Source organism: Oncorhynchus tshawytscha, linkage group LG06, assembly GCF_018296145.1.
Source record: "Oncorhynchus tshawytscha isolate Ot180627B linkage group LG06, Otsh_v2.0, whole genome shotgun sequence".
In the NCBI taxonomy this organism is placed as follows: domain Eukaryota; kingdom Metazoa; phylum Chordata; class Actinopteri; order Salmoniformes; family Salmonidae; genus Oncorhynchus; species Oncorhynchus tshawytscha.
The window spans coordinates 24,151,200-24,291,564 of NC_056434.1; the positions used below are offsets into that span (position 1 = coordinate 24,151,200).

Below are 140,365 nucleotides of genomic sequence, written 5' to 3' on the forward strand. Positions count from 1 at the left end.
ATAAGCTGATAAGGAAGTGCATAGGAGATGTTTTACTCACTGTGACTATTAAAACCTACCCTAACTGGAAACCGTGGATAGATGGCAGCATTTGCGCAAAACTGAAAGCGGAAAACTCCGCATTTAACCTTGGAAAGAAGACCGGGATTATGGCTGAATACTAACAGTGTCGTTTTCCCTCCACAAGACAATCTAACAAGCGAAATGTCAGTATAGGGACAAAGTGGAGTCGCAATTCAATGGCTCAGACACGAGACATATGTGGCAGGGTCTACAGACAATCACGGACTACAAAAAGAAAATCAGCCACGTCACGGACACTGACGTCTTGCTTCCAGACAAACAAAATACCTTCTTCGCCCGCTTTGAGGATAACACAGTGCCCCGATGCGGCCCGCTCCCAAGGACTGTGTGCTCTCCTTCTCCGTGGCCAACGTGAGTAAGACATTTAAACGTGTTAACTCTCGCAAGGCTGCCAGCCCAGACGGCATCCCTAGCCGCGTCCTCAGAGCATGCGCAGATCAGCTGCCTGGTGTGTTTACAGACATATTCAATCTCTCCCTATCCTAGTCTGCTGTTCCCACATGCTTCAAGATGGCCACCATTGTTCCTGTACTCAAGAAGGCAAAGGTAACTGAAATGTATGACTAGCACTCACTTCAGTCATCATGAAGTGCTTTGAGAGACTAGTCAAGGATCATATCACCTCCACCTTACCTGACACCCTAGACCCACTGCAATTTGCATGCCGCCCCAATAGGTCCACAGATGATGCAATCGCCATCACACTGCACACACTGCACACAGCATTCTTACATAGGAATACTTATGTAAGAATGCTGATCATTGACTACAGCTCAGCATTTAACACCATAGTACCCTTCAAGCGCATCATTAAGCTTTAGGCCCTGGGTCTCAACCCTGCCCTGTGCAATTGGGTCCTGGACTTCCGGATGGGCCGCCCCCAGGTGGTGAAGGTAGGAAATAATGTCTCCACTTCGCTGATCCTCAACACTGGGGCCCCACAAGGGTCTGTGCTCAGCCCCCTCCTGTACAGCCTGTTTACCCATGACTGCATGGCCATGCATGCCTCCAACTTGATCATCAAGTTTGCAGACAACACAACAGTAGTAGGCTTGATCACCAACAACGACGAGACAGCCTACAGGGAGGAGGTGAGGGCACTCGGAGTGTGGTGTCAGGAAAACAACCTCTCACTCAACGTCAACAAAACAAAGGAGATGATCGTGGACTTCAGGAAAGGGACAGCAGTGGAGAAGGAGGAAAGTTTTAAGTTCCTCGGCGTACACATCACAGACAAACTGAAATGGTCCACTCACACAGACAGTGTGGTTCCTCGCCGTACACATCACGGACAAACTGAAATGGTCCACCCACACAGACAGTATGGTGAAGAAGGCGCAATGGCACCTCTTCAACCTCAGGAGGCTGAAGAAATTTGGCTTGTCACCTAAAACCCTCACAAACTTTTACAGATGCACAATTGAGAGCATCCACTGCCTGTATCACCGCCCGGTATGGCAACTGCACCGCCCACATCCGCAGAGCTCTCCAAAGGGTGGTGCTGTCTGCACAATGCATCACCAGGGGCAAACTACCTGCCCTCCAAGACACCTACAGCACCCGATGTCACAGAAAGGCTAAAAAGATCATCAAGGACAACAACCACCCGAGCCACTGCCTGTTCACCCCGCTACCATCCAGAAGGCGAGATCAGTGCAGGTGCATCAAAGCTGGGACCGAGACGCTGGAAAAAAGCTTCTATCTCAAGGCTATCAGACTGTTAAACAGCCACTAACACAGAGATGCTGCTGCCTTAGATACATACTTGAAATCATTGGCCACTCTAACAAACGGATCACTGGACACTTTATTAATGCCACTTTAATAATGATGTTTACATATATTGCATTACTCATCCCATATGTATATACTGTATTTTTTACCAGCTATTGCATCTTCCCTATGCCGTTTGGTCATTGCTCATCCATATATTTCTATGTACATATTCTTATTCCATCCCTTTACTTAGATGTGTGTGTGTTAGGTAGTTGTTGTGGAATTGTTAGATTACCTGTTAGATATTGCTGCACAGTCGGAACTTGAGGCACAAGTATTTCACTACACTCGCAATAACATCTGCTAACCATGTGTTTGTGACCAATAAAAATTTATTTTATTTGAGTAACCAAAAAAGTGTTAAACAAATCTAAATATATTTTATATTTGAGATTCTTCAAATAGCCACCCTTCGCCTTAATGACAGCTTTGCACACTCTTAGCATTCTCTCAACCAGCTTCACCTGGAATGCTTTTAAAACGGTCTTGAAGGAGTTCCCACATATGCTGAGCACTTGTTGGCTGCTTTTCCTTCACTCTGCGGTCCAACTCATCCCAAACCATCTCATTTGGGTTGAGGGTGATTGTGGAGGCCAGGTCATCTGATGCAGCACACCATCAGTCTCCTTGGTCAAAAGCCCATACACAGCCTGGAGGTGTGTTGGGTCATTGTCCAGTTGAAAAACAAATGATAGTCCCACTACACCCAAACCAGATGGGATGGCGCATCGCTGCAGAATGCTGTGGTAGCCATGCTGGTTAAGTGTGCCCTGAATTCTAAGTAAATCACAGACAGTGTCATCAGCAAAGCACCCCCACACCAACACCTCCTTCTCCATTCTTTATGGTGGGAAATACACACATGCAGAGATCATCCATTCACCCACACCGCATCTCACAAAGACACGGCGGTTGGAACTGAAAATCTCAAGTTTGTACTCATCAGACCAAAGGACAGATTTTCACCAGTCTAATGTCCATAGCTCGTGTTTCTTGGCCCAAGCAAGTCTCTTCTTAGTATTGGTGTCCTTTAGTAGTTGTTTCTTTGTAGCAGTTCGACCTGAATTGACTTGCCTAATTAAATATAGGTCAAACAAAAAATATTAAAAATTTAAAAATGAAGGCCGGATTCACACCGTCTCCTCTGAACAATTGATGTTGAGATGTGTCTGTTACTTCAACTCTGTTAAGCATTTATTTGGGCTGAAATTTATGAGGCTGGTACAGTAACTCTAATGAACAAATCCTCTGCAGCAGAGGAAACTCTGGGTCTTCCTTTCCTATGGCGGTCCTCATGAGAGCCAGTTTCATCATAGCGCGTCATGGTTTTTGCGACTACACTTGTGTGTTCCGTATTGACTGACCTTCATGTCTGTAATGTTGGACTGTAATTTCTCTTTGCTTATTTGAGCTGTTCTTGCCATAATATGGACTTTTACCAAATAGGGCTGTCTTCTGTATAACCTCTACCTTGTCACAACACAACTGATTGGCTCAAACGCATTAAGAAGGAAAGAAATTCCACAAATTCACTTTTAAGATTTCACACCTGTTAATTGAAATGCATTCCAGGTGACTACCTCATGAAGCTGGTTGAGAGAATGCCAAGATTGTGCAAATCTGTCATCAAGGCAAAGGGTGGCTATTTGAAGAATCTCAAATATAAAATATATTTTGATTTGTTTAACACTTTTTTGGTTACTGCAAGATTCCATATGTGTTATTTCATAGTTTTGATGTCTTCACTATTATTCTGCAATGTAGATGTTCTAAAACTTTTGACCGGTAGTGTACATCAAACACATGGTTTCCAGGTGTTTGATGCCATTCCATTTGCTCCGTTCCGGCCATTATTATGAGCCGTTCTCCCCTCAGTAGCCTCCACTGGTTTCAAGTGAGAATTAGGCAGGTGTGATCCTGAAAAAGAAAGGAAAGTATTACCTACTTCACCCAAGTATTCATTTTTAAAAAAAGTTTAGTTCCAGTAGTTAGCTACACTGCCAAATGGCAAAAAAGTAATCAACTACTGAAAGCACTACCAAGATTTGATTTTAGTTCAACTAGTACCAAGCTACTGCAAAATGTAGTTAAATTACTAGTTCAACTGATTGTAGTTCACATCTCCCCAACACTGATCTACACTGAGGCATGAATGTCAACTATCTCATGTTTCAGCTGTCAGCTGGTATACTGTGTCAGATCAGCCACTAGATGTCACTGCTTATGGCTACAAACATGGAGTGACCAAAAAAGCTCAGGACACATCAAAAGCATGTTAACAGAGGCAGGACTTAAAAAAATAGAAATATGCGTGTTGTTTAGGCACAAGTTAGAATAATTAAATCTGGCCAGTTCCTTTGTCATGTGAAAACCTGACAATATGCAAAACCTTCTGTGGCCGCTATGTCAATCCGGTGAGGCTGCAGATAGTCTGCCCCTCATCACATTGGTATATCTATTGTGTTAAATCCCCTGAACTTGAGATTGATGGATGAATATATCTTTTTAGGTCTTTTATTAAGGTAATTGTCTCCCTGATAGGGAAGAACAGACTGTCAGCATGATATTATAATTTCATAATATTCTGTTCTCGACCATTCATTCTGTTTGATTTGTAGATAGCGTGGTGTACATAGTCTGTGTAAAGTGTCAAACATATTCTATAAATACATTTAAGTGGGGTTTCAATTTCCTGCACATGATTTGATAACATACTGAACAAAAATATAAAGACAACATGCAATAATTGCAGCGATTTTACAGTTCATATATGGAAATCAGTGAATTTAAATAAATCAATTAGACCGTAATCTATGCACAGGGTAGGACAGCTCATAATAATGGCTGGAATGGAGTAAATGTAATGGTATCAGACACATGGAAACCATGTGTTTGATGAGTTCAATACCATTCCATTAATTCCATTACAGACATTACTATGAGCCTGTCCTACCCAATTAAGGTGCCACCAACCTCCTGTGAATCTATGGATTTCACAGGACTGGGCAGGGGCACAGCCATGTGTGGGCCTGGGAGGGCATAGGCCCACCCATTTGGGAGCCAGGCCCAGCCAATCATGATGAGTTTTTCCCCACAAAATGGCGTTATTACAGACAGAAATACTCCTCAGATTCATCAGCTGTCTGGGTGGCTGGTCTCAGACTATCCAACAGGTGAAGATGTTGGATGTGGAGGTTCTGGCTGGCGTGGTTACACATGGTCTGCGGTTGTGAGGTCGGTTGGACGTACTGCCAAATTCTCTAAAACGAGAATTGTCCACCAGAGCTGGAATGTCCACCAGAGCTGTTGCCAGAAAATTGAATGTTAATTTCTCTACCATAAGCCGCCTTCAATATCGGTTTAGAGGATTTGGCAGAACGTCCAACTTACCTCACAACCGCAGACCATGTGTAACCACGCCAGCCAGGACCTCCACATCCCTCAAAGCTTGAGACATCTGTGGCATTGTGTTGTGTGACAAACTGCACATTTTAGAGTAATTTAATTGTCCCCAGCACAAGGTGCACCTGTGTAATGATCATTCTGTTTAATCAGCTTCTTGATATGTCACACCTGTCAGGTGAATGGATTATCTTGGCAAAGGAGACATGCTCAATAATATGGATGTAAACAAATTTGTACACAAAATTTGAGAGAAATAAGCTTTTTGTGCATCTGGAAAATTTCTGGAATCTTTTATTTCAGCTCATGAAACCAACATTTTACATGTTGTATTTATATTTCTGTTCATTGTAGATTCACGGTGTGTGTGTGTGTGTGTGTGTGGCTGAGACTTCACTCCCAACGGAACAGGCACCCTCTGTTCTTCAGCTCTCCACCTGAACCTGAGCCTACCTCACCCCTCCCCCTTGGCAACCCCTCCTTTGCTTTTCAGCTTCTGTGCCCTCTGAAATAATGACAGGGATTATACAACAAGAAGGCCTGTTGGAAGAACACAACATTTATTATCAAATTTACAGGCAAATCATTACGGAATCCTAGTCTCCCAAACTATCTTTGGTGCTAACATTAGCAATGCTAACTAGCTACCCAGCTAACAACAAACATTCCCACAACTTGAGAGAACATTCCTTAAGAGTCTCATTTGGTCATTAACTAATGTTTTCATAGGAATGTTCCCGTTATGTGGAAGGAATGTTTCCAAGAGACCATTTCCTTAATGTCAAATTGAATTTACCAAGAACGTGGTTACCATGTTCTCATAACATAAAATGTTAATGTTCCAGGCAAGTTTCATGGGAACGTTCTGGGTGGGTCTAATCCTGAATGCTGATTCCAGCCGATGTCTATTCCACAAATTACCACTTGCTAAATCTATGAAGTTATAGAGTCTATTTACTCTGTTCCATCTGACTGCGCAATCCACTGTCTCATCAGCCCAGCCAGGTACTTTATAAACTTGATCTCCGCTATAAAAAGCATATAGACATTATCTCACGTTTCTTTGTGAGATTTGTAAAAACCTTGCTGTCTGTCTCTCCAACATTTGCAACATTGTTTCAATATTCAAATTCGATCTCCAGCTGTCCTATAGTAATGAATGTGTCAGGAGTCAGGAGGAGACAGACAGGCAGGCAGTCAGTGATTCTCAAACAGTCTAAATCATGAATCAGCTGGCATAATTTTAATGGATATATGCAAAAAAATTCAATTAAAAAAAAGGTAAACGTGCAGCTAGTTCGCTGTCTTTCCAGCTTCAGTTTGAAGTGATTGCGTTAGCTGTGTTGTTGGCTAGCTCCTCTGAACTAGCCAGAGAGAGTACATTTTCTATGCCAGGCAAAATCGTGCCTCATTGTTATGGATATATCCAAATAAATGTTTATAGAAAACAGCTTAAAAAATTGCAAATGCAGCTGTTATTCTGGCGTGCACTTTTTGACATGACTGTAAGTTAGCCATAGTTGGCTAGCTAGCAAGTAAGGGATAAGAACATTGCCAGCCAGTATTGCAATGGAACATTTAGAACGAACGACTGGCTCACGTCCATAGATACAGAACAAAAAGACTGAACGACTGGGTCGCGTCTCTGGCAACCGAACCGATAGAAGCAACCCTAGATTTGTTTTGGGACAATATCTTGTGTAAGGATGAAAGAGTGTGAATAAATTAATCAAAATAATGAAAATATGCCAATCATTATTTTAATATGTTTGGTAACCCGTTGTATAAAAGTAATAATGCCCTCAAAGCCAGTGTTTGGAAGATATATTGGCACGGTTTGCCAATGCCAAGACCCGTGCCAAAAATTCATCCAAACACCAGCTTCGAGGGCATTATCACTTAATTATACATTGAGTGGGTTTAATCCTGAATGCTGATTAGTTAAAACCGCATCCCATTATCTCACATTTCTTTTAGGCTAACATTTAGTTTTCAACAGCGGAGGTTTGTATAAACCTTGCTGTTTGTCTCCGACATTTGCAACATTGTTTCAATATTCAAATTCCATCTCCAGCTGTCCCATAGTAATGAACATTTCGGGATGCGGGACAAGACAGACAGGCAGGCAGCGTTTCTCAGCCAGACACAATCATCAATCTTACGTGTATATTTCAAAAATACAATAGAGTTCTTTTTTAGATGCTCAGCTATGTAGAAATGGGTCATTCTTGAGCTCGGGTAATATTTCAGTCCCTCTGACTTTTATATATTATATTATTGGGTCACCAAAATAAAATGTTAAAAGATTTTGTATATAAATATAAATTGTCCAGTATAATGAATTGAAATAAATATAGCATTAATTTAAACTTTATTATAAAAAAAAAAATCACACTAAGACTTGTGTCATGTCCCCCAGGCATTTCACTTAATTTTTACTTGGGAAATTAATATATTTAGCCATTAATGCAAAGATATGTGTTATTTTGCTGAGAAAGTATTTTTATCAAATAAAGGCATGTATCAGGAATCAAGGTAAGACCCAGATGCAGATGGGCGATACCTGGAGGAGGGTGGAGATAAGCACAAGGACAGGTGAAACAGATCAGGCCGTGACAGTATGATTATTAATTAAAATCACACAATTTAGCTCTGTCCCTCAGTCTACACTCAACCCCGTCACGCCAACCAAACTCCGCCAATAAAAATGGTCAGTCCACCCTTGTGCTATCATTAACAGGAAGTGACATCATTCAACAATTTTCAACTGCATGCTACAGAAACAGGCAATTAATCACATTATTTTATATCTGTATTTTTATGTATCTTTTAAGTCGGATGGGGATCGTCGGGCTGACCATCTCAACCCTGTTACATGAAATAAAGATGGAAAACTAGTACTCATCAAAATTATGCTTTAATCCATAAAAAAAACAATCTATTAATTTCATGCACACCATGTAGTCTCCTGTCCTTCACCACATGAGGAGCAGAGGCCATTTTGAGGCAAAAAACTTCATTGTAATGGGGTTGTAAACCTGTGACAGGGTTGAGTTATTTACTTAATTTATGAATATTTATTCTAAACAAATGAATTATTTAATATATTATACATTATATATCGTTTATATCCACTTAAGAAAAATGCTGTAATGTGTTCCATGTGAACAAAACATATACAGTGGGGCAAAAAAGTATTTAGTCAGCCACCAATTGTGCAAGTTCTCCCACTTAAAAAGATGAGAGGCCTGTAATTTTCATCATAGGTACAGGGTTCATAGGTACAGTTCAACTATGACAGACAAAATGAGAAAAGCACCATGAAGACCATGGACCATGGACCAAGGAAGTGGAAACACTTGTATGCCAAAATATTTATATAATAACCATAATATCGAAGTGACGCGATGGCATGTGTGGTCCTTCCACTGTGACTCGTGTCCGTGAAATCACGCAGTTTATTAGGCTACAGATGAAATAAATGATGATGAACTTCAAAGGATGGTGAAAGTGCAAGGTGATGATCTTGATGCTCCTTTCCAACAAATATTGAGGGTCATGATGATCAATAATTGGCTGTCATTTGACATACACAAATAATCTATCTCTTCTGTCCATAAAAATGTAATCATGTAGGCCAGCGGTTCCTACATTTTTTATAGTCCCGTATCCCTTCAAACATTCAACGTCCAGCTGCGTACTCCTTCTAGCACCAGGGTCAGCGCACTCTTAAATGTTATTTTTTTGCCATCGTTGTAAGCCTGCCACACACACACTATACGATACATTTATTAAACATAAGAATGAGTGAGTTTTTGTCACAACACGACAAATAATAATATAATAATCAATAATTTTGCTCTTTATTTAGCCATCTTACATATAAAACCTTATATGTTCATCACAAATTGTAAATAACTCACCACAGGTTAATGAGAAAGGTGTGCTTGAAAGGATGCACATAACTCTACAATGTTGGGTATTGGAGAGAGTGTCAGTCTTAAATCATTTTCCACACAAAGTCTGTGCCTGTATTTAGTTTTCATGCTAGTGAGGGCCGAGAATCCACTCTCACATAGATACATGGTTGCAAAGGGCATCAGTTTCTTAACAGCGTGATTTGCCAAGGCAGGATACTCTGAGCGCAACCCTATCCAGATATCTGGCAGTGGCTTCTGATTAAATTAAATTTTCACAGAACTGCTTATTGCAATTTCGATGAGGCTCTCTTGTTCAGATATTGGTAAGTGGACTGGAGGCAGGGCATGAAAGGGATAACGAATCCAGTTGTTTGTGTCATCCGTTTCGGGAAAGTACCTGCGTAATTGTGCATCCAGCTCACACAGGTTCTTTGCTATATCACATTTGACACTCTCTGTAAGCTTGAGTTCATTTGCTCACAATAAATCATACAATGATGGAAAGACCTGTGTGTTGTCCTTGTTAATGCAGACAGAGAAGAGCTCCAACTTCTTATCATAGCCTCCAATTTGTCCCACACATTGAATATAGTTGTGGAGAGTCTCTATAAACCTAGATTCAGATCATTCAAGCGAGAAAAAACATCACCCAGATAGGCCACTCGTGTGAGAAATTCGTCATCATGCAAGCAGTCAGACAAGTGAAATTATCAGTAAAGAAAACTTAAAGCTCTTCTCTCAATTCAAAAAAATGTGTCAATACTTTGCACCTTGATAACCAGCGTACTTCTGTATGTTGTAAAAGCGTTACATGGTCGCTGCCCATATCATTGCATAATGCAGAAAATACATGTGTCAAGGCACAAGGCGAGACCCAAATGCAGACACAGGAGGCAGATGGTTGGAGTCTTACAATGTTTATTCATCCAAGGTGGTAAGCAAGAGAATGGTCGTGGACAGGCAAAAAGGTCAAAACCAGATCAGAGTCCAGGAGGTACAGAGTCGCAGACAGGCTCGTGGTCAAGGCAAGCAGAAAGGTCAGGCAGGCAGGTACAAAGTCCAGAAACAGGCAACGGTCAAAACCGGGAGGACTAGAAAAAGGAGAATGCAAAAAGCAGGAGAACGAACTGGCACAGAGAGACAGGGAAACACAAGGATAAATACACTGGAAGAGCCTCTCAGTGGATGCTACAGTGTACAGTGTACTCAAGTGGCGTCGGAAGCAACTGCTTGCACATTTGTTACCACTCCACTATGTCTCCCTGTCATGGCTTTTGCGCCATCAGTACAGATACCAACACATCTTGACCACCAAATTCCATCTGATGTCACAAAGCTTTCCAATACTTTTAAAATATCCTCTCATGTTGTCAAGGTTTTCAGTGGTTACCAGAAGAGGATGTCTTCCTTAATTGACCCCCCATAAACTTAACGGACATATACCAGGAGCTGTGCCAGGCACGCCACGTCTGTTGACTCATCCAGCTGTACGCATATAATTCATTTCCTTTTATGCGAAACAGTGATTGTTTCAAAACATCTCCTGCCATGTTACTGATGCATCGTGAAACGGTGTTGTTTGACGAAGGCATTGTCTGTATAATTTTTTGGGCCTTTTCCCCCAGCATTGTCTCAGCCATATTCGCGGCAGGAGGAATAATTAAGTCCTCCACAATAGCATGGGGTTTGCCAGTCCTAGCCACTCGGTAGCTCACCATATAAGACGCTTCTAGCCCCTTCTTATTGATGGTATCTGTTGCTTTTATACATGTCTTTTTATACATGTCTCAAACTACTGTGACTTATTTTTCAAATTGTCATGTTTAGTTTCTAAATGTCTGCACAAGAGTGAAGGTTTCCCGTGAGAGAGTAACGGTTAATGTGATTGGATGTTATTTATTTGACTAGGCTACCTGTATTTGACATTGTTGTTATTTCGCTAAACAGTAGATGGTTTCATTTTATTTTTGGCAGTGAAACGAGGCTACTCAGGCAAGAAAAAAACCTCACCCAAATCTATGGAAAATATAAATAAAATGTAAATGTACTGTTTGAAAATGTGTTTGAAAATGTGTTTACTTTTATTTGATTTATTTATTTGGCGTACACCTGATGGCATTGCGCATACCCAGTTTGTGAATACCGGCACTCTATCTGTGACCAGTTGGCTGGAGCGCACTTGCCAATACCAGAGTGGGCAAATTCACTATACACCGCAACATTTTTTTGTGAGAAAACCATCAGTAGAGTTAAAAATGCCATGGAAAGCCATAACTTGTATTTTTTTATTGGATATATGAGAATTTTACCACAAGTTATTTTTATGTGCACTTATCATCACGCACAGCCTTTTACCCCCAACAAGTCAATTTGATGGAAATACCTATTTGTTGGGAAAATTGGCTCATTGTTTTTATGCAGATTTTAGAATATTCACATGAAAATCTGTTGGCAATTGGATGAAAACCTAGCTAATGAGAAATTAATTTTAAGTAGATCAGAAATGTGTGTTGTAAACGTTGCCAAATAATTACATTAACATATTTTGCTAAGAATCTCGAACCCATTCCACCAGCACCAACGATTGTCCCAATAAGGGATATCTCTAGGACATGTGCATATTGGGCAAGTACAGTTAGGCCCTGTCCTGTCCAGAAGAAACTCTACCCCCTCCTCCATAGGCACTTGTGAAGATCTGAAACAACTTTATAGGTGTAAGGCTGTAAGCAGTAGGGTGAATGCACTTTGAAGTAAATCTCAGCTCTGTTAAAAGTAGGCTACACTCAAGAAAAACTTTTATTGATCATAGTGATTCAGGAGTATCATTAAAACAGGGTTAACATGCCCCACCAACATTAGACAATTATACTGAAAGCCCTTAAATTGCTGAAATATGTAAATAAAATCAAAGATGAATAAAGTCAGAATGAGCAATTCATTAACCTGGACTCAGGGGTAGACGTAACATAGTGAACATAAATTCAGAACGCTCCAATTAGTATGATATGTTACTTATCATATGGTATGTATTAATTTGTGGATGTACATCATCCATTTCATATGATATGTTATGAATTTAAATTCGTACAATATGTTATGAATTTGGAAAACGTATCATATATTAACAATTCCAATTTGTTGTGTCTAACGTTAGCTAGGTGGCTAACGTCAATATTAACTAGGTGGCTAATTTAGCGAGGCTAGGGGTTAGGGTTAAGGTTAGGGTTAAGGTTAAGGTTCGTAGTTAGGTTAAAGGGTTAAGGTTAGGGTTAAGGTTAGCTAACATGTAAGTAGTTGCAAAGTAGCTAAAAAGTAGTAAGTAGTTGCAAAGTTGCTAATTAGCTAAAGTTGTCTGTGATGAGATTAGAACACACAACCTTTGGGTAGCTAGACGTTCCACGTTATACCTTTGGGTTGCTAGAGATTCGCGTTATACACTTACCCATCCACCCTGACCAACCACCATCTCAATTTTATGTCTTATCTAACCATACCAAATGTAACATACTGTATCACACTAATTTGAGTGTCCCGGATTTACTATGTCATGTCTAGTCTATGAGACCAGGCAGGAAACATGACACAGACATGGTGGCATACGACTAATAAAACATGAAACTGTGTATGTTTGGTGGGACATTGATAGAATATTCTCCTAACCCTCATAAAACTGGACACATGAATGTTCTTGCAACATTTCCATGAAACATATCTAGAACATTCATATATTGTGTTCTGAGAACATGGCAACTACGTTCTGGGTATGTTCTGTTTGACATTAACAGAATGTTCTCCTAACTCTAATGCCAAAACATGCTAAAAGGGTTCTCAGTTTGTTTTTGCCAACATAGATAGAATGTTCCTCAAACTAACAGAACACTTTAGGGGAACATTATGGGTATCATTACAAAAGTTCTCTCAATAGAATGTTTAGCTGAATAAGTAGCTAAACCTACTGCATCTGAAATAAAGTTCTCTCAACAATTACAGACAAATACAGTCTCAGCGACTGTCCAAGCAACCATCCAACAACCATGGAGGCCTATTGGAACGAATAAAAGTATGACGGTTACAAGAAATTCAGGATGAAAACATAGGCTATTTGGAAAGGGCACGAGTGCTGCCAGAGCTGCAACTTTGGTTGGTGATGGGGGGAATGGTTTTGCAGAATGGAATCATGGGAGTTTGAGCCTTGAACAAGATAAAAAATATTTGAGTAAGCTGACTATAAATATCATTCTGTAGGTTTTTGAGCATCTATTTAAAATATTTAGAGATGTTATTAGACAAAGACAACCACAACAACATATTGCAGGGATATGATATGATCAGAAATCTACAGACAGGTTATATAGATTGCTGAAAATGACTGTCCATAATTTATTGTGTTAGTCATCCTACTGGTCCTACTTGAAAACGTAACAGAAAACCTCCTGCACACTATCGCCATTTAGTTAGGTAATTTAGGAGTTAACCATTCTCTGTCCCATTTGAGTTCAGCTACATTTAATTGTTCATGGGAGCAGTATGCCCAATGAGTGCAATTGTGAAAGGATCAAGTCACCAGTTAATAAGATTGTGAAAGCTCGAAAACATACACCTGCACATGCACACATACACACACTCTGCTGATAATGTCAAAGCCTCTCCACTCGAACTCAGACACAGGAAATGAAGCGGTGTTGGCAGGGCATGGAGGAATGAGGTGGATGTGCAGGCTGATGAGATGCAGGGTCTGGGCCTCAGAGACCGAAACACAGAGGAATCCTTGGGATATGTTTCCACACCCTGGAAATAAATCCTTTATTTCCTCAGTGGTGTAAAAAGGGTTCATTCCATAGACATAAACTTCTGAATTCTTATTATATGTTTCATTCACCACGTCACCTCATGTCACCTCATGTCACCTCATGTCACCTCATGTCACCTCATGTCACCTCATGTCACCTCAGGTATTGTGATTTAGAAGTTAATGCGTCATGGTAACGGACACTGAGTTTCTGTATTTGTTTTTTCTGTTTTGTTTGTGTCTGTAGGGGAAAGGAGCTTTCCATCTAACAACAAACGTTCCCACAACTTTAGACAATGTTCCCTTAAGAGTCTCATTAGGTTTTTAACTAACAATTTCATAGGAATGTTCCCGTGATGTGCAAGGAATGTTTCCAAGAGACCATTCCCTTAATGTAAAATATAATAGAACTTACCCACAATGTGGTTACCATGTTCTAAGAATTTAAGATATGAATGTTCTAGACAGGTTTCATGGGTCCAATTTTATGAGGGTTAGGAGAATATTATATCATTGTCTCCCAAAACATACTGTACACTGAACATGATTGCCATGTTCTCAGAACATAATGAAAAAAATAATGTTTCTTGTTTCTGATACACAGAAATGTTCCTACAAGGTTCCCATGAAACGTGTTTAGAACGTTAATATCTTATATTACAGAGAACATGGCAATCATGTTCTTTGTATGTTTGGTGGGACATTGATGCAATATTCTCCTAACCCTCATAAAACTGGACAATGACTGTTCTTGTAATGTTCCCATGAAACCTGTCTTTAACATTAATATCTTAATTTCTGAGGACATGGTAACCACATTGTGGGTAAGTTCTATTTGACATTAAGGCAATGGTCTCTTGGAAATATTCCTTGCACATCACGGGAACATTGTTAAGAAAATGTTAGTTAATAACCTAATGAGACTCTTAAAGGAATATTCTCTAAAGTTATGGGAACATTTCTTGTTAGCTGGGGAGGTCCTTTCCCCTCCAGACACAAACAAACAGAAACAACAAATACAGAAACCCAGTCACCGTTACCATGACGTATTAACCTGAGGTGACAGGAGGTGAGGTGGTGAATGAACCATTGAATGAGAATGAATCATTCTACTTCTAAGGAATGAACCCTTTTTACACTACTGAGAAAACTAAGGATTTATTTCCAGGGTGTGGAAACATGTCCCAAGGATTCCTTTGTGTTTCTGTCTCTGAGGCCCAGACCCTGCATCTCATCAGCCTGCACATCCACCTCATTCCTCCATGCCCCGCCAACACCGCTTCATTTCCTGTGTCTGAGTTCGAGTGGAGAGGCTTTGACATTAGCAGCAGAGTGTGTGTATGTGTGCATGTGCAAGTGTATGTATTTGAGCTTTCACAATCTTATTAACTGGTAACATGATCCTTAAAAAAAAATAGAAAGCACTCATTGGGCATTGCTCCCCTGGACAATTAAATATAGCTGTACTCCAATGGGACAGAGAATGATTTACCCCTAAAGGATGTAAATAAATGGTGATAGTTTTGAGTCTTAAAGGACAACTCTGCATCTTTTAAGATATGGTTTGTTATTATGAAGTATTTAGTGAAGTCCTAAACAGTTTTAGTGTCATTTTATGATTTCATCTTTATTTACTGTATAGAGATGAGCAAAACTGGAAATTGTTTCTCTGTTATGTTTTCAAGTAGGATCCCTGAGATGACTAATACAAGGAAAAAAAGTTTACATGTCACACCTTGTTAGTCTTGTCGAACATGTATGTTAAAAGCTGTGTGAGTATCCCTGACCTTGCCAATAGACAAAGAGCTATGAATGGTTCAGTGGTTCACCAATCAGGGCCTGGATTGTGCTTTCAATTTACAAATGAACATGCATTTATAAATGAACATGCATAATGTAATCATGTATGTCAAAGTACATCAAATATGTACGTTGAAAACACTGTATGTTAAAAGCACTGTGTGTAAGTATCCCAAAAGACAAAGAGCTATGAATGGATCAGTGTTTCACCAATTAGGTGAACTGTTACAAGGCGTGATGTTTAATGATTATTATAAACATTTCTTTGGGACCCTCAGGCAGTGTCCTGACAACTGATACACAGAAATGTTCTTGCAACATGTCCATGAAATGTGTCTAGACCATTCATACCTTATGTTCTGAGAACATGGCAACCATGTTCTGTGTATGTTTGTTGGGACGTTGATAGAAGGAATATTCTCCTAACCCTCAGAAAACTGGACAGGAATGTTCTTGCAAGGTTCTAATGAAACGTGTCTAGAACATTAATATTTTATATTCCGAGGACATGTCAACCATGTTCTGTGATATTTGATGGGACATTGATGGAATATTACCCTAACGACAAAACATGCTAAAAAGGTTCTCAGAAGGTTTTTGCTAACATAAACCAGGTTATCATCCAACTTTTTTATGCGAGCAAAGTACATGTGGGATCAAGCAACAAACATTTAATGACAGGCCTGATGAAAACAGAACATTTCGGTAAACTTTCCAAATGTCGACAAAACAAAATACACTAGACAAGGTGAGATCTTTTGATGTCAGTGAAATTAATTATATGAGAAATGTCGGTTGAAATGCTTTTATGCGCAAATATTGATATAATAACCATCATATTGAAGTAAACTTGGAGTCGCACTCCACACGTTTGACTTTTTCTCCCCAATTCTGTGATATCCAATTGGTAGTTACAGTCTTGTCGTTCGCTGCAACTCTCGTACGGACTCAGAAGAGGAGGAGGTTGAGAACCATGTGTCCTCCGAAACACGACCCTGCCAAGCTGCACTGGGAAAGCATGCAGTTTATTAAGCTACAGATGAAATAAGTTGTGATGAACTTCACAGGGTGGTGAAAGTGCAAGGCGATGAGCTCGTTAAGAACGTTGGGCCAGTAACTGAAAGGTTGCTGGTTTGAATCCCCGAGCCGGCAAGGTGGAAAAATCTGCCGTTCTGCTGTTGGGATAAATGGCGTTGGGATAAATGCGGAAGACACATTTTGGTTTAATGCATTCAGTTCTGCAACAGACTAGGTATCTCCCTTTCCAATACATATTGAGTCTTATTCTGGTCATGGCATGATCATCGAGGCTTGGCCTGCCATTTGACAAATAACATTTTCTCATCATTAATAATCTCATCATGTAGGCTATACCCGCATTGTATCTGTGAGTGGTTGGCTAGAGCGCACGAGCCAATACCAGCAGGGGCACACTCACTATATAATGCAACATGTTTTGTGAGAAAACCATCAAAAGAGTTTAAAATGCGATGGAAACCCATTTAACTTGTATTTTTTATTCAGTAAATGGGAATTTAACCACGAAAGGTATTTTTATGTGCACTACATCATCACGCACAGCCCTTTATTCGCAACCAGTCAATTTGATGGAAACACATCTCTGGTGGGAAAATGTTTTTATGTGTATTTTAGAATATTTTCATGAAAATCTCTCGCCAACTGGATGGAAACCCAGCTATAGATAGAATGTCCCCCTAACTAACGGAAAACTGTAGACTCTAACATTAGGGGAATACTACGGGTAACATTACAAAAACGTTCTCCCTTCCTAGAATTGTTAGCTGGGTCCAGATGTACTGGGACTACTCGCAGGCGGCTCTGTCATACCAGCAGGCCTGGCTGCAGCTGCGCTCAGAGGCCTTCTCACTGTGGCTCCGCAGTGACCTAAACCTGCTGCTGTTTCACTTAAGCACAGCACGACTTTGTTGCTTACAGCAACAAGGGACTGAGAGACCGGTTTGTCCATAATGCTGTGTGATTTTAGAGGGACATTCAAACACAGGTGAAAGCACACAGCCATATACTGTCATGAAGCATTATTGTACTTGTAGATGAGCCAAGGAAGCGATGGCCAATTTTGCCAGGACATGCAAAGACCTGAGTTTAAAAAGAGTTTGGAGCTCACATGGTCAGTGTCCCCTCCTAGCCCTTTTGGTTGCTTTGTCTTAATTATTATTATTTCAATTCTAGTTTCATGTGTTTATGGAGAGCTTTGAGGAATGTGGTAAAGTGGAATGAGGAAAAGTGGTAGATATATTCATGAGATCTGAGTCAATATATACAGTATGTGTGACAGTCTTTGCTCCTGTATGTGTCCAGAATGATATATGCATCCGTGAATATTTTTCTGTTAAGAAAATTCAATTGTTGTTTTGAATGAGTACAGAGAATAAGAGCCATTTTATGTGTTTTTATTGGTCATCAAGCTACATTACCTTTCATATATTCAAATTATTGGTACAGTATATATCATCTTTAAAGATAATAAACAGATCAAACAACATTGATAAATTAAAACAAAACCATTATTACGGTATATCATAGCTGACATTAATATGTTAAACTGCTAATAATAATGCAACAACATTCTTTACCTAAAAGTAATATCAAATGTACAATTTATAGTTTCAATATAATATGGTATGAGTGATACTAGTAATACAAATGCATGATTAATGTTGAGGTTTCTAACACACTTCTTCCACACATCTTTCTTTATTATGATAGCGATACAATCAAGCTTGTCTGCAAGAAATAATGGGATGATTGGGTCAAGTAGGATGCAAGGGTTGTGTCAACTCAACTTTGTGTGAAGGCCTAGAAACCGAAAGTGTTTTCGCCACTGTACGCCATGTACAGAAAGCCATCCCCATCTCTCTCTTTCTCATATAGCTGTCCCATTGTCAGACTGCAGGATAGAGAAAGACATTGGTCACATTTTGAACATACATTTTCCAGAACACACAAAGATTTAAAACAGATACATCGTCCAACCAGACAAATTTCGAACTCAGAACACAAATGCATGAACATACTCCTCTATTAGTCTTGCGTTGCCATACTATAAGCTGAAAATCAAGGTTCCTCCAATACATACCCCACATACAATAAACATTCAGGAACTCATCTGATATCTGAGTCACCCGTGATCTGTTCAAAAATGTTATCTTACATCAGAATGGTATTGTCTAAAGATAAACAAGGAAGCTGAGTTTTTAAGAATCTCATTTCAAGGTTTAATCAGTCTAACCCCATAATCATGTGTACAGTCTACCCACATAATGCATTGGTAGGTATGTATTTTACAGGTTTTTGACAGATAGTACTCACAATCAGACCCAGCTAGAGAGAGTGTGATTGGGGTAGATTTGTAGGTGTGATTACGTGAAAGTAATTTCTTGTTGGCAGACTACGTAACATAATGTCTGATCAAATTAAGTGAGATTTTAGTTCTGTCTTAACCAAGATTAGGTGTAAGTGAAGTAGATGTGGCTATACTCTCTTTCACAGGGAGATTGATTTAACAGAGACTGAAACTGAAGGTTCATTGTCTTTAGTTACAGAGATGGACACAAACAAATGCACATAGCGACCACATGGGATGAAACCTAGGCTGGTCTAAGAATGCAACAGTTCTTGAAGACAAAAAGTAAAATGTGGATGGTTGTATAACACGGTAGAATCATTGGGACAGAGTGAAAAACAATGCACTCAGGACTCATCTAGTGTTTTGAGAAATACTACTCACAGCCCCCACCCCTTCCTCCAATTAAATCAATTTAATCTCACCTGGACTGGGGAACAGTTTTGTCAACAAAGAGAAAAATAGCTTTCTCTGAGGGCAGCTGGATGCGCTTCCTGATGATCCACATGAACTGGGCCACTGTGATGTCAGAAGGGACCAAGTATTTTCTCTTGTCGATGTCCACTATCTGTGAGCCAGACACTTTCTCCACTATCACCTGAGAAGCAGATTAATAACATATTTAAACACACACACACACACACACACACACACACACACACACAGGGATATGACGTATAACATCATTTTCTGTTATGATGTACGCACAGCCAAAAACAAACATTCCAGAGATTTTACACAATCCAGTGTGCTCAATATTTTATTTATTTAATATTTATTCAGCCAGGTACATCGTTCCAATAATGACCTTTTTGTACATTGACATATAACACATTAAAACAGGTGTAGAACAGGGTCTCTCTGGTCCTGGATCTTGGACCCGCTACACAACCAGGTCCAGGATTCGTTTCAGGCAGGGTTAGTTTGCATTTCATACATGCTTTATAGCGCGGATCAGGTTATAAAACGCTCCAGGATCTGGATCATAAAAGGGATATGTGAAACCGCCTATAGAAATCCTATTACATTACTAGAGGGGAGATGCCATCAATCCTAAAAGTTACAGAAGGGGGTGAAAATGGCAGGGAAAAATCCAGACCAGTCTACTTGGAATGAATGGCAGTAGATGCGTCAGTTATGCACTTCCTGATTTTACTTGTGCAGGAAAATAAAAGTAAGGCATGTAAAATAGAAGAAACTGTGTAAAATAATTATTGTTGACCTACAATATTGTCATATAATTATAAGTACAGTTTATATGGGTTTTATACACATTTTCTGTATAAACAGCCTCTAAAATATAAGTATGTGCTATTATATGATACAATATCAGTACTTCTTAAATGTACAACTTGTCTAAGTCCTATCGTCAACTGATTTCAGCCAGTGTATGACTATGGATTGACTGTATTGTTTGAACAGAATGTTGGCATATTGGCAGTTAATTACATTTTTGGTGGGTTCCTATAAAACTGTCTGGCTAGCTAGCCAACAAAACATACCATGCAGATAAATTCTTCAAATTAATTGTTGTGGGGCTTGTGAAGCAAAAGCCCCAGCATCAATCCTCGACAAACTTCCTTGCAAACAATTGCCATTTTGACCACTCCCCCAACAAGTCAGACAAAAGCATAGATGGTATGAAATCTTCCCCTACTTCCCCTAAATGGATTAGGAATAGCATCTACCAATCTGTAGATAAAGCTGTTTTTAGAAGCCATCAACTGATCTCTTTCTAGCTGCAGTAAATCAAGTCAGAAGTTAGAAGATTAATTACTTACCAACAAACAACAGCTACAATTTCCAATAAAACAACATCATGTTTTGAAGTTCACAATCCTTTGCTTCTTCTAACAACACTATCATGAATCTAGCAAATATGTTTTGCGGGACAGAGTGCAGTATTTATACTGAGCAAAAATATAAAACGCAACATGTAAAGTGTTGGTCCCATGTTTCGTGAGCTAAAATAAAATATCTCATACATTTTCCATATGCACAAAAATCTTATTTAGCTCAAATTTTGTGCACAAATTTGATTTACATCCCTGTTGGTAAGGATTTCTCCTTTGCCAAGATAATTCATCCACCTGACTGGTGTGGTATATCAAGAAGCTGATTAAACAACATGATCATTACACAGGTGCACCTTGTGCTGGGGACAATAAAAGGTACAGTTTTGTCACACAACACAATGCCACAGATGTTTTGACGGAGAGCGCAAATTGGAGTCCTTGTGGCGGGCCGGGCCGGGCCAGGCACTTGCAGGCTGACTTCGGTCGTCAGTTGAACAGTGTTTCCTCCAACACATCGGTGGAGCTGGCTTCCGGGTTAAGCGTGTGGGTGTTAAGAAGCACGGCTTGGCGGGTCATGTTTCAGAGGATAGATGACTCAACCTTCACCTCCCCCAAGCCAATTGGGGAGTTGCAGGGATGAGACAAGATTGTAATCATGAAAATGGGGAGAAAAGGGGGTAAAAATGACACAGCAATGAATAAATAATAATAATTTATGAACTATAACTATACTGAACATTAATATAAACGCAACATGTAACAATTTCAACGATTTTACTGAGTTACATCAAATTCTCTGGCAACATCTCTGGTGGACATTCCTGCAGTCAGAATTGCAATTGCACGCTCCTTCAAAATTTGAGACATCTGTGGCATTTTGTTGTGTGACAAAACTGCACATTTTAGAATGGCCTTTTTTTCTCCCCAGCACAAGGCGTAAAATAAATACAGCATTTCTTTCTTTCAGGTCTTGACGAGAAAACAAACGGTCTGATGTTCTCTTCTGTGCTGTTCAACCAATCCAGTATATGTGGATGAGGAGTTAAGATGGAATGTCACCTTGTTAAAGATATTCTCCAGAACTTTTGTATACTTTTTAGCCAGTAGTTTTGAAAGTAGCGCCCACGAGCCAAAAGTGGTCCCAAAAATTGCTACTACTTCACAAATGTGCAGATATGTGCACCACGTAATTGCTCTCTCTCTCTCTCTCTTGCTCTACTTCCTAGATGTCACTTAATTGGCGAGGGGCTGAACCTCCTTGGCTGAAACTCAAATTGCTAGGTGGCTGGCCTGTGGAGGTCAATGTAGGGTAATTGGCGATGCACAGCCTTCAAACTAGGTATTTCGTGTCTAATTGAGGTAAAACAGTAATTCTGCTTATAGATTATGCATGTATGAACTACACATTGACACATCCAGGCCAAAGCGGGAGTTTTTTTTTAAACGTACTAGTTGCCAAAGTACCGGCGCATGAAAAGCAGAAGTTGCGTCACAGACTAGCTTTAGCTTTCCATTTCTGCTGAAAACTGGATGCATCCGGTTGTTTCAGGCTGAGGGTGCATAGACACTAACACAGGAAAACACTCTAACCCCTAGGTCGATCCCTTTCACTCACTCACCGGTACCCTGTCAGGATATTTGTTGCGTATTTTGGCAGACTCCACACATCGGTGTTCTGAGAAAGAGAAGAAAAAAGTAGGATTAGATGCACAGGCATAATATAGCTACTTACATTAGATTAGATAGATTTATTGTCCTCCTAAAAGGAAATTCCTTTCCACAGCTCATACATTTACCTCCATTCACTTAAGACAGCAGATAAACAGAAGACTGAGACAGCACAGTAAACAGTAATAGTAGGTAGTAATAGAGTCATTTTGGAGATGTTCTACTGATGATGTGAGGGAACACACTTGTTTTAAGCATTCCATGTGGAAGCAATGTGCAATGACAATACAGTGCATTTGGAAAGTATTCAGATCCCTTAACGTTTTCCACATTTTGTTATGTTACAACCTTAATCTAAAATGTATTAAATTATTTTTTTCCCCTCATCATTCTACACACAATACCCCAAAATGACAAAGCAAAAACAGTTTTTTAGATATGTTTACAAATTTATAAAAAATGTCAAACTGAAATATCACATTTACATAAATATTCAGACCCTTTACTCAGTACTTTGTTGAAGCACCTTTGGCAGCGATTACAGCCTCACTTGTATTTGGGGAGTTTCTTATCTGCAGATCCTCTCAAGCTGTCAGGTTAGATGGGGAGCGTCGCTGAACAGTTATTTGTCCCGGAGCCACTCCTGTGTTGTCTTGTTTTCACCCCATTCTGAGGTCCTGAGGACTCTGGAGAAGGTCTTCATCAAGGATTTCTCTGTACTTTGCACCGTTCATCTTTCCATCAATCCTGACTAGTCTCCCAGTCCCTGCGGCTGAAAAAAATCCCCACAGCATGATGCTGCCACCACCATGCTTCACCGTGGGGATGGTGCCAGGTTTCCTCCAGATGTTATAGTTGGCAATCAGGTCAGAGTTCAATCTTGGTTTAATCAGACTAGAGAATCTTGTTTCTCGTGGTTTGAGAGTCCGTTGGGTGCCTTTTGGAAAACTTCAAGCGGGCTATCATGTGCCTTTTACTAAGGATTGGCTTCTGTCTGGCCACTCTACCATAAAGGCCTGATTGGTGGAGTGCTGCAGAGATGGTTGTCCTTTTGGAAGGTTCTCCCATCTCCACAGAGGATTTTGGAGCTCTGTCAGAGTGACCATCAGGTTCTTGGTCACCTCCCTGACCAAGGCCCTTCTCCCCCGATTGCTCAGTTTGGACGGGTGGCCAGCTCTAGGAAGAGTCTTGGTGGTTCCAAACTTCTTCCATTTTAGAATAATGGAGGCCACTGTGTTCTTGGGGACCTTCAACACTGCAGAAATAATTTGGTACCCTTCCCCACAATCCTGTCTCCGAGCTCTACGGACAATTCCTTTGACCTCATGGCTTGGTTTTTGCTCTGACATAAACTGTTAACTGTGGGACCTTTATATAGAAAGGTGTGTGCCTTCCGATCATGTCCAATCAATGTACCACAGGTGGATTCCAATGAAGTTGTGGAAACATCTCAAGGATGATGAATGGAAACAGGATGCATCTGAGCTCAATCTTGAGTCTCTTGGCAAAGGGTCTGAATACTTTTGTAAATAAAGTATTTCTGTTCTGCAAAAATGTCTAAAAACCTGTTTTTGCTTTGTCATTGTGAGGTATTGTGTGTAGATTGATGAGGATTTTTATTTATTTAATACATTTTAGAATAAGGCTGTAACATAACAAAATGTGGGAAAAGGGAAAGGGTCTAAACACTTTCCAAATGCACTATACATACATGTATCTCAACACATATGTCTGTCAACTTTCAACTAATGTTTCAGACATAGTCATGATCTAGATAGCTATATGAGTTCATGTTAGATTTACTAGACTAGAGCTCAACCTTTGCCATTATACAGCTGGTTTCTGGCAGCCATGCCATGTCATGCATGACACTAGAACCATTTTCAAACTACTGAGGTGAGCAAAGTACAGCCAAGCTGAGCAGTACTGAACTGTTTACACACCCACACAGATGCCAAGCTGAAAAGGACTATGTGAAAAGAAAATATCAAAGCCAGATCAGAACAGTTTAGACCGGATTAGACACAATAGTGTGAAAACAGTAAAAGTGTGAGGATTCCATTGAGGTTCAATGCTGTCAGTTTCATTAGCCTAGATATAAGCCCTATAATTAGACATAATTGAGTAGATCCTTTATCAAGTGATAAGATTAAAATAAGAAAATGGTGTAAAGTACATGAAAACACATTTAGAATGGGGACAAAATGTGTGTTTTCCGTCAGATAACTGGTAGTTTATAACTGCTTATATGTTGGGACAGTTCTCTCTCTCAATTTTGTCTCTTAAAAAAAAAAATTCTCAATGTAATAACCTGCATTAATAAATGCTGTTTATATATATATTTTTTAAATAGTGTGCTATTATGTTCCCTATTCTTAATTACCTTAATATGCATGCATAATATGCATTACTGAGGGAACAAGTAAGGTTCAGGGAGGGTAACGTTGGCCTACTTGTGATTCGAGTAAAAGTTATGATGGTGTTTACAAAATACATTATCTTACGAATAACCTGTAGGCCAGTACGTGAACACATGCACCATATTAACCTTTTGTTCAAGCTCCAAGCCTTATTTGTGTGTTTGTGGCCCAACGTACGGCACATGCAATCTATTCTGCTCATGCCATCATCGGTTTGGCACTTCAAAACCGATAACTAAATATGTACAGGAGATTACACAGGCAATTACATGTGACATAATTAAAATCCCTTTACCGAGGGAATGATCCTCTTTAAACATCCATTTCATTTTTGCAGAATCCTCGCGCTATGACGTGATGTTGAAATTCAAATCTGAACGTGTAAACAGGCAGGTTATTGTCGATTTTATGTAAAACAACTCAAATGTAAACAATGTAGCGAACGTTCGAACGCCTGTCTAGCCCAAGGAGATGGTGGTGATGTCACTGTCTGGTTGTACCATTTCTATTCTGTAAGGGGGCCGGGGAGGGGGATTGTCAACTGTAAAACTACAGGCAGAACAATGAGACAGATATTTCATCCGATGCATCCGTTTTGCGTTTCCACTCACTACCAAATATGGTAGTGGGAGAAAGCCCACTGGCCGTCGTTGGGCAAAGATGGAACTAGATGGATTTTGGACGTTATTCTGCACGTTTTCTCATCGATTAAATATTTGATTTCAATACAGTTTTATGTTCCCCAAACTAGAATGTGTCATGAATATAGTGGATTAAGTTTTGTGGAACCTTTGCAGACCCTTTGCAAAATAAAATAAAAATGCGTTGTTTAGGAGCGCAAAGGCGAATTGAGTTATTGCATACGCACACTTCTCAGAGTAGGCATTCCCTAACGGAATATGCAGACGTGCCTAGAAAGCGCCAATAGGATCTCGCTAGCTCATGCTTGGCTATGCCCACCTGGTGCCTTGCTTGGTCTGCCCACTATGACTCGCTCCAATGTGTTCACATTGGAAATGACAGCCCGTGGTCTATCTTGATTTAGTTGTAAAAAGTCTTTGGTACAACAAGGATTTGTTGCCAGGAAATCAGCCGCTGCAGCCATGGTAACCTCTGAACGCTAAACAACGGGAAGTAGTTTTAAGCTAGCAAGACAAAGTGGCGCGACTTTTTGGAGAATTCGATTCGAAGTCAATAACAATTTCCTGGAAGGACCTCCTAAACGTGATACTGCCAACTGTTTTTCTAGAGCTGACTTGTGCTTTTGGATTTAGCTACTAGCTGGTTACAAGCCCTATATTTCTGTTGGAACGCCACGACCTCTCTTGCAAAGTAACCACATTAGCCTTGTAGCTACTACTAACTCTAGCCAACACCCCTTGCTAAAACTATTCGTCATGGCTTTTTATGAAGTCTATTCTCACCCTGCTTCAATTAGATATAAAACAAGCGTTTGCACCAAAGCCACGTTGTTTCTTGGTATTGTCTTGTGTCTCACCTACATCCCACCCCTCCTGGTTGCTTACAGGAGCCAAGGTAACGTCAGTCAATTGCAAAATATTTTACTTAGGTAGCTAGCGCGAGTAGAACGCGATCTTTATATAGCTTGTTATGGAATTATTCAGTTTATGCTAGCACCTTTCTCAAGGTGATAGAACTCCAGCAAGATAACCTTTCGACACTATCATCGCTATCTAATTGAAGTCAATGTATGTTGCAAATCCTCTGTTGTTAACCTTAGCTACATGTTCTCGTTGTTGGTGACACTTTGATTTGATACAATATTCTGGTATTCCTTTTCTCTATTTAGGGTTCTGGGTAAAGAGGAGTACATATGAAGAGCAACCTGTTGTTCGGTTCCAGTACCAGGTTCTGATAATTGCAGCAACAAGCACTAGTGGTGACTATGTTGCGTGGAGCACCTTTCCCAATTTTAATAACATGCAAGGGACTAACCTCAGAATTCCTTCTATCTCGGTAAGTATGAATAGTACTATTAAGATGGTGCTTCTTAAGTGACACAAAGATCACTCACTGATCTCTGGGAATGTTGTGAATGCAGGTGCGAGAGGAAGACCAGAATCAGGATGGGAAGTTGGACCGTTTGAAATTCCGACTTGACCTTCCCCTTCGGTCTGATGAACAAGTGTACAGCATCCAGCTACTACTCACCTTCTCCTACCAGCTGTTTGTATGTCATCACCCCCCCTCTCATTCAGTCCGACACAATGTCCAATGCATTCACTACATCCATACAGTTCCTCTCACTACTACAGTCTCTTTTTGTATTTCACTTCCATCTGTCTCTCTTCCCTCTTTGCAGAGAATGTCCACTGTGGTGATGCAGACACTGGCCTTTGTGCAGCATTCCTCCTCAGTTCCTGGCTCTCAGCTCTTCATCAGTGGAGATCTGCGGCTCCAGCAGAGAACCCCACTTCCACACCGTGGTCTACACACTGTATACAATGTGAGGGCACATTCTCTCTCTGTATCTCTCTCAGACACACAACACATAAAGTATTGTTCATTGTAGACTTGGCCTTAACCACAGGTTTAGAATAAAATTACCCTCAATCTTTATATTAACCATTAGTTTACCTGACGCTGTATTAGTGGTAGGGGCAACTTTGACCTACTCCTGCTGGGACTCCAATGAGCACATGTAGCAGATGGGGATCTGTGAAGCTTAGTCTGCAGTCTGAAGTTTCTCCACTTGTGCTGCCAAATAGCTAGATTTATGATGGTGCGACTGGGAAAGACGTTTCAGGGTTCATCAGTATCAGCCGAATCAGGTGGAAGTGGCGTAACATCCTTTACACACATACACCCCAACAGTTTGTATAACAAAGTATACACTTAAACAAAGCTCCATCATTGTAATATTGACACTACAAGCATTTACTCCCAAAAGTCAAATATTGGTGTCATACTTCAGTGCACCTGAATATGTCCTGACCTTACGTCCAGGAATCTTAATCAAATCAAATTGTATTTGTCACATGCGCTGAATACAACAGTGTAACAATACACCTTACAGTGAAATGCTTACTTACAAGCTCTTAACCAACAATGCTTTAAGAAGTTTTAAGAAACATTAGTGTTAAGTAAAAAAGAGAAGTACATTTAAAAAAAAATAAAAGTAACAAATAATTAAATGGCAACAGTAAAATAACAATGTGGAGGCTATATACAGGGGGTACCGGTACAGAGTCAATGTGGAGGCTATATACAGGGGGTACCGGTACAGAGTCAATGTGGAAGCTATATACAGTGGGTACCGGTACAGAGTCAATGTGGAGGCTATATACAGGGGGTACCGGTACAGAGTCAATGTGGAGGCTATATACAGGGGGTACCGGTACAGAGTCAATGTGCGGGGGCACCGGTAAGTCGAGGAAATATGTACCTTTTTGGTCGAGTTAAAGTGACTATGCTTAGATAATAAATAGAGTAGCAGAAGCATAAAAAGGGGTCTGGGTAACACTTTGATTAGCTGTTCAGGAGTCCTATGGCTTGGGGATAGAAGCTGGTAAGAAGCCTTTTGGACCTAGACTTGGCGCTCCTCTACCACTTGCCGTGCGGTATTAGAGACAACAGTCTATGACTAGGGCCTTCCTCTGACACTGCCTGGTATAGAGGTCTTGGATGATAGGAAGCTTGGCCCCATTGATGTACTGGGCCACACGCACTACCCTCTGTAGTGCCTTGTAGTCGGAGGCCAAGCAGTTGACATACCAGGCAGTGATACAACCAGTAATCAATGTTTAAATACTGCTTTGTGTACTTAACTTATATTTGTGTGCTTCTTGACTTATATTGTCCTCTTTTATAATCTAGGTATCAGTAATTGATGGAGCAAGTCCGTTTGCAAGCGCATATGATCTTGCCAACGTCATTGGATCCTATCAGGATAGAAACTGTAAGTGGGAATTCTCACTTGCCATGTTTCTATAAGTTGATCACTGTTGAGTTGTATCTGATTACACGTAATTAGCACACTTATGTGTTTGCCTGCTGTTTCTCACTCTCACACTTCCCCTTCCTTACACAGTGACAACGTTTCTGTCCTGTCCAAGTCCAGTATGGACTGTGGGTCGAGCTGCTGGTACTCCCTTCCAGATAAATGCTGACGTCCGCTACCCAGTGGAGGTTGTCAGATATCCTTTATTGTGTGTCTGTGTGTGTGTATTGAAAAGACTTGTGAAAATATACCTTTCTCTCTGTTTGTGTTAGATGCAGCCTAACCAGTTTGACAATGCACATGCTTTGGCAAGTTCACAAAGGCCAGACATTCATGTTTACTTTCCTTATTGTCTCTTTGTCTATATGATTTCTTGCACTGGTATTAATGTTATATTGAATGTTTAGTTTGGCTAGGCCTACAAGTGCAGGGAAGACAAATATGATGATGATTTAGATTCATTATTGCCATTAATGGCAAGGCCACTGCTGCTAAAGAAACATGACAGACAATGATGGCAACAATAACAGTAATGATAATAATAGTTATAGTAATTAAAGAAAGGATATATATATATATATATATATATATATATATATATATATATATATATATATTAAATTGTCAGAATCAGCTTAACCTTTTACATATAGAAAGTAAGGGGAAGGGAGGCATGGCAAACACACACACAGTATTTCCTTGACTGAGCCTCCACCTATCGGCCTGGGTTCTGGGAGATGATCAAATTTGCCTGGATCCAGTATGTCAGTGTGTTGCTTATCTTCCTCTGGGTTTTCAACAGGATTCAGACCTTTGTTTTCCAGAATCAGGTGCTGCCGACTGTACCTATACCACTCTTGAAACAGCACCACTTTTGATTCAGTGAAACTGTTCACCTCCCATACTGAGGTACTGTGGAGGGAGGAGGCCACATCACCAAACAACTTACACTACAATGGCCAAATGTTCAGAAGATCAATACAAACACACACAGGATACAGTATTTTCCTTGCCTTTACATATACATTTACTTAAACATCACTAGTACACATCGCTACACACAAGGCATTCAAATATTTAGCTTCATCAGTCCGTGCTACTGAATGAACTGTTATGGAGTGATTGATTTTCAGTTAGCTATGTAGCGTTAGCTGGTGCTGTGTAAATGTTGAAAACAGATGTGATTATTTGTGAATGTGGAAAAGAAATGTCTAGTTTTTTTATGAATCAGTTTTTATTTTGTACATAGCTCTTGGCACTGTTAATAAAGCAGTGGTGGAAAAAGTACCTAATTGTCATACTTCAGTAAAAGTTAAGATACCATATAGAAAATGACTCCAGTGAAAGCCACCTAGTAAAATACTACTTGAGTAAAAGTCTAAAAGTATTTGGTTTTAAATATACTTAAGTATCAAAAGTAAAACAAAGTATAGATCATTTCAAATTTCTTATATTAAGCAAGCTAGACGACACAATGTTTTTTAATTTACAGATTACCAGGGGCACACTTGGACACTCAGACATAATTTACAAACAAAGCATTTGTGTTTAGTCAGTCCACCAGATCAGAGGCAGTAGAGATGACAACGGATGTTCTCTTGATAAGTGTGTGAATTCAACCATTTTCCTGTCCTGCTAAGCATTCAAAATGTAACGAGTACTTTGGCGTGTCATGGAAAATGTATGGAGTAAAAAGTACATTATTTTCTTTAGGAATGTAGTGAAGTAAAAGTTGTCCAAAATATAAATAGTAAAGTACAGATACCCCAAAACACTACTAAAGTGTACTTTAAAGTATTTAAAACTTTAAAGTACTTTACACCACTATAATGATACGTTTGTACTTTCTCATTTTCATTCACTGAGAAATCAGAACGTGGGTAGTCTATATAGTCAGAATAAATACACAGAAGGGTGGAACTGAAATGCATTGATTGACGGGGCTGTAGTGGAGCAGGCCGAGAGCTTCAAATTCCTTGGTGTCAACATCACTAAGGACCTATCATGTTCCAAACACACCAACACAGTCGTGAAGAGGGCACGACAACGCCTCTTCCCCCTCAGGAGCCTGAAAATATTTGGCATGGGCCCTCAGATCCTCAAAAAGTTCTACAGCTGCACCATTGTGAGCATCTTGATTTGCTGCATCACCACTTGGTATGGCAACTACTTAGCATCCGACTGCAAGGCGCTAAAGAGGGTAGTGCATACGGCACAGTATGCAGGGCCAGAGTGTCAGAGGAAGACCCTAAAAATGGTCAAATACTCCAGCCACCCAAGTTATAGACTGTTCTCTCTGCTACCACACGGCAAACGGTACCGAAGCGCCAAGTCTGGGACCAAAAGACCCCTGAACAGCTTCTACCCCCAAGCCAATCAAATGGCTACCCAGACTATTTGCATTGAGCTCTTTGCACACTCACTGGATTCTACCCACAGTCACACTACACTGACACTCCAACACACTACATACCCTCACACACACACATCCATATTAACGCCACACATAGACACACCTTCACCCCTCATATACGTTGCTGCTATTCAGTTTATTATCTATCCTGATTGCCCAGTCACTTTTACCCCAACCTACATATACAGTGGGGAGAACAAGTATTTGATACACTGCCAATTTTGCAGGTTTTCCTACTTACAAAGCATGTAGAGGTCTGTAATTTTATCATAGGTACACTTCAGCTGTGAGAGACAGAATCTAAAAAAAAAATCCAGAAAATCCCATTTGTATGATTTTTAAGTAATTAATTTGCATTTTATTGCATGAAATAAGTATTTGATCACCTACCAACCAGTAAGAATTCCGGCTCTCACAGACCTGTTAGTTTTTCTTTAAGAAGCCCTCCTGTTTTCCACTCATTACCTGTATTAACTGCACCTGTTTGAACTCGTTACCTGTATAAAAGACATCTGTCCACACACTCAATCAAACAGACTCCAACCTCTCCACAATGGCCAAGACCAGAGAGCTGTGTAAGGACATCAATTGTAGATCTGCACAAGGCTGGAATGGGCTACAGGACAATAGGCAATCAGCTTGGTGAGAAGGCAACAACTGTTGGCGCAATTATTAGAAAATGGAAGAAGTTCAAGATGACGGTCAATCACCCTCGGTCTGGGGCTCCATGCAAGATCTCACCTCGTGGGGCATCAATGATCATGAGGAAGGTGAGGGATCAGCCCAGAACTACACGGCAGGACCTGGTCAATGACCTGAAGAGAGCTGGGATCACAGTTTCAAAGTAAACCCATTAGTAAAACACTACGCAGTCATGGATTAAAATCCTGCAGCGCAAGCAAGGTCCCCCTGCTTAAGCCAGCGCATGTCCAGGCCCGTCTGAAGTTTGCCAATTACCATCTGGATGATCCAGAGGAGGAATGGGAGAAGGTCATGTGGTCTGATGAGACAAAAATAGAGCTTTTTGGTCTGAACTCCACTTGCTGTGTTTGGAGGAAGAAGGATGAGTACAACCCCAAGAACACCATTCCAACCGTGAAGCATGGAGGTGGAAACATCATTCTTTGAGGATGCTTTTCTGCAAAGGGGACAGGACGACTGCACCATATTGAGGGGAGGATGGATGGGGCCATGTATCGCGAGATCTTGGCCAACAACCTCCTTCCCTCAGTAAGAGCATTGAAAATGGGTCGTGGCTGGGTCTTCCAGCATGACAACGACCTGAAACACACAGCCAGGGCAACTAAGGAGTAGCTCCTTAAGAAGCATCTCAAGGTCCTGGAGTGGCCTAGCCAGTCTCCAGACCTGAACCCAATAGAAAATCTTTGGAGGGAGCTGAATGCCGTATTGCCCAGCGACAGCGATCTGGGGAAGGTCTATATGGAGGAGTGGGCCAAAATCCCTGCTGCAGTGTGTGCAAACCTGGTCAAGAACTACAGGAAACATGATCTCTGTAATTGCAAACAAAGGTTTATGTACCAAATATTAAGTTATGCTTTTCTGATGTATCAACTACTTTTGTCATGCAATAAAATGCAAATTAATTACTTAAAAATCATACAATGCGATTTTTCTGGATTTTTGTTTTAGATTCCGTCTCTTACAGTTGAAGTGTACATATGATAAAAATTACAGACCTCTACATGCTTTGTAAGTAGGAAAACCTGCAAAATCAGCAGTGTATCAAATACTTGTTCTCCCCACTGTACATATTGCCTCAACTACCTTGTACCCCTGCACATTGACTTGGTACCGGTGTTCCTTGTATATAGCCTCATTATTGTTATTTGATTGTGTTACTATTTCCTTTTTTTGTCTTTTTTGCTTTATTATTTTTACCTTTTAACTGCATTGTTGGGAAGGTGCTCGTAAGTAAGCATTAAACCTGTTCTATTCGGTGCATGTGACAAATTTGATTTGATGAAACGTTTTTGTCAATAGTATTAAGCCTTATCTGAGTCTAGATCACAGAGAAGATCTAACCAGTAACCTGTAGTGACATCAGACTGCATTTGTGTAAAGCCACTGTCTGCCACTTGTAGTAGTTGTTATTTGAATGTGTACATTGACAGCTAAAGCTGAAGTGTGTAGTATTCCTGTTTAATTCATAGCTCCACTTTCGTCCCTCTACAATATGCTTACATTTCAAGGTGTATTAACATACCTGTTACAGTGTCAGGCAGGGCTGAGGTATCTTTTAATGCCTTCTCAGTTGTGATATTTTCATCAATAGGTTTGGCTCTGCACACTGTCTGTGTGCTTGTGTGTGAGCTTAGTGATAGGTGTTTGGGTGTGTGTGTTTCTTGAAGGATAATTTAATTCAGTTGACTTGTTTTAGGTAAGTGTGTATTTATGTGTGAGCTACAGTTGAAGTCGGAGGTTTACATACAATTAGGTTGGAGTCATTAATACTCGTTTTTCAACCACTCCATACATTTCTTGTTAACAAACTATGGTTTTGGCAAGTCGATTAGGACATCTACTTTGTGAATGACACAAGTAATTATTCCAACAATTGTTTACAGACAGATTATTTCACTTATAACTCACTGTATCACAATTCCAGTGGGTCAGATGTTTGCATACACTTAGTTGACTGCCTTTAAACAGCTTGGAAAAATCCAGAAAATGATGTCATGACTATAGAAGCTTCTGATAGGCCAATTGACATAATTTGAGTCAATTGGAGGTGTACCTGTGGATGTATCTCAAGGCCTACGTTCAAACTCAGTGCCTCTTTCCTTGACATCATGGGAAAATCAAAAGAAATCAGCCAAGACCTCAGGAAAAAAATTGTAGACCTCCACAAGTCTGGGTTCATCCTTAGGAGCAATTTCCAAACGCCTGAAGGTACCACGTTCATCTGTACAAACAATTGTACGCAAGTATAAACACCATGGGACCACGCAGCATGTCATACTACTCAGGAAGGAGACGCGTTCTGTCTCCTAGAGATTAATGTACTTTGGTGCGAAAAATGCAAATCAATCCCAGAACAACAGCAAAGGACCTTGTGAAGATGCTGGAGGAAACAGGTACAAAGTATCTATAGCCACAGTAAAACAAGTCCAAAACGACATAACCTGAAAGGCCGCTCAGCAAGGAAGAAGACACTTCTCCAAAACCGCCATAAAAGAGCCACACTACGGTTTGCAACTGCACATGGGGAGAAAGATTGTACATTTTGGAGAAATGTCTTTTGGTTTGATGAAACAAAAATAGAACTGTTTGGTCATAATGACCATCGTTATGTTTGGAGGAAAAAGGGGGAGGCTTGCAATCCAAAGAACACCATCCCAACCATGAAGCACGGGGGTGGCAGCATCATGTTGTGGGGATGCTTTGCTGCAGGAGAGACTGGTGCACTTCACAAAATAGATGGTATCATGAGGAATGAAAATTATGTGGATATATTGAAGCTACATCTCAAGACATCAGTCAGGAAGTTAAAGCTTGGTTGCAAATGGGTCTTCCAAATGGACAATGATCCCAAGCATACTTCCAAAGTTATGGTAAAATGGCTTAAGGACAACAAAGTCAAGGTATTGGAGTGGCCATCACAAAGCCCTGACCTAAATTCTACAGAAAATTTGTGGGCAGAACTGAAAAAGTGTGTGCGAACAAGGAGGTCTTCAAACCTGACTCAGTTACACCAGCTCTGTCAGGAGGAATGGGCCAAAATTCACCCAACTTATTGTGGGAAGCTTATGGAAGGCTACCTGACTTGTTTGTCCCAAGTTAAACTATTTAAAGGCAATGCTCTTAAATACTAATTGAGTGTATGTAAACTTCTGACTCACTGGAAATGTGATGAAAGAAATAAAAGCTGAAATAAATCATTCTCGCTACTATTATTCTGACATTTCACATTCTTCAAATGAAGTGGTGATCCTAACTGACCTAAGACAGGGAATTTTTACTAGGATTAAATGTCAGGAATTGTGAAAAACTGAGTTTAAATGTATTTGGCTAAGGTGTATGTAAACTTCCGACTTCAAATGTATATCCTGTCCTTGTCTTACTAGTGTATCTAAGTAACGTGGGTTCCTGTGATCATCCTCACTCATCTGTCTCTAAAAAGTGAAAAGTGTCCTTCAATGTACAGTAAATAATGGTGTAATAGTAATAATGCTTCTATAAAGGTTAAATGGCTCCACCAGTAGCTAAAGTACCTATTCAGGGTGCAATTTATTTATATTGAGGCTTTTGAGGCTTTGTTTAGATGTGTAAATCATGTCTAGACATTTGATTTAGACTGGCAGATTAATGGATCAGTTTCACCCTGTTCTTTGCCTATGGCAGTCTACTAAAGAATAAAAATTCAAAAGGCACTCGCACATCTGAGCAATATTTTTTGCAGGTGCATAGTAACAGTTGAACAAGATGAAAGAAAAAGGAAACTGCACACTGCTCTTGATAGTATCACTGATCTTTAATAAGCTTACGTATCGGCCTCACAGCCTTTGTCAGAGCTTTTGTGAGTTTTTTAAAATTAGCACCCTTATGTAGACATAGACCCACCCACATCCGTTCCACACATGGAAAGGGGTTGGAGGCAAAGGAAAAACAAGTAAGAGCTACCAAATATAACAATATGCATTTCATAAATATTTGAATAAAGTGTGTAAATAAGACGTATTAAACACGTCTGTAAAACCACAATGAGGACATAGACCTACCGAACAAGTTTCTCATGAATCATTGGGTACATCGTATGAAAAACATCAGTAATCTGAAATAGGGGCATAATTCATGTACAAATTCACAACATAACATACATAGGCATTTCATCATTAAGACCTTTAGGAAATAATGTCTGGAGGGTGAAAATCCCAAAACATTCTCTTTTACTCAGAGTATTATTAATATCACCTCCCCTGTCTGATATCTTAACTTTCTCTATGTCAAAAAACTAAAGGTAGAAATGTCATGCTTTAGGTCATTAAAATGTACTGCGACTGGATAAGATCTTAATGATGATATTCCTATATATGTTATGTTATGTGAATTTGAACATGAATTATGCCCCTATTTAAGATTCCTCTGATGTTTTTCGTACGATGTACCCAATGATTCATGAGAAACTTGTTCGGTAGGTCTATGTCCTCATTGTGGTTTTACAGACGTGTTTAATACGTCTTATTTACACACTTTATTCAAATATTTATGAAATGCATATTGTTATATTTGGTAGCTCTTACTTGTTTTTCCTTTGCCTCCAACCCCTTTCCATGTGTGGAACGGATGTGGGTGGGTCTATGTCTACATAAGGGTGCTAATTTTTTTTGAAACACAAAAGCTCTGACGAAGGCCGTCAGGCCGATACGTAAGCTTATTTAAGATCAGTGATACTATCAAGAGCAGTGTGCAGTTTCCTTTTTCTTTCATCTAGTAAAGAATGCCTCTCTCTCTCTCAATTCAAATGGGCTTTATTGACATGGGAAGTGGTGTAAAGTACTAAAGTAAAAATTCTTTAAAGTACTACTTAAGTAGTTTTTTGCGGTATCTGTACTTTAGTATTTATATTTTTGATTACTTTTACTCTACTACATTCCTTATAAAAATGATGTACTTTTTACTCCTTACATTTTCCATGACACCCAAAAGTACTTGATACATTTTGATTGCTTAGCAGGACAGAAAATGGTCCAATTCCCTCACTTATCAATAGAACATCCCTGGTCATCCCTACTGCCTCAGATCTGGTGGACTCACTAAACACAAATGCTTTGTTTTTAAATGATGAGTGTTGGAGTGTGACCTTGGCTATCAGTAAATTTAAAACAGAAAGAAAATGGTGCAGTCTGGTTTGCTTAATATAAGGCATTTTGAATCATTCTTACTTTACTTTTGATACTTAAGTATATTTTAGCAACTACATTTACTGTTGATACTTAAGTATATTTAAAACCAAATACTTTTAGACTTTTACTCAAGTAGTATTTTACTGGGTGGCTTTCACTTTACTTGAGTCATTTTCTATTAAGCTATCTTTACTTTTACTCAAGTATTATAATTGAGTACTTTTTCCACCACTGGACATGGGTACCTGTTTACATTGCCAAAGCAAGTTAAATAAACAATAGACAAAATCAGAAGACACAAAACATCAACAATAAACTATTAGAATTTAACAATAAATACTGAACTGAAGAATGATTTAAAACGGTAAAGTCATTTCAATTGTTATGTACAGTGTGTACAGTGTACAGTGTTTTAGCAAGGTGCAAATAGCAGGGGAAGATAAAAAGATAAATATTGGTGGTATTTACAATGCTGTTTCTGCTCCACTGGCTTCCCTTTTGTCATGGCAACAGGCCACAAATCTTGCTGCTGTGATTACACACTGCGGTATTTCTCCTAACATATATGGGAGTTTATCAATGTTTGATTTGTTTTCAAACTCTTTGTGGGTCTGTGTGATCTGTGGGAAATATGTATCTCTAATGTGGTAATACATTTGGAAGGAGGAAGTACAGCTCAGTTTCCAGCTCATTTTGTGGGCAGTGGCACATAGGCAGACCTGGCCGTTGAGAGAAGACAGGCTATGTTCCTTTTGATGGTGTAAAAGGTCTTGCCTTGTCTCTTTAGATTGTTCACAGCCTTGTGAAAATGACCTGTGGTGTTGATGTTTATGCAGAGGTAGGTATAGTTCTTTGTGTGCTCAAGGGCAACAGTGTCTAGAAATAATTTCTATTTGTTGTCCTGGTTACTGGACCTTTTTTGGAACACCATTATTTTTATCTTACTGAGATTCACTGTCAGGGTCCAAGTCTGACAGAATCTGTGCAGAAGATCTAGGTGCTGCTGTAGGCCCTCCTTGGTTGGGGAAAGAAGCACCAGATCATCTGCAAACAGTAGACATTTGATTTCCAAGTCCAGTAGGGTGAGGCTGGGTGCTGCAGACTGTTCCAGTGTCCTTGCCAATTAATTGATATATACACTGAGTGTACAAAACATTAAGGACACCTGCTCATTCCATTACATGGACTGACCAGATGAATCCAGGTGAAAGCTATCATCCCTTATTGATGTCACTTGTTAAATCCACTTCAAATCAGTGTTGATGAAGGGGAGGAGACAGGTTATAGAAGGATTTTAAAGCCTTGAGAGACAGTTGAGACATGGATTGTTTATGTGTGCAATTCAAAGGGTGAATGGGAAAGATAAAGATTTAAGTGCCTTTGAATGCGTATGGTAGTAGGTGTCGGTCAGGTTTGTGCACTGGTTTGTGTCAAAAACTGCAATGCTGCTGGGTTTTTCACACTGAACAGTTTCCTGTATGTGTCAAGAATGGTCCAACATCCAAAGGACATCCAGCCAACTTGACACAACTGTGGGAAGCATTGAAGTCAAAATAAATAAAAACTAGGCAAGTCAGATAAGAACAAATTCTTACTTACAATGACAGCCTACTTGTAAAGCCTCCCCTGCTAAACCCTCCCCTAACCCAGACGACGCTGGGCCAATTGTGCGCCGCCATATGGGACTCATGATCATGGCTGGTTGTGATACAGCCTGGGATTGAACCCAGGTCTGTAGTGATGCCTCTAGCACTGCAATGTAGTGTCTTAGACTGCTGCGCTACCTGGGAGTTCCAACATCCCTGTGGAATGCTTTCGACACCTTGTAGAGTCCATGCCCCAACAAATTGAGGCTTTTCTGAAGGGGGTTGGGAGGTGAAACGCAATATTAGGAAGGTGTTCTTAATGTTTTGTACACTCAGTGTATTTTGAAGAGGGTGGGGCACCATACAGCCCTGAGAAAAATGTGTGTTTGTTGCCAATTTTAAGTGCACATGTGTTGTTTGTGTACATTGATTTTATAATGGCATATTTTTTTGCCCAACACTGCTTGCCATCAGTTTGTATAGCAGACCCTCATGCCAAATTGAGTCAAAAGCTTTTTTGAAATACACAAAGAATGAGAATACTTTGCATTTGTTTGTTTGTCAATAAGGGTTTGCAGTGTGTACACGTGGTCTGTCGTACGGTATTTTGGTAAGAAGCCAATTCAACATTTTCTCCGGACATTGTTTTCACTGAGGAACGTGAAAAGAAATGGATACAATCGCTCTCATTTTCTCTCTCTCTCTCTCTCTCTCTCTCTCTCTCTCTCTCTCTTTCAGTGACACAAACATGCTGTCATTATTTCCCTGTCATTCTGATCCAATACCAATGTGTGGCTCATTTAGCTTGGCAGCCATTTCGGCTGGCCAGATCAGCAACAGTCCCACCCACTGTAGCTCAATAAAACACTTTCTTTCCTTAACTTTCTGCTCAATATTACATTTTTCAATGTCACCACCAAAGAAGGTGTGATGTGCTCCCTTATGTAGGGAATCTTTGGTGTGTAGTTAAGAGAGATTTTTAACTCAGTTATAGCCTGATATGCTTTATTTCAATCTTCCAAACAATGAGCTGCACAGAATGAGAGTCAGGAACCAGTGATCAGGAACCAGATGCATCCTTTGTGAAGGTGGACTATATTGTGGAAGTTAGTTGAAACTGATCAATCAAGTGTCCAAAATAAGTCATAATGAACCTGTCCATGATCAGAATTATATTAATCTGTGACATTTTAGGTCAGAGTAACCATCCTATAAAGTTGTGCCCAAGGCTATGCAAATAATGCGCATCAGTAGCATGTTGTGATTTGTGAATTCCAAACAGGCAGTAACAAAGTGGTACAAAAGTTACATTTTATTTCATGGTTATTAGTTATTAAATACCAAATGTTTTGGGGGGACATTTGGCCTAATGAGCCCAATAACCCCCTGATGAAATTAAATGAGTCTATAATCTAAAGGGTAATGCAGTAATTTAATATGATCTATATGAGCTCACTTCTCTTTATGCACTGCCTTTCCAACCCAGGAAAGTTTACTTGAAAGGGTTTTAGGTAAGAGATTCCTATGCCACCCCTCTCACCCCTGCTGTCCCCTGCCCATCCCACTGCCCAATGTGGTCTCAAGACTTTTCGTTTTTTTCTGTACGCAAATCTGAGACACACCATCTGGTATGCTGCTTTAAGAGAGCACGCCACTTTGTACAGCGCAGCAGTCTGCTTTAGGTAATGGGCGAAAGTTTGCTGCAATGTGTGTGAGAGAAAAAGCTGGCACCAATTTACCCCTGTATAACATAGGACTATAATGTTTGACATAGCATCACATTTGAATCAGGTTTCAAAGGACTTTTGTTTTTTGCATTATATGTTATGCTTCATATCGTAAGTATTAATTTGTGAACATCCATCATCCATTTCATATGATATGTTAGGAATTGCAATTCGTACCATATGTTACAAATTTGCTAAATGTTTAATATTTTATGAATTTGCAAAACGTATGCTATATTACGAATTCCAATTTGTCGTTCCTAACGTTAGCTTGGTGGCTAGGGGTTAAGGTTAGGAGTTAGGTTAAAGTTAGGGGAGGGGTTAGCTAAAAGGGTTAGGGGAAGGGTTAGCTAAAAGGGGTAAGGTTAGGGCTAACATGCTAAGTAATTTCAAAGTAGCTAAAATGCTAAAGTTGTCCGTGATGAGATTTGAACACACAATTTTTGGTTTGCTAGATGTTTACATTATACGCCCACCCATCTACTTTGACCAACCACCCTATTTTAAGTAACCTTCTATCTTAAATAACCATACCAAACGTAACATCCCATACACATGGCTGTATCCCGGATTTACATTTACTATGCTACGTCTATGAGACCAGTCTGCACTGCCAGGCGCAGCTCTCATGGCCACGTCTCAAAACTCTTTGTAGGCTACGCAAACTAACACTCTGAAGGCAGGGGATGTTTGCCTAAAGACGGTGAATGTAATACAACAGTTAGTTTTAGAGCTCTCCTCACTCATTACGGTCTCGTCGCCCAGCAACACAGCGGAGAAGGTAAAGTATTCATGCAAAAACGAACTACTGGGACTGACCAGCTCCGACAAAAACTCTTTTTAGCGACATTGTTTTATGTATCTGTGGATCACGGTTACTGATCGCTGTTTGTAACAGTGTTTGTCCACTGTTGTCTGGTATGTAGTTCTGTATGATATTGGATAGCCCGAAACTAAGGATTGCACCCCTACAGACTGTTTAATTTAGGCTAATGTAGGTGAGTGTTCCATTCAATTTCAGCACATTACTTTTAAAAAATGTATTCGAGTCTAAAGAATACATAGGCCTATCTAAAGAATAATTATGTTTTATTATGTATGTTATGTATTATGTATGAATACATATATACAGTACATGTATTATTATATAGGCGTATATATACCATAGAAATGATGTTAACATGTCCTAAATGTAGACTATTCATTAGTTTTAACTGTTCGATGAAGAAACTTTGTAGCATGCCTTTGCCCATTGATTTTGGGACCTGTACCCCTTGCCCCATTTACAGGCATAGCCTCGACCAGACCGACAACGTCATTGCATCAATGCTGCATAATACATTCTACAGTCAAACTTTTTTTCATTATGCAATCCAACATTTTTTGTAGAAATGTGCAGTGGTGTAGTGCTATTTTTTTTTTAGGTGTCAGGAGCACACATCATTTTTTAAATTAACTCAATCAAAGTTTGTACCATCAATTCAAATGTATTTATAAAGCACCTTTTAGATCAGCAGATGTCACATAGTGCTTATACAGAAACTCAGCCTAAAACCCCAAACAGCAGGCAAAGCAGATGTAGAAGCACAGTGGCTAGGAAAATCTCACTAGAAATGCAGGAACCTATGAAGAAACCTGGAGAGGAACCAGGCTCTGAGGGGTGGCCAGTCTGAGGGGTGGCCAGTTGGACACATACATTTACGTTTTGTTACTATTTCTGTCAAGTCTACACATACAATTTGATGTATACGTATGCACCACACAGAACACACTGCAACTGCCTCTGCAATGCAAGGCTAATGCAGTGTTCCATTGGAAATGAATGTACTTCTGGTGTACCAAAACACAATGACGCTGTCGGTCTGATCAAGGTGTTAGGCACTAGGCCTATATATTACATCAATCAATCAAAATCAGTAGATGTCACACAGTGCTATACAGAAACCCAGACTTCAACCCCAAACAGTAAGCAATGCAGATGTAGAAGCACAGTGGCTAGGAAAAACTCACTAGAAAGGCAAAAACCTAGGAAGAAACCTAGAGAGGATCCAGGATCTGAGGGGTGGCCAGTCCTCTTCTGGCTGTGCCTGGTGGAGATTATGAGTACATGGCCATTAAGGCCAGATTGTTCTTCAAGATGTTCACACGTTCATAGATGACCAGCAGGGTCGAATGATAATCAGTGGTTGTAAGAGGGTGCAACAGGTCAGTACCTCAGGAGTAAATATCAGTTGGCTTTTTATAGCCGATTATTGTGTTTACTTGATAGCTACCTACACAAATAGCTAGCTAGAACAAAGTGTTAATAAGATAAATTAATTGAAAAGATTAAAAGCAATACAAATAAGTTATCCAGTAGGCATCTAGGTGCGGTAGAGAGAGAGGGTCGAAATCAGCAGGTCTGGGACAAGGTAACACATCTGGTGAGCAGGTCAGTGTTCCATAGCCGCAGGCAGAACTGTTGAAACTGGAGCAGCAGCACGAACAGGTGAACTGGGGACAGGTAGGAGTCATCAGGCCAGTTAATCCTTAGGCATGGTCCTATGGCTCAGGTCCTCCGGTAGTGGAGGGAGAGAGAGAATTTGAGGGAGCATACTTAAATTCACACAGGACACCAGATAAGACACCCACTTTGCCAAAGTGCAGACCCCACAACACTAAAGGGACATCAACAGACCACGAACGTACTACCCTGAGACAAGGCTGAGTGTAGCCTTCGAAGATCTCCTCCACCACACAAGCCCTTGGGGGCACAAAACCGGACAGGAAGATCACGTCAGTGACTCAACCCACAAAAGTGACGTACCCCTCCTAGTGACGGCATGGAGGAGCACTATTAAGCCAATGACTCAGCCCCCGTAATAGGGTGGGAGGCATAGAATCTCTCCCAGTGGAGAGAGAGGAGCCCACCAGGCAAACAGCAAGGGCGGTTCATCTCTCCAGTGCCTTGCTGTTCACATTCGCACCTCTGGGCCAGACTACACTCAATCATAAGATATACTGAAGAGATGAGTCTTCAGTAAAGACTTAAAGGTTTAGACCGAGTCTGCGTCTCACATGGATAGGCAGACCATTCCATAAAAATTGAGCTCTATAGGAGAAAGCCCTGCCTCCGCCTGTTTGCTTAGAAACAATAAGGAGGCCTGTGTCTTGTGACCATAGCATACGTGTAAGTATGTACGGCAGGACCAAATCAGATAGATAGGTAGGAGCACGCCCATATAATGCTTTGTAGGTTAGCAGTAAAACCTTGAAATCAGCCCTAGCCTTAACAGGAAGCCAGTGTATAGAGACTAGTACTGGAGTAATTTGATAACAATATGATATGTTTGTCAAAAGAGACATCACGGTCCAGATTAACGCGGAGGTCCTTCGCAGTTTTGATGTGTACATATACTATCTGGGGGGCCTAACCTCCAGGGGGCTCGTGGGCCCCCCGGGGGGCTCGTAGCACTCACCCATCGCCTTGCGGGGGTGAGTGCTACGCCAGTGTTCATTGATGACATATTCCTTCTATTCCAGGGCACAGCACAGGAACTTCATACATTTCACTCCTTCATCAATACAAGCAGAGAACATCTGAAATTCACTCTCACCTTTTATGTGCATGAAACAAGTTTTATGGACATTTTGATAAAGAGGGAGGGGGTTGCTTTAGCACGGATCTATACAGGAAGCCAACGAATGAGAATTCCCTGTTATGCGGAGATAGCTTCAGATAACAATATACAATATACACCCCTGAAAAAGAGCTTCCCTATCAGCCAATACAGTCACATACGCAGGATCTGTTGAACAGAGTGACTATGACAAAAATGCTCACTGTCTGGATTGGCGCGTTAGACAGTGGGGTTAACCAGAGGATTGGCTGCATGATGCACGGGTCCGTTACAAAAATATGACCCCGGATGTGAGTTTTACTCTCAAACCACCCCGCCCCCCTGACCAACGAGTCCAATGCTTTTTTCAATACTCCCCACTAGGCAAACAGTTTGAGCACTGACCACCCCACCCCCCTGACCAACGAGTCCAATGCTTTTTTCAATACTCCCCACTAGGCAAACATATTGAGCACTGACCTACAACTGGAAAATACTTGTAAATAAATGTTAGAATTATTATGAATAAACAATATCCATATTTCAAATAGAACTGTAACTAAGTAAACTTATACTCTGTTTTATAATGTCTGATTAACAATATGAGTTCATAAGAAGGGATTGTGTGACAGGGACAAGGAGTAATTCAAGTTAATGAATACCATTCCAACGAGGAAGAAAGAAATGGTTTGTGGATTAAGTAAACAGATAAGGTAGTTAACCTATGGTTGAACCGACGAAACTGAGCTCTGGGGTGTTTTAGATAAGGAAGTGAGTGCATTCCTAGGTTTTCTGTTAATTAGAACTGTCAGCTGTGATCGATAATGTTGAGGGGTCAAAAGTTAATTCAATTATGTTGTGTGACCTGGGAGTGTGTTAGTAAGTTAGATTGAACTTTTAACCTCACTTTGACCCGGTCGAGAGGAGGGGATTCTGTTAAGCAATGAAATTACGTCATGTTATTGTATATAAACTGTTGCTCGTGGTAACGTGGTAGCGCGCTCCGAGAATACATTCTGTTACCTATTATTGATAAGACTGGTCTCCGTCTATTTTATGCAAACAAGAATCTTACAAATTCTCATGAAATAGATTAAGGGAATTCAATGAATGAAAACACATTGGTATAATTAAATTACAGTAACAATAAACCAAGCAGGTAGTCTTCAGACGCGGCCCCAACATCAGTCAAATGGTGGTGAGGTCTGATCTTCCACGGCTACCATGTAGCACCTTCCTAGACAATGTCGGACGGTAATTACAGATGTGACAGATGTACCCAGTGTAACTTGAACAAATGTTCAATCACCCCAATACGCTTAACCAGCATGGCTGTCCAAACATCACAGCACAACAGCACAGCTATCACAGCACAATGTTCAATCACCTCATTACAGACAAGGCCATTCAGATTCAGGGTTTCATCAAGTGTTCTATAAAAAATGTGGTATAACTTATCAAATGTATTTCTGGTTTATGCTATGTAGGAGAAATTAAACAAGCTCTTACAATGCATAGCAGGACAGGAGAACACAGGAGTAATATCAGGACTATTGATCAGAGAAACCTTGTGGCTGCGCATTTAAAGTTTGACCTGGTCCACCTGGCAAAAAAATGGCTACAGCCCGCAACCCTCAGTGCTGGGGACATCATGGAAAGAATCACTATTGATCACTACATCCCTGCCTTACCTTACAAGTTAACGGTTGTCAGCCTGGGCAGTCCCACCACAGCGGACGGAGTGGTTTACCTTGTTCAGTGATGTCGAGCAACTGAAGAACTGCTCAAACCCAGTCAGCTGGACAGAACCCCCCTCCCCCCGGAAAGGGAGGCCTCAAAGAAGGAGGAAGGAAGACATCTCACCCGTGTCCAAGCCCTCCGCCACCCACCGCACCTCAGTCGGGTACAGGTCCAAGTTGATGCTCTTCTAGACTCCCAGAGCTTGGTCTCCCTCATCATGCCTTCACTATTAACCCAGCCACAAAGAACTACCACTCCAACCATGGACATCACCTGTGTACACGGGGACACCAAAACCTACCCAACCGCAGATTTAGAGATTAACACCACCAGAGGGCAGTTCCGAAGTAACCTAGGTTTGGTTGAGAACCTACCATACCCCGTGCTACTGGGTAACGGCTGTCCATATTTCAAGAATTAAGGAACGGACTACAGGACAAAGGAGCTGGCTGTGCCAGTAATAGGGCATGCCAGGCATCCTTCACATTTTCTGGTGAAAAGAAAATGAAACTGCTACCAAACAACTCCCTGACCTAAGAAAAGAAAATTAGCAAGTTGCTACTTACCTGCCAACTTCCGTAGCCAACACTTGAGTTCTCCTGGGAGAAGAAGGGGAATGAAATGATGAAGAGGCAGGAAACCCAGTGAGGATAAATGGGCCAGAAATGGTGGAAGGGGAGGAACAGGAAGCGCAGGCCGAAGGGCTTGGAAATTCTGATGCATATAACATGTTCCCTCCTGAGTTAGCACAGTATAGGGGAAGGTTTGGTACTGCTCAGCTGGAAGACCCCACACTACAGAAAGCCAGACAGAATGTCAAGGTAATCAATGGGGTACCTGTAAATCCTGCTCATGTCCTCACCTTTCCCCATTTTTCAATGAGCAACCATCTCTTATATACCAGGACACTAAGTCCCATGACATCACCGTGGAGCAGCTGTTGGTTCCTACCCCGTTTTGGTGTACAGTGCTGAACCTGGCCCATAGCCACTTGTTGGGAGGACATTTACAGAGAGGGAATACACAAGAATGGGTGTTACAATGTTTCTTCTAGCCGGGGGTGTATGCGGATATGGTAAGGTATTATCAGGGGTGTCCTGATTGTCAGAGAACCTCACCCCTCCCGGATTTACTAAATCCTTTAATCCCGTTGCCTCTGATAGATACGCCATTGGATATAATTGCTATGGATTTAAGTGGACACTTACCACGGTCGGCAAAAGGGTTTCAACATATACTGGTCACAGTTGATTATGCCACCAGGTATCCCGAGGCTATCCCCTGCATAGTGCCAACACCAAGAGCATCTCCAGAGAGCTGCTACAGATGTTTTCCAGGGTAGGTTTACCTTGAGAGATCCTGACAGACCAAGGTATGGTGTTGATGTCCAAGGTGATGAAAGATTTATGTAAATTACTTCAAATCACTTGCGCACATTTGTATATCACCCCCAGACTGACGGCCTAGTCGAGAGATTCAATAGAACCCTGAAATCCATGCTCAGACGGACCATTGAGCGGGATGGGCAAAACTGGGACCAGTTCTTCCCGTTGTTGATGTTCGCCATAAGTGAGGTACCCCTGGCATCCATTGGTTTTTCCCCATTTGAGCTATTGTTTTCCCACAGGCCCAAGGGATTGTTAAATGTGATGAAGGAGAACTGGGAACAACAGTCCAGCCCCCACAACACGGTCATAGAACACATTGAAGACATGAGAGAAAGCATAAACGCGTTGGTAATGCCTATTGTGAAGGAACATTTACAGCAGGCCCAAGAAGCCCAGAGTCGAGTGTATAACCGTCCCACTCAACCCCGAGAGTTCGCCCCCAGGGGATCGGGTTATGGTGTTAGTACCCATGACGGTATGTAAATTCCTGGCCACATGGTGGGGTCCCTACGAGGTGCTGCAGAAACTGAGGCTGTGAACTACCTTATCCGTCAGCCAGGGAGAAGGAAGCCAGAACAGGTGTATCATATTAACCTTTTAAAAAAGTGGGTGAGTCAATAGGCACTGTTGGGGAGGGACAAACACACAGACATCAGTACTTTCGGCCACTTCCTCTTCCGAGAACCTGCTGGAGGAGATTACCCTTGGAGAGGTATTGCTGTCTCAGTTACGTTAGTTGGTTTTGAAAAATATATTGTATTTTTTTCCTTACCAGGACACGCCAATCAAATCCATCATGACATCATCACACCTCTGGGGATACGGGTCCACCAAAAACCTTAACTCTGACCCTGGCAGCTCGTTAGAAGACAGCATTCTCCTATCCAGACGGGCTGTTCCAATATGTGTGACTGGCCTTAGGACTTCATGGAGCCCCCGCCACGTTTCAAAGGCTGATGGACCGCATTTTGCGGCCACATCAATCCTATGCTGCAGCCTACCTGGACAATGTGATAATCCACAGTCACATGTGGGAGGAGCACCTAATCCATTTAACAGCGGTCCTCGACGCCCTTCGGCAAGCAGGACTCAACAGCCAACCCAAAGAAATGCACGTTGGGGGTATGTGAAGCAAAGTATCTGGGCTATTCCATAGGGCGAGGGTTGATCAAACCACAAGAGAAGAAGGTCGCTGTGATCCAGGATTAGCCTCGAGGTACCTGGGGTACCTTCCTGGGAATAACCGGTGATTACACACATTTCATCCAAGATTATGCAATCATTGCAGGACCCCTGTATGACCTGACCCGGAAGGCCAAACCTACCATGGTACAGTGGAACCCTGCGGCCGAAGAGGCATTCCAGAAACTGAAAACGGCTTTATGCACTGCCCCTGTGTTGTGTTCACCGGATTTCTCGAAACCTCTGATTGTAGAGACAGATACATCGGACACTGGAATTGGAGCTGTAATCTCGCAGGAAGAGGAACATCCTGTGCTGTACATTAGCCATAAGTTGATCCCCCACAAAACCAAATATGCAACAGTGGAAAAAGAGTGTTTGGCAATCAAATGGGCTCTTGAGTTTTTTAACTATTATGTTTTGGGCCGCAAGTTTGTGTTGATGACCGATCACGCTCCCCTTACCTGGATGAAGCAGAATAAGCACACTAACGCCCTGATCACCCAGTGGTTCCTCAGCCTCCAGCCGTTCCACTATCGGAGTGTCCACCGTTTTGGGTTCTACACATGGTAATGCAGATGCCATGTCCCGTATGCATGCCATGTTTTCTTTGACCGCTCTGACCACAGGGTCAATGCTGGGGGGAAAGGTATGTAGCGGTTTCAGGGGTTGTGTGGTGGATGGACAGTATGTGCCTGCGAGGTTTCTGGGATTTCTGGCTGCCAGGACCACGGACAGCAATGGGAAGTATTCCCCAGAGGCAGGACCATGGACAGCTCAGGGGAAACTGCCAGACTGCAGCAGAACAGCCACACCTGTCTCCAGTTGTAATTAGAGACTAAACGGCAGACAGGTGAAACCAATCAGGGCCTCTACTTAACCGCGCCCTGGGTTTGCTTTCTTTGTCTTTCCTTTGACCCCGGCATGCAAACGAGGAGGAGACTATTGGAGACACTGAGCATACGGTGGAGAAGGATGTTTACCAGAATAAAGGAACTGAAGATTTCAACACGGAGTGAACCCCAAAGACCAAGAGTGGAGGACCATCCACTGATGACGGCGTATTTATTTTGTTTGAGTTTTGTGTATCAGGAACGGTGCCGGTACATGATCCTTTTTTTTACCGTGTTAACCCTTCACGTGGACTGGTGGTGTGTCTTTGTATATGTATACCCTGCCTTACCAAGATCATGGCGCCGAAACCGCCACCTTGTCACAACTGATTGGCTCAAACGCATTAAGAAGGAAAGAAACACAATAAATGAAAGTAACTTTTAACAAGGCACACTGTCAAGGCACACTGTTAATTGAAATGCATTCCAGGTGACTACCTCATGAAGCTGGTTGAGAGAATGCCAAGATTGTGCAAAGCTGTCAAGGCAAAGGGTGGCTACTTTGAAGAATCTCAAATATAAAATGTATTTTGATATATTATTTCATAGTTTTGATGTTTTCACTATTATTCTACAATGTAGAAAATAGGAAAAGTAAAGAAACTCTTGAATGAGTAGGTGTGTCCACACTTTTGACTGGTACTGAATGTCACATTGATTTGTCTTGCCATCCAGGTCTCCACTTGTTCATTTTGTATATATTGATATGAAATTATTAGAGGTACACAAGTAGTCATTGTAATAGGTCACTGTAATTTTATCTACGACCACCGCACGGCCTGCGTGTAATGGGCGGGTATTCCAACCATTTCTAATGTCATCTTTTTTTAATGTTGTCTACTGTAGGTTTTAACTCTGCCTGATTTTGTTTAAGTGATAATGCCTGAGAAGCCAGTGTTTGTGCAAATCGTGCCAATATCAAATCAAAGTTTATTTGTCACGTGCGCTGAATACAACACCTACAATACCTTACAGTGAAATGCTTACTTACAGGCTCTAACCAATAGTGCAAAAAAGGTGTTAGGTGAGCAATAGGTAAGTAGAGAAAGGCTATATACAGTAGCGAGACTACATACAGACACCGGTTAGTTTGAGGTAGTATGTACATGTAGATATGGTTAAAGTGACTACGCATATATGATCAACAGAGAGTAGCAGTAGTGTAAAAGAGGGGGTGGTGGGTGGCAGGACACAATGCAGATAGCCCGGTTAGCCAATGTGCGGGAGCACTGGTTGGTCGGCCCAACTGAGGTAGAATGTACATGAATGTATAGTTAAAGTGACTATGCATATATGATAAACAGAGTAGCAGCAGCGTAAAAAGAGGGTTAGAGGGGGGGTTTGGGGGGGCACACAATGGAAATCCGCTTAGCCATTTGATTACCTGTTCAGGAGTCTTATGGCTTGGGGGTAAAAACTGTTGAGAAGCCTTTTTGTCCTAGACTTGGCACTCCGGTACCGCTTGCCATGCGGTAGTAGAGAGAACAGTCTGACTGGGGTGGCTGGGATCTTTGACAATTTTTAGGGCCTTCCTCTGACACCGCCTGGGGTAGAGGTCCTGGATGGCAGGCAGCTTGGCCCCAGTGATGTATTGTGCCGGACGCACTACCCTCTGTAGTGCCTTGCGGTCAGAGGCAGAGTAATTGCCGTACCAGGCAGTGATGCAACCAGTTGCTCTCGATATTGCAGCTGTAGAACCTTTTGAGGATCTCAGGACCCATGACAAATCTTTTTAGTTTCCTGTGGGGGAATAGGCTTTGTCGTTCCCTCTTCACGACTGTCTTGGTGTGTTTCGATCATTCTAGTTTGTTGTTGATGTGAACTTGAAACTCTCAACCTGCTCCCCTACAGCCCCGTCGATGAGAAGGGGGGCATGCTCGGTCCTCCTTTTCCTGTAGTCCACAATCATCTCCTTAGTCTTGGTTACGTTGAGGGATAGGTTGTTATTCTGGCACCACAACGCCAGGTCTCTGACCTCCTCCCTAAGGGCTGTCTCATCGTTGTCTGTGATCAGGCCTACCACTGTTGTGTCGTCTGCAAACTTAATGATGGTGTTGGAGTCGTGCCTGGTCATGCAGTCGTGGGTGAACAGGGAGTACAGGAGAGGACTGAGCACTTACCCCTGTGGAGCTCCAGTGTTGAGGATCAGCCTGGCAAATGTGTTGCTACCTACCCTCACCACCTGGGGGCGGACCGTCAGGAATTCCAGGATCCAGTTGCAGAGGGAGGTGTTTTGTCCCAGGATCCTTAGCTTAGTGATGAGCTTTGAGGGTACAATGGTGTTGAACGCTGAGCTGCAGTCAATGAATTGCATTCTCACATAAGTGTTCCTTTTGTCCAGGTGTGAAAGGGCTTTGTGGAGTGCAATAGAGATTGCATCATCTGTGGATCTGGGCGGTATGCAAATTGGAGTGGGTCTAGGGTTTCTGGGATAATGGTGTTGATGTGAGCCCGTACCAACCTTTCAAAGCACTTCATAGCTACGGACGTGAGTGCTACGGGTCTGTAGTCATTTAGGCAGGTTGCCTTTGTGTTCTTGGGCACAGGGACTATGGTGGTCTGCTTGAAACATGTTGGTATTGCAGACTCAATCAGGGACATGTTGAAAATGTCAGTGAAGACACCTGCCAGTTGGTTTAGCACATGCCCGGATCACACGTCCTTGTAATCCGTCTGGCCCCGCAGCCTTGTGTATGTTTTACTCACGTCGACTATGGAGAGCATGATCACACAGTCATACGGAACAGCCAATGCTCTCATGCATGCATCAGTGTTGCTTGCCTCGAAGCGAACATAGAAATTATTTAGCTCGTCTGGTAGGCTTGTGTTACTGTAATTTACCACTGTTGCTCGTGGTAACGTGGCAGCGCGCTCCGAGAATAAATTCTGTTACCTATTATTGAAAAGACTAGGTCTCCGTCTATTTTATGCAGACAAGAATCTTACAAATTCTCATAAAATAGATTAAGGGAATTCATTTATTATTTATTAATTTGTTATTCCAATATGTTTTCATTAATTGAATTCCCTTAAATCTATTTTATGAGAATTTGTAAGATTCTTGTTTGCATAAAATAGACGGAGACCAGTCTTATCAATAATAGGTAACATAATTTATTCTCGGAGCGCGCTACCACGTTACCACGAGCAACAGTTTATATACAATAACATGACGTCATTTCATTGCTTCTAAAGTGAATCTCCTCCTCTCGACCGAGACAAAGGGAACTTTAAAAGTTCATTCAAAGTTCATTCTGACCCCCTAGCACATACACAGGACACACAACAAAACTGAATTAACTTTTGACTCCTCACCATTATCGATCACCACTTAGCTGACAGTTCTAACTAACAGAAAACCTAGGAATGCACTCACTGCCTTATCTAAAACACCCCAGAGCTCAGTTTCGTCGGTTCAATCATAGCTTAACTACCTTATCTGTTTACTTAATCCACAACCCATTCCTTTCTTCCTCGTTGGAATGGTGTTCATTTACTTTAATTACTCCTTGTCCGTGTCACACAATCCCTTCTTATGAACTCATATTGTTAATCAGATATAATAAAACAGAGTATAAGTTTACTTAGTTACAGTTCTATTTAAAATGAGAATATTGTTCAGTCATTTAATCATAATTTTCCTAACAGCTTGTGTCACTGGGCAGCTCGCAGCTGTGCATCCCTTTGTAGTCTGTAATAGTTTGCAAGCCCTGCCACATAAGACGAGCGTCGGAGCCGGTGTAGTATGATTCAATCTTAGCCCTGTATTGATGGTTCATCGCAGGGCATAGCAGGATTTCTTGTAAGCTTCCGGGTTAGAGTCCCGCACCTTGAAAGCGGCAGCTCTACCCTTTAGCTCAGTGCGAATGTTGCCTGAATATATCCTCCAAACACAGGCTTCGAGGGCATTATCACTTTTATACAATGGGTTACCAACATATTCAAATAATGATTTTTATTTTAAAAATTATTTTGATGAATTTATTCATACTATTTCATCCTTCCACAAGGTATAGTCCCGACATAAATCTCTGGTTGCTACCCACGCCAACTGGTCGTTTGTTCTATCAGTTTGGTTGCCAGAGAAGCGACCCAGTCGTTGTCTTTTTATTCTGTGTCTATGGACGAAACCCACTCGTTCATCCTAAATGTTCCATTGCTATTCTGGCAAGGCAAAATTCTTATCCCTTGCTTGCTAGCTAGTCAACTATGGCTAATTTACAGTCACGTCAAACAGTGCAGCCAAAATAACAACTGTAACTGCATTTGTTTAAGCTGTTTTCTATAAACATTTATTTGGATATATCCATAACAATGAGGCACAATTTCGCCTGGCATAGAAAATGTCCTCTCTCGTCAGGACACTGTTGTTCAGAGGAGCTATCCAGCAACACAGCTAACACAATCACTTCGAACTGTTGCTGGAAAGAATACAAACTAGCTGCACTTTGTTTTTTTTAACTAAAAAAGGATGCCAAGTGATTCATGACTTCGACTGGCTGAGAAATGCTGCCTGCCTTTCTGTTTCGTACCGATTCCAGACACGTTCATTACTATGGGACAGCTGGAGATCGAATTGGAATATTGAAACAATGTTGCAAATGTCGGAGAGAGACCGCAAGGTTTATACAAATCTCCGCTGTTGAAAACTAAATGTTAGTCTAAAAGAAATGTGGGATAATGTCTAGATGTTTTTAATAGTGGAGATCAAGTAAAATATTGCCTGGCTGTGCTGATGACAGTGGATTGCGCATTGAGATTGAACAGTGTAAATAGGAATTTTAAAGTCACAGATTTAGCCGGTGGTAACTTGTGGAATAGACACTGACTGGAATGCGGTTTTAACCAATCAGCATTCAGGATTAGACCCACCCGTTGTATAAATGTATATAATGCTTTATGACCATATGTACCTTTTGTGATTAATTATGATGGACTATGCGCAAAAGTGAATTTAATTGTTTCCACACCCACCATGCGTCATGTGCGTAATGGTCATGTGAGGAGAAATGTGTAGATTTTGGATGTGACCACACAATCTGTTTGACTTTATGAAGATCTGGTTCGGATCGAAACGTCATCAATAAAGCGGTGAATTGCAGACTTCCTGTTCTTTACAGGTATTCTTTATTAGCCCAACACATTAGGATGTGCATATGACCACAAACTTTGTTCATGTAACTGATGTGATTTGTTAAGCCAAATCTTACTCCTGAACTATTTTAGGCTTGCGTAAACAAAATGTGTGAGTACTTTTGCAACAACTATATTTTAGTTATGCATTTTTATTTGTAGAATTTTATTCTCACTATGGAGTATTTTGTGTAGATCAATGACAACTAAATCCATTTTAATCCCACTTTGTTTAGCAACAGAATCGGCAGAATAAATACACCCCTGTATGGGACAGTCTTCCACCTGATGGCGAAAATCGAGTTGTATTGCATTATTTCTGTCTCATGCACAAATTAATATTGTTTCCATGACCAGAGAAAGTGAAATATTCCTCTATATTAAAATAGACTCAAACGCGCTGCTAATAATAAAAACAGAAACTCAGGCCTATCAACACATGTGGCTACTCATTCATTGCAGCTGCAGCACAAGTGGAGGAAGGGAGAAGCACATTTTGTAAAAGTGTTGACAGTGCTGAATAAAAACTTTTAAAAAAAATTTTCTTCTAAAAAGCATTTTTTAATTATTGTTTTATTCAGATTTTTCAGCATCCCTTCTATGCTCTTTGCTGTATTCTTTAACAGTGTCTCTTTGGTCATGGTTTTAAACTTCATGAATTCTGGGGCCTCCCAAGTGGCGCACACATCTAAGGCACTGCATCGCAGTGCTAGAGGGAGACGGTGCACCGGGAGATGGTGGAGACGGTGCACAACAGGGAGATGGTGCACCGGAAGATGGTGGAGACGGTGCACAACAGGGAGACGGTGCACAATTGAGGCAGTGCACAATTGTCCCAGCATCGTCTGGGTTAAAGGAGGGTTTGGCTGGCTGCGATGTCCTTGTCCCATCCCACTCTAGCGACACCTTGTGGCGTGCCGGGCACATGCACGCTGACTTCGATAGCCAACTGTACGGTGTTTCCTCCTGGCTACCGGGTTAAGCGAGCAGTGTGTCAAGAAGCAGTGCGGCTTGGCGGGTATGTGTTTCGGGGGACGCATGGCTCTCGACCTACACCTCTCCCGAGTCCGAACGGGAGTTGCAGCGATGGGACAAGACTGTAACTATCAATATGATATCACGAAATTGGGAGTAAAAATAAAATTACAAAATAAACTTCAAAAATAAAGGCTATTAGGCTAGTATCAAATTTTACTGCAGGGTTGTGGTACACTGGCAATGTAGGAACGGTCATTTGAGCTTTCCGATTGGCCAGCGCAGTAGGTATACTTGATTTATCTATTAAGTTCCGCTGGGTAGGTAGAGTTTGTACGTCCAGACAAATTAAATGGTTTAAAATGGGAACCCTGCCTAACTGGCATGCAGGACTTCTGAATCAAGTGCACTTACTACCAACAGCGAAAGATTAATACAAATTTTAAAAAGCAGCGCATGGCTTTTTCATTGGCTTTTCTACAGAAGTGTTTGGTGAGCGACTAGGAATACCTTGAAGATCGACCAGTCGATCGCGATTATCCTGTTGGTAACCACTGTCTTAAGATAAATGCACTTACTCTAAGTCAATCTGGATAAGAGAATCTGCTAAAAGACTGAAATGTCAGATGTAAATGTCAAATGTAAATGTTTTACATACAGTTCTCATATTAGTGTATTGAATTATATAAAACAAATATTTTTTAAATATTGATGTCACAAATGTTTCATTTGTACATTCCTTTATAAAAAACGAAATTATTTGTGACATTATTTGATTCACTCTATAAAACGTAGCAGTACAACTTATTTCTCAGTGAAGCAGATATATAGCATTTTGCTAAGAACATGATTATTTGTCTCTCTGAAATGAAACCATCAAGTGATAGATTTTAAACAAATACATGTCTTTAATTAAACAACTCTATGCCATGATTCGTGAAAAACACATCTCTTTCATATTTTTTTTTAACAATAAAAACAAATTTACCAACATTTCTGAAGATGTGTTTACATAGCATTTTGGAATGAAACTCTTAATATGCCTCTCCTTATTCTCTCTCTCTCTCTCTCTCTCTCTCTCTCTCTCTCTCTTGTGCCCTCTCACCCTCCTACCCTCCTATAGCACCTTCCCAGCAGCTCACACAGAGAGTCTCCGGCATGCCGCGCTTCAGACTGACGCCACCGACCATGGTGTTCCTGCTGCTTCTTCAGGGAGTGGCTGTGGTGCTGCTGTTTGGATGGTATGTCCAGCTCCCTTGTGGTAGCCCTCCTTCCCAGGGCAAGGTCCACGTGCTCCTGCTGTCCTCATGGCGGTCTGGATCCTCCTTCCTGGGCCAGGTGTTCAGCCAGCACCCGTCTGTCTTCTACCTGATGGAGCCATCGTGGCATGTGTGGACCACTCTGCAGATGCCTGGAGCCCGGGCACTGCGCATGGCGGTGAGAGACCTGATGCGCAGCGTCTTCCAGTGTGACATGTCTGTCATGGATGCCTACACTCCCGCCCAGCACAACATGTCAGCCCTCTTTATGTGGAGCCACAGCCGTGCCCTGTGCTCTCCCCCTGCCTGCCAGCTCACACCCCGCCACCTCTTCAGCAACGAGACAGAGTGCAAGCAGAAGTGTGACAGGCCTGGCCTGCAGGGGGCAGAAGAGGCCTGTCGGACCTATAGCCATGTGGTGCTCAAAGAGGTGCGCTTCTTTGAGCTAGACTCCCTGTACCCTCTCCTGCAGGACCCCACTCTGGACCTGCGCATCATCCACCTGGTGAGAGACCCGCGGGCCGTGGCACGCTCCAGGGAGCAGTCAGCCAAAGCCCTAGTGAAGGATAATGCCCTGGTCCTGGAGCAAGGCAACACCAAGGTGGATGACACACAGTATCGCGTCATGCAGGAGATATGCCGCAGCCACATCCGCATCCACGAGAGGGCCATGCTCAAACCTCCAGACTTTCTACGTGGACGTTACAAGATGGTACGCTACGAGGACATGGTGAGAGACCCCTTGACAGAGATTGACAGTATGTATCAGTTTGTGGGGCTGGAGATGACACAGTCACTACAGGAGTGGATCTATAAGGTCACCCACGGTAAGGGCAAGGGCACCAAGAAGGAGGCCTTCCAAATCACCTCCCGCAACGCAGCAGACGTCTCTCAGGCTTGGCGTACTACTTTGCCCCATGACAAGGTAAGGAACATCCAGGAGGTGTGTAAGGGCGCCATGTCTTTGCTGGGGTATAGGACCGTTGACAGTGAGAAAGAACAGAAGAAACTTGACGTGGACCTTCTGACTCCCCGTGAACGATATCACTTCAGCTGGCTCCCTTCCAAAACTGACAAACAATGAGTAGATCATATTTTCAGAGACCAAATCACACTGAAATGTATTTGTGGGAATGAGAACAATGCAACTATTCACCAACAGGAGGGTGTCAATATCCATCCCCTAAGGGAAATAGAACTGGAAAAAGAGCTTGGAGGCCAGTATTGGTTAGGGGTTAATGCAAAGTTCCCCAATAGGTGATCCACGGAACATAAAATACTATCAAATCACCAGGAAATCAGCTAAAAATGATTTTAATTTAGGAAATCCATGCCCAAGTATTTACACTAATAAATAGAGAGGCATATGTGATCGTATCCCAGTGTAATCAAGGTTTGAAATGATTCTGTTTTTGTCAAATACTATATCTGATGAGTCTGTTTTTGTCAAATACTATATCTGTTTGGGATTCTTGCGATCAGTTATTCCTGCCCCCCTGACCATCCACTCAAGGAAATATCAGCCCAAGGCTGAATGCAATTGGGGACCCCTGGGTTAATGCATGTCACCGAGATGTAGATCTGCTTTGGTTTATGTTTACAGAGACTAATGGTTATGTTGTTTTATTTTCTCAATTCTAATCTTTCTTTATGTCATTGTTGTAATGTTCTATAGAGTACTGAAATAATGGTTAGTGTTTGGGGAAGGAATGAAAGAGTTAGGCAGTGGGATATATCTTAAATCACATTGATTTCCAACCTACACATACCGGAGCCAGAGATGAAGCCCAGCTCCGTGGCATGATGTTATTCCCGACCGGGGTTTGAGAAGGAGCTGCTGTACTGTAGCCGTCAGTGAAGACTGATGATAAGCCCTCTCTCTCAATCACAACCAGTTATGCTCAGAATGTATTGTAGTTTGAAGCACCAGATGAAAACACATGTACAAGTGTGCATGTGAGAAAGGGTGCAACTCAGTGTGCGTGTGAATGCCTGTGTGTTTGTAATGGTTTGGTGGTCTATGAAAGTGGATTTATGGGTTTTGTTAGTGTGTATATCATTTTATATAAACAGGTACTCCATAGAACAAGGTTTAGACTTAATCTGTGTCTGGGAAACCTTGCAATGAGTGTTGGTCAGTGGCTTTGTTTAACGCCATAAGATCATTAATCAAGAATAGAGTGACCTTTTACACACAACACAGCATTGTTACACTGCAAAACAGTTTTGACACAGCATTGTTAAAAATGAAACAGTGTTATGACTTTGTTATGTCATTAAAAAGTTTATGCACCCTGCTCTTTGTTTAAGGAACATTTCCATAGTGTTGAATATCAATGACATTATTTAACTGAAGGGCATAATTAAATGTGGAATGTCCTCAAATATAGTTAAATAAAGGTTAAATAAAATTTTTTAAATAAATATCTTTCTACTTTATTATGTTGTGACTGATACTTTTAGGTGAGTCTGCTATGAAGTTTGCTATCCATGCAGTCGTCACACTTCAATATGGCTCCCAGTATAATGTGAACAAATCCCCTGCTATGTAAGTTATGTTGTTATTCATAGGTGTAGAAAAAAAATGAATTTGGTTAAAATGATAGTGGTCTGGTGCCACCACTTGATTTGACTTTCTCACCTAGATCTGGCTTTGTTATACTTTGTTTTGTACAAATGACAGTAAGAATGCTTACTGTAGGCAATGCTAATGGAATAATCTTAATTTTCCCAATGTAATTATCTAATAATAACCAGATGATTTTATTTGATTATGGTGAACTGATGATGTACTGGTGATTTCTGAATTGATTTTGTTTGACCTGTTGATTTATTAGCAATAAATGTTACATTTTATTAAATTAGTCCTTATTTGCCCCATATTTTACTCTTTGTTATTTGCTGTAAATAGATTTGGTGGTGTTTGGTTGTGGTACGCTGGACAGAAGGTATGTTGACTGTAAAAGAAGACGTAGGCTAATTTGCTGGTACAGCATACCAGGGGTCTCCAACCTGTTCTAGCATGACAGCTACTTTTAAAATATGAAACATGTCGTGAGCTACACATTTTTTTCTAGATTTCAAATAGGCACATTCTTCTCTTCTCCTCTCCCCTGCAACTCTTTCCTGGGTCCTTGGTGTACAAGAGAAAGTAGTGCACTGTTTTCTGTCAATATACCTGGTAAAATAATGGTTAATTAAACAACTATAAGGGGGGGGCCTATAAAGTGTTTTATATTTTTTTCCAAATTCTGTTTTATATTTTCCCATATTATGATTTCCCTGTTTTATTTTTCCTGGTTTGAGAATTATTATTTTCACTCAAAATTACAAATGTTCATAGAGAAATAACGAAAGTATATGTTCTGATTCCATGTCAATGCTTAAATCACACCAGAAGGAAACATTTTGTGTAATTAGTGTAATTCCCCTTTAATTGCGTATTTGATCTTTCAATTGCGCATCTAGCCAGTGAGGAATGTGCCATCTAATGTGCTGGTCTAGCAATGGTTCTGTACAGCTGCTGCTCATTTCATGGCAAATTTAGCAAATAACAAATAATAACAAATGATATACTTATTACTCATGATATACTTCTGCCAGGTAAGCCAACTTTGCAGTTAACATTTAATTGAGAAGGTTATTGGGAAACTATTTGCTAACCATGGGTGGGACAATGTCAATGTTACGTTGATTAGATACTGTAGTTGCTGGGAGCCTGCGGTGTCTGATACTTGGGAGATTTATTTATGACCGTTTGCGGTGGAACACTTGAACATTGCATGTACTTTCAGAGTTGTTTGGAGATCGACCTGTTGGAGATCTTGTTTAGACCTACCTACCTGACACATTTAAAGGTGAGGCATATTTTTGTGAAAGCATGATACAACAGCTCCCTCTGCTAACAGAGATCATTCATTGGCGCATGTTTATTTTTTATTTATTGAACCTTTATTTAACTAGGCAAGTCAGTTAAGAACAAATTCTTATTTTCAATGACGGTCTAGGAACATTGGGTTAACTGCCTTCGTTCAGGGGCAGAACGACAGATTTGTACCTTGTCAGCTCCTTGTCAGCAACCTTTCGGTTACTAGTCCAACACTCTAACCACTAGGCTGCGCTGCCGCCCCATTGTCCTTAGATGCTGTCAGGTAAATGGTAGATACAGATCAAGGAAACACTTGAATAAATGAAGGATGCAAAGTATATTGAAAGCAGGGGCTTCCACACAGGTGTGGTTCCTAAGTTAATTAAGCAATTAACATGCATCATGCTTAGTTAGGGTCATGTAAACAAATCCCCAGTTTCCCATTCATTTGGCTAACATGGCTAGAAGAAGAAATCTCGATGAGTTTGAAAGAGGGGTCTCAGAGGAGCATAGGGGGTTTAAAGGGAGTGTGTGTGTGTGTGTGTGTGTGTGTGTGTGTGTGTGTGTGTGTGTGTGTGTGTGTGTGTGTCATTCACCAGATCTCAACCCAATTAAACACTTATGAGAGATTGTGGAGCGGCGACTGAGACGGTGTTCTCCACCACCATCAACAAAACACCAAATTATGGAATTTCTCATGGAAGAATGGTATCGTATCCCTCCAGTAGAGTTCCAGACACTAGAATCTATGCCAAGGCGCATTGAAGCTGTTCTGGCGGCCTGTGGTGGCCCAACGCCCAATGAAGTATGTATGTTGGTTTTTCCTTTATTTTGGCACTTTACGTTACCTGTACTTTACAGTGCTTGACATGACCCCCCACCTCCCCCATCTAGTTAAAGTACAATAACTTAGCATCACAGTATTAAGTATACGGTTCCTAATTGACATTTCAAGTGAAACATTTTTATTTGGCACCACACCACACTTAAAGAGGTGTTCCAGAGGATGGAAACAACCTAGTTATTTTTTAAACCTCCCGTTTTAAACTTGATGTATGGCTCATACATGCAAAATAAACCATGTGCAGTCCTCTCCCAGAGGAGAAAGGCACGTAATCCTTATATTTTTCATCTGGCATCATTTAGTGCATGAGATATGTGCTCGTTCCTAGTGAGCACATGCTTGGAAGCGAGTGGGATTGCCTGGCTACATGCACTTACCATTAGTTATTTTGATAACAGCGGAAATACATTGAACACTTCGATCAAATCCATGCATCATAAATTGGAATACATTTGAAATTAGAAGTAAGATCTGTTAGACCTTGGTAGTTGTTTAATTTCTCTCTTTCATTAGGCTGCATTTCTCTGGAAACCAAGCAGAAAATGATGTGCTCTAAAGATGCAATTTTATACAGACAAATACATTAGAAGACAATTGTCAAACCGATCAGAAACACTGCTCACAACCTGTATCTCCTAAATGGTGTCGCCAGTGTATTTTGTTTGAATTTTGGAATATATTACACAAAAGACTAGAAGGTTTTTACCAGGGGTAAATCACTACACAACATACGTAGAACTTTGATGCGCTCGAGAAATGTATACCTCAAACTTTCACCCAATGTCTAGATAAAATATCGCCGTATCTTTCTGTTGTGTCAACCATCCATCCAAATCAAATAATTAATCCAGCCGAATCATTACCCGACTTTCAAGGAATAGGACATTTGATGTAAACATATAAGTAGGCTATAACTTTTAAATTGTATAAAATGACATCCTCACAATCGCTTGCTTACCATAATCTCTACAACAAGGAAGTAGAGACAACCGAACATGAGGGACAATGTCGATTGGCAGGTGTAATGACGTCCAATGAGGTTGCAAGGGGTGTGCGGCGGGATCAGATCGGCACAGCATTGTCCAATGAGGTTTTGGGATTAGCCCCCAAGCGTGTGCATGTCTTTGTGCACAACTGCAGGGGCTTGAGAGCAATTATCTGATGATTTACTACACAACTTTCAGGGACCCTATTGGCTCTTGGGCACTGCTTTCAGAACTACTGGCTAAAAATAGAAAAGTTAACAAAAGTTATGGAGAGTCTCTTTAACCATATGGATTTTTCTGTTCATAATCAACTTGTGACTTTGCTTGAGGGGGAATGCAGACCTATTTATTTTTGGACCAACTGGTGCATGGATAAATCAAAGGAAAAAAATGTCAATTTATAACTGTAATATTAATATACTCTTTATAAAGTGTATACAAAGGGTGTATGAAGGGCTTGTGAATGGTTTAAGGCCTATTCAAGTTATGACACTTTCATACAATGTTTATTACAAATGTATTATTGATTTATAGACAATCCTATATGAACTAATGATGAACAGTCTATAACTACTGAGGGTTAAAACCCCTTTGCAAGCTCTGGCTATGTAATGTTGGGCTACAATCAGAATGATTTCATTGGGCCTAAACATCGGGGGATTGAGTTTCATGAATGAATTGTTTATGTGATGTATCCTCTACTTCTGTTTGTTTATCTAACAATATGTATGTGAGGGCTGACATTCTCACAGCGTCGAGGTCGCCACTTCGACAGATTTGTGGGTTTGTTGGATGACGCTCAGGCTACGTGAGACGGGCGGAGCACAGGGGATGCGGGGATGCACTGCAGCGGAGCGGATAATCTGGGTGACCGGACTGTCAAAATTGAGCGTATGGTCTATTCTCTCAATTACAATCATCTTCAAGGGTTTATCTATCTCTTCGTCATTGTTTACCAGTACTCGTCTGGTTGGTGGTCAAACATTTTCAATAAGATTTTCTCCTTGCAGGTTGATTGCGCCACTAGCGTATGATTTCCTCCTCCTGCCTCCTCTCCTTTCCTTGGCGCTGATTGACATTCCTGCAGATCAAAGATCGCTTTAATTTGCTGTTATAGTAACTCGCAGCTGTGGTAGTTGAGTTGGCGTGCTGTGGGGAAGGAAGGAACCCGGCGTGAAAAGATAATGGCCACAGAGCAATGGGATCGGTAGTTTACCGCAGCCATGGCCAGGTCAACAAACAGAAGCGGCAAGGATGGCGATTCAAGGGTGTCCGCTCCCACGGACAGGGCAGAGGCTCGGGACCTGAGCGACCCCAGGGAACTATCTCTTGAAGAAGTGTTGAAATCCTACGAGCAGCCCATTAACGAGGAGCAGGCTTGGGCTGTGTGTTATCAATGCTGCAGCGGGCTGAGGGTGCCGCGCCCGGCCACTGTGACAGGTGGAGTTTCCCGTGTGAAGGACCCGTCCTCTATACTCTTACTCAGAGATGGGATGGTTTCCCTACAACAACAGCCCTGCAACAACCGTAAGAGAGCTCTGTTAGCTAACCTAACTTCCTGACTGCCCTTTGCGGTACCAAAATACCCTAATTAACACCAGCCTAGGCCTATAATAAATTAGACTATATTGTAGGCCTAGGCTGGTGTTAATTAGGGTATTTTCAGTTATTTCTCAATTAATTTGATATTGATTCACTATTTGTATGTTGTAATTTCAACATGCAATATTGTTTTGAATGGGAAATTCACGATAAATGCGTCAGTAGCACTCCCCAAACAGAATTGGCTTGGATAATACAAATAGACGAAATGATCAATTATTCATACAGTACAGATCCCCCCTTGTATCTGCTAAAGAAGGTTTAGAGTTAGAGGTAGCTTTGTGATCTGTTTCCCATTCACAAGTGATTCACAAGTCAGAGTTGCTGACATAGCCTAACGAACCGAGCTATGACATGATAAGATAAAGGATACAACTGGGAGTGGAAAAAGATAGCAGGTTAGTAGATTACGAAATGTTGTAACATTAAGGGTGACTATGGATATTACTTAAACTGAGAGAAAAATATGAAATCACCTTATCACTCACTATGCTAATGTTCTGTTTCATTTTAAATAGGCTAGGCCAAATTTTATAGGCCAAAGTAGCCTATTTAAAATGAAACAGAACATTAGCATAGTGAGTGATAAGGTGATTTCATATAGTGGTAATAAAAGTAGCCTAAAGAAAACGCAGAAATGATGTCACAACACATTGGACAAAAACGAATCCAATAGTTTTTAGGCTATAGATCAGTTGCTGAGACATAATTGTGTAGGCCACATTTTTGTCCCAAATATATAAATACTTTTTTGTTTTTATTAATATTGAGAAATTACTGAATTCTATAATGAACAATGTAAATCATAATTAATAGCACTGACAGTGATTGATATCCCACTACAGGGTCCCTGTGTTCATCTTGTCTTGGGAGCTGGGGTGTGTCTTGAATATTTTTGTTGACTACACTTATGGAGTCATTTACAGAAGAAAGTCAGTCAATTTAATGAGCACAACAAAGGACATACTGCATATGTATGGGACATTTGTGTCCTTGCTGATGAGCCAATTATATTGCATTGTTGATGCAGTGATAGTGTTGGTGATAGTTTACCAGTGTTGGGGAAGCTACTCTGAAAATATAGTTTACCAAGCTACTAATTAAAGCTATTATTAGGAAAAATATAGTTTACTTAACTGAAGTTACTTTTAAAAGTACTCCCCTACATCCAAACTACTTTGTGAAAACGTATCATATGTACATTTGAAATGTCATAGACTACAAATTGCAAGAACAGTCACTTTGGAGTCATGCAGCTCTTAGCAAACTTTTATAAAAAATTGTGTTTGACCAAATACAATGCTATTTCTCTGTAAACAAATTAACAACAGACTTTCAGCATACTTATGGAGAAGGGCACTCAACATGCACTGTACTGACACAAATGACTGATAATTGGTTGAAAGAAATTGATAAGAAGAAGATTGTGGGAGCTGTACTGTTAGATTTCAGTGCAGTCTTTGATATTATTGACCATAACCTGATGTTGAAAAAAATTAAGTGCTATGGCTTTTCAAACTCTGCCATAGTGTGGATTCAGAGTTATCTATCTAATAGAATTCAAAGGGTTTTCTTTTTAATGGAAGCGTCTCTAATGTCAAACATGTCAAGTGTGGTGTACCGCAGGGCAGCTCTCTAGGCCCTCTACTCTTTTCTATTTTTACTAATGACCTGCCACTGGCATTAAACAAAGCATGTGTGTCCATGTATACTGATGATTCAACCATATACAGTGCGCATCAGCAACCACAGCTAATGAAGTCACTGAAACCCTTAACACAGAGTTGCTGTCGGTTTTGGAATGGGTGGCCAGTAATAAACTGGTCCTGAACATCTCTAAAACTAAGAGCATTGTATTTGGTACAAATCATTCATTAAGTGCTAGCTGAATTTGGTTAAGAATGGTGTGGCTGTTGAACAAGTTGAAGAGACTAAATTACTTGGCGTTACCTTAGATTGTAAACTGTCATGGTCAAAACATATAGATTCAATGGTTGCAAAAATGGGGAGAGGTCTAGCCGTAATAAAGAGATGCTCTGCTTTTTTGACACCACACTCCAAAAAGCAAGTTCTGCAGGCTCTAGTTTTGTCTAATCTTGATTATTGTCCAGCCGTGTGGTCCACTGCTGCAAGGAAAGACCTAGTTAAGCTGAAGCTGGCCCAGAACATAGCGGCATGTTTTGCTCGGAATTGTAATCAGATGGCTGATAGAAATACTATGCATGCCAGTCTCTCTTTTGCTAAGAGTTGAGGAGAGACTGACAGCATCATTTCTTATTTTTATAAGAAACATTAATGTGTTGAAAATCCCAAATTGTTTTCATAGTCAACTTACACACAGCTCTGCCACACACACTTATCCCATCAGACATGCCACGAGGAGACTTTTCATAGTCCCCAAATCCAGAACAAATTCAAGAAAACGTACAGTATTATATAGAGCCCTTATTGCATGGAACTTCCTTCAATCTCATATTGCTCAAATAAACAGCAAACCTGGTTTCAAAAAACAGATAAAGCAACACCTTGTGGCACAACGCCTCTCCCTTATTTGACCTAGATAGTTTGTCTGTATGCATTGATATGTAGTCTACGTGTGCCTTTTAAAAATGTATGTAGTTCTGTCCTTGAGCTGTTCTTGTCTAATGATGTTCTGTATTATGTCATTCTGTATTATGTTTCATGTTTTGTGTGGACCCCAGGAGGAGTAGCTGCTGCTTTTGCAACAGCTAATGGGGATCCTAATCAAATACCAAATACCAAATATAGTACTGCATGTTAACAGAATGTGCAATTTAGCTTATCATCAAATAAAATACAATTGTATTTGTCACATGCGCCGAATACAACAGGTGTAGGTAGACCTTACAGTGAAGTGCTTACTTACAACAATGCAGTTTTAAAAAATACCTAAAAAAAACAAGAAATAAAAGTAACAAATAATTAAAAGCAGCAATAAAATAACAATAGGGAGGCTATATACAGGTGGCACCGGTACAGAGTCAATGTGCGGGGGTACCGGTTTGTTGAGGTAATTGAGGTAATATGTACATGTAGGTAGAGTTATTAAAGTGACTATGCATAGATAATAACAGAGAGTAGCAGCAGCGTAAAAGGGGGGGGGGGGTGACAATGCAAATAGTCTGGGTAGCCATTTGATTACATGTTCAGGAGTCTTATGGCTTTGGGGTAATAGCTGATTAGAAGCCTCTTGGACCTAGACTTGGGGCTCCAGTACTGCTTGCCATGCGGTAGCAGAGAAAACAGTCTATGACTAGGTTGGCAGGAGTCTTTGACAATTGTTAGGGCCTTCCTCTGACACTGTCTGGTATAGAGGTCCTGGATGGCAGGAAGCTTAGGCCTCAGTGATGTACTGGGCCGGACGCATTACCCACTGTAGTGCCTTGCGGTCGGTCGGAGGCCGAGCAGTTGCCATACCAGGCAGTGATGCAACCAGTCAGGATGCTCTCGATGGTGCAGCTGTAGAACCTTTTGAGGATCTGAGGACCCATGCCAAATCTTTTCAGTCTCTTGAGGAGGAATAGGTTTTGTCTTGCCCTCTTCACAACTATCTTGGTGTGTTTGGACCATGATAGTTTGTTGGTGGTGTGGACACCAAGGAACTTGAAGCTCTCAACCTGCTCCAATACAGCTCTGTCGATGAGAATGGAGGCATGCTCGGTCCTCCTTTTCCTATAGTCCACAATCATCGCCCTTGTCTTGATCACATTGAGGGAGAGGTTGTTGTCCTGGCACCACACGGCCAGGTCTCTGACCTCCTCCCTATAGGCTGTCTCGTCATTGTCGGTGATCAGGCCAACCACTGTTGTGTCATCAGCAAACGTAATGATGGTTAAACACAAAAACAATGTTTCAAATGAAAATTAGGCTGGTCTGATGCCCGAAAAAGAAATGAAATGATTAGCTACTTCACCCATATTTTATATTTTATTTTGGCAAAAGAAGTAGTGTGTAGTTCCAGTATTTAGCTACACCACTGCATGGCAAGAAAAGTAATTAACTACTGAAAACACTACCTAGATTTGAATTATTTCAACTACCAACAAGCTACTGGAATATGTAGTTAAATTACTAGTTGAACTACATAGGTCACTACTCCCCAACACTGCAGTTTACTTATGTACAGTTTACTTTAATCACAGATCACAACCTGTTTGGTCATCACAATTAGGCTACTTAACCTCTGCAAATGAGTGAGTAATGAAGGCAATGAAGTAGGCTACAGGGATTGTTGGTTAAGGTTCAAGGTTACTAAGGGTGAGTTTTATATTATACAACAGGTGGGTATAATCCTGTATGTTGATTGGTTAAAACCACATTCCAGCCGATGTCTATTCCACAAGTTACCACCGGCTAAAACTATGAAGTTGAAATGCCTATTTACTCTGTTCCATTTCACTGGGCAATAGACTGGCTCATCAGCCCAGCCAGGCAATTTATAAATTTGATCTCCACTGTAAAAAGCATCTAGACATTATCTCCAATTTCTTTTAGAATAGCATTTGATTTTTAACAGCGGAGGTTTGTATAAACCTTGCTGTCTGTCTCTCTGACATTTGCAACTGTCACGACTTCCGCCGAAGTCGGCCCTTCTCCTTGTTCGGGTGGTGTTCGGCGGTCGACGTTTACCGGCTTTCTAGTCACCATTGATCCATGTTTCATTTTGTTTTGTCTGTATTACACACACACCTGGTGTCTATTACATATCACGTTCCTTATTTAACCCTCTGGCATACATTCCTGTTCTGTCCGTGATTGTTTATGTCGTTAGTGGTTGTGTTTTGTGCTAGTGCTTTTTGGATGTTCCTATTTGGAATTTTGCTTGATAATTTGAGTAAACTCAGTTATGTTACTCAATACCTGTGTCCTGCGCCTGACTCCGCTATAACTCTGCACCCAATCGCTGACAGAATCACGGACCATTCAAATGGAGTCAGCAGGTGCAGCCAGCCCTTCTCTCCCAGTAGAGGAGCGCGTTCAACAGCACGCGACCATGTTAAACAGGCTAGGGACAGCCATGGATCGCGTGTCGCAAACAATGGACAGATGGGAGAGGGGAGGCTTTCCTGTCAATCCTACTTCATCACCTCCGCCCACACCTCAACCTACACCGATGTCCACCCCTACGTCGTCAGGACCCAGTGGGATTCGGGCTCTCGCTCCCGGGAGCGTTTGACGGATCAGTTGCCGGGTGCCAGGGGTTCCTACTCCAGCTGGAGCTCTACCTGGAAGCTGTTTGGCCGGCCCCTTCCGGACGCGAGAGAGTGAGCGCCCTCATCTCCTGCCTGACTGGAAAAGCCCTGGAGTGGGCCAACGCCATCTAGGGAAGGGAAGGACCGACTCTGGATGACTACGAGGACTTCTCCCGCCGATTCCCGGCAGTTTTTGATCATCCACCTGAAGGGAGAGCGGTGGGAGAGAGACTGTTTCATCTAAGACAGGACATGAGGAGCGCTCAAGAGTTCGCACTGGACTTCAGAATTCTGGTAGCTGGTGCGGGATGGAATGAGCGGGCCCTGATCGACCACTACAGGTGTGGTTTACGAGAGGATGTTCGTAGGGAGCTAGCCTGCAGGGACACTACTCTCAACCTGGACCAGCTGGTGGACTTGTCTATCCGGCTGGATAACCTGTTGGCCTCCCGCGGACGTCTGGATCGGGGTCCGCCCGTTCCATTTCCCAGCACCTTGGATCCCACACCGATGGAGTTAGGAGGGGCTGCTATTAGTGGAACCGGGGGGGGGGACCATTCCCTGCACCAACTGTGGCCACAGAGGGCACACTGCTGGTCGGTGCTGGGGTGGTTCTCCAGGAGGTCGAGGTAGCAGGCGGAGCACTGGTGAGTCATCCCAGGTGAGTAGGCACACAACTCTCCCAGAGCCCCCTGTTGCACACATGTGGTTACCTATAGAATTTCCTGAGTTCTCCCCGCATTCCCAGCATAAGGCGCCAGTAGATTCAGGTGCAGCTGGGAACTTTATTGACCGCTCCTTAGCACATAGATTAGGGATTCCTATTGTTCCTGTTGATGTTCCCTTCCCTGTACATGCCTTAGATAGTCGCCCTTTAGGGTTGGGGCTAATTGGGGAGGTCACAGCGCCCATTGCTATGAGAACGCAGGGGGGTCACGAGGAGAGAATTAGTCTCTTCCTGATCGACTCTCCTGCGTTTCCTGTTGTATTGGGTCTTCCTTGGTTGGCCTCTCATGATCCTATTATTTCGTGGCAACAGAGGGCTCTCAAGGGATGGTCCTGTCACTGTTCAGGGAGGTGTGTAGGTGTTTCCTTAGGTGCCACTACGGTGGAAAGTCCAAACCAGGTTTCCAGCATGCACATTCCCCCCGAATATGCCGATTTGGCACTCGCCTTCTGTAAAAAGAAGGCGACTCAATTGCCACCCCATTGACAGGGGGATTGTGCGATAGATCTCTTGGTAGAAGCTGCACTTCCCAGGAGTCACGTGTATCCTCTGTCACAGGAGGAGACGGTGGCTATGGAGACATATGTCACCGAATCTCTGGGACAGGGATACATTCAACCTTCCATCTCTCCTGTCTCCTCAAGTTTATTTTTTGTGAAGAAGAAGGATGGAGGTTTGCGCCAGTGTATTGATTATCGAGGTTTAAATAAGATCACTGTAAAATACAGTTACCCGCTACCGCTCATAGCCAGTATGACCGAGTCATTACACGGACGCGCTTTTTCACAAAATTGGACCTCAGGAGTGCTTACAACCTGATGCGTATCCGGGCCGGAGATGAGTGGAAGACAGCATTTAGCACCACTTCTGGGCATTATGAGTACCTCGTCATGCCGTACGGGTTAATGAATGCTCCATTAGTCTTCCAATCCTTTGTAGATGAGATTTTCAGGGACCTGCACGGGCAGGGTGTAGTGGCGTATATAGATGACATTCTAATATACTCCACTACACGCGTTGAGCACGTGTCCCTGGTATGCAGGGTGCTTGGTCGACTGTTGGAACATGACCTGTACTTCAAGGCTGAGAAATGTCTGTTCTTCCAACAGTCCGTCTCCTTCCTAGGGTACCGCTTTTCAGCGTCAGGGGTAGAGATGGAGAATGACCGCATTTCAGCCTTGCGTAATTGGCCGACTCCAACCACGGTAAAGGAGGTGCAGCGGTTTTTAGGGTTTGCCAACTTACTACCGGAGATTTATCAGGGGTTTTGGTGAGGTAGCGGCTCCCATTTCCTCACTGCTGAAGGGGGGGACCGGTGCGACTGCAGTGGACAGCTGGGGCGGGCAGGGCATTTGGTCACCTGAAGGCTCTGTTTACCTCGGCTCCCGTGTTGGCTCATCCTGATCCCTCCTTAGCGTTCATAGTTGAGGTGGACGCGCCCGAGGCAGGGATAGGGGCTGTGTTGTCTCAGCGCTCGGGTACGCCACAGTGCATTCTTTTCGAAGAAGCTCAGCCCGGCGGAGCGAAACTATGATGTGGGGGACCGGGAGTTGTTGGCTGTTGTCAAGGCTCTGAAAGTGTGGAGACATTTGCTTGAGGGGGCTAGACACCATTTTCTCATTTGGACTGACCACCGCAATCTGGAGTATATCCGGGCGGCGAGGAGACTGAACCCTCATCAGGGAAGGTGGGCCATGTTTTTTTACCCGTTTTGTTTTCACCCTTTCTTACAAACCAGGTTCCCAGAATGTTAAGGCAGACGCACTGTCCCGGCTGTATGATACAGAGGAGCGGTCCACGGATTGCACTCCCAAAATTCCAGCTTCTCGCCTGGTGGCACCGGTGGTATGGGAGGTGGACGTGGAGATCGAGTGGGCGTCACGAGCAGAGCCTACTCCCCCTGAGTGTCCAGCTGGGCGTCTGTACCTTCCGTTTGATGTCCGGGATGGTTTGATCTGTTGGGCTCACACATCACCCTCCTCTGGTCATCCTGGCATCGGTCGGACGGTGCACTGCCTTGCTGGGAAGTACTGGTGGCCCACTTTAGCTAAGGACGTGAGGGTTTATGTTTCCTCCTGTTCGGTATGCGCACAGTGCAAGGCACCTAGACACCTGCCCAGGGGGAAATTACAACCCCTTCCTGTTCCACAACGACCGTGGTCACACCTATCGGTGGATTTCGTGACGGATCTTCGCCTGTCGCGGGGTAACACCACGATCCTGGTCGTTGTGGATCGGTTCTCTAAGTCCTGCCGCCTTCTTCCTTTGCCCGGTCTCCCTACGGCTCTATAAACTGCGGAGGCCCTGTTCACCCACGTATTCCGGCACTACGGGGTGCCTGAGGATATAGTTTCTGATCGGGGTCCCCAATTCACGTCTAGAGTCTGGAGGGTGTTTATGGAACGTCTGGGGGTCTCGGTCAGCCTTACCTCAGGTTTTCTCCCCCCTAGAGTAACGGGCAGGTAGAAAGAGTCAACCAGGATGTGGGTGGGTTTCTGCGGTCCTATTGCCAGGACCGGCCGGGGGAGTGGGCGGTTTACATCCCCTGGGCGATGATGGCCCAAAACTCCTTCCGCCACTCCTCTACCAACCTATCACCATTTCAGTGTGTGCTGGGTTATGAGCCGGTCCTGGCACCATGGCATCAGAGCCAGATCGAGGCTCCTGCGGTGGATGAATGGTTTAGGCACTCAGAGGAGACATGGAATGCTGCCCATGTGCGGCTACAAAGGTCCGTCAGGAGGCAAAAGGTGAGTGCCCACTGCCACCGCAGTGAGGCGGATCGGTTCTGGCTCTCGACCCGAAACCTGCCCCTTTACCTGTCCTGCTGGAAGCTGGGTCCGCGGTTTGTGGGGCCATTTAAAGTCCTGAGGAGACTGAACGAGGTTTGTTATTGGTTACAACTCCCCCCTGATTATCACATTAACCCCTCGTTCCATGTGTCTCTCCTCAGGCCGGTGATGGCTGGTCTACTCCAGCAGTCTGAGGTGCGGGAGGTTCCTCCGCCCCCTCTGGACATCGAGGGGGTCCCGGCATATACCGTACGAGACATCATGGACTCAAGGTGTCGGGCGAGGGGCCTTCAGTACCTAGTGGAGTGGAAGGGGTACGGCCCGGAGGAGAGATGCTGGGTACCGGTGGAGGACATCCTAGATCCTTCAATGCTACAGGAGTTTTACCGTCTCCAGCCGGATCGCCCTGCGTCCCGTCCCCCGGGTCGTCCCTGACACTCTCCCTCTGTTTGACAGTACTCCCCCTTGACGCACTGCTGGAGCCGAGCGTCAAGGGGGGGTACTGTCACGACTTCCGCCGAAGTCGGCCCTTCTCCTTGTTCGGGTGGTGTTCGGCGGTTGACGTCACCGACTTTCTAGTCACCATCGATCCATGTTTCAGTTTCGTTTTGTTTTGTCTGTATTACACACACACCTGGTTTCTATTACATATCACGTTCCTTATTTAACCCTCCGGCATACATTCCTGTTCTGTCCGTGATTGTTTATGTCGTTAGTGGTTGTGTTTGTGCTAGTGCTCTTTGTATGTTCCTATTTGGAATTTTGCTTGATATTGAGTAAACTCAGTTACATGTATGTTACTCAATACCTGTGTCCTGCGCCTGACTCTGCTATAACTCTGCACCCAATCGCTGAAAGCAACATTGTTTCAACATTGAAATTCGATCTCCAGCTATGTAATAAACATGTAGGGAGTCTGGACGAGACAGACAAGCAGGCAGCTTTTCTCAGCCAGTCGAAATCATGAATCAGATGGCATCATTTTTATGGAGATATACAGTACTACTCATTCCAGGGTTTTTCTTTATTTTTTAAAACTATTTTCTACATTGTAGAATAGTAATAAAGGCATCAAACTATGAAATAACACATGGAATCATGTAGTAACCAAAAAAGTGTTAAACAGATCAAAATATATTTTAGATTCTTCAAAGTAGCCTCCCTTTTCCTTGATGACAGCTTTGCACACACTTGGCATTCTCTCAACCAGCTTCACCTGGAATGCTTTTCCAACAGTCTTGAAGGAGTTCCCACATATGCTGAGCACTTGTTGGCTGCTTTTCCTTCACTCTGTGGTCCAACTCATCCCAAACCATCCCAATTGGGTTGAGGTCGGGTGATTGTGGTCTTCTGATGCAGCACTCCATCACTCTCCTTCTTGGTCAAATAGCCTTTACTCAGCCTGGAGGTGTGTTGGGTCATTGTCCTGTTGAAAAACAGTCCCACTAAGCGCAAACCAGGTGGGATGGTGTATTGCTGCAGAATGCTGTGGTAGCCATGCTGGTTAAGTGTGCCTTGAATTCTAAATAGATCCCAGACAGTGTCACCAGCAAAGCACCCCCACACCATCACACCTTCTTCTCCATGCTACATGGTGGGAACAACACATGCGGAGATCATCCGTTCACCTACTCTGCGTCTCACAAAGACACGGCGATTGGTACCAAATATCTAAAATTTGGACTCATCAGACCAAAAGACAGATTTCCACCGGTCTAATGTCCATTGCTCGTGTTTCTTGGCCCAAGAAAGTCTCTTCTTATTATTGGTGTCCTTTAGTAGTGGTTTCTTTGCAGCAATTTGACCATGAAGGCCTCAGTCTCCTCTGAACAGTTGATGTTGAGATGTGTCTGTTACATGTATTTGGGCTGCAATCTGAGGTGCAGTTAACTCTAATGAACTTATTCTCTGCAGCAGAGGTAACTCTGGGTCTTCTTTTCCTCTGGCAGTCCTCATAAGAGCCAGTTTTATCATAGCACTTGATGGTTTTTGCGACTGCACTTTAAGAAATTTAAAAAGTTCTTGATATACCACCGCTACCTTGTCACAACAAAACTGATTGGTTCAAACACATTTGAAGGAATGAAATTCCACAAACCAACATTTAACAAGGCACACCTGCATTCCAAATGCATTGCAGATGACTACCTCATGAAGCTAGTTGAGAGAAGCTAGTTGAGAGAAGCTAGTTGAGAGAATGCCAAGAATGAAGAATCTAAAATCAAACATATGTTTTATGGTTACTACATGATTCCATATATGTTATTTCATAGTTTTGATGTCTTCACTATTATCCTACAATGTAGAAAATAGTAAAAATAAAGAAAAACCCTGGAATGAGTAGATGTCCAAACTTTTGACTGGTACTGTACAAAGAAATGTAAATAGAAAACAGGTCAAATTAAACTAAAGGCATCTAGTTTGCTGTCTTTCCAGCTTCAGTTTGAAGTGATTGTGTTAGCTGTGTTGTTGGCCAGCTCCTTGGAACAACAGTGTCCTGAGGAGAGAGCACATCTTCTATGTCAGGTGAAATTGCGTATCATTAGCTCATCGTTATGGATGTATCCAAATAAATGTCACTAGAAAATGATCAAATGCAGCTACTTTGCTGTTATTCTGGCTGCACTGTTTGACGTGACTGTAATAGTTTTCTTTGATGCACTTTTAAAAATGTTTAACTCCCTCTGTGTTTAAAAAAAATGTTTGTCTTGTTCCCCATATTTCTATGACAACAGATTCCAGGTCCATATTTTGAATGTGGGGGAAATCACAGGGGCAGCAAACATAAAACAGCTCCAAAAGAGATGGAATCTTGAAAACATTGCCTGAAAGAGAAATAACTATCATCAACTGACAGACACATGATGAAAGAATGGTCTCTCCGAGACACTGGTCGTGTCCGAATACCCATACCAGCATATGTGACATTTTGAAAATAATACTCCAAATGCGTCTAGGCGAGTCAATTTATCTGATTATCAGCTGTTGTCAAACACGTGAGTCTGAAAAAAGATGAGTGAATTCTACCAAAGATTATGCATATGCTGTCAAGACATGTCTCTCCACCCAAACAATAGGAGCCGTTGTCCACAAAGCGGCCGGCAGGCTGTATAGCTCCTGCCGATCCTTTCTTTGGATTGCTGGATACATCTCACTCTTGCAATCCTTTTTTAATATTCAGTGAGGATTGCTGATGTCGACCGCCTGTATTCACTGGAGAGAGATGCTATGCTACTAGCCCCATACCATGAATATGCATTGTCATCTTGAGACAACTCCGAAATAAAGTGTTTAGAAAGTGTTTAGTCTCAAAGTTGCCAGGAAGTCACGTGTCCTACTTATATCAGACTCCTAACAACTTAAGCATTACGAAACTTCTATTCGATCAAATTAACCTCACCTAGCAAATAAGCCATTAATTTCTGTTGTTGACCAAATTCGAAACTCTCTTTGACCTCCATACAAAAACTCCTTGCTTGGTTGGCGAAACAATGAAAAAAGCCACCTGCTGAAGGGAGACAGATATTCCGCGGAGTTGGGCATCTCTCTTTTCGACTCTCTGAATCTACTTGCTCAAACGCCAAATGAGTATGCAGTTTAAGTATGTTTAAGTATGTAGCATGCTAGTATGGGTACTCGGACATGGCGACTGTCTGTGTCTCATTGGTTACATGAACCTAACCAAACATAATGAAACCTGTCTAACTGCTTCAAAAAGGATCTATTACTCAGCTTCTGAGGGGCTTGAACAGAAATGTCTTCACCCTCCTGAGAGAGAACAGTACTATGACTACGTGTGATGCCGACTCTTTGTCCACGGTGCAGATCTATTCAGACAGGCTCTGTTAATCTGGACCTAGTCCTGCTTTCAGCGCTTTGTTCTGGACAGAAGGAGCAGCACTGACCCCACACCCAGGCCTCTCCACTAGTCTTGGGTTCTGCAGCACTAATGTGCTGAACGTGTGGTTTCAGGCCTCCCGGGTGTCATTAATGTCATCTGAGCCGTGCGCTTCTCTGTACACACAGAAAACTGAGCCATTGCTGGCTAGCTGAGTTGTGACTGCAGCACATGAGATATATAGAATTTGACGACTATAAAATGAAAAATGCGCATTCTAGAGTGATACGGGATCAATGGTGGGAAAATGACGCATTTTGTCAGCATTTTCTACTAAATAGTGCCTTCGGAAAGAATTCAGATCCCTTGACTTTTTCCACATTTTGATATGTTACAGCCTTATTCTAAAATGGATAAAAAATCTAGAAAATCCTCAGCAATCTACACACAATACCCCATAATGACAAAGCAAAAACAGGTTTTTAGACATTTTTGCAAATGTATTAAAAATAAATAACAGAAATACCTTATTTACATAAGTATTCAGACCCTTTGCTTTGAGACTCAAAATTGAGCCATTGCGAGATGTTGAGATGTTTCTACAACTTGATTAGAATTCACCTATCATAAATTCAATTGATTGGAAATTATTTGGAAAGGCACACAACTGTCTATATAAGGTCCCAAAATTGACAGTGCATGTCAGAGCAAAAACCAAGCCATGAGGTTGAAGGAATTGTCCATAGAGCTCCGGGACACAGATCTGGGAATGGGTACCAAAAAATGTCTGCAGCATTGAGGGTCCCAAAGAGCACAGTGGCCTCCATCATTCTTAAATTGAAGAAGTTTGGAACCACTAAGACTCTTCCTAGAGCTGGCCGCCCGGCAAACTTAGCAATCTGGGGAGAAGGGCCTTGGTCAGGGTGGTGACCAAGAACCCGATGGTCACTCTGACAGAGCTCTATAGTTCCTTTGTGGAGATGGGAGAACCTTCCAGAAGGACAACCATCTCTGCAGCATTCCACCAATCAGGCCTTTATGGTAGAGTAGCCAGACGGAATCCACTCTTCAGTAAAAAGCACATGATAGTCCGCTTGGATTTTAGCCCGCTTGGGGATGTTTTTCAGCGGCAGGGACCGGGAGACTAATGCTTAATGAAAACCTGCTCCAGAGTGCTCGGACCTCAGACTGGGGCGAAGGTTCACTTTCCAACAGGACAATGACCCTAAACACACAGCCAAGACAATGCAGGAGTGTCTTCGGGACAAGTCTCGGAATGTCCTTGAGTGGCCCAGCCAGAGCCCAGACTTGAACCCGATCGAACATCTCTGGATAGACTGGAAATTAGCTGTGCAGCAAAGCTCCCCATCCAACCTGACAGAGTTTGAGAGATCTGCAGAGAAGAATGGGAGAAACTCCCCAAATACAGGTGTGCCAAGCTTGTAGCGTCATACCCAAAAAGACTTGAGGCTGTAATTTCTGCCAAAAGTGCTTCAACAAAGTACTCAGTAAAGGGTCTGAATACTTATGTAAATGTGATATTTCATCGATTTAAAAAAATGTAATTAGCCAAAATTTTTGAAAAACCTGTTTTTACTTTGTTATTGTAGATTGATGAGGGGAATAATATACTATGGCTAAGGGCTGTATCCGGGCACTCGGATGCTAACAGCCCTTAGCCGTGGTATATTGGCCATATACCACACCTCCTCGGGCCTTATTGCTTAATTATACCCATACAATTCAAAGGGGCAATCTGGGATTCAAACAACAACAAAGAGGACACCCTGACACTTTTTTGGTAAACAGCTGTGGGGTGGTGCTGGACAAATGTAACCGCTCTCAAATTCATAGATCGAAATGATCATTTTAACCATGTATTGTATCAAAAATGTGTGAGATGGGTGGAAAACTCTAGACCCTATTAGGGAGGAGAGCAAGCATAAAACAGTGTTAGTTATGCGGCTGCATGCCTACTTTTTTGTCTTCGTAGATGACACAGACGGACCTCCCCTCCCACCTATCGCGGAGCGCCAGGTGAGTTTCTGAACCCATCATCCCCACCTTGTAACATACAACATACTGTCATGACAGGTAAATCTCAGTCTCCTCTCCTCTCATGGCCAGTCTTCATATATATCTTTCAAGCAGCCCTCCAGTCCTCTCTATCCTAACAGCTTGTTGTCCACTGCTATTTATTTCCTCGATCACCTGAATCTGTCTCCTCAGCTGGTCCAGTCTCTGGGCGTGGCAATCTACCAGGCCCTGGACTGGGGTCTGGATGACAGTGAGGAGCGGGAGCTGAGTCCTCAGCTGGAGCGGCTCATTGAGCGCATGGCAGGGGGAGATCACAGCCTGGGGGCTGACTGTGGTGGTGGCAACGGAACTACAGATGAGGGCTACAGTGGTCAGGAGGAGGAGGAAGAGGAAGGAGAAGAGGGGCCTATGAGGCCAGTGCGTACATTACGCCAGGTGATGACACTTTGCGCTTCCAGACTGGCCAACCCTGCACTTGCCCCTGAGCACTACCAGGCCGTGTGCCGAGCCTTGTTTGTTGAGACTCTGGAGCTACAAACTTTCCTGACCAAAATCCGAGATACCAAGAAGGTATGTTCCTGATTTTGTTTATACCAGAGATTACAGATCACTCACATGTAAAGCACTGAAATCATTGTTAACTGAATAGTGGTGTTATTATTAGTGTACTATCATTTCTCTGTAGATGTTGAAGAAAATCAAAACAGAGGATCCTCAGGAAGATAGAGCTGAGATTGATGCACTTAAACACACAGACTGGGTGAGAAGCAGGGATTGTGTGTATTTGTCTGTGTCGTTGTGTGTGTATATGAGGATATGTGTATATACTGTATTATCCTTCATTGGGTTGATGGGGTCTGTGTGTGAGGTACATGAGTGTATGTGTGTGTTTCAGACTCGTCTCTGGGTCCAGTTGATGAAGGAGCTGAGACAGGGGGTGAAGCTGAAGAAGGTGCAGGACCAGGAGTTTGACCCACTGCCCACTGAGTTCAGCCTCACACCCTTTGAGATGCTCATGCAGGACATCCGCACCCGCAAGTTCCAGCTGCGGAAAGTCATGGTGAGCTGGGTATTGATACTGATAAGAAGACTCTTGATCAATGGATCAAGTAGTTATTTCTCCTGTATTTATGTCCCAGACCTCACTCATGTTCTCTCTGTAGGTGGATGGTGACATCCCTACGCGAGTGAAGAGAAATGCTCATGAGCTTATTTTGGACTTCATCAGGTCTCGCCCTCCACTCAAACCAGTGAGTGTCCCTTTCACTACAATTTATTTTGTTGACGTGACTGTAGTGTGACTGTGGCAGTACCTGGCAGTACCTCTGAGACTGGGTAATGTGTGTCTGTGTTCTCAGTCTGCCTGTGTGTTTTGTTGTGTTGCATGCTAGGCGTCAGAGCGAAACCTGCCCCCTCCTCCTCAGGAGAAGCAGTCCCTCCATGAACGTGTCCTGGCTGAAATCAAACAAGAGCGCAAACTGAAACCTGTGGACCCACCCAGCTCCAAAAGATGTATGGACATCACTGTCACTACATTAATACTTTGAGCTATACATGTAGTATGTTCATATTGTGGAATGTATTCTAAGTGAAATGTGTTTGAGAGTTCAGTGTTTGTGTGTTGTTTCATTCGCCAGCGTTTGGCTCCCTGCCTTGTCTGGCACACACTTGCCCGTGTGATTTCAAATCTACTTCCTGCATTGACCTGTCAGGCTCAGAGCTAGGGTCCCGCCCCCCTTCTCGTCTTCGTGTTCTGCTCAAAGCCCCTACTCTTCAAGAGATGGAGGAGATGAACATGTTGGAGGTTAGACGGAAAATAGAAGAGAAACTATATTGTTTTCTCATTTAAATGCACTACCTCTTACTGAGAAATAACAACTACAACATCAGTTATGTTTTCCTTCCTGCTTCTCCTCCTCCTTCTCCTCCACCTCCATCACCTCGTCCTCCTCCTCCACCTCCATCACCTCGTCCTCCTCCTCCACCTCCATCACCTTGTCCTCCTCCTCCACCTCCATCACCATCACCTCCTCCTCCTCCACCTCATCACCTCGTCCTCCTCCTCGTCCTCCATCACCTTCTTCTCCTCCACCTCCATCACCTCCTCCATTACCTCCTTCTCCTCCTATACCTCCATCTCCTCCTATACCTCCATCACCTCCTCCTCCTCCATCACCTCCTCCACTTCCATCACCCCCTCCATCTTCTCCTCGTCCCCCCTCCTTGTCCTCCTCTACCTCATCCTCCTCACTGTTGTCCTCCTGTCTTGTTGCTGTTGCAGGATGAGGAGTCTCCAGACAGTGGGGAGCTCTGCCGTGCTGAGAGTTTTCCCACAGCTATGAAACGGGACCGCTCCTTCTCAGAACACGACCTGGCTGAGCTCAGGGGGGAGACTCTCCCCTCACTGTCTGACTGCACCCATCTGGAAGGGGCCGTGATGCGGAGGGGTGAGAGACCATGGTTACACGTGCTCTCAGGGGCTGGGCCACCCTCCACACACAGAGGTCAGTATGCTCACTGAGACTCCTTTCACTACAGACAGTTTCAGGTATTGGTCAGCAGAGGGAGACATTTACTGTAATATGTATTCATGTGATACTGCAGAGCCACTCATTAGACTACTTATGGTAATATGGTTTATGAAACAGATATATTGGTATTTTTGTCATGTCAAATATTTATTTGTGTTAGAAAGCAAGCCTAATCAGATAATTGCAATTGAAAAAACATTAGTCTAAACTGTTTTTTAAAAAATGCAATAGAGGATTTTGCAACAAAGTTTGTTATAAAGTTTGGTATAGTGTTTATATCTTATTCAATGTCAGGAGGTAATCACATATAGGCCTAATGTGTGTCAATCCATTCCGTAAATTGCTTACAATAATTTCTTGCTCAGGTTAAAAGGTGTTTGTCAAGTCCTGTCCTTAGTTCCTTTTTTATGTCTCTATTTTGGTTTGGTCAGGGCGTGAGTTGGGGTGGGCATTCTATGTTTTTCATTCTATGTTTTGTTCTGTGTGTTGTATTTCTATGTGTTTGGCCTGGTATGGTTCCCAATCAGAGGCAGCTGTCAATCGTTGTCTCTGATTGAGATCCATACTTAGGTAGACTGTTCCCACCTGTGTTTTTAAATGTTTATTAACCTTTATTTAACTAGGCAAGTCAGTTAAGAACAAATTCTTATTTTCAATGACGGCCTAGGAACAGTGGGTTAACTGCCTGCAACCTAGCGGTTACTAGTCCAACGCTTTAACCACTAGGCTACCCTGCGGGTAGTTGTTTTGTGTTTTTTCACCTTACAGGACTGTTTCGTGTCATTCACTCTCTTTGTTGTTGTTTTTTTTGTCATTCAGTGTTCCGTTTATTTCATTAAATTTACTATGAACACTTACCACGCTGCGTGTTGGTCCGATGATTCCTATTCCTCATCATCAGACGAAGAGGAGAGCCGTTACAGCGTTACTGCTGTGTTATTTCATTTGAAGGGTTTTGTGATGGATACTAATCACCTTATAAAGACGTACAGATAGGAACTAGCGCAGTAAAATGCTAGAAGGACAACAGTTAATGGGTTTGATACATGTTTTTCTTTCATATCACAACCACCTTATACACCCCTTAATTTGTGAAATATGTATTGACTGTAGCTAGGAGAGAACAAAAACAAAGGTGGTTCAGTGATGTCTCCTGTTCTACCGCTAGGGGGATGTCAACCCTTTCTCGTCACACACATGCCAGAAATGTCAACAATGTCATCATAAGCAGCTGACATGTAGCCTGCTGTTGTTTTCTAGTTTTCTGATCCTCACTCTAACCCGGCTCTAACTCGCTCTAACAAGGCTGTAGATTCCTATGGTCTGGTTAGATGCTATAGGAGTCCACACATTTATTTCTCAGGGTTACATAGCGCCTTTTTCCTTTCCATTTTGCATAAAGACAGGTGAGACTTTCAAGTACCAATACCTAGGTTGGTACTTAGTCCTAGAGGTTATATCCTGTAGAAAGTATTTCTACTAATACCTAGCCTACTTTTTATTTCCTCTGACCCCAATTTAGTTCCTCTCTTGAATGTTAGAAAAACTGACTCGTATCATACTTATCAAAGATCCACTGTGATCTGATTTGCAAGTGTTTCTGGCAGCATGTATTAAACCCCACCAAAACCAAATAGATAAAACATGTCACGACTCATTTATCTAATTGACAGCTAATTTATGTAGCATACACTTTTGGATGATCAGAGATCTGACTCAATAGAACAACATGGACTGTGATTCAAAGCTTCTCTCTCATGTGTCTCCATCTCCGTGTTCCCAGCCTCTCTTCCTGTGCCAGGCTGGGTGCCACCCTCCCCTGCCCGTCTCTCTCTCAGCTCAGTGAATGAGACCACAGAGGGAGCTGAGACCGGCTCCAGTTCTCGGAATGGCAATAAACACCAGTGGATGGTGAGTGGCCCATTATCTTTGATAACCTCTCCACACTGGGTGCTCTCTGCTCCACTTCAACCTGCCCATTGTATTATACTAGCTAACTTCCTCTACCTACCACCTCCCTCCCATCTCTCTCTGTAAGGAGGAATTCAGTCACCCAGTGGAGAGTCTTGCCTTAACAGTGGATGAGGTCATCAATGTGCGTCGTGTGCTGGTGAAAGCAGAGATGGAGAAGTACTTGCAGAACAAGGAACTGTATTACAATCTGAGGAGAGGCAAGGTACAAGCAGTGACGTCACATCCTTTGGGAGCGTTCTCTCAAAGCCTTAATAGCGAGGTTCTATCTACAGAACGATATCGTTCTCTCAAAGCCTTATGAGCGAGGTCCTATCCTCAGTATATGCATGTGTCTCCCAGGTGTGCTGTTGCTGCAGAATTAAGTTCCCCCTCTTTTCCTGGCCATCCACCTGCCTGCTCTGTAAAAGGTGAGTACACACTACACAGTATGTAGTATTAGATTAGTACATGCTCCTTTTGTAATAACACCATAATCAAGTCATTTAAACTTGGTCCCTCTCTGCTCATGAAGCACAATAATAATGTTGTTTTTGACATACCATTGTGGGTTTGATTGAATAGTGTTCTATGTGTTTTTGGTAGTGTAATTCAGGGGACTCTTAACTCTGCCCCTGTGGTTCTCTCTCCTTCAGGTCTGTCTGTGGATTCTGCAGTGCAAAGGTATCCTACAGTCCCTTTTTCTTTGTCTGTGTAAATGCAAATTCATGTTCTTTGAATGTGTAATGTTTTCTACAGTGCTTTTTGTTAATGTTGTTTCTATTGAAAATATCTATTTTACAACCAAAATGTATCTAAGATATTCTGTGTTGGCTCATAATATTATTCTGTGCTTTTAATTATGTCAATTATTGTGATCTGTGCCTTAGTCACCAGACCATTTGGATTTGTGGTTCTGTGCTATGTAGGTTTGAGGTCTGGGCTGTTGAGTTTGTTGTGTGAGATTGTAGTTTGTCTTGTGCTGTGTAGTTCTGTGTTTTGTAAGTTAATGTATTCAGTTCTGAATACATTTTGTGATTGTGCCTTGAGGTTCTGTTGTGTGTTCTGTTGTATGGGATGCTATATGTGTGTATGGTTATGTTTGGTGGTTCCTTGCTTGTGTTTGTGTACAGTGAGTTTCTGAGTTGTATGAGTTTATGGTTTGGGTGTCGTGTCTGTGGTATGTGGCTGATGTCTTGTGACGTTGTTTCTCCCTCATACACACAGCCCTGTCTTTTATCATATTTCTTAATCATATCAAGTCTGCCATTTCCTCTTCACTTTCTGCCGATATGATCTCACTTAGTTCTTTAAACGTCCTACTCCTCCTCCTCTTCCTCCACCTCACCCATGCCTATTTTAACTCTCTGCTTTCCCTCGCCCTCTGCCACAGATGAAGATTCCTTCCAAGAAGATGGCCCACATCCCCGTCTACACTGTGGGCTTTCACAGCAGCCCAAAGAGCCATGGTCGCAAGAGTGAGGTCTACAAGTGAGTCTTATCTGTCTGTCCATCTTCATGGCCACTGAACTGTCTTTAACTTAGCAGAAGAAGTCTTTGCTCACCCTGGCCAATGGTAATTTACATGCTCAATCTAATCACTGTCCTTCCTCTAGATCTCTCAGCATATGTTATATGATGTCTCTGCTTCATTCAGATCTCTAAGCAGCCTTTATGTAGTAATTACCCATCTGATTTCTCCGCGGTCCATCTTTAACATCCCCCCTGCAAACCCCTACAGATGGGAAGGGCTTGGAGTTGTTCCAAACCATGTGACCTGATCTGTAAAAACTCCAGGCCCAGAAGGTTCCTCGTCATGTTATATACTGAGTACTCCCCTGATGGATTATAACACCTCACTCCCTCTCCACAGATCTCTGTGTACTCTCTCCCGCCGGTCTGTGGAGGAGGAGTTCCCCCACCTGTACACCAGTGGCTGCAGCCTGCGGGATGTTTGTGCGGACTGCACCAAGTTTGTGGCTGATGTCATCTCGTCCAGCCGCCGGAGCCTGGACATCCTCAACAACACCCCCAAGAGGGAGAGTGCTACACCCAAACCACAACCCCAGCCTCACGCATCACCACAGCTACCCACCTTGAAGAGAAAAGACAAGTGAATAGATTGACTGTTGGTTTACCCCACTTCCTTAGCAGGGTTGCCCCTGTGCTGCACTACTAACCCACTCAAAACACCCCACCATTCCCCCAGCCTGCAAGTACACACCCTCCCCCTGCTGAAGTGCTTGTTAAGGGTTGTTTCTCTGCCTCCTCTGTAGAGAGGTTCATAAGACGTGGCCTAGGGACAACATATAAGTCTGCCTTATCACACATATATTGACTTCACTCCCTGGTCTAATGCACAAGCAGAGAGGAAAGGCAAAATACGAGGGAGGAGGAAAGAGGTGAGAGGGTAATTGATGAGGATGATCGGAAAGAGGAGATCTATTTACTGTAGGAGCCAAGAGTTTAAGGTAAATATGGTAAATGTAGGGTAAATATTTAGCTCCCTAGTTGCCTTGTTTTAGTCATGAATGTAATATACTCTTTTAACACCAAAATAATACATCTTACATTGACACACCTTCTCAGAACACTGGATTTTTTTCTGGAATGTTAAAATGACACTATGGCTGAATAGAAGATATATTTATTTCACTATAGGTCTTTTTTTTAGTTTAGAATGTGCTTGGATTATCTGTGGTCCAACTTGATGATGCATGGTGGCACCGTCTGTCCGACTGTCTGAATGTAATCGGGTCCTAGAGGGGTGAAAATGGTCCTGGAAGGGACCTGTCCCATTGGCACCAAACTGGACTGGACTCCCAGCCTCCTATCTCTGCTGCTTTAGAATGACATTAAGCCCCCTCTCTCACCCTCGATGGTCCTGTGCGATCTGCTCAAATTTTCGAAACACCCAGTAAACCTCAACTGCAATAAATCTCATGTAAAAAGGAAGTCCTATGTCTACAGTGTGGATCTGTCCATCTGCTCCCTTAGAAGGCTAGGGAAGCCTTAGACCTTAGGTATATTTCTATAAAACTGTTGTAGTCTAGTCTGCTTGTTGACCTTGAGCTACCATGAGAAGATCTAAAGCTTTGTTAGATAGTTGAAAATGTCAATGAATATACTATATGCTATAGCCTACATGTTAAATGCTATTACCATTCGTTAATCAATTATAAACACTTATATTATAAAGTGTCTGTTACAATTTAATAGACGGGATAATAGAGCCCTATATTGAGAAGAGCGATGGACTAGCCTTCAGAAGATTTTTAAAAAGTAGGCCTACATGTCTGGGAATTTCTTGACACCCCGCCTCTTTCATGAATAAGTAATTTGAGTTCCCATTCATTGGCTGTTTCTGTCATCCGGCTCCGAGTTTTTCCTCAGCAGGCGGCCCGCTTCAGCACCTCAAATGAAGAGGGAGGCCGTCAGAGGCATTTGTTCCCTTCCACTTTTTTTGTTGAAACATTTTCCTGCAATCTGTGCGTAAGTGGGTGTGTCAAATGTAGTGTAGGATAGTGCTTGGGTAGCCTACGCACTCTGAAAATAGGAAAAGTTCATCATGAGTTTAGTCTGAAATCTACCGCGGACTACCAGGATGGCTGTCTGGACACGAGCGGACAAAAATGGTCAATTAGATCTTTTGCTCCGGGACCGCTGGATTCGGGTAGCGGCCGAATTGACCCGCGAGACTTTCACATTAACGGCCGAAACAGAGATAAGCGGACACGGGAACAACTTGGATTACACCAATTCAGCGGGCCTGCGGAATGGAACGTCTAACGGAAACGACCCGGGTTTAGCGTCGGGAAATTCGAACCGTGGTCAAACCTCAAACCCAGAACTACATCCGAACCATGGTGCGCTAGGACGAAGCGGTAGCCCAGCGCGCGGGGGCATCAACCGGGGTCACTACGACGGTTTTAATAGCCCCAGCCCTGGCAAGTATAATCGTGATAACGGTACGAACTCTGATTTTGGCAGCCCGGGGTCCAGTTACGGTAGTCCTGGATCTAGCTTCAGTTCCAGGCATGGCGAAACTTCCATCAATTTAGAATCCGGCGCATCAGAAGCTGTGCGTAAAGTTAGAGTTGTAAAACAAGAGTCTGGCGGGTTGGGGATCAGTATCAAGGGGGGTCGGGAAAACCGAATGCCCATCCTCATATCCAAGATCTTCCCCGGACTTGCAGCTGATCAGAGTCGGGCTCTTCGGGTCGGCGACGCGATCCTGTCAGTCAATGGAAATGACCTCAGGGAGGCCACGCATGATCTAGCGGTGCAGGCTCTAAAAAAGGCCGGGAAAGAGGTTACGCTTGAGGGTAAGTTTCCAAACGCAATAGCGGGGATTTTGAGAAGGCCAGTCAGTCTGACAGCAGCCTTCAGTAGTAGCCAAAACCATGTTCGATTTATAGCCAAATGCGACTTAATTCTGCCTTTTTCTTAGAAGATGCAACCTAGGCCTAGGATGCAGCTGTGGGCAGAATATTGCATCAGGAAATAGACACACAGAAATACCTAAAATAAGATAATGAGCAGCCAGTTAGATGAACTGATTGATGACCAGGCTACTTTTTCATTTATTTTCAACGTAGCCAGAATTCAGACCATGGTTTTAGGCTACAATGTTTACTTTCTAACACATTGCCAGACCACAGCGCATAGGCTACAATGTAACAAGTTCACACTCCACAACCATTGATGGGATTTTATAGGGGGCGGTGTCAACTGACTCAACGTAGCCTATCTTTAGGTCTATTGTAAACACGAAACTATTGCACTGTGGTTACAAAATTAGCTACATTGTATTTGTGGCAGTGGATTGTTTTAGATAGGTCATTGTATGCTAAAGGGGCGAATCATCACGTTTGTGTGCTCATATATAGATTTTAAGAGCACTTCAGTGTAAAGCCCAGGGTTTGGAAACAACTGGTCAGGGGCTGAAATGCACTGTGTGGTGGTTAATGGTTTGCAAATGAATTCAGCATGAATACTGAATAAGGTTGGATGTAGTTAGTGTGATGCAGTTTGTGTCATTTAGCAAGTCAAATGAGTTCTCACTATGACCCCAAAAATAAAGTCGTATTTTCTGCTCCTCGTCTGAAATAGGCCTAATAGTCCGAAATAACTTTGTGTAATCTCTGTCTCTCCATTGCGGAAAACCTGTGATTTTGTTTAAGGAATGTGCCAGTTGCCTGTCACTGTTTGTTAGAATGACAGGGAGTGAGTTGTGGTGTTTGTAAATGGACCACAATTCCAATCTGTCTGCATTCTCCTCATCCTCTGAAGGTCAGAATGAGGTTTCAATTTCCAGACCAATATGTAATGTACACAGTACATAAACGCTAGACATTACAGCAATTAGTGACTTCACATTCCTCAACCAGGTTGCTCCCAAGGTCTGTGTAGAACTCTCACACAGGCCTGGATGTTGTGTTTCTAACTAATACAATATCTGCTTTATTTTGCCGTTCATAATAAACATGAGCTCACTGTAATGGACATTGACTAACGCCATTCAGTTAGTACATTGGCTCATGGCTGTCTTGTTTAGTTTGTCTGCTCGTTGGTGGATAGCGGAGGAGGCCATTGTCTGGTTAAAAGGAAGAATAAGAACACTACAAAGAGACAAAGACTGTATTCATAAAATGGGGACAGGCCCGATTAGAGACAGTTATTTTCTTTTGTTCACAAGCCAAAACTTACTGACCAATGACCATTGAACATTTCACTTGATTCTGCAATGCGTCATAAAAGCCACCACATATGAAGTATGTGATTAATATCAGTGGGAAAACGCACATTTGCTCTCCAGTCTCTGTCTCATCGTTTTTTCAAGTTGTCTGTGTCTGTAAACAGAGATGGATATCCACATAAATATCTGACCATAACCTACCAAAGACATTTGTTTGTGTGATTCATTGCATGGACAGTGTAGCAGCATGTGTACTTTCTATAATGTTTTTTTTAAATCCACCTACTGGATATATACAATGCTTCTGCCAACTGGCATGCCATCCTTTTGTGATCCAGGTCAGGGTGCAACGAGGCGAGGAAGGGGATAGGTGTGTGTGTGTTTGAATGGGAGCAGCAGAGGGGGCTTTTTTGAATGGGGGGCAGGTGTGTATATTTGAGGGGAGCAGAGGGAGCCCCTCCAGACCCTTCTACAACCCCCCTCTCATCTGGGGAGTCTGACACACTGTTCTCATTAAAGGCCTGGCAGCACACAGTCTGTGGCAGGGGGAGGGGGAGAGAAAAGAGGGTGAAGCTGGACAAACCACAGGGGGATTTTGGTCAAAAGAAAAACATTGGTAAGGGTCTGTGGTGTAACTGATCACTTAAAGCCATACCCGGGTGAAGGCTACAAGAAGAAGACAGAAAATGTATGCCTGATCAACCCATGGGGGATTGAACCTCAACTCCTTCAGCCAAATATAATTTGGAGTCAGACAGATTCCCTTGGCTCTTCTCCGCTTCCTCCTCTCTGTCTCATTCCTCTGCATTGCTGTGGGCATAGAGGTATGGAGGGAGAGAGACGAACTAGCTCCAGCTATGTGTGATGGCATCTCTATGCACCTCTTTTCATCTCTCTCAATCTCTCACTATTCTTTTCTTTTATTCTTTCATTCTTTCTTTCATTCTTACACACACACCACATACACACACATACACACACACACACACACACACACACTGTCCTCTGTGTACTGCCCTAATTAAAATCTGAACTGGAGCTGAGTGACAATGCTGACAGTTATAATGAGATCTTTAAACAGCACCAGAGAGGGACAGTGAGAGTAGCTTCTGGAACCAACTATCTGACTCAGAACTTTTCACAAAGTTTTAACTCCATGTTGGGTGTGGGACACACTTTCTCCTCTTTCAGTTCAACAGGCTACTCTGCCATAAAACACCAACTAGCCCAAACATCCTCCTTGTTCCACTGCAGTCTGCACTTACTCAAGCAGAGAGTGTTGGCAGATGGAGATGTAGTGTTAAATCTCCAATTCTCCAATATGTATCTTCCCTCTGAATGCGAGCCAGTGTCATAACGTCTTTGTCACCTATAGCTCAACGTATCATTGCTAAAGAATATCCATACAGATACCAGAGCTACAGTAGAGTGGGGACGTAGGAATGCCACACACAGACAGAACCTGTATTTAAATATGCCATGACATTGATAACCACATTGGAACACTGCAGTGGTGTTGTGACTGGAAGAAGTCTTGACTGAGCATAATTACGTTAACTTGATTCGTCATTTATTACTCCTCACTAAAACATGTGGCGGTGTGTATTGGGCATATGCCACTATAGCAGTGAGTGTAATCTTTATTTTGCTTCATCAGGATTCGCAGTGTGACTGTAGCAGGCTCTGTCCATCTTGATTTCTTTCTGGGTTGGGTTTGGGTAGGGGTTTCCTCATGCTCTAGCTCATGTCCAGAGGTCCAGCCCGCTTCGTGAAACACATTCATACACACATACGGTACATATACACACCAAAAGACTTGCAGAAATATTCCCTGACACGGTTAGTAAGAGCAGTGTGGTTAGCAGGGTCTTGGAAATGGGTTCCAATCCTTGACCTCGTGCCTCACCACTATCTCCCTCTTTCCGTCAAATTACACACAAACACACACACAGTCCACCCATATTCATACTATATGTTTGGGCCAATTACTTTCACAACCCTAGTCCTCTCCTACATGCAACAATGACCTCATCCTTTCAGCTCCTCATATCGAGTTTCTCAGTCAGAGCAGAGCGACCCAGAGGACTAACATACACCAGAGAGAGAGAGAGAGAGAGAGAGAGAGAGAAGTGGAATAGGCCGCAGGACCAAATTTGGAAAGTGAATTCATGATTTCAGTCAAAGCCATTCTTCTCCAAGCAGCCGACCTGCCAAGCACACAACTGCTCCGCCAACTCTCCTACTCAGAACAACTCCACAAGAGACTAATACATCCTTATAAGACATGTATTACTCTTTAATTGAGCATTGCAAGTTTTCAACCACAGTCTGAAACATGATCAATTGTGTGTGTGTTTAGACACACTTTTGTACAACTTGAGTTCTATGCATAATTAATCACTAATGTTCTTTATTTTGTGTCTTTCTGCATTTCTGTAGTTAAATATATCAGAGAGGTTTCCCCACTGTTTAAGAAGCCCTCCTTGGTGGCAGACCTGCCGTGGGATGGGGTGCGTCCTCAGTCCCCCAACTTCAGTGGCAGTGAGGACTCTGGGTCCCCCAAACACAGTGGGGCCAAGGACAGGAAGGTCATCCTCCTCAAAATGTGCTTTATCAGCAGAAACTTGACCATGCCTGACCTGGAGAACAGGTAAGACCTGCATTGTGTGCGTGCAATTGAAATGTGGCATAAGAGGGAAAATAGGAAACATAATTAGAATGTTGGTTTGGTATGTTTTAGTAAGATAATGATGAGGACTGTTGACTCCCAAAGGCTCTTGGAGCTGCACTCCCCTGATGGCCAGCACACGGTAGTGATGCGCTGTAAGGATAGCCCCAGCGCCCACTCCTGGTTCACAGCCATCCACACCAACATTGCTGCCCTGCTGCCCCAGACTCTGGCCCACATCAACTCCTATCTGGGCTCCAGCACCACTGGGTCACACCCCCAACTCAAACACATCAGCTGGCTGGCAGAACAGGTACTGCACTCATATAGGCCTTTAGAATAAATTACACAAACACACTAAATATTAAGCAAAATAATCAAATTGAAGTACTGTATGCTGCTGTCAAATACACTTGTGTACAGATTTGCACATACAGCATTGTGTAATGTTGTTCAGCCTTGTATAATAGTGCATGTGTACTGTGAAGAGTTTTATAAATGGGTCACTGTGTTTGTTCTGAACTTTCAGTTGTGATATTCAGTAGTCTTTTAAATGTGCTGTCTTATATGTTGTGCGAATCAGAATAGATTTAAAGTGCAGTTTACATGTGCCACAAGTCACAGCACACGTTACACATAATTAAAAAGAACACTAGAGACAACACAATTGAAGAAAGGTCAACAATGGGGGGGAAAGAGAAACAGCTGAACAAAATGAATGTAGCAAATAGTCCACAGGGCATAGCAGCATGGGAGCAATAGCCCACAGAGCATAGCAGCATGGGAGCAATAGCCCACAGAGCATAGCAGCATGGGAGCAATAGCCCACAAAGCATAGCAGCATGGGAGCAATAGCCCACAGAGCATAGCATCATGGGAGCAATAGCCCACAGAGCATAGCAGCATGGGAGCAATAGCCCACAAAGCATAGCAGCATGGGAGCAATAGCCCACAGAGCATAGCTGCATGGGAGCAATAGCCCACAGGGCATAGCTGCATGGGAGCAATAGCCCACAGGGCATAGCAACATGGGAGCAATAGTCCACAGGGCATAGCAGCATGGGAGCAGTAGCCCACAAAGCATAGCAGCATGGGAGCAATAGCCCACAGAGCATAGCAGCATGGGAGCAATAGCTCACAGGGCATAGCAGCATGGGAGCAATAGTCCACAGAGCGTAGCTGCATGGGAGCAATAGCCCACAGAGCATAGCAGCATGGGAGCAATAGTCCACAGGGCATAGCTGCATGGGAGCAATAGTCCACAGGGCATATCAGCATGGGAGCAATAGTCCACAGGGCATAGCTGCATGGGAGCAATGGTCCACAGGGCATAGCTGCGTGGGAGCAATGGTCCACAGGGCATAGCTGCGTGGGAGCAATGGTCCACAGGGCATAGCTGCGTGGGAGCAATAGTCCACAGGGCATAGCTGCATGGGAGCAATAGTCCACAGGGCATAGCTGCATGGGAGCAATAGTCCACAGGGCATAGCTGCGTGGGAGCAATGGTCCACAAAGTGGGTAGCGGTGTAGTGTCAGTACACCATGTTAAATGTATTGTCTGTGTGTGTTTTTTGTTGGCCATGTTGGGGGTTGACAGGAAGCACTTTGAGACAGAACCAAAGGAAGGTGCCGTTGCGTTAACTTTCCTCTGGGCCCCACCTAGCATGACACTCACACAACTACACAATCAGATGTGGAAAATCTCATCAGAAATTACATAAGCACTTTGACACACTTCTCTCATGCTGTCTCTCTTTCTTTATGGTGTAGGTCCAGCTGGATGGTGGGCGGCACCAGTTCCGACCAATCGTCATGGCACTGACAGAGAAGGATATCCTGCTGTTTGAATCAGTGCCATGGAACCGCGAAGCCTGGTCCACACCCATGCTCACACACCCACTACTTGCCACAAGGTAGGGCAACAAGTTTGCCAGACAGAATTAGAATGTAGGTTGTATTTCTCTTTGTCTGTCTGTCTCTATCTCTTTCTCTCTCTGCCATTTTCACTCTGCGATGTGTTGGCATTTTGTTATCATAACTTATGAATCACTGTAAGCTCTTTAAAAATCACTTGTGGGAGGAGCAAACAGTGAGTTGATATAACCTTGTGGTTTGTTCCTGTTTCTCTGTAGACTGGTGCACTCTGGCAGTGCCCGCAGTTCCCCGGCACAGGGGGCAGACCTGGTGTTTGCCACTCGGACGGGTACAGGGCGGGGCATCGAGTCCCATGTGTTCCGGGTGGAGACACACTGGGACCTGTCCTCGTGGACCCGGGCCCTGGTGCAGGGGGCGCATGCTGCCGCAGAACTCATTAAGGAGGTCTCCATTGGTGAGTGTGTGTGTCTGTCCGTATGTCTAATGTTGGTTTGTCTAACTATCTGCATATATTATTGAGTGAGGCTTTGGAATCACATGATTCACTTCTCACAGTGATACAGGAAGTGGTGACTGAAAAAAGTGAATGTACCAAAAACACCAGTGGGGGAAAAAAAGTTGTAAAGGAAGAAGCATAGTCAGTTGGGGGAATGTTTCCACTCAATAGAGAACAATAGTTGGCTGCTAGTATGTGCTGGAAATGTTCAGTCTTTTCCTTCCCTATTCCACTGCAACACAAACATGTTCATAAACTCTTTTACACAGGCACATACTGTTCCAATTACACACACACACCCACACACGTTTACTTTGTGCAGTACTGTTCTCACACTTCCCTCCCTCTGTACCTCAGGTTGCATGCTGAACAGGCAGGACGTTCGCCTCATACTGCACTATGAGAAGGGCTTCACTGTGACCCGGGAGCCAGGAGAGACTGCAGGGGGTGCTGTGCTCTTCAGATACCCCTTCGAGAAGCTCAAGATGTCTGCAGATGACGGGATCCGCAACCTCTATCTGGACTTTGGGGGTCCAGAGGGTGAAATGGTAAACTACATCACTGTTAGAGTGTAATGGTCTAAAAGTCCATTGACTGTATTGATTAATGTACTGTTTGTATTGTTTTATCTTGTCTCTTTCTTTCAGGTGTTTGACCTGCACTCTGGCCCCAAGCCCATGGTGTTTGTTCTTCATTCCTTCCTGTCTGCCAAACTGACTCGTCTGGGCCTGCTGACGTGAAATGGGAAGAGGCTGAAGTCGGGAACGTATCCAGAAATATTCTTATTTTTACTATGTATCATTCAACACAGCCTTCCAATGTCATTTTGGCCATTTTTTATGTATGTACTCTGTTCTTGTCAGGCAAATGAGTGATTTTGTGATGAACAGAGTACGAGTTTGTTCATATGAGCATGTGTCAATTGGGTTTCCAAGTTGATGACTGCGTGTGAGTGGCCTAGAGCATACTGCCGGAATGAATGGGTTTATACTTTATAGAGTGCCTGTTACCCAAAAACTGATTATCTAGCACATTATCCAAAATGACTGTTATAATCAGTATTGCCAACTGTGCCTTGTTACATGTAGTCATAAATGCTATTTTTAGTGTGTGTAAAAGTATTTTTTATTTTCAAAAGGTAATAGGTTTTAAAGCAAAGTAAGCTTTCAACAACATGCACAGCAATAGTATTATTCTTATATTGTTAACATGCTATTTCCGTACAGTTTTTCAGTTAATTATTTTGTAAGTATATCCTATGTTTAGCATGACTTGACTATGAAAATGTGATGCTGTTTTTGAGCATTTGCAAAACCATGGCATAACGCCAGTGACCCCTGTCACCTGCCTCAAAGTCAACCTGCCCTCCAGTAGGCTAGTCACACTGCCAAACCATTGTCCTATGCTGCCTGAGAACACCACTTCCCTTTATCATTCCCTTCTGCATTAGCCCTAAGCCAATGCTTTCTATTAAAGCTCATGAGGTCATACCTAAGCTTCTCTGCCTTTTTCTGACCTCATATTTTTCTGTGATTCCTGAGGAAGTGTTGCATACACACCATGTAAACATAATATTTACTGTCAATAGGCATCCACAGTAAAGTCACTGAGCTACAAGCTGTCTGCTAAGTGTTCTGGGGAATGTTTCCATCCAGTACATAATTAAAATAAGCGAAATATATACCTATAAAGAACGTTCAAAGATGTTCATTCAGCACTGTGATATCTGAGAAAACACAATTTCAGCTGTAATATGGTACCTCATCATGTCCATTTAGTGAAAGAAAGCTTTGGATGCGTTTACTAGTACAAATGGGATGCTATTCTTTTATTTTGTTTTATCCCTGTATAAGCTTATCATCTTGCTGTATGTGACCTCTGAGTCCTACATATGTCAAAGCTCTTTTTCAGACCCTGCTCTACCACGTGATCACCCTAACAGCTTGTCTCAGTATGTAAGCGGATACTGTAAGGGGGGCCTTGTGGATGCTGCCAATTGTATGCCTGAACTCTATCCCAATTCAGTCTCTGTAGGCCTACTTCTAATAATGGACATTTTTATCAATACCTGAACTGTTCAATTTCTAGCTTGATCGCCACCTTAATTTACCCATGAATGTATCTTAATTAGCATTTCACATTGTCAAACTGTCATATCTTTCTCTTTTGGTTGTTAGTTTTGAGCTATATACTGTTATTGCAAAGAAAAGCTTATTTTTTTGAGAAAGGGTTTTTTAACCAAAGTTATATGTGGCAGCTTGCGTTCCACACAATCATTTAGCAGAGAAAGCACAGGAGAAACCCTGCTGCTGCAAGCCTGTTATATGCAAAGTATTTTAGACTTCCAAGCCTGTATTAAGATGTGATGTAATAATCTAAAATGTAAATATCTATAAGAATTAAACATGTTAATGTCCAACTGTAACAAATGGATTTGATGTCTGTCATTGCAATGGAAAGAAAGCTGGTTCAGAAAAGCATAACAAAAAAAATGGATTTCGCAATACCGTGCCACTCCTCTTTAAAAAAAAGAATAATAATCTGACTCAGTGATCATCCTGTCCGCTAGGCGTCAGTACTTCTGTTTTTCTTCTCTTTCAAGATTGACGCAGACGCTGCATGAACGTCTGTAGTTGCCACTAGCTACGGTTGTTGCTGTTGCCTGGGCAGTGGCTGTCAAATATAGGCTAGCGAAGCTACCTTTGTCATGATTTTGTAGCAACCCCTCTCCTGAAAATATAGCAACCATATTTTGAAAGATACCTTGAATTAGCATCAGAGACGCTGGGCGAAGAGAAAAAGAGTGAGATGAAATGACAACGTCAACATTACAGGTAGCAAAACATTAGCTAGCTAACGTTCGCTACGTTACTTGCTAACTTGTGTCAACAAAATCTAGCTAACGTTATCACCATTAGTTTACTAGCTACACTATTATACATTCTGCTTAATAGTTACCAGTCAACTTGTTATTGAACTGAATACTGTAGCTACAACAATAACACCACATTTTCCACTGTTGGTAGTTTGACCATTGGCACGAATAACTATTAGGAGGAATGTCTTGCAAACAAAATAGTTTGCTTGTCAAGTCTAGTGAGTACTAGTAATTATTAGTCTGTAAATGTCATATCATCTGTTACAGTTTATGGATTCCAACCTTAAAGGTAAATCTACAGTTTATTTGTTTGGTTTGACCCATGGTCTGAACCTGGACTCCCCTGTTTCATTTATATGGTTCATCCCTTCCTCTCTTCCCTCACACAGAAAGCGATTGATCTTGTGACCAAAGCCACAGAGGAGGACAAGAACAAGAACTATGAGGAAGCCTTGCGCCTTTACCAGCATGCAGTGGAGTACTTCCTGCATGCTATCAAGTGTGAGTGTGAAATGTAATATTTTTCTGTCCACAGTCCAATTTGTTTAAGTATTCAGAGTAGAAATTAGGTTGTTGTTTTTGAAAGCAAAAAGTTATGTGTTTGAACTCTTCTTCCAGATGAGGCACACAGTGACAAGGCAAAGGAGAGCATACGTGGGAAGTGTATGCAGTACCTAGACCGGGCCGAGAAACTCAAAGATTTCTTGAAAAACAAAGAAAAAACAGGGAAGAAGCCTGTCAAGGAAGCACAGAGTAATGATAAGTATGTTGTCACACATCTGTTCACACAGACACTGTCCTACATTAACACAAGCATACCTAGGAAATAACAATTTGCCAAACAGACAATATGAAGGAAAAAGGAAACCGCACACTGCTCTTGATAGTATCACTGATCTGTAATAAGCTTACGCATCGGCCTGACGGCCTTCGTCAGAGCTTTTGTGAGTTAAAAAAAAAAGACCACCCTTATGTAGACACAGACCCACCCACATCCGTTCCACACATCGAATGGGGTTGAGTCGAGAGAAATCAATTAAGTGCCACATAGTCACCGGCACCAAATAGTTTTTCACATTACACATTCCTTTTAGGAGTGACAGTGACAGCGAGGGTGAAAACCCAGAGAGAAAGAAACTGCAGGAGCAACTGATGGGTGAGTGTGTGTTTGTCTCCTCTCACACACCAGCTGTCTAAACTGTGTCTGATGTTCTTGAGAGAAATGAACTTTGATGCTAAACTGATCCATGTCATGGTACAGGTGCCATTGTGATGGAAAAGCCCAATGTCCGGTGGAACGATGTAGCTGGGCTAGAGGGAGCTAAGGAGGCCCTGAAGGAAGCTGTAATCCTGCCCATTAAATTCCCTCACCTCTTCACAGGTTAGACTGCCTTTTTTCCCCTCACATATATACTCTCTTTCTCACTATCTTCTGCATGGACATGTCACCATAATGATAATACTGTATGTGTATTCTGTCTATTTGTTCATTTTGCTTGAATGTATCTCTGGTTGCAGGCAAACGCACTCCATGGAGAGGGATTCTTCTCTTTGGACCCCCTGGGACGGGAAAGTCTTACCTGGCCAAAGCAGTAGCCACAGAAGCCAACAACTCCACCTTCTTTTCTGTGTCATCATCAGACCTCATGTCCAAGTGGCTTGGAGAGAGTGAGAAGTGAGACATAATTTCTTATTTGTAATTCTACTGTTCATGTAAATCCCCCAAAATCTCACTGATACTTATGTGTCAAATATAAATGTATTTCTCACATGCGCTGAATACAACCTTACTGTGAAATGCTTACTTACAAGCCCTTAACCAACAATGCAGTTTTAAGAAAATATTTACTAAATAAACTAAAGTTAAAAAAACGCACTCCATATCAATAATCGGGCTATATACAGTGGCTACCTGTATCGAGTCAATGATTGAAGTAATTTGTACATGTAGGTCGGGGTAAAGTGACTATGCATAGATAAACAGCGAGTAGTAGCGGTGTCAAAACAAGGGGGGAGGGGGGTTAATGCAAATAGTCTGGGTGGCCATTTGATTAATTGTTAAGCAGTCTTATGGCTTGTGGGTAGAAGCCTTTTGAACCTAGATTTGGAGCTCAAACGGTAGCAGAGAGAACAGTCTATGACTTGGGTGTTTGGAGTCTTGACAATTTTTTTGGACAATCCTCTGACATGCCTAGTATATAGGTCCTGGATGGCTGGAAGCTTAGGCCCAGTGATGTACTGAGCCGTACGCAGTACCCTCTGCCTTATGGTCAGATGCATAGCAGTTGCCATACCAGGCAGTGATGCAACTGGTCAGGATGCTCTCGATTGTGCAGTTGTAAAACCTTTTGAGGATCTGGGGACCCATGCCAAATCTTTTCAGTCTCCTGAGGGGGAAAGGGCATTGTAGTGCCTTCTTCATGATTGTCTTGGTGTGTTTGGACCATGATAGTTTGTTGGTGATGTGGGCACCAAGGACCTTGAAACTCTTGAACTGCTCCACTACAGCCCTTTTTATGTGAATGGGGGCCTGTTCGGCCCTCCTTTTCCTGTAGTCCACGATCAACTCCTTTGTCATACTCACGTTGAGTGAGAGGTTGTCGTCCTGGCACCACACTGCCAGGTCTCTGACATCCTCCCTATAGTCTGTGTCATCGTTGATCAGGCCTACCACTGTTGTGTCGTCAGCAAACTTAATGATGGTGTTGGATTCATGCTTGGCTAACAGTACAGGAGGGGACTCGGCACACACCCCTGATGGGACCTTGTATTGAGGATCAGCGTGGCAGATGTGTTGTTGCCTACCCTTACCACCTGGGGGGCGGCCCGTCAGGAAGTCCAGGATCCAGATGCAGAGGGAGGTGTTTTGTCCCAGGGTCCTTAGCTTAGGGATGAGCTTTGTGGGCACTATGGTGTTGAACTCTGAGCTGTAGCCAATACAGCATTCTCACATAGGTGTTCCTTTTGTTCAGGTGGGAATGGGCAGTGTGGAGTGAGATTGTGTCCTCTGTGGATCTGTTGGGGCGGTATGCAAATTGAGTGGGTCTAGGGTTTCCGGGATGATGGTGTTGATGTGAGCCATGACCAGCCTTTCAAAGCACTTCATGGCTACAGACGTGAGAGCTACGGAACGGTAGTCATTTAGGCAGGTTACTTTAGTGTTCTTGGGCACAGGGACTATGGTGGTCTGCTTGAAACATGTAGGTATTACAGACTCGGTCAGGGAGAGGTTGAAAATGTCAGTGAAGACACTTGCCTGTTGGTCCGTGCATGCCTTGAGTACACGTCCTGGTAATCTGTCTGGCTCTGCGGCCTTGTGAATGTTGACCTGTTTAAAGCTCTTGCTCACATCGGCTATGGAGAGCATGATTACACACTCGTCCGGAACAGCTGACGCTCTCATGCATGCTTCAGTGTTGCTTGCCTCGAAGCGAGCATAAGTATCCTGTTGAATGTTTGTGCCTCTTTCTCTCTCTATCCATCAGACTGGTGAAGAACCTGTTTGATCTTGCCCGCCAGCACAAGCCCTCCATCATCTTTATTGACGAGGTGGACTCGCTCTGTGGCTCCAGGAATGAGAATGAGAGTGAGGCAGCCCGGCGGATTAAGACCGAGTTCCTGGTACAGATGCAAGGTGAGAATTTAGTCTACAGTCTACAGTCTATACCCACTCCCCACTTTCGGCCAAGACCGCTTTAAGACTTCAGATCCAACAAAAAACCCATCAAAGAGGACTTAACTTAAAAGTCTACTGCATCAGTTGACTTGATCTTTCCGATTCAATGCGTAACATGTTCTATATAAGCAACAGGCTTACATAGTCTTCATTCCTACACTCTGATGGCAGGTGTGGGCAACAACAACGATGGAATCCTCACCCTTGGGGCCACTAACATTCCCTGGGTTCTGGATGCTGCCATCCGTAGAAGGTCAGTGATCAGTAAGGGGGCAGGTTGGGATGGGATATACAGTATGTTTGTTGTTTAACAGATTCACAAAAGTAATGATAAAGCCTGAATATTTGTTTATACTGTCTGTACCTATTAATGTAGATTTCATTGAGTGGAAGACCAGTCCTGGAGTTTTCTTGAAATGTTTGTAGAACAGTAGATAAGCACCCAAAATGGGAAATGTTTTGTGTTGTATTGTTCAAGCAAAAATGATTTCCTAATGGATACAATAGTCATCGTCAAGCATTCTCATCAGAATTATGTCACTGTCAGGTTTGAGAAGCGTATCTACATCCCTCTCCCAGAGGAGCCCGCCAGGTCACAGATGTTCCGGCTGCACCTGGGCAACACACCCCACAGCCTGAGTGACGCAGACCTTCGTCAGCTCGCCAAAAAGACAGAAGGCTACTCCGGGGCTGACATCAGCGTCATTGTACGAGATGCCCTCATGCAGCCTGTCAGGAAAGTGCAGTCAGCCACACACTTCAAAAAGGTAATTTATACCCATGATGTTCCCTCTCATTTTTTCCTCGCTGAGCAAATTTCGGGTCTGAATTTGTGAAAATTCTGTGCAACTTCCAGTGTGCATTTACTGTGAACACTGAGGCTGAACCTGCTTTAAGTTAGTTTTAACAGTGGCCAACTAGGCTACTGTGACTATTTGCTCATAATGTAGGTCTACCAGACTGGCTTACCATCAAAAACAATGGAGAAAATACATCCCATAACATTTTAACGTTTAAATACCTGTTCTATCATTCATCCTACAGTAGCAGCCAATGTGTGGTATTCAATGTAGGCCTACATTCCATTGAAGAAGAAAAAAACATGCAGGGCTTGACATGAACCTGTTTGTCCACTTGTTCTTTAGACAAGGTTAATGAAAATGTTGTTTTTGATACAAGAAACCACTTTACAAAATCAAATGCATTATTATTCCCATGTCATTCTTAAAGAGAATCAGACCAATTATGCTACCCTCTGTCTATTGGCTACTTAGCTTATTCAAGCCTGTCTCAAAATACAACACTGCCCCTAGCAAAAGATATGAACAAAATGTGCACACGTGGCTACATGCAGCTCTTGCTTTGATCTCAAAACAAGCCCATCTACTCAAGACCACAGCTGGTAACACAGTCCAGTTCATAGTAAATAGCACGGATCCATATATATTGCAATGGTCTATTTGCATAAAGGCCTACTGCAGCTCTGATTGACTATGCCCCACAGGTCTGTGTAAAGTATGGGCTGGGTCGTGTGTAATAGAAGCCTACTCCGAAGTATACTACCTACAACAAAACATCCTCCGTAGTTCGTTTTGTTTAAGTATGTTGCATTGAAAGTGGCTAATATTGAGTTGATTCGATCACAGTAAAAGATAGTTGAAAAGGTTGATAGTGTTAAGAGGGGAAAACTCTAGAAAGTTGTGCTTCTCTCCATGGGCTGATATTTCTGCGTGGCAGTCCTGGGGAGCTGCGTGGCAGTCCTGGGGAGCTGCGTGGCAGTCCTGGGGAGCTGCGTGGCAGTCCTGGGGAGCTGCGTGGCAGTCCTGGGGAGCTGCGTGGCAGTCCTGGGGAGCTGCGTGGCAGTCCTGGGGAGCTGCGTGGCAGTCCTGGGGAGCTGCGTGGCAGTCCTGGGGAGCTGCGTGGCAGTCCTGGGGAGCTGCGTGGCCACACGCAGATTAGATGAGACATTGCCCATGATATAGTAACTCTATTGTAGTCGACTCTTGTACACTACACTAAAGGTGTTTCTCTTTCTCTGCTATTAAAGAGATTTTAGAATTTGTTTGTTGTGGTACTCTTAGGTGCGAGGGCCATCCCGTGCCAACAGTCAATTGATGGTGGATGACCTTCTGACCCCGTGTTCGCCTGGGGACCCAGCTGCCATAGAATTAACCTGGATGGATGTGCCTAGCGACAAGCTGCTGGAACCCATCGTCTGCATGGTGAGAAACATCCACAACAGACACTCACATTTTGTTTACACATTCAGGCATTACACAATCATATTTGTACAAATACTGAACAATGCTAATGCTTTGTCCCTCTGCCCTCCAGTCTGATATGCTGCGGTCACTGTCAACCACGCGTCCGACAGTCAACAGTGAAGACTTGTTCAAGGTCAGGAAGTTCACTGAGGACTTTGGACAGGAGGGCTAAGAGGCCCTGGTCAGCCAGGGGCTTCACTACTCCTTACCCTGTTTCTCCTCTCAAGCCCCATTCATACAACCTCCTGTCAAGTAGTAGCTACAGTACTACCACACTACAAACTTGAATTTGTTCAACTAACCTGCATTGGCAAGAATGATGAAGCATTTAACCTCATACCATTTCCCTCCGATCATACACTATTGCAGTCCTGAAGACTGAGACTATATATTTTTTTGCCATCCTGCACTTTAAGTTGTTAATCATTATGAAGGAAGGGTGAAGAGCTTTTGAACAATTGCATTTAACATAGCTCTTGTCTTGCATGTGTGTAAGTCATAGGCTGCTTTTAAATAGGCAGCACAATTCTTCTTTTTTCACTAATTGGATCAGCTCTGAAGATCTGATGTGAATGGTAAAAATACCGATTTGTGGAAAACAATATCAGAATTGGGCTGCCTGTTTCAACGCAGCCTTAATGTATGTCTTGTGTAGGAGCGCTCTGCTTTTAAATTAATTGAGTTGACTGACCATAGCTGCCCCCTCTCCCAGTCCCCACTAGAGCTGTCCCTATTTTACAGGCAGTGTTACTTACGATTATTTATTTTTATCTCGTCAAGATTTGTTGACTGTATGAGTGACTGAGGACACAGCTGATCATTGAGTGGGAGAGGTGTTTACATTTCAGTATTTCTCTGACATGTTATGTGACTGAAGATGGGGACAAGAGCCCTTTTCTATTTCTGGATTTGAGCATTGAAAATAATAGTTCCATGACAGACATGATCATATTGTCAAGTGTTGCTATGTCTGTATAGTTGGGGGGTGTCAGTTCTGGTCCCAGAGGGGATCTCACTGCAGTTACACATATCCTTGATAACCTGACTTAGTAAATCCAGAATTCAAAAATAAAAAGATGTTTGTCATTATTCCATTTCAACTTTACATTATCCATGTTATTACAGTTGGTCAGAAGTTTACAAACACTTTAGCCAAATGCATTCAATTCCTGACATTTAATCCTAGTAAAAATTCCCTATTTTAGGTCAGTTAGGATCACCTCTTTATTTTAAGAATGTGAAATGTCAGAATAATAGTGATTTATTTCAGCTTTTGTTTCTTTCATCACATTCCCAGTGGGTTAGAGGTTTACATACACTCAATTAGTATTTGGTAGCATTGTCTTAAAATTGTTTAACTTGGGTCAAATGTTTTGGGTAGCCTTCTACAAGCTTCCCACAATAAATTTGGTGAATTTTGTCCCATTCCTCCTGACAGAGCTGGTGTAACTAAGTCAGGTTTATAGGCCTCCTTGCTCGCACACGCTTTTTCAGTTCTGCCCACACATTTTCTTTGGGACTGAGGTCAGGGCTTTGTGATGCCACTCCAATACCTTGACTTTGTTGTCCTTAAGCCATTTTGCCACAACTTTGGAAGTATGCTTGGGGTCATTGTCCATTTGGAAGACCCATTTGCAACCAAACTTTAACTTCCTGACTGATGTCTTGAGATATTGCTTCAATATATCCAGATAATTTTCATTCATGATGCCATCTATTTTGTGAAGTGCACCAGTCTCTTCTGCAGCAAAGCGCCGCCTACCTGTGCGTCACAGTTGGGATGGTGTTCTTCGGCTTGCAAGCCACCCCCTTTTTCTCCAAACATAATGATGAGCATTACGGCCAAACAGTTCTATTTTTGTTTCATCAGACCAGAGGACTCATTTTACTGTGGCTATAGATACTTCTGTAACGGTTTCCTCCAGCATCTTTGCTGTTGTTCTGGGATTGATTTGCACTTTTCGCACCAAAGTATGTTCATCTCTAGGAGACAGAATGCATCACCTTTGTGAGCGGTATGACAGCCGCGTGGGCCCATGGTGTTTATACCTGCGTACTATTGTTTGTACAAATGAACGTGGTACCTTCAGGCATTTGGAAATTGCTCCCAAGGATGAACCAGACTTGTGGAGGGCTACAATTTGTTTTCTGAGGTCTTGGCTGATTTCTTTTCATTTTCCCATGATGTCAAGCAAAGAGGCACTGAGTTTGAAGGTAGGCCTTGAAATACATCCACAGGTACACCTCTCATTGACTCATGTCAATTAGCCTATCAGAATCTTCTAAAGCCATGACATCATTTTATAATTTTCCAAGCTGTTTAATGGCACGGTCACAGTAAACTTCTGACCCACTGGAATTGTGATAGTGAAATAATCTGTAAACAATTGTTGGAAAAATTACTTGTGTCATGCACAAAGTAGATGTCCTTACCGACTTGCCAAACTGTAGTTAACAAATTTGTAGAGTGGTTGAAAAACTCATTTTAATGACTCCAACCTAGGTGTATGTAAACTTCTGACCTTTACTGTATATAGCAGATCACTGGCTAAGACTACAACCTTTTCATTTCTACCCATATTTTAGTCCACAAGTTTTGAATCAGGTAATTTAAAACAGATACATGTGCTGCCTTTCCAATTGATGTAACTAAACTTTCCACACACAATTTGAAAAAGCAGTTTATTAAAAACTAAAACTACAATATTCATTGAATTTCATGGGATAAAAAATGTCTATGTACATGAATACAGCAAACCAAATCCTATTGGTTACTTGAACCTGCCAAAGGTTAACCAACAACCATTCAAAAAAACAAAGCAACATTGGTGAATTAAATTTAACTTATGCATGTTAAATCACATATTTTTGGATATTCATCAGACACACAGTGAAAGAAATAGGATTTTGTAAGCAGTAACTGAGGACTGAACTGTGGAATACTTGAAAGCTTGAATACTACCATCACCCCATTGATTTGGATAATTACTGCTAGGTACATGCATTCTATGACAACACATTTTTACAACCAGGTGCATAATCTGTGTAGTAGTAAACATTAAGATATTCATTCATTTATTTAAACTGCGATCAAGGATGTTAATGAAGTTACACTTTATTGCGTTTTGATTGGCTCTCTACAGCTGGGGCTGCCCTTTTATTGCGATGATGAGGGAAGGTTGGCATCAAGTCAGCCTCACAAGCTAAAAAGAGAGAGACCTTAATCACTTCTTTAATTTCACAAACACTGATCCAATCATTTCTGTCATATAACCCTGAGGCCACACTTACGCAAAGGTTTCTCCTTAAAGTAGGAACTCTCCAAGCAGTCCTTAGCTGTGGCCCTAAGAGAGACAAACACTTGTGAGCCATGGAGGAGTGAAAGGAAGTATACTGCACATGTGTTAATGGAAGGTTTCTGTGTAAATATGTGAATGACGCAATGTGTAGAACTGTATACAGGTCTCTTCATGCATGTATGTATTTATAATGCAGAGCAGATTTGTTATTTGGTAGTTACCTGCGTAGAGGATTGTACATGAAGAGAAGGTTGAGTAAACGCAGCCCTGCATCAGACAACCAGGTGAACTTATTCTTCAAATTGTTGTATGGTTGTTTCCTCAAACTGTACTGTCCAACTAGGGGAAGACGAGTGAAGCCCTGCAAAATTTTAACACAGACAGGGGTTAACCAACAATATCCTTTTTTTGAGGAGAAACTACTATCATTGGTTGTTGCATATTATAAAATTAATCAACATTAAAGTGACTCAAATTAAACTTATGGAATGGTAAAATCCTAAATTCTGTGATTATTTAGGAGAAAGTAGTACTGAGTGATTGGTTTGATTTGGGGTCGGTTTTGGTTAGATTATAAAACAACAATTTTCAATTTGAAAATGTTTTTTAGACATTAAATTCCCTATGCATTATCTGGGTTGAATGCTATAACACAAAATAAAACAATGAATAAAAACATTATCATGGTAGTGACTGCTCACCACTGCTTATCACTTATTAACCATCATTATACACATTACTTTAATCAAATATTTCAGTTGTGTATATTACATTTGTTTTATTTGATGACTTATTTCATTCCAAGTCATCATCTCATCTCTATAGATCTGTTGCCTATGCTGTCTGACAAAATCACTATTTTAGTAGTTCTTCAAAGTAAATAAGGCAATACCTCGCGAAGCAACTGCTCTCTATGTATCCCTTCTTGATCGTGCATTCTTCTGTCTTTTATGTAGCAGGCATAAAAGAAACACAGACCGGACAAGTAGCCACGTAATGGATTATGGTCATTGTAGTTAATGATCAAGTTTAGTTTTCTGCACTAAACTATGTAGAATATTGGCCTGTTGGAAACTACAACTCCCTACTACGTCACACAGTTTGGGCATGATCTGATTTATCTCTAGAGAAACTGCAGCGCAATGTGCGCATTGAGCTCACAGAAAACCCCTGAATTAAATGGAATTCAAATTGAACCCATGTAGGTCAATTAGTCTATAAAAATACAAAAAAAACAAAAACATTTTGGTTTATCGCTCAGCACTAGGAGACATTCATTACCGGCCAGATGTTTTCATTAGGGGTACCCAACAGTTGCACTATGAGGTCCACCTGTTGGATCTCAGAACCCCCTGGCAGCAGAGGTTTATGTGCAAGCAGCTCAGCCAGGATGCAGCCCACCGCCCTGGATAAATATGAGATACAGTATGTTCATACAAATGGTATAGTAATAAACATTGGTGACTGTGCCATGAAAATACTCTCTGGAGGGTTGATGTACAGATGGGATGGGAGATTCTCTGCTAGAACAGAGGATTGGATCATATTTAGAACAGAGAAAATCCTATTTAGAACAGAGAGGATCCTATTTGGAACAGAGTAAAGTTCACTAACTGAAAGGAGACAACTACATACATGACATAGACAACTCTCTCTCTGTATGTTAAAGCTTTTTTGGAAGAGAGGGAGCTCTGTGATAGTGACAAAACTCTAAATAAGTTTAAAAGGATCTGTGACCCATGTATCTTATGTGTATGGACAAAGTAGAGACTTAAAACAAATTACCACATGTCTAAGGCCGTGGTCTGAGTCTTGGTCCCTAGGAGGAGCTCTGGTGCTCTATACCTGGAGGGAGAGAAATAACAGGAGCTGATGAGGCTCAGGGAGGGTTAGGTATCAGTGCCTGAGGAGAAAGTTGAGGTTAAAGGACTGACTCACCACAATGTCACAACCCGGGGCGTCATAGGCTGTAGGGGGATACCGTAGCAACGTGCCAAGCCAAAGTCAGCTGGACAGAGAGGGAAACATTAGCACAATCAACCATCGCCAGAAGCATGTTTTTACACACACAATAACCGACAGCTGTTGAATAATGCTGTAAACTGGTTATAAACTATGTCAAAATAATTGTTCTGCACATTGCTAATTGTTATGTATGTTACAGTATGTAAAACATTCACTATCAGAAGTGAAAACAGTACAATTAAAGCATTTTGTTTACAACAGTGCAAATTTAAAATTATTGAGGTATTGTTGTTCAGGGAAAGGACATGCGTAGTACAGTACATGCATACAGACGTAATCCAGGAGCACAGCGGTTGTATAGTGATGACTCACCAATCTTTACACAGCCTTTGTCTGTCATCAGCAGATTGGACACCTTCAGATCCCTGCCACATAGTCATGACATTTAATAAAGTAACCATACGAATCACAGCAAACTAAAAGACCACTACCGTCTAAGCATTGAAAAAATGCACTCAAGAGTACACATTACAAATTCATTACAGAATTCAGATCCATTATTACAATCAAATAAATATATCCCACAACAGACTGGATATTCCATCCTAGAGATTCCATCCTAAATAACAGCACAAGTCTGAGATATGGAGCCTGACAGTGAACGTCTCTGACCTGTGCAGAATAAAGTTGAGGTGAAGATAATCCAGACCTCTCAGCAGCTGCAGAGCTATACACTTCACCTGAAGGAGAAAAGAAAGTGAGACATTTCAACACACAGTTCTCTAAAAGAATCAATGTTGTGTAATGTCAAGACAGTAGAAAAACAAGAGGACATTAATACATAATACTTTTCACTGTTGTACCTGTGCCTCTGAGAATGGTGTTGGCATGTTTTCCAGCAGACTGGCCAGGTCCTGCTCACAGTAACTCATAACTAGGAAGAGACTGAGCAGAGACACACAGGTCAATTACTGATGAGTAGGCTACTGAATACAGTCAACCAAGATGGGACAGGTAAATACTGAATACACCCAAACTAAAATACTATGGAACAACAAAGTTGAGTTACTGTAGAAATGACAACTTAATGTAAAATTGTAAACTGTTACACAAGCATTAAATAAATGTATGTGAACAAATGTTTTGATCTGTTAAGAAAGAGTAGGTCTAGGCTTAATCATTTCTGAAGATGTTATCATTGCATATTGAATAAGGGTTCCAGTATAATTAGAGGGGATGTGTGTGTGTACTGTGAGGAGTGTACTGTGAGGAGTATACGCTGTCACCTCTCCAGGTGACTTCCCACCACCACCTCCTTTAACTCCACTATGTTGGGGTGTCTGAGTTTGAGCAACAGGGTAATCTCTCTCAGACTACTGATAGGGATCCCTGTGTGTAGAACAACACCAAGTCAAACAAACACAGAACATAACAAAGGCCATAAATAACAGAGATAACCTAATAATATGATGGAAATGTCTGAAAACTATTGTATACTTTGCTAAAAGCAACTGAAGCAAGGCAAGTGGCTGAGAACCCAGCTGTAAGCCTACCATCCTTTTCCTTGTCCATCCGGACCTTCTTCAGTGCTACAATATCATCAGACCTGGTGTCTCGAGCTCTGTCTGTGAACGGGATACAGTGTTTTAACCTAGGCTTACAGGGCACTTAGACAGTTGTAGAGTATGAAGTGTTCTTACCGGTAATTAAATAAGGCCTATGCGTAGGCCTAATCTGTGTTGCTCTGGACAGTACTGTGAATTACACGATCTAATAATCTCGTTCTAAGAACAGCCGCCAATCCTGTGTTAACAGATCAAGGTTAACTTACACACAATTCCATATGTTCCCTCGCCGATTCGGTTCAGTTTCTCAAATTCTTTCACACTCCTACAGTTCCCAAACTGACAGAAGAGAGGAAATGCATGCTTTTTCAATAATTGATCAATTCCTTTGCAATTATTGCTAATGACATTGCAACATTTCTTAATACATAAAATGTGGGGAATGGTATGACAATGTAGCTTTTAAACTTTTGCTATTAAGTTGATCATTTTGGCAACTCAACAGAGGTCATTTCCTTGTAAAGGACCCATGAGCACCAACATGTGCAGTTTATAGGAGCATGTCAAATAAAAACTGAAAATGTATATTTTAGGCATAGATGTGTTTTTCTTCAAATATATATATATATATATTATATACACACACATATATACACACACACACACACACACACACACACACATTACATTACATACACACACATATATATACACTGCTCAAAAAAATAAAGGGAACACTAAAATAACACATCCTAGATCTGAATGAATGAAATATTCTTATTAAATACTTTTTTCTTTACATAGTTGAATGTGCTGACAAGAAAATCACACATAAATGATCAATGAAAATCTAATTTATCAACCCATGGAGGTCTGGATTTGGAGTCACACTCAAAATGAAAGTGGAAAACCACACTACTTTAATGTAATGTCCTTAAAACAAGTCAAAATGAGGCTCAGTAGTGTGTGTGGCCTCCACGTGCCTGTATGACTTCCCTACAACGCCTCGGCATGCTCCTGATGAGGTGGCGGATGGTCTCCTGAGGGATCTCCTCCCAGACCTGGACTAAAGCATCTGCCAACTCCTGGACAGTCTGTGGTGCAAAGTGGCGTTGGTGGATGGAGCGAGACATGATGTCCCAGATGTGCTCAATTGGATTCAGGTCTGGGGAACGGGCGGGCCAGTAGCATCAATGCCTTCCTCTTGCAGGAACTGCTGACACACTCCAGCCACATGAGGTCTAGCATTGTCTTGCATTAGGAGGAACCCAGGGCCAACCGCACCAGCATATGGTCTCACAAGGGGTCTGAGGATCTCATCTCGGTACCTAATGGCAGTCAGGCTACCTCTGGCGAGCACATGGAGGGCTGTGCGGCCCCCCAAAGAAATGCCACCCCACACCATGACTGACCCACCGCCAAACCGGTCATGCTGGAGGATGTTGCAGGCAGCAGAACGTTCTCCACGGTGTCACCAGACTGTCACGTCTGTCACATGTGCTCAGTGTGAACCTGCTTTCATCTGTGAAGAGCACAGGGCGCCAGTGGCGAATTTGCCAATCTTGGTGTTCTCTGGCAAATGCCAAACGTCCTGCACGGTGTTGGGCTGTAAGCACAACCCCCACCTGTGGACGTCGGGCCCTCATACCACCCTCATGGAGTCTGTTTCTGACCGTTTGAGCAGACACATGCACATTTGTGGCCTGCTGGAGGTCATTTTGCAGGGCTCTGGCAGTGCTCCCCCTGCTCCTCCTTGCACAAAGGCAGAGGTAGCGGTCCTGCTGCAGGGTTGTTGCCCTCTACTGCCTCCTCCACGTCTCTTGATGTACTGGCCTGTCTCCTGGTAGCGCCTCCATGCTCTGGACACTACGCTGACAGACACAGCAAACCTTCTTGCCACAGCTCACATTGATGTTCCATCCTGGATGAGCTGCACTACCTGAGCCACTTGTGTGTGTTGTAGACTCCGTCTCATGCTACCACTAGAGTGAAAGCACCGCCAGCATTCAAAAGTGACCAAAACATCAGCCAGGAAGCATAGGAACTGAGAAGTGGTCTGTGGTTATCACCTGCAGAACCACTCCTTTATTGGGGGTGTCTTGCTAATTGCCTATAATTTCCACCTGTTGTCTATTCCATTTGCACACCAGCATGTGAAATTTGTCAATCAGTGTTGCTTCCAAAGTGGACAGTTTGATTTCACAGAAGTGTGATTGACTTGGAGTTACATTGTGTTGTTTAAGTGTTCCCTTTATTTTTTTGAGCAGTATACATTCATACACACACACACACACACAAGTATTTAGTCAGCCACCAATTGTGCAAGTTCTCCCACTTAAAAAGATGAGAGAGGCCTGTAATTTTCATCATAGGTACACTTCAACTATGACAGACAAAATGAGAGAAAAAAATCCAGAAAATCACATTGTAGAGTTAATGAATTTATTTGCAAATTATGGTGGAAAAATAAGTATTTGGTCAATAACAAAAGTTTCTCAATACTTTGTTATATACCCTTTGTTGGCAATGACAGAGGTCAAACCTTTTCTGTAAGTCTTCACAAGGTTTCACACACTGTTGCTGGTATTTTGGCCCATTCCTCCATGCAGATCTCCTCTAGAGCAGTGATGTTTTGGGGCTGTTGCTGGGCAACACGGACTTTCAACTCCCTCCAAAGATTTTCTATGGGGTTGAGATCTGGAGACTGGCTAGGCCACTCCAGGACCTTGAAATGCTTCTTACGAAGCCACTCCTGCGTTGCCCGGGCGGTGTGTTTGGGATCATTGTCATGCTGAAAGACCCAGCCACGTTTCATCTTCAATGCCCTTGCTGATGGAAGGAGGTTTTCACTCAAAATCTCACGATTCATGGCCCCATTCATTCTTTCCTTTACACGGATCAGTCATCCTGGTCCCTTTGCAGAAAAACAGCCCCAAAGCATGATGTTTCCACCCCCATGCTTCACAGTAGGTATGGTGTTCTTTGGATGCAACTCAGCATTCTTTGTCCTCCAAACACGACGAGTTGAGTTTTTACCAAAGAGTTATATTTTGGTTTCATCTGACCATATGACATTCTCCCAATCTTCTTCTGGATCCCCCAAATGCTCTCTAGCAAACTTCAGACGGGCCTGGATATGTACTGGCTTAAGCAGGGGGACATGTCTGGCACTGCAGGATTTGAGTCCCTGGCGTCATAGTGCGTTACTGATGGTAGGCTTTGTTACTTTGGTCCCAGCTCTCTGCAGGTCATTCACTAGGTCCCCCCGTGTGGTTATGGGATTTTTGCTCACCGTTCTTGTGATCATTTTGACCCCACGGGGTGCGATCTAGCGTGGAGCCCCAGATCCAGAGAGATTAACAGTGGTCTTGTATGTCTTCCATTTCCTAATAATTGCTCCCACAGTTGATTTCTTCAAGCCAAGCTGCTTACCTATTGCAGATTCAGTCTTCCCAGCCTGCTGCAGGTCTACAATTTTGTTTCTGGTGTCCTTTGACAGCTCTTTGGTCTTGGCCATAGTGGAGTTTGGAGTGTGACTGTTTGAGGTTGTGGACAGGTGTCTTTTATACTGATACCAAGTTCAAACAGGTGCCATTAATACAGGTAACGAGTGGAGGACAGAGGAGCCTCTTAAAGAAGAAGTTACAGGTCTGTGAGAGCCAGAAATCTAGCTTGTTTGTAGGTGACCAAATGCTTATTTTCCACCATAATTTGCAAATAAATGTATTAAAAATCCTACAATGTGATTTTCTAGATTTTATTTTTCTCATTTTGTCTGTCATAGTTGAAGTGTACCTATGATGAAAATTACAGGCCTATCTTGTCTTTTTAAGTGGGAGAACTTGCACAATTGGTGGCTGACTAAGTACTTTTTTGCCCCACTGTACACCTTAACCAAATACATTTAAACTCAGTTTCTCACAATTCCTGACATTTAATCCAAGTAAAGATTCCCTGTTTTAGGTCAGTTAGGATCAACACTTTATTTTAAGAATGTGAAATGTCAGAATAATAGTAGAGAGTATATAGATACATTTCCTCCAGCATCTTCACAAGGCCCTTTGCTGTTGTTCTGGGATTGATTTGCACTTTTTGTACCAAAGTACGTTCATCTCTAGGAGACAGAACGCGTCTCCTTCCTGAGCGGTATGACGGCTGCGTGGTCCCGTGGTGTTTATACTTGCATACTATTGTTTGTACAGATGAATGTGGTACCTCCAGGCGTTTGGAAATTGCTCCCAAGGATGAACCAGACTTGTGGAGGTCTACAATTTGTTTTCTGAGGTCTTGGCTGATTTCTTTTGATTTTCCCATGATGTCATGATGTCATGATGTCATTTTCCCATGATTTCCCATCAAGCAAAGAGGCACTGAGTTTGAACGTAGGCCTTGAAATACATCCACAGGTACACCTCAAATTGACTCAAATTATGTCAATTAGCCTAACAGAATCTTCTAAAGCCATGACATCATTTTATAATTTTCCAAGCTGTTTAAAGGCACAGTCACAGTAAACTGCTGACCCACTGGAATTGTGATACAATGAATCATAAGTGAAATAATCTGTCTGTGTAAACAATTGTTGGAAAAATTACTTGTGTCATGCACAAAGTAGATGTCCTAACCGACTTGCCAAAACTATAGTTTGTTAACAAGAAATTTGTGGAGTGGTTGAAAAACAAGTTTAAATGACTCCAAACTAAGTGTATGTAAACTTATATATATATATATATATATATATATATTTCTCAACCAATATAAATCTCCCCCCAAAAGATCTGGCCACACAGATGGAAAAGGGGTGTTAATCTACGAGAGAAAGTCTTAGAAATATAAAAGGTATTAGAAATAAATCACAACACAATCATGTTGAAGTAAATGCCAACTAATATCAACATTTATATAAGGTTTTGTAGAAGTGATTTGTCTTCTGTAGTAAATTTGTTTTATTTAACCTTTATTTAACCAGGCAAGCCAGTTAAGAACAACAATTATGTTAAGGGGTTTTGATCCACTTCACCCTACAGTAGTTCAATAACCAAAATACAGTTTTTCAAACTCAAGGTGTCATATCATAGCTGACACCCCATTCTCTCTGCAGACATATTTGAATCTTTATTCGAATGAGATAGTTAAGAGTTTTTGGAAAACGTGGTCACATAAACAACTGAAGGAGATTTTACTGTCATTATGTTACAAGATGTGGATCTGCACTGTTTCTCAAGTAAATGTATTTGAGTAAAATGTTCACTTCTGCATATAGGTGTATTGTTTGTTAAACTTTACTAACAATGGCATTAGCTTGGCATTCATTTTAAAGTTAAAAGGTGAGTCTCAGCGTCACTGTTAACTTGGAATTGCCCCATATCACTTTCTCAGCACTGTGCCGTTTGATACAGCCCAAATTAACCTGGCTGGGATTTATAGGGATCTCCCAGGCAGCTTTGTCTAGGTCACAGAGTTCTAAGGACAGGACATTCCATTGACGGTGTGAATGGACATCGAAACAAAACCTTTGGGCCGGTAACGTCACTGCGTGTCAGGGTTTGCGAGAGTGACGTTCCAAATTAAACTGACAAAGCACCCGACTTGCAATCGTATCAACGTACTTGTGTCCAGCTTATAAAATCGTCTTAAATACATTCCGACTAAATGAAGTGGCGTCATTTGATGTATCCTTGCTGACCATCAGGGTGCCGGTAATTTGTTAAAGAATACGTGGCCCCCATAACAATAAAATGCCCACTAGCTAGTAGCTACTGTATGCATGTTGCTTACCCTGTGTTTTTGCGGTACTGTGAACGTTCTGTTGTTCTTGATCGACTTCAGCTTTATGGGGTCCGGATCAGTATCTGCAGCGTTCTCCATTGTTATTTGGACGCCCAAGATGATGGTTCATTCGCCCTTTGCTGTACTGTGATGACAGAAAATGCGACCAGTACACGAATATACATCCAGAAACATTCAAAACAGTATGAATGGCAGGAAACCACACACTCGGTGCTTTGTCTATTAAATGGACGACTACAAGCTTTCCCGGGGTTCAAGATGGTGAGATCCGCTTCCCCTCAGAAATGAAATTACTTTGTTTATTTACATCTATTTAGAAATTGCTTTTTTCCCCCACAAATATGACGATATCCACTTGAATCATTCCTCATATAAATTAAATAGTACAATAATATCCCCACTTTTTCTAAGGCCGGGGAAAATGTTCAACAAATATATGTAATGCATCCAAAAAGCACCAGAAATGACTTTGTTCCTCAAATCTGTACATATCTATTACCACTTCTTATACTGGATTACTGCAATTGGTACATCTAGCACTCATATAGCACAGATGAATAGGGAATCATTGGCTCAAGGGGATGGCAGGCCTGTAGTATTTATATGACCTTACTTTTTCCAAAATCGTTATGCCTTGTTAGTGATGGCTCTACCAACACAGATTGGTTGCCTTCTAGGTCGTGGCTCCTTGTTTGCCTCCTCTATTGTTTTGGTGGGTGGCTGAGCATAGAGGTCCTCTTTGGATGGGGCAGTGACAATTATGGCAGGGGGTATGAATGAAGAGGGGGAGGAAGTTTCACCAACCGAAATCTCTGCTGGAGAGGGGGTTGGCTTACTTGGCTCTATAACTAGAAGATGAAGAAGTGAACATTGTCATATCATTTAGTTTCTCAAAGCTAATTAAGGCATTATTATAAGTTATATTCTTCAGAAAGTGAAATAACCAACATGTGGCAGCCTTTAATGTAGCAATTCAATCTAAAATACTTCTACTTTCAGCAACTTCCTGTATCATATGTAGCCAATTCAAGTATCACTCAACGGTTTCACAATCATGAGGAATCTGAGTGAGTTGTCTTCATTTGTAGATATGAGTAAGGGTGATTAGGGTTGTTATAATAATACCAATGGAATATCGTGCCTCAATAGTGTCACTCTGTTTTGTTCTTGAGGATCGATCAGTGTAATGCAAGCACCTTTAAATTGGATTGTGCTAATTTCTTAAGAGTGTTAGAGGGAGCATCATTCAAGGAACAATAAAGATTAACCTCGTAACAACAGCTGCTATCTACTCATTCATGTATTTGTAATTTAACTGTTGAAATATTTGTAAACCTGAAATACTACAGTTATTTCTTTACTTGAGCATTACCAAAAAAAAACATTTGCAGGGATTTATGTGTTTTTTTTTTCAACTTAAGGAAAACCAATAGAAGAGTAATGTCTTTGTCCCCTAGCAACAACCAAAAAGGTAGTCTAAACTGTAACTTTGTATAATATTTTCATAGTGCTCATAAGCTTTCTGACTCAAAAGTCTTTCTGAAAGCTTACAAGAAAATAGTGAATCAAAAAGAAGATGTGTACACTTAAGGTGGATGGATTTGCATTGAAAACACTGAACATATGTTCACACTGGTAGGCTATCTGCTCCCAAGAGTACTTTATAATCTGTTTATTGGCCACTGACAGTAAACAATGATGTTCAAAATATTTGTTCTCTCTCAATTTATGTAATTATTTTAATACAATAGATTTATCATAGACATTAATTCATGATTGTGCAATTTGCAATAATCAAGACAAATAACTACCATAACGAGCTTAAGCCTGGTTGCTTACCCTCATTTGCTTGCTGGCTCACTGCAGACCCCATCTGACATTTGGTCAACACAACCTGCAAGTATCCATGCTTTGTCTATTGGTGTGTCTGTCAATACCTGGAGCATTACTCAGACAGGACACCTCTCTCTCTCTCTCTCTCTCTCTCTCTCTCTCTCTCTCTCTCTCTCTCTCTCTCTCTCTGTCTCAATTTCAATTTCAATTCAAGGGGCTTCATTGGCAATATATGTTTACACTGCCAAAGCAAGTGAAACAGATCATAAACAAAAGTGAAATAAACAATAAAACATTTACAGTAAACATTACACTCACAAAAGAATAAAGACATGTCAAAGTTCATAGTAGGTCTATATACAGTGTTGTAATGATGTGCAAATAGTTAAAGTACAAAAGGGGAAATCATTTACAATGCTGTGATTGCACACTGTGGTATTTCAACCAATATATATGGGAGTTTATCAAAATTGGATTTGTTTTCTTATTCTTTGTGGATCTGTGTAATCTGAGGTAAATATGTGGCTCCAATATGGTAATACACTTGGCAGGAGGTTAGGAAGTGCAGCTCAGTTTCCACCTCATTTTGTGGGCAGTGTGTACATAGCCTGTCTTCTATGAGCCTTCTCAGAGCATACCTTTAAATAATCATTTATGTTTATGATTTGGGAAGGTTGATCGTGTATTTTGGAAAGTGGAGGACAAAGGGTTAAAGTAAGCATCATGTCATGTGACTAACAATAATGGCCTCTTCCTTTAAGCTTCAGCAACAGAAAAGCCTCTCTCACGTGACCTGTTCTGAACGCGTCTTTTTTTCCCTCAATCGAGGTTAGCCAAAGCCGCGTCCGTTTTTAGATAGGGGCGTATCCCAGCCTACATACGCACGTCATTAGTCAACATCATTAGAGCCGTGATTGGATGGATTCGGGGGGCCTCAGCCAGGCACGTGCCGTTAAAAGACAAGAGAAGATCAGGGATTTGTTTCTCTGTTGTTCCATTCAACAACAGAGCGATACGAACCATGTTTCAGCAGAATGTTGTATCTATCTATACCTTATGTCATGCCTTATTGGAACGGATTTATTGATAATATCTGTTGGAAAAAACTTTGGATGTTGTTAACAGAATTAAGGAAGTTTCCGTTAAAATTGTCCATACATATTTTCCTGTCAACCACTATATGAAGAAGTTTAAGGAAAACATAAACTCAAATTGTACCTTTTGTAATGACCACCCAGAAACTGTGTTGGATATTTTTTGGCATTGTATTCATGTAAGGAAACTGTGGCAAGACATCAGTAGATTTATAATTGAACACATTTATGAAGATTTAATCCATGTGGAGAGATGTAGAAATAAACTGAAACAATTTTATGTAATTAATTTCATTATTCTTTTGGCCAAATTTCATATTCACAAATGTAAATTTACAAACAAAACACAACATTTTCTTACCTTACAAAAATATATTGAACTATATTTTAAGACAATTAAATACTCTACTAACAAAAAAGCTGTTAGAATTATAAGTGTATGTATGTCCCTCAAGGTCCTTGTGTAATGTCATATTGTACCCCCTAGACCAATTGTCCTTTGTATATGATTTATATATACTTATATATACTTGTGTTCCCTGTACTTCCTGTATTGATTTGTTGTTAATAAAAATAAAATAAAAAACATTTAAAAATAAGAGAAAATCAGGTGAGTGCAGTGAAAATACAGGATCCCACAACCGCAGGGCTCTGCAGAGATTGGTGCGGTCTGCACAACGCATCGCCAGGGGCAAACTGCCTGCCCTCCAGGACACCTACAGCACCCGATGTCACAGGAAGGCCAAAAAGATCATCAAGGACAACAACAACCCAAGCAACTGCCTGTTCACCCCGCTACCATCCAAAAGACTGAAAAAAAGCTTATATCTCAAGGCCATAAGACTGTTAAACAGCCTTCACTAACACAGTGAGGCTGCTACCTACATACAGACTTGAAATAATTGGCCACTAACAAATGGATCACTAGTCACTTTACTAACGCCACTTTAATAATGATGTTTACATATCTTGCATTACTCATCCCAGATATTATATACTGTATTTTCTACCATCTATTGCATCTCGTCTATGCCGGTCGGTCATGGCCCATCCATATATTTATATGTACATATTCTTATTCCATCCCTTTACTTAGATTTGTGTGTATTAGGTAGTTGTGGAATTGTTAGATTACTTGTTAGATATTGCTGCACTGTCCGAACTACAAGCACAAGCATTTTGCAACACTCGCAATAACATCTGCTAACCATGTGTATGTGACTAATAACATTTTATTTGATTTGATTTAAAGGGAGAGCTAGGCAGTTCAAGCCCCCTTGGGTGCTGCCATAGATTTACATTAGAAGTACCCATCCAAGAAGGCTCAAGGTCATTGGCCACAGATAAAATGACGTCAAATCACGTTATATCTACCATCGCTTTGATTCGACTGATCATGTCAACATCATTCTTTTAAAATCTTATCTAGGAAGCTAGACATGCAGTCATCATCATGACAATCTTGACAATCTACTGGGGCAAATCCTTTTCAATCCTTGTCACATGAAGAGAAAATATAGATAAAACATATCAGAGCTCATTGGCCATTGGACATAAACATTACACAGCAAGTCGGAAATCGCAAATTCAACAGTGAGTGGTTTGGAAGGAATTGGTGGCTAACTGCAAGCGTTGCAAAGCAATTACTATTTTGCTTCCACTGCTTGCTATTCAGTGGAGAGGGTGTGTTGTCCACGTCTGGGTTTAAGAATTTAAAACAGCTGTCTGAAAGAGTCTCTTTTCCAAGCTTAAAATAATAAACATTCACACGCAAATGGGTCAGTAAATGTTTAATAAATTGTCCATGCTGTCAATCCTCCATTACTTCTGCTGCATTCAAAACAACTGGAAAATTGGAACTGGCAAATCTCAGATTTCAGTGAGTTCAAGACAACCGGAAACTCTGAAAAAAACGAGCTCTGACTGGGAAAATACGTTTTGAACTGTCATCCAACTTGGAATTCCAAGTCAGGGACTCGGGCCTCTTTCTAAATCAAATCAAATATTGTTGGTCATATACACATATTTAGCAGATGTTATTGCGGGTGTAGCGAAATGCTTGTGTTCCTAGCTCCAACAGTGCAGTAGTATCTTAAAACGATTAACAACAATACACACGTATCTAAAAGTAAAAGAATAGAATTAAGAAATATATAAATATTAGATTGAGCAATATCGGAGTGGCATTGACTAAAATACAGTAGAATAGAATACACTATATACATATGAGAAGATCACTGACGTCATGATTCAACCTTGTTTTCCCCCAGAGTTCCCAGTTGTCTTAAACGCACCAGAAATCCAGAAAATGTCAGACTTTGATGACAAAGTTGAATTTCAAAATTTGCCCACAACTTGGACCGCCGTGCCACCTTCTTGTTCAAGTGAGCACAGCACAACAACGATGAGTCCAGAAATGTCTTGTATGCCGCCGCATAAATTATGTAATATGCCAGGGAGATATGTATACTGTGGCTAAGAAAGTAGTACTAAGTGTATGTTGTGTAGCTGTTAGTAGCCCATGTGCCTCACTCACCCTAATAATTTGGTCCCTTTTCCCCTCATAACTTAGCCTACTGTTATGACTTGGTTCTGCACATGTATCCTATAGCCTGTTTTAGAGAAATGTAATCATCGAATATTGTAAGACGTTTCATTGTCTGCTTACATATGCCTCCTTTATTTATCCCACGGTTCTGACTTGGTGTACAAGGAGAATACTGTAAGAACGCCCATGTTCTGAATCCATGTTCTGAATTCTGTTGCGGTACATTTCAAAAGTGCTGAAGAAATAGTTATATTGACTACGTCCATCCTAGCTCTCTCATTAATGTCTTAATCAAAATGAGGGATTGCCTCTTATCTTCTCATCATCCCCAGGGCCTTATGCCATAGTACATCTCAGTTGTCAGTAGAAACCACATTTATTTAACAAAGTCAGCCATATCAGCTATGTTTTTTTAAAGGCAGTAAATGAGGCTGAATAAACTGTTTCGCTGCCAGACAAGACCTGATAGCCTGGTGTACCAGTGGTAAGGATTCCCTCCATTGTGCTGAAAAGAAAGCTGTGCTTTAGGAACAGCTTTATGTAGGCCCTAACAGTTTGTGGGCACCGTTTGTCACCGTTATAGTGAAATTAATGTATTGTTTAGTGTTGTGTTGTGGCTTTGCTGTCATGCATCTAACATTTTATTTTTTAGTTTGCCCCACCAATATTTACATCCTAATATCGCTACTGGCTGTGGCGATATTGAGGTTCATTCTTCTCATATGTTGTTGTTAGCAACGGTAACTAGTGCTTTTTGACAGCACGCTTTTGACTGTAAGCGCCTGGCTGAGGTTCTCTGAATCTATCCAATCACCGCTCTCATGCGTTTGACCAATGACGTGTACGTATTTAGGCAAGAATACGCCGCTAGCGGAAAGGGGCGTGGCTTTGGCTAACCTCGTTTGGGGAAAGAAAGACTCATCACAAAAACAGAATATCAAAAAACATTAAGGAAATTAGCTCGTTGTCAAACTAAAACACATGTTTTGGGTCAAGTGAAGGCACGCTGATATGGATGGTAAGTCGTTTTCGACTTTTTATTTGACGAGATTGTCAACTTACTTTGATCTATGTCGTGCGTTATAACGCTAGTTAGCCGACATAAACTAGCATAAAGGAAAAGCTTGGCAGCCAGTCGATAAGATAAATGTTATGATAGCTTGCTACTAGCCTAATATTAGTTTATATTAAATTTGACCAAATATACACATTTTGTAGCTAGCTATTACAATCTCACTGCAATGTCAGATGACACCAGAAGCTAGACGAGTATTCAAAAAAAGGTTTAGACGAGTAAGGTTAGCTACATGGGGATTGAAGAGATGATTTTTCTAAACTGTCTGCATGCCTAGATAGATAGCTAACTTCCCGTTTTCATTTATTTGTAGTTAGGTGGCTAGCATTACGCGTGTTATCGCCATTGGAGTAGTGTAGAGTTTGAAATGATCAGAACGCTTTGACAACTTATACAATTATATGATTTTGATCCAGACTCCGAGATCACTAGCTAGTTGCCCTCAGTCTGTCATAGTCGTCATTGCACACTGTCAGTGCAAAGTATTCCAGGCCCAATGCACTGGGCTGTATCTGTGTATCTATCACCCCTTTCATCTCATTTTTTTCTTTCTTTCTTACTTTCTTTCAGACACACTCTTCCAACTGAAGGTATATAAGAAATTAGCCATTGTCTTTGTGGAGCTTAAACATAGTTAATAAACATTTTTACACTTTAAAATGTCTGCTTATACTTCTCTAACAGTTTACAGCAAAACAGCTCGAAAAACTTGCCAAAAAGGCAGAGAAAGATTCAAAATCCGAGCAAGCCAAAGTTAAAAAGGTGAGTAAAGGGAGGGCTTTCTGAGAAAGAATGTAGGCTTGAACATGGTTGTGTGTAGTAGATTTTTGTTTTCTGATGCAAAACATTTTGCTATATGTATGGTGTACACTGGGCCCTACTGAACGCGATTCGGGTTATGGGTATACAGGGTGTGGTATTTATTGTTCAGTGGAGGACTGCTCATAATAATGGCTGGAATGGAGCAAATGGAATGGCATCAAACACATGGAAACCATGTTTGATGTATTTGATACCATTCCACCTATTCCGCTTCAGCCATTACCACAAGCCCATCCTCCCCAATTAAGGTGCCATAATCCTCCTGTGGTAATACAGGATCAGCAGTCAGTCTATCCCAATAGTGTATAAACAACATTATTGTTGAAATTCGTGTCATTAAATAGTTAATTTAACTTAATAATTATTAGGCATACCCGTTACATGTTCAGTTGGTGTCTGACTGGACAGGTCGACTAAAGATGTGTGCAGCACATTAACCAGCAGGTGGCAGTGGAAGATCATGGTTGAGGCTCCACCAGTCCATTACTGCCCTAAGGATTTAAACAGACGACCAGGGGCCATATGTATCAAACGTCTCAGAGCAGAGATTGCTTATTTAGGATCAGTTTTGCCTTTTAGATCACAATTAATAAGATTACATGGACAGGGGGGGACCTGATCCTAGATCAGTATTCCTACTGTAAGATGATTGTTACACATGCAGCCCCTGAACTTGTTTTCATAGGCAACTGAACTGACTTTAAGTGTGTATGTTCGTCTCACCAGGCTCTTCAGCAGAAGAATGTTGAAGTTGCCAGAGTATATGCAGAGAATGCCATCCGTAAGAAGAACGAGGGCCTTAATTGTCTGCGCATGGCATCCCGTGTTGATGCTGTTGCCTCCAAGGTCCAGACTGCTGTCACTATGAAAGCAGTGAGTCTATTCCCTCTGCCTAATCATAATCATATGTTAATACCATCCAATTGTGTGTCTCACATTAGTCATTGTCATCTTTTCTCTTGACCCCCAATCTCAGCCATCCTCACTACTGGCTACTTTCATAGAGATGCACTCTCTGTCCTACCTTTGTGTGTGGCACTCCTGTGTTTTATATCCCTAGGTCACAAAGAATATGACGCAGGTCACTAAGGCACTGGACAAAGCGCTGGGTTCCATGGACCTGCAGAAGGTGTCTGCTGTTATGGACAAGTTTGAGACGCAGGTCCAGAACCTGGATGTTCACACCTCGGTGAGTGGCACAAGTTTATAGAAAATGTTCCCCATCAATACTAAACAAAAATATAAACACAACATGCAACAATTTCAAAGATTTTACTGAGTTACGGTTCATAGAAGGAAATTAGTCAATTGAAATAAATTAATCAGGCCCTAATCTATGGGTTTCACAAATAGACAGGGGCACATTCATGGATGGGCCTGGGAGGGCATACGCCCACCCACTTGAGAGTCAGGTCCACCCACTGGGGTGCCAGGCCTACACAATCAAAATTAGTTCTTCCCCACAGAAGGGCTTTATTACAGACAGAACCCACAGGTGAAGAAGCCAGATGTGGAGGTCCTGGGCTGGTGTGGTTACACATGGTCTGCGGTTGTGTACTCCACACACAGAGACGCATATAAAGCTCTCCCTCGCCCTCCATTTGGTAAATCCGACCACAACTCTATCCTCCTGATTCCTGCTTACAAGCACAAATTAAAGCAGGAAGCACCAGTGACTCGGTCTATAAAAAAGTGGTCAGATGATGCAGATGCTAAACTACAGGACTGTTTTGCTATCGCAGACTGGAACATGTTCTGCGATTCTTCCGATGGCATTGAGGAGTACACCACATCAGTCACTGGCTTTATCAATAAGTGCATCGAGGATGTCGTCCCCACAGTGACTGTACGTACATACCCCAACCAGAAGCCATGGATTACAGGCAACATTCGCACTGAGCTAAAGGGTAGAGCTGCCGCTTTCAAGGTGCGGGACTCTAACCCGGAAGTTTACAAGAAATCCTGCTATGCCCTGCGACGAACCATCAAACAGGCAAAGCGTCAATACAGGGCTAAGATTGAATCATACTACACCGGCTACAACGCTCATCTTATGTGGCAGGGCTTGCAAACTATTACAGACTACAAAGGGAAGCACAGCTGTGAGCTGCCCAGTGACACGAGCCTACCAGACGAGCTAAATCATTTCTATTCTCGCTTCGAGGCAAGCAACGCTGAGACAATCACGAGAGCATCAGCTGTTCCGGATGGCTGTGTGATCACGCTCTCCATAGCCAACGCGAGGAAGACCTTTAAACAGGTCAACATACCCAAGGCTGCGGGGCCAGACGGATTACATGTTTCAAGCAGACCACCATAGTCCCTGTGCCCAAGAACACAAAGGCAACCTGCCTAAATGATACATACCCGTAGCACTCACGGCCGTAGCCATGAAGTGCTTTGAAAGGTTGGTAATGGCTCACATCAACACCATTATCCCAGAAACCCTAGACCCACTCCAATTTGCATACAGCCCAAACAGATCCACAGATGATGCAATCTCTATTGCACTCCACACTGCCCTTTCCCACCTGGACAAAAGGAACACTTATGTGAAAATGCTATTCATTGACTACAGCTCAACACCATAGTACCCTCAAAGTTCTTCACTAAGCTAAGGATCCTGGAACTAAACACCTCCCTCTGTTGTGTCGTTTGCAGACGACACAACAGTGGTAGGCCTGATCACAAACAACGACGAGACAGCCTATAGGGAGGAGGTCAGAGACCTGGCTGTGTGGTGCCAGAATAACAACCTATCCCTCAATGTAGCCAAGGCTAAGGAGATGCTTGTGGACTACAGGAAAAGGAGGACCGAGCACGCCCCCATTCTCATCGACGGGGCTGTAGTGGAGCAGGTTGAGAGCTTCAAGTTCCTCGGTGTCCACATCAACGACAAACTAGAATGATCGAAACACACCAAGACAGTTGTGAAGAGGGCACGACAAAGCCTATTCCCCCTCAGGAAACTAAAAAGATTTGGCATGGGTCCTGAGATCCTCAAAAGATTCTACAGCTGCAACATCGAGAGCATCCTGACTGATTGCATCACTGCCTGGTATGGCAATTACTCGGCCTCTGACCGCAATGCACTACGGAGGGTAGTGTGTACGGCCCAGTACATCACTGGGGCTAAGCTGCCTGCCCTCCAGGACCTCTACACCAGGCGGTGTCAGAGGAAGGCCCTAAAAATTGTCAAAGATCCCAGCCACCCCAGTCATAGACTGTTCTCTCTACTATCGCATGGCAAGCGGTACCGGAGTGCCAAGTCTAGGACAAAAAGGCTTCTCAACAGTTTTTACTCCCAAGACATAAGACTCCTGAACAGATAATCAAATGGCTACCGGGACTATTTGCATTGTGTGCCCCCCAACCTCCCCCCAAACCCTATTTTCTTTTTTTTTACGCTGCTGCTACTTTGTTTATCATGTATGCATAGTCACTTTAACTATACATTCATGTACATACTACCTCAATTAGGCCGACCAACCAGTGCCCCCACACATTGGCTAACCGGGCTATCTGCGTTGTGTCCCACCCACCACCCCCTCTTTTTACGCTACTGCTACTCTCTGATCATCATATATGCATAGTCACTTTAACCATATCTACATATCCATATCTACATGTACATACTACCTCAATCAGCCTAACTAACCGGTGTCTGTATGTAGCCTCGCTGCTGTATATAGCCTGTCTTTCTACTGTTGTTTTATTTCTTTACTTACCCATTGTTCACCTAATATCTTTTTTGCGCTATTGGTTAGAGCCTGTAAGTAAGCATTTCACTGTTGTATTCGGCGCACGTGACAAATAAACTTTAATTTGATTTGAGGCTGGTTGGACGTACTGCCAAATTCTCTAAAACAACTTTGGAGGTGGCTTATGGTAGAGAAATTAACAACAGCTCTGGTGGACATTCCTGCAGTCAGCATGCCAACTGCACGCTCCCTCAACTTGAGACATCTGTGGCATTACGTTGTGTGGCAAAACTGCACATTTTGGAGTGGCCTTTTATTGTCCCCAGCACAATGTGCGCGCCCCTGTGTAATGATCATGCTGTTTAATCAGTTTCTTAATATGCCACACCTTTCAAGTGGATGGATTATCTTGGCAAAGGATAAATGCTCACTAACAGGGATGTAAAAGATTTTGTGCAAAAATAATTTAGAGAAAAAAGCTTTTTGTGCTTATGAAACATGGGACCAACACTTTACATGTTGCATTTACATTTTTGTTCAGTATACATAATGGTTGTACTCCTAATCAATTTAATTTCTTGAAGTCATTAGTTTTCAAGCCTCTTGTTCACGTGTCCCCTTCTTCCCTAAGACCTGTAGCTCACTCGGCCTCCTCGACCATTTCCCTAGTTCACTAAACCCTTTATCTCAACATGCATTACTGTACCGTTCTGGATAATTGCATTAATTGTGAAACAACATAAACCCACTCGCCTATAGGTGATGGAGGACTCTATGAGCTCGGCCACCACACTGACCACGCCCCAGGACCAGGTGGATGACCTCATCGTCCAGATAGCAGAAGAGAGTGGTCTGGAGGTGATGGACCAGCTCAGCCAGCTGCCTGCAGGAGCCACCTCATTGGGAGAGAGCTCCTCACGCTCACAGCAGGAGAAGGAGGACCAGCTGTCTCGCAGGTACCCTAACAATGCAGCATTCACTGGTTACTGTGGGACATTTGGCTTGTTTTCTAAATTAAGGAAATGTGTTGACAAAAAATGTGTTGTCAAATGTGTTGTCAAAAAATTATTTGACTGTAAAGTAGTGTAGATTTTGGCTAGATGTGTTGGTGCTATGATAGATCCCCTTTTTAATTATGCATAGGGATATTCCAATGATCAACATGCACATAGACCAAAGATTTTCATATAAATCAACAATTACACTTATTTACATTGCAGGTTGGCTGCTTTGCGGAACTGAACATCTCTCAACTATTCGCGAGACAGAAGGAGGCTTGACAACCACTTGGAAACAAACAGCTGGGAGCTGTGTGATTCTATCAAACTGTTCATACCGTGAGGACCTAATGAGCCTATTGATTTCCATCCTCACGTCTATTTATATACACACTCACACTGTGGTGCTGAAAATACCACCTGAGAAGGCATGGGTCTCTCTCTTCCTCTCTCTCTTCCCCCTCTGTCTCTGTCTGTCTTTTTCTGTTGCACTTTTTCTGTTGCACATCTTTTTTTCCCCACCTTTCATTTTCCTTTTCCCATATCAGTCTTTCCATCTCTCACTCATTGTCTTATATTAATTAGGGATCCCTCAAATCAAAATAAAGTGTTATTTGTCACATCCTTCGTAAAACAACAGGTGTAGACTAACAGTGAAATGCTTACTTACTTACGGGCCCTTCTCAATAATGCAGAGAGAAAAAATATCCCCCTTGGTTAGTTGTACTTGTGAATTTCAGTACATTGTCACATGACATATTTTTGGATTTATATTTGAATTGAGGGTTTTCCTGAGAACATGAGTTTTGCAAAATGTCCAAATAGTATATTGGAAAAGGGTGTTTTAAAACACACATTTGTGTAATATATTGAAGCTTGGACTCCCAAAAGTTATTTATCTGGATTGTACCTATCAGATAAGATTAAATGAATATACATAGAATGAATAGAACGGACAAATCATTGACTTGAATGGAGAATATTATTTAGTGCTCTGATGTTTCCCAGTTTGCACTCTGTGTAGCACTAAACCACAGTCATCTCTTGACACACTGTATTGACAACACTAACAAACAAAATTAAGACACACTATTGTCTACTGCTTTCTCCCAACTCTTAAAAGAAATAATCATCTGACATAATGTCATTATTTCTATATAGAGGGAGGACAATTCTCAGTCATATTTTTTGTTTTCCTGATTATTTCTGTTTAAAATATATTACTAATTCATGCCTATGTTATTTTGCTTTGAATATGTGTGCCTTATTGGGATGCAGGGGTATGCATAGGTCTTCTTCTCAGTGCCTGGATGTATGTAGTTAGACATATAGTGATTGATCCTATGTAAGGTTTTAATATTGAGGTTTTGGGACTATAAAGTTCTATCTGCCAAAAGAATATTCTGAGATATTTGGCTTTAAAGTTCTGAACCCTCTTTGGTTTGAAGTGTGTTAGCAATTTTTTATCTTGTATTCTTTTGAATTTAAAAACATGAATTGTGGTATTTAGAGTAGAGAACATTGAACCGAACAAGGCTATGTCAATAACATTTTGACAAGTGCAGATATAACCTTATAGTCCTGAACTCTTGAATTATGTTGCCATATAACAAGGATGTCCCATTTCTGTCCACATCACATACAAACCAGAGATTTGGCTTCTGTAGCTAAGACATTTTGGGAATACATTCCTTTCTTTTATTTTACATGGGAATAGTTATTAATACTCAAAGTTATGCTTGTTTTGCAGTATTTTGGTATATTTAGCCATCTGATATGAACATTTTGTTATTTCAACACTCTGGAAATGACAGCAGCATATGGCACCACAAGCAAACTGATAGACTTCTGGATTATCCTATGGTTGCAGCATTTGTAACCAGGAAACCATGTAACCAAGACATGAGTTCAACCATCAGACTGTGGGTGCTGTTTCAACACATCCTCAAATGCATGTTTTACTTTTTGCCAAAATAAGCTCACATACTGAAGAGTTCATGCTGTTAAAAAAATGATCTGTGATGCTGTGAACATTTCTCTTTAGTGCTGCTTCACACAATTATTTTGCTTCCTTTTCTGTGGGGAGGGATGGTCATTATTATTAGCATTTCAGATTATATAACATGCTTGCCGTCAGTAAAGATTGTTTATGTTATGCATTCATCTGGTGTAAACAGGTCATGTAGGTAACTGTTGATGTCCGAGAGACTGACTTCTTATACTGTACATGCCTACTGTACAGCTTCAAAGTAAACCTAATTTCTCCCCATGGTCATACTGAAACAAGGGTCTAAATTGTCTACAATGGCTTCAGAAAGTATTCATACGCCTTGACTTATTCCACACTTTTATGTTACAGCCTGAATCCACTCAGGAACATTCAATGTCGTCTTGGTAAGCAACTAAGGCCTTCTGTTTTAAGTTATTGTCCTGCTAAAAGGTGCATTTGTCTCCCAGTGTCTGTTGGAAAGCAGACTGAACCAGGTTTTCCTCTAGGATTTTGCCTGTGCTTAGCTCTGCTGTTTCATTTTAGTCCTTGCCAATGACAAGCATACCCATAACATGATGCAGCCACCACCATGCTTGAAAATAGGAAGAGTGGTACTCAGTGATGTGTTGGATTTGCCCCAAACATAACACTTTTTATTCAGGACATAAAGTTAATTTCTTTGTCACTTTTTTTTCTCCAGTTTTACATTAGTGCCTTATAGCAAACAGGATGCATGTTTTGGAATATTTGTATTCTGTACAGGCTTCCTTCTTTTCACTTTATCAATTTGGTAAGTATTGTGGAGTAACTACAATGTTGTTGATCCATCCTCAGTTTTCTCCTATCACAGCCATTAAACTAACTGTTTTAAACAAGTCACTTTGGCCTCATGGTGAAATCCCTGAGTGGTTTCCTTCCTCTCCGGCAACTGAGTTAGGAAGGATGCCTATCTTTGTAGTGATATACCATGTAAAGTGTAATTAATAACTTCACCATGCTCTAAGAGATTCGATATCTGCTTATTTTTTATATTGACCCATCCACCAATAGGTGCCCTTCTTTGTGAGGCATTTGAAAGCCTCCCTGGTCTTTGAGGTTGAATCTGTTTGAAATTCATTGCTCGACTCAGGGACATTACCGATAATTATATGTGTGGAGTACAGAGATGAGGTAGTCATTCAAAAATCATGTTAAATATTATTATTGCACACAGAGTGAGTCCCTGAAACTTCCTATGTGACTTGTTAAGCACATTCTTACCCCTGAACTTATTTAGGCTTGCCATAACAAAGGGTCTGAATACTTATTGACTCAAGACATTTCAGCTTTTCATTTCTAATTAAATTGTTAACATTTCTAAAAACATAATTATACTTTTGACATGGGCTATTGTGTGTAGGTCAATGACAAATCTAAATGTAATCCATTTAAAATTCAGGCTATAAAACAATAAAATGTGGGAAAAAATAAAGGGTGTGATTACTTTCTGAAGGCACTAGGTGTGTATGGAATCTTAACAGAGGCTTTTTTTCCTGTGTCTTTTGTGAGGTATATTATCTGCCCTGTGGCTCTTAACAACTATCACTCTGCGAAATGTCTGGAGAGCTCTCCAGTTCAGCAGGTTGTTGGCTTAAATGCTTTCACAGAAGACCAGACCTCTCCCTTTTTTCTTGAAACCTCTGAGGCATGAGTCAAAGTAGGCCACATACTGCACAATAGATAACTGCACTCTTTCATCAATACTATGAAAGTAGCTACACTCACTATCTATGATCGATTAAATAGCTTTCTCAGAAAAAAATGCTGACTGGACTCACTTAACCTATTAAAAAGTCAGGTAAGACACTTCATGCTATGAATCCATTCATCTTATGTGATGTGCCCTTGCTGTTCAGAGAGCACAGGGGGTTCCCTTACATCATATGAATGGTGGTATCAAATTTCACAATTGCATTTGTTGTGTACGAACGTCTTAGCAGCGACCTGGAACTGGATACCGTGCAATGTGTGTGTTCATGGTCACTCTGTTTTTGCTCAGTGATCAAATATGCAGCGGTCCAAAGATCAAGAGAATTTGATAGCGAAACATGTTCCTGTAGTGGCTCATCAAGCTTCTGTTGCAGCATGGTCTCATAGACTTGACAAGTTTCTCCATAGATAAAACCATAAAGGTTACAAAATCTCAAGTTGCCTACTACGTTTAACCTAGATTTTCTATCGTACACAGAGGATGTGTTATTCAAGAGCTTACTAGACATCAAATGTCTGGTACTAGAACAGACTAGCTTGAACACCTTAAATCCACCCTTCTGCTCGACAAACATACCAGGTGCTCCCCCTCTCACACACTATGTTGAACAAAAATATAAACGCAACATGTAAAGTTTTAGTGTCATGTTTTATGAGCTGAAATAAACGATCCCAGAAATGTTCCATATGCAGAAGAAGCTTATTTCTCTGAAATGTTGTGCACACATTCTTTTACATCCCTGTTAGTGAGCATTTATCCTTTGCCAAGAAAATCCATCCACCTGACAGATTAAACAGCATGATCATTACACAGGTGCACCTTGTGCTGGGAACAATAAAAGGCCACTCTAAAATGTGCAGTTTTGTCACACAACACAGTGCCACAGATGTCTAACATTTTGAGGGAGTGTGCAATTGGCATACTGACTGCAGGAATGACAACCAGAGCTGTTGCCAGATAATTTAATGTTAATTTCTCAACCGTAAACCGCCTCCCACATTGTTTTAGAGAATTTGGCAGTACGTCCAACCGGCCTCATAACCGCAGACCACGTGTATGGCGTTGTGTGGTTGAGCAGTTTGATGATGTCAACTTAGTGAACAGAGTGTCCCATGGTGTGCACCATGGTGGTGGAGTTATGGTATTTGCAGGCATAAGCTACGGACAACGAACACAATTGCATTTGTTGATGGCAATTTGAATGCATAGAGATACCGTGACGAGATCCTGAGGCCCATTGTCGTGCCATTCATCCTCCGCCATCATGATAATGCATGGCCCCATGTCGCAAGAATATGTACACAATTCCCTGGAAGCTGAAAATGTCCCAGTTCTGGATTGCATACTCACCAGAGCATTGAGCATGTTTGGGATGCTCTGGAACGATGCATACGACAGCGTGTGGTCACGCTAGATACTGACTGGTTTTCTGATCCACGCCCCTACTTTTTTTTTTAAAGGTATCTGTGAACAACAGATGCATATTAGTATTTTCAGTCATATAAAATCCATAGATTAGGGCCTAATCAATATATTTCAATTGACTGATTTCTTTATGCGAACTGTAACTCAGTAAAGTATTTGAAATTGTTGCGTATTTTTGTATTTTTGTTCAGTATAAGAAAACAAGCTCCCTTGCCCTGCTTAAATGCATTATTTATTGCATAAATCATGTGTGTGATGCCACCCTTACAAAAAAAGATTGCAGTAATTTTGAAGTCTAACTACAGTTACAGTGCAGTATAACTGCAGTGCACTGCAGTTATTCAGCAATTACTGCTTCCAAAATACCACAATTGGCTAGTTACTGCACTTTAACTGCAGTTTCAAAACTGCAATCTTTTTTTGTAAGGGCAGAATAACTAAATAAAGGAAAATATCTCCAGCCACAATGAACTGCAGTTTATATGTTTTGGACTATGTTTATCTTATCCCACCATTTTCCTTTAGTCAACATAACATGACCACAGCATTTTGCAGTGGGTCCTCCCCCATAAATAAACGGTGTATCCTCTATGATGCTGCGATTGCAGCCCACACATGGAAGAAAGAACACCCCCGCAATTAGATTTTTCTCAAGTGACGTTGGTGCTTATTTTGGTAAGGGACCTAGAGAGTCAACGCAAAAAAAGAGAGTTAGCGCTAGGGGCTTCTCTGATTGGATTAAAATAAGTCTTAGCGAGTGAGTGAAATAAGAGAAGAAATCAGGGGGAAACGGCGGTGGTGACAGTTGGCATAGAGACAATAAAAACCGGAATTCGAGGCGACGGTTCGCGGAGGCAGATATTTCTTCTTAGCACGAAAAAATGATTCGTGTATCGTCTGATATCGGTCAAATATGACAGCATTCTTTTTTATTGGAATTTAAGCAGCGTTCAAGTCGGATGGGGCGGGGTGATGTTTAAATTCCGGTAGAAAGAGAGCAAGAACACGGGTGAAGCTAAATGGGTACCAGAAGGAATGTAGACCCCGCTACATACGTAGCTGTTGTATCAGGGGATCTGAGAAGTTTTTATCGCGTTCTGTAAAAGGGAGGCGGTTTAAGACGGACTGGGGAGGTCGCAGGCTGGGGAGCAGCGTGTATTTGCGGCGCACCTAACAATGAGGACGCTATTTGCATTCTGTTGTCTCTTCTTGATAACGAGAGGAACAGATCCGCCAACGGAGGGCAGGTCCCTGACAGACAACAACAACATGAACGTGACGGCCGACAGTAACAGAAGGTATATACAAATCGGGGACGGGACCTCCCAAGAATTTGAGTTTCCCGAAAACACTAAGGGCGTGATTGTAATCTCCAGTCAATACCGAAGCGCCGTAAGTACGAAGGGCCGCGAGAGCTGGAAGCAGACGGTCAATGTAAGCTCCTTGGACTCGGAGGTTCTTTCCATCCTGAATGTAAGTAACAGTCATGCGGGGCCCGTGAAGAGTTTCATTATCAGCATAAAGTCTGGGTTACCGGGTCGGGCACAACTGCTCATCCAGCTATTGGAGTTGGACCAGGATTCTTTCCCTGTTGTAATTGAAGAAAGGACAGACTACTGCATCAGGGTGGCGCCTGGCAGGGATGACCCAGCTGCCGGGCTCATACAGTCAGGCGTGCTGTCCCACTTTTCTGAGAACCCTGTCCTATTTGCCTTGCTGCCGCTCATCTTCATCAACAAGTGTGCCTTCGGGTGCAAGGTAGAGGTAGAGGTGCTGAGGGGTCTCCTGCGGAAGCCTGTGCCCCTCCTCTTGGGTGTTGCAGGGCAGTTCCTGGTCATGCCACTGTACGCCTATGGTCTGTCCAGGCTGGGTTCCCTGCCAAAGGCCCTCTCCCTGGGCCTGGTCATCACATGCTCTGCCCCGGGCGGCGGCGGAGGCTACCTCTACAGCCTGCTACTGGGCGGGGACGTCACCCTGGCCATCTCCATGACCCTGGTGTCCACCGTTGTAGCTGCAGCAGCCATGCCCCTGTGCTCTGCCCTGTACGGCAGGCTACTGGGTGTCCACGCTGCCCTCCACGTGCCCTTTATCAAGATCCTGGGCACCCTTCTCTTCATTGCCATCCCCATCTCCCTGGGCATGCTGGTGAAGCTACGTCTGCCCAAACTGACCCGCGTGCTTCTGGCACTGATCCGGCCCTTCAGCTTCGTGCTCATCGTGGGTGGCATCTTCATGGCCTACCAGATGGGGGCGTCTATCCTGGCCAACGTGAGACCTCAGATAGTGGTCGCGGGGGTGACCGTGCCCCTGTTTGGGCTGCTGCTAGGGTTTGGGATGGGGAAGCTGGCAGGGCTGGCAGTGCCACAGAGGAAGACGGTCAGTATTGAGGTGGGGGTGCAGAACAGTCTCCTGGCGCTGGCGGTTATGCAGCTGTCGTTCCGGCGGGCGGAGGCTGACTTTGCGTCCCAAGCGCCCTTCATAGTGGCTCTCAGCAGCACCTCTGAAATGCTCCTCATCGTCCTCGGTCACTTTGCCCATCGAAAGTTCTGTACCCCCACCACCCGGACTGAAACCTGATTGTAGACAAAGTTTCTGTTCTAAACCAAACCTGTGGAGGTCCCAGAGTGTTGGCTACAAATCACACACAACAATATGAAAACAATCATTGACATTGACACTGTGTACACAGGACAGCGAATGGACATTTTAAATAATGTATTTTTTCTTGAAACCAAAGGCCTTTTCCCACTAACCCCCTTTTTTCTTCATTTTTTAATGAGATTGTACTGAAGAGTACCTCATGTAAATAGGCCGAAAGAGAAATACCTATTAAAGAAAATATATTTTTCTATAAAACATTTTTTGTAATTGAAATTATTGATTTGTTTACAAGAGGTCTATGTGTCAAAGGAATGGGAATGGTTTTGAAAACTGATTGTTTGTCAGATGGAAAAGTATGGTGTTTGAAAACTACTGTTACTAATTTTTTTGTTGTTCTGGATTCAAATATGGTTTTCTAAGAGTCCATGTACTTTATAAAGAGGAGATGTTAAAGAAATAAAAGCATTCATAAAAGCAGTCTTGAGTTTGTCCAAGGAGGATCTTTATTTAAACAAGGAATCTTAACACTGAGACGTACTAAAGTAAAGATTGTGCTGCAGCACAGCTGAGCAATATAGCCAGTACCTTTGTTTCTGAGGGTGTTTCCGTGACTATATTTGCCTGTGCATAATATTTGTGGACTGATTTAACAGGTTTCTTTGTGTGTGCCCAATGCGAGGACATTTGCATGTCTCTTTGCATTGTGTATTTGCATTTGTATTATAACAATCTCATAACACATCTATGTTTGCATGTTATGTGGTTACCTAATGTTTCTAAGCCTTTTTACCCCTGAAATGGAGGTTGTAGTTTTCATTATATATTTTTTGTATCGTACATAGGTTTTTGTGAGAGGGCATGTTATGACTGGAATGAACGTGCTTTTCGGCAGGTGAAATATGCTCATACAGTCATAATAGTTGCCTACAGTGATTTCGAAAAGTATTCAGACCCCTTGACTTTTCACCCATTTTGTTATGTTATGGCTTTATTCTAAAATGGATAAAACAATTTAAACTCAGCAATCTATACACAATACCCCATAATGACAAAGCAAAAATAGGTTTTTAGAAAATGTTGCTAATTTATTAAAAATCCAAAACAGAAATACCTTATTTACATAAGTGTTCAGACCCTTTGCTATGAGACTCAAAATTGAGCTCAGATACATCCTGTTTCCATTGATCATCCTTGAGATGTTTCTACAACTTGATTGGAGTCCAGCTGTGGTAAATTCAATTGATTGGATATGATTTGGAAAGGCACACAACTGTCTATATAAGGTCCCACAGTTGACAGTGTATGTCAGAGTAAAAACCCAAGCCATGAGGTCGAAGGAATTGTCCATAGAGCTTCGAAACAGGATTGTGTTGAGGCACAGATCTGGGGAAGGGTACCAAAACATGTCTGCAACATTGAAGATCCCCAAGAACACAGTGGCCTCCATCATTCTTAAATGGAAGAAGGTTGAAACCACTAAGACTCTTTCTAGAGCTGGCTGCCCAGCCAAACTTAGCAATTGGTGGAGAAGGTCCTTGGTCAGGGAGGTGACCAAGAACCTGATGGTCCCTCTGCACTCTGACAGACCTCCAGAGTTCCTCTGCGGAGATAGGATAACCTTCCAGAAGGACAGCCATCTCTGCAGCACTCCAACAATCAGGCCTTTATGGTAGTGTGACTAGACAGAAGCCACTCCCCAGTAAAAGGCACATGACAGCCCACTTGGAGTTTGCCAAAAAGGCACCTAAAGACTCTCAGATCATGAGAAACAAGATTCTCTGGTGTGATAAAACTCAGATTGAACTCTTTGGCCTGAATGCTAAGTGTCATGTCTGGAGGAAACCTGGCACCATCCCTACGTTTAAGCATGGTGGTGACTGCATCATGCTGTGGGGATGTTTTTCAGCGGCAGGGGCAGGGAGATTAGTCAAGATCGAGGGAAAGATGAATGGAGCAAAGTACAGAGAGGTCCTTGAAGAAAATCTGCTCCCAGAGAGCTCAGGACCTCAGACTGGAGGTTCACCTTCCAACAAGACAATGACCCTAAGCACACAGCCAAGACAATGCAGGAGTGGCTTCGGGACAAGTCTCTGAATCGCCTTGAGTGGCCCAGCCAGAGCCCCGACTTGAAGCCGATCGAACATCTCTGAAGAGACCTGAAAATAGCTGTGCAGCCACACTTCCCATCCAACCTGACAGCGCTTGAGAGGATCTGCAGAGAAGAATGGGAGAAACTCCCCAAATACAGGGGTGCCAAGCATGTAGCGTAATACCCAAGAAGACTCGAGGATGTAACCACTGCCAGAGGTGCTTCAACAAAGTACTAAGTAAAGGACCTGAATACTTATGTAAATGTGATATGAGTTTTTTTAAATTTTAATGGATTATCACACATTGAAGCTGATGGGAAATGTTTACATGACTCTGTTTACATTGTGTTCTGGACCCTCCTGTACAGTGTCATAAGCCTTGCATATCAATTACACTCAGATGCACAACATATCGTCCATTTAATTAATATACCTGCTGTTGGACCAATTTTTAGCCAAAGGTATTTTAAGGATTTGAAGCGTTGCATGAAAATGATGTAAATTCACATGGTGAGTTACAATCATGCCACTACCAATGGGAGTCATACATTTTGTCAATGCATGCATGTCTCTTTCACTCTCTCACTGCCATGCACCCCCTGTCTGTAATTTCAATGAAAGGCTCAACAGCTGCTCAGCCTCACTTGCAATGGTAATTTGACCTTTGATAACCACAGATTTCAGCCCATGCATTCCACCTCATATTCTGCTGCACAGAGACAGACAGAGACATAGGGCCTAAACTATTTCACAGATACACACTATATACTCTAATTTACCTGGTATGATATTTCTCTTCTTGGTGCTACAGAGCCAATAGGTTACCATATGAGCTGTGTGGTTTGTAAAATCCTATGCAAACTAAGCAAAGTGCCCCTTTGTAAGTTGTACTTTGAGGAAATGCCTAAAGTGTCACTTCCATTACAGAAATGGGTGAAGTACCTGCTGTGGGTGCAAGGACAGTGTCACGTCCACTTGAGCGACAGCTCAGATTGTTTCTCCCAGGTAACAGTGTCCACTGTACTTTACAGGTTGACAGGTGATTTCATGACACTGTTCCAGCAGCTGCAGTCTTTACACTTCCTATGCTGTGGTTTAGTGACACAATAGGGAAGACACTTAAAAATTCATGAGACAGATGGGATTACATTTTAATGAGTTGTTTTCACCTTCTATGTGCAGGTTTCTTGCCGCAGTGCCAGGGTGTCCAGGAAAACATGGGTGGAATTCCCAGGAAATCCTCAAAAATATTCTCATTCGTGTGTGCTTGTATCTCCAGTAGGCCTATTCACTGGAACGACAAACAAAGGAAGACTGTCTGAAGGGCATACAATTCTCTCATCTTATGTTCAAACTTTTGCATATGAGCCATTCTCACACAAAATAGAAACAGATACAATTATGAACCAGGGCTAGTCTCATCTGGTCCATCGACGGTATGGATGGATAGCTCATAGTCATAGCTGTACTGAAATTGCCTTCAAGTCGATGTTCTTGCAGCATTGGTGCTGTTTATTTATTTACCTTTATTTAACTAGGCAAGTCAGTTAAGAACAAATTCTTATGACGGCCTAGGAACAGTTAACTGCCTGTTCAGGGGCAGAATGAGGAACAACTTAACAGAGGAACATTCTGTTCAGTGACTAAACAATGTGTCTGTTTAGAGTAATAAACTGTAGTACCTCACATTACTGCTGTCGCAGACATTTTCATCATCCCAGTGACAGTGTAGCTCTAATGGACTAGCTGGTGCCATTTACCTTCAATGGATCGATCAGCAAGAGAGACAGACTGAAATGTTAGCCTTGCCAACCCTGATAATACATTCATCTGTTTGTCCCATGTCCTGTCGGAGGAGATTGATATTTAGATGGTCATTAAAATTGCCTCTGTTCATTGTGTTAAGATTTATTTAATCAAAATAATTATCTATTAGTTTGATTTCATGAAATACTTTTGGATGGATACATGTTGGATCGATGCGGTTGGAGGGAATTTATTTTCCTGTTAATACTGAATTTATTATGAATTATTAAACTTTACGTATTTCTTACTATATTTTTTTCTTTTGAGTGTCAGCATACAGGTTTTGTGAACTTATAATGGGGCGGCAGGGTAGCCTAGTGGTTAGAGTGTTGGACTAGTAACTGGAAGGTTGCAAGTTCAAACCCCTGAGCTGACAACGTAAAAATCTGTCATTCTGCCCCTGAACAGGCAGTTAACCCACTGTTCCTAGGCCGTCATTGAAAATAAGAATTTGTTCTTTAACTGACTTGCCTAGTTAAATAAAGGTATAAAAAAATAATGTGAAATGGAAATGTACCTGTAACGTTATCAATTTTTCCCATTATTTTCTGCAGATCCTCTCAAGCTCTGTCAGGTTGGATGTTGAGCGTCACAGCACAGCTATTTTCAGGTCTCTCCAGAGATGTTTGATCGGCTTCAAGTCGGGGCTCTGGCTGGGCCAGTCAAGGACATTCAGAGACTTGTCCTGAAGCCACTCCTGCATTCTCTTGACTGTGTGTTTATGGTCGTTGTCCTGTTGGAAGGTGAACTTTCACCCCAGTCTGAGGTCCTGAGTGCTCTGGAGCAGGTTTTCATCAAGGCTCTTTCTGTACTTTGCACAGTTCATCTTTCCCTCAATCCTGACCAATTTCCCAGTCTCCTCCACTGAAAACATCCCCACAGCATGACGCTGCCACCACCATGCTTCACCGTAGGGATGGTGCCTGATTTTCTCCAGACATGACGCTTGGCATTCAGGTCAAAGAGTTCAATGTTGGTTTCATCAGACCAGAGAATCTTGTTTTTCATGGTCTTAGAGTCCTTTAGGTGCCTTTTTGGCAAACTACAAGTGCGCTGTCATTTGCCTTTTAATGAGGAGTGACTTCCGTTTGGCCACTCTACCATCAAGGCCTGATTTGGTGGAGTGCTGCAGAGATGGTTGTCCCTCTGGAAGGTTCTCCCATCTCCACAGAGGAACTCTGGAGCTCTGTCAGAGTGACCATCAGGCTCTTGGTCACCTCCCTGACCAAGGCACTTCTCTCCCGATTGCTCAGTTTGGCTGGGCGGCCAGCTCTAGGAAGAGTCTTGGTAGTTCCAAGCTTCTTCCATTT

At 42.2% G+C, this 140,365-nt stretch overlaps 9 protein-coding genes across 13 annotated transcripts; 7 read left to right on the plus strand and 2 right to left on the minus strand.

The window, feature by feature from the left end:
* Nucleotides 1-18,187: 18,187 nt before the first annotated feature.
* Nucleotides 18,188-25,549, minus strand: gabarapl2 (GABA(A) receptor-associated protein like 2). The gene is made up of 4 exons (XM_024423393.1): nt 25,336-25,549; nt 22,572-22,627; nt 19,582-19,754; nt 18,188-18,700 (listed from the first exon to the last, which is right to left on the minus strand). The coding sequence occupies exons 1-4, from the start codon at nt 25,367-25,369 to the stop codon at nt 18,610-18,612; spliced, it is 354 nt and encodes a 117-aa protein (XP_024279161.1). The 5' UTR covers nt 25,370-25,549; the 3' UTR covers nt 18,188-18,609.
* A 459-nt stretch (nt 25,550-26,008) lies between these two features.
* Nucleotides 26,009-30,288, plus strand: tmem231 (transmembrane protein 231). The gene is made up of 7 exons (XM_042323108.1): nt 26,009-26,576; nt 26,851-27,017; nt 27,103-27,231; nt 27,364-27,507; nt 28,878-28,959; nt 29,092-29,197; nt 29,717-30,288. The coding sequence occupies exons 1-7, from the start codon at nt 26,438-26,440 to the stop codon at nt 29,877-29,879; spliced, it is 930 nt and encodes a 309-aa protein (XP_042179042.1). The 5' UTR covers nt 26,009-26,437; the 3' UTR covers nt 29,880-30,288.
* A 10,689-nt stretch (nt 30,289-40,977) lies between these two features.
* On the plus strand, nt 40,978-59,616 carry chst6 (carbohydrate sulfotransferase 6). Its single transcript, XM_024423394.1, has 2 exons — nt 40,978-41,372; nt 56,625-59,616. The coding sequence occupies exon 2, from the start codon at nt 56,660-56,662 to the stop codon at nt 57,842-57,844; it is 1,185 nt and encodes a 394-aa protein (XP_024279162.1). The 5' UTR covers nt 40,978-41,372; nt 56,625-56,659; the 3' UTR covers nt 57,845-59,616.
* A 3,392-nt stretch (nt 59,617-63,008) lies between these two features.
* LOC112252287 (protein spire homolog 2) lies at nt 63,009-86,103 on the plus strand. Of its 2 annotated transcripts, XM_024423396.2 has the most exons (16): nt 63,012-63,349; nt 63,469-63,985; nt 78,624-78,667; nt 78,860-79,237; nt 79,353-79,427; nt 79,563-79,727; nt 79,831-79,917; nt 80,059-80,179; nt 80,305-80,471; nt 80,949-81,171; nt 82,982-83,109; nt 83,237-83,374; nt 83,512-83,579; nt 83,805-83,832; nt 84,542-84,639; nt 85,022-86,103. In XM_024423396.2, exons 2-16 carry the CDS (start codon nt 63,682-63,684, stop codon nt 85,263-85,265), a joined length of 2,268 nt encoding a protein of 755 aa, XP_024279164.1. In that variant the 5' UTR covers nt 63,012-63,349; nt 63,469-63,681; the 3' UTR covers nt 85,266-86,103. The 2 variants fall into 2 exon arrangements, with proteins under 2 accessions (XP_024279165.1, XP_024279164.1); XM_024423397.2 differs by having other exon boundaries at nt 63,009-63,985; nt 80,380-80,471.
* Nucleotides 86,104-86,552: 449 nt separating this feature from the next.
* Nucleotides 86,553-96,310, plus strand: LOC112252288 (beta-2-syntrophin). The gene is made up of 7 exons (XM_024423398.2): nt 86,553-87,473; nt 91,286-91,496; nt 91,620-91,827; nt 93,285-93,427; nt 93,647-93,843; nt 94,243-94,433; nt 94,533-96,310. The coding sequence occupies exons 1-7, from the start codon at nt 86,753-86,755 to the stop codon at nt 94,623-94,625; spliced, it is 1,764 nt and encodes a 587-aa protein (XP_024279166.1). The 5' UTR covers nt 86,553-86,752; the 3' UTR covers nt 94,626-96,310.
* A 182-nt stretch (nt 96,311-96,492) lies between these two features.
* vps4a (vacuolar protein sorting 4 homolog A) lies at nt 96,493-103,826 on the plus strand. The gene is made up of 11 exons (XM_024423399.2): nt 96,493-96,719; nt 97,153-97,264; nt 97,382-97,526; nt 97,858-97,919; nt 98,025-98,144; nt 98,282-98,438; nt 100,249-100,397; nt 100,611-100,692; nt 100,987-101,206; nt 102,521-102,661; nt 102,774-103,826. The coding sequence occupies exons 1-11, from the start codon at nt 96,699-96,701 to the stop codon at nt 102,873-102,875; spliced, it is 1,311 nt and encodes a 436-aa protein (XP_024279167.1). The 5' UTR covers nt 96,493-96,698; the 3' UTR covers nt 102,876-103,826.
* A 1,542-nt stretch (nt 103,827-105,368) lies between these two features.
* On the minus strand, nt 105,369-117,265 carry cdk10 (cyclin-dependent kinase 10). Of its 3 annotated transcripts, XM_024423402.2 has the most exons (15): nt 117,162-117,265; nt 115,936-116,170; nt 115,311-115,446; nt 109,799-109,871; nt 109,521-109,592; nt 109,254-109,356; nt 108,831-108,912; nt 108,640-108,707; nt 108,340-108,392; nt 107,941-108,010; nt 107,788-107,847; nt 107,284-107,407; nt 106,224-106,363; nt 105,995-106,047; nt 105,369-105,906 (listed from the first exon to the last, which is right to left on the minus strand). In XM_024423402.2, exons 3-15 carry the CDS (start codon nt 115,398-115,400, stop codon nt 105,812-105,814), a joined length of 1,083 nt encoding a protein of 360 aa, XP_024279170.1. In that variant the 5' UTR covers nt 115,401-115,446; nt 115,936-116,170; nt 117,162-117,265; the 3' UTR covers nt 105,369-105,811. The 3 variants fall into 3 exon arrangements, 2 of the variants coding, with proteins under 2 accessions (XP_024279170.1, XP_024279169.1); XM_024423401.1 differs by lacking the exons at nt 115,936-116,170; nt 117,162-117,265 and having other exon boundaries at nt 115,311-115,929; XR_006083591.1 differs by lacking the exons at nt 105,369-105,906; nt 115,936-116,170; nt 117,162-117,265 and adding an exon at nt 106,895-106,947 and having other exon boundaries at nt 115,311-115,929.
* A 4,397-nt stretch (nt 117,266-121,662) lies between these two features.
* Nucleotides 121,663-129,668, plus strand: chmp1a (charged multivesicular body protein 1A). 2 transcript variants are annotated; one of them, XM_024423404.2, is made up of 7 exons: nt 121,663-121,815; nt 122,443-122,462; nt 122,557-122,634; nt 123,421-123,567; nt 123,755-123,883; nt 127,155-127,351; nt 127,616-129,668. In XM_024423404.2, exons 1-7 carry the CDS (start codon nt 121,809-121,811, stop codon nt 127,635-127,637), a joined length of 600 nt encoding a protein of 199 aa, XP_024279172.1. In that variant the 5' UTR covers nt 121,663-121,808; the 3' UTR covers nt 127,638-129,668. The 2 variants fall into 2 exon arrangements, with proteins under 2 accessions (XP_024279172.1, XP_024279173.1); XM_024423405.2 differs by lacking the exons at nt 122,443-122,462; nt 122,557-122,634.
* A 3,482-nt stretch (nt 129,669-133,150) lies between these two features.
* Nucleotides 133,151-135,636, plus strand: LOC112252292 (P3 protein). The gene has a single exon (XM_024423406.2). The coding sequence runs from the start codon at nt 133,735-133,737 to the stop codon at nt 135,133-135,135; it is 1,401 nt and encodes a 466-aa protein (XP_024279174.1). The 5' UTR covers nt 133,151-133,734; the 3' UTR covers nt 135,136-135,636.
* The last annotated feature ends 4,729 nt before the right edge of the window (nt 135,637-140,365 follow it).

Coding starts and splice junctions, on each gene's coding strand:
- chmp1a (XM_024423404.2), top strand. Junction 122,463..122,556: donor ACACACTCTTCCAACTGAAG/GTATATAAGAAA, acceptor CTTCTCTAACAG/TTTACAGCAAAACAGCTCGA. Junction 127,352..127,615: donor GAGGACCAGCTGTCTCGCAG/GTACCCTAACAA, acceptor TTTACATTGCAG/GTTGGCTGCTTTGCGGAACT.
- LOC112252288 (XM_024423398.2), top strand. CDS start 86,753: ATGGCTGTCTGGACACGAGCGGACAAAAATGGTCAATTAGATCTTTTG. Junction 91,497..91,619: donor ATGCCTGACCTGGAGAACAG/GTAAGACCTGCA, acceptor TGACTCCCAAAG/GCTCTTGGAGCTGCACTCCC. Junction 93,844..94,242: donor CATTAAGGAGGTCTCCATTG/GTGAGTGTGTGT, acceptor TCTGTACCTCAG/GTTGCATGCTGAACAGGCAG.
- tmem231 (XM_042323108.1), top strand. CDS start 26,438: ATGGCTTTTTATGAAGTCTATTCTCACCCTGCTTCAATTAGATATAAA. Junction 26,577..26,850: donor GGTTGCTTACAGGAGCCAAG/GTAACGTCAGTC, acceptor TTCTCTATTTAG/GGTTCTGGGTAAAGAGGAGT. Junction 27,018..27,102: donor TCAGAATTCCTTCTATCTCG/GTAAGTATGAAT, acceptor TTGTGAATGCAG/GTGCGAGAGGAAGACCAGAA.
- vps4a (XM_024423399.2), top strand. CDS start 96,699: ATGACAACGTCAACATTACAG. Junction 96,720..97,152: donor TGACAACGTCAACATTACAG/GTAGCAAAACAT, acceptor TCCCTCACACAG/AAAGCGATTGATCTTGTGAC. Junction 97,920..98,024: donor ACTGCAGGAGCAACTGATGG/GTGAGTGTGTGT, acceptor GTCATGGTACAG/GTGCCATTGTGATGGAAAAG.
- gabarapl2 (XM_024423393.1), bottom strand. CDS start 25,369: ATGAAATGGATGTTTAAAGAGGATCATTCCCTCG. Junction 22,628..25,335: donor TAAAGAGGATCATTCCCTCG/GTAAAGGGATTT, acceptor TCTCTTTCTCAG/AACACCGATGTGTGGAGTCT. Junction 18,701..19,581: donor AAAACTGTTCCCCAGTCCAG/GTGAGATTAAAT, acceptor TCTATCCTGCAG/TCTGACAATGGGACAGCTAT.
- LOC112252287 (XM_024423396.2), top strand. CDS start 63,682: ATGGCCAGGTCAACAAACAGAAGCGGCAAGGATGGCGATTCAAGGGTG. Junction 79,238..79,352: donor AAATCCGAGATACCAAGAAG/GTATGTTCCTGA, acceptor ATTTCTCTGTAG/ATGTTGAAGAAAATCAAAAC. Junction 83,375..83,511: donor ACAATCTGAGGAGAGGCAAG/GTACAAGCAGTG, acceptor TGTGTCTCCCAG/GTGTGCTGTTGCTGCAGAAT.
- LOC112252292 (XM_024423406.2), top strand. CDS start 133,735: ATGAGGACGCTATTTGCATTCTGTTGTCTCTTCTTGATAACGAGAGGA.
- cdk10 (XM_024423402.2), bottom strand. CDS start 115,400: ATGGAGAACGCTGCAGATACTGATCCGGACCCCATAAAGCTGAAGTCG. Junction 109,872..115,310: donor CAGTACCGCAAAAACACAGG/GTAAGCAACATG, acceptor CTCTTCTGTCAG/TTTGGGAACTGTAGGAGTGT. Junction 105,907..105,994: donor CTTTAAGGAGAAACCTTTGC/GTAAGTGTGGCC, acceptor CTCTCTTTTTAG/CTTGTGAGGCTGACTTGATG.
- chst6 (XM_024423394.1), top strand. CDS start 56,660: ATGCCGCGCTTCAGACTGACGCCACCGACCATGGTGTTCCTGCTGCTT.